At 32.3% G+C, this 144,179-nt stretch overlaps 8 protein-coding genes across 13 annotated transcripts; 3 read left to right on the top strand and 5 right to left on the bottom strand.

Moving 5' to 3' along the window:
* Positions 1-4,267: 4,267 nt before the first annotated feature.
* LOC108910800 (general transcription factor IIF subunit 2) lies at positions 4,268-5,537 on the top strand. Its single transcript, XM_018715530.1, has 4 exons — positions 4,268-4,514; positions 4,595-4,746; positions 4,836-5,047; positions 5,104-5,537. The coding sequence occupies exons 1-4, from the start codon at positions 4,369-4,371 to the stop codon at positions 5,398-5,400; spliced, it is 807 nt and encodes a 268-aa protein (XP_018571046.1). The 5' UTR covers positions 4,268-4,368; the 3' UTR covers positions 5,401-5,537.
* Positions 5,538-6,231: 694 nt separating this feature from the next.
* On the bottom strand, positions 6,232-7,570 carry LOC108910809 (transmembrane emp24 domain-containing protein 5). The gene has a single exon (XM_018715541.1). It carries the CDS (start codon positions 7,310-7,312, stop codon positions 6,605-6,607), a length of 708 nt encoding a protein of 235 aa, XP_018571057.1. The 5' UTR covers positions 7,313-7,570; the 3' UTR covers positions 6,232-6,604.
* A 1,058-nt stretch (positions 7,571-8,628) lies between these two features.
* LOC108910819 lies at positions 8,629-10,766 on the top strand. Its single transcript, XM_018715552.2, has 2 exons — positions 8,629-8,921; positions 8,978-10,766. Exons 1-2 carry the CDS (start codon positions 8,763-8,765, stop codon positions 10,283-10,285), a joined length of 1,467 nt encoding a protein of 488 aa, XP_018571068.1. The 5' UTR covers positions 8,629-8,762; the 3' UTR covers positions 10,286-10,766.
* A 552-nt stretch (positions 10,767-11,318) lies between these two features.
* On the bottom strand, positions 11,319-14,352 carry LOC108910758 (beta-1,3-galactosyltransferase 6). The gene is made up of 2 exons (XM_018715465.1): positions 13,403-14,352; positions 11,319-13,342 (listed from the first exon to the last, which is right to left on the bottom strand). Exons 1-2 carry the CDS (start codon positions 14,242-14,244, stop codon positions 13,051-13,053), a joined length of 1,134 nt encoding a protein of 377 aa, XP_018570981.1. The 5' UTR covers positions 14,245-14,352; the 3' UTR covers positions 11,319-13,050.
* Positions 14,353-15,661: 1,309 nt separating this feature from the next.
* LOC108910793 (PAX3- and PAX7-binding protein 1) lies at positions 15,662-19,474 on the bottom strand. Its single transcript, XM_018715520.2, has 4 exons — positions 19,016-19,474; positions 18,579-18,959; positions 17,950-18,522; positions 15,662-16,680 (listed from the first exon to the last, which is right to left on the bottom strand). Exons 1-4 carry the CDS (start codon positions 19,422-19,424, stop codon positions 15,704-15,706), a joined length of 2,340 nt encoding a protein of 779 aa, XP_018571036.1. The 5' UTR covers positions 19,425-19,474; the 3' UTR covers positions 15,662-15,703.
* A 1,423-nt stretch (positions 19,475-20,897) lies between these two features.
* LOC108910983 (very-long-chain (3R)-3-hydroxyacyl-CoA dehydratase 2) lies at positions 20,898-24,308 on the top strand. The gene is made up of 4 exons (XM_018715783.1): positions 20,898-21,271; positions 22,271-22,618; positions 23,936-24,114; positions 24,170-24,308. Exons 1-4 carry the CDS (start codon positions 21,177-21,179, stop codon positions 24,244-24,246), a joined length of 699 nt encoding a protein of 232 aa, XP_018571299.1. The 5' UTR covers positions 20,898-21,176; the 3' UTR covers positions 24,247-24,308.
* Positions 24,309-25,779: 1,471 nt separating this feature from the next.
* On the bottom strand, positions 25,780-26,949 carry LOC108910989 (COMM domain-containing protein 2). The gene is made up of 4 exons (XM_018715797.2): positions 26,778-26,949; positions 26,557-26,717; positions 26,338-26,508; positions 25,780-26,174 (listed from the first exon to the last, which is right to left on the bottom strand). Exons 1-4 carry the CDS (start codon positions 26,842-26,844, stop codon positions 25,959-25,961), a joined length of 615 nt encoding a protein of 204 aa, XP_018571313.1. The 5' UTR covers positions 26,845-26,949; the 3' UTR covers positions 25,780-25,958.
* A 2,996-nt stretch (positions 26,950-29,945) lies between these two features.
* Positions 29,946-121,543, bottom strand: LOC108910883 (nuclear receptor coactivator 1). 6 transcript variants are annotated; one of them, XM_018715629.2, is made up of 12 exons: positions 121,458-121,543; positions 72,341-72,445; positions 64,129-65,157; positions 60,109-60,889; positions 46,945-47,202; positions 45,132-45,785; positions 44,015-44,641; positions 40,927-41,143; positions 37,406-37,597; positions 35,799-35,975; positions 32,096-32,175; positions 29,946-30,631 (listed from the first exon to the last, which is right to left on the bottom strand). In XM_018715629.2, exons 1-12 carry the CDS (start codon positions 121,541-121,543, stop codon positions 30,563-30,565), a joined length of 4,275 nt encoding a protein of 1,424 aa, XP_018571145.1. In that variant the 3' UTR covers positions 29,946-30,562. The 6 variants fall into 6 exon arrangements, with proteins under 6 accessions (XP_018571145.1, XP_018571152.1, XP_018571159.1 ...); XM_018715636.2 differs by having other exon boundaries at positions 40,927-41,101; XM_018715643.2 differs by lacking the exon at positions 32,096-32,175.
* Between the last annotated feature and the right edge of the window lie 22,636 nt (positions 121,544-144,179).

The following is a 144,179-nucleotide window of genomic DNA, read 5'->3' as shown; positions in this document are numbered from 1 at the left end:
CGAGGACCAGAAAAAACGCCTTCTTGAATGAGCCTTTTAGAATCGACTTAAAAGCGAGTTTTTAAGAAGAGGTTCGCAAAATATTAAGGAGTATTTGTTGTTGACTGCGAAAGATGTATTACCTGGACGGTTTTTTGAAGATGACTGATTATCGATTTCGAGTAACAGATGTGACTTTTCATTTTTGTGTATTTTTGAGAACGGCGGCAGCCGCACGGTTTTTTATTGTGGATTGATGTTTTCTGTATTAAATTATCGTTTGTAGGAGACGGTTCCGAACAATAGGGGTTATACTTTGTAAAGAGGAGATATTAGAATTTAAATCAAACTGTAGAAGTTTCTGCATAACTGTATGTTGTACTACAGATATGGAAAATTCACGAATCTGTCAGCAATACGAATAAGTTAACTATCATTTAGGTACTCATATATTTACTTTTACGCTATTTTGGGGTTAATATTACACGAAGAATTACTTTTGTAATCCAAATCCGAATTTATTAGGAATTTCTGTGTTCTACAAGAGAATCCGTTTTTTTTTGCCGGTAAAATAAGTCACATGTGGTCTTTTCAACTATAATAACGGTAGCCCTAACCCTAAGTAGCCCTAGACAGGCCACCACCTGCCCATGGGTGCTGACCATTAGGCATTAGGCTTTTGTATTATGGAAGTGGACACGTTGGAAAAAGTTAAAAAGTGTAAGAAGTGTAGGTCAGATTTCTTTGTAAGTATCGGTAACAATGTATATGGTTAATTTGAAGGAAAGATTGTACTCTACAGACATGTTAAGAAATTTGTAAAAAAATATTTAAAGGCATTGTTTATTATAATATTTATGTGATATATAAAAAATCACCAATTTAGTTGTCTTGCCGTAAAAAATAAAAAGATACTGTCATTGTTTATATTCATTACTGACATGCTTTAATTACTTTTGTGCAAATTTATTGCATTTATTAAAAAATAAATATTCAATAAAAAGTTGATAATTTTGATTTTTCATAACCAATAACCGAGCAGAAAATCCAATTTTAAAAATAAAGTAATAATTTAAAAGTAAAGTCTCTTTTGATCGCCTAGAAGTCTGGATGTGAATTCAGTGGATTTTTATTAATTATCAATTGTTAAGCAAATAGATATTTTTTTCTACAGGGTGTCCCACTAGGGTCGGCAAGGTGCGATATTAGGCCCTAGAACTTCGGAAAAAAAATTTTGTTGAATAAATCGACTAAGAGAAATCGTTGGAAATAGTTTTTAAGTTCCTAGCTCGGCCGCTAGGAAGCGCAATCTACATACCAAAATATAGAATTGAATTTTTCTCAGAAAGTTTTTCTCACACAATCGTGCAACACACTGTATATTATGTATAGACAGCCTTGGAATTATTATTTTTTTTAATAATCTTTTTATTTTTTGCCATAGGCATATAACTATACTTAATCTTTTCCATTTATTTCTGTTTGTATTTCAAAACATCAAAAGTAATTATTATTTCAAACAGAATAAATTAATATAAACATACATATGCTTTTAACCTTTTCCATATATTTTTGTTTGCCTTTACTCTATTATAAATAGTCATTCTCCAATTACGTTTAGTATTAGGTAATCGTAACTTATTTTCAACCTGTAAAACGCGGTAAAAAACACTTGCATTCCCGCAAACGCCAACCTGTTTCCAACATAAAAAACCTCCCCTTGTAAAAAACACATCCACTTGTTGGGGGTTTCCCATGACCTTCTTAAAAATAGTTTTTCTACAATGCAGATGTGCTCAAAATACCTCCACGTGTACCGCACGAACACAATGAAATTCCCCATTCGACCCCTATATGTAAATTATAAAAATGTATAAAACGCACCCCATTTTTTTGAAATCTGCGTTTTACTTCCCCCTTGTCGATAGTGAGACGCGCACGCTTACGGCACGTCCCATTTTTATTTCCGTTTTTATGTATTTTCGGTAGAAGAGAGAAGAGGAACGGTGGGGTGCCCTTTTTTGTATTTTTCTGCTTCATACGAAATGTTTAGAAAATGGACGTATTGTGTTGACAACCGACTGAAAGAGGGGTTGATTCGATCGTTTAAGTGTATATTGTCGCGTTAGCACTTTTCTGTTTTTCCGTGTGAAAAAAATGAAATAGTTACATTTATTTAGCATTAAGTATTGTCATAAATTTCATCGATAAATATTATCGTTGCTTTTTTAACCGCATAATTTAATCATAATCGTTCTAACCTTGATTTCGCGAAGCGTAGATATAATACGAGTATTATAAAATCCAGTTGTATTTTGTAAACGTGGATTTCATTTCTAGAAAAATATGGTTAATATCTGCAACATTTATGTAGAGTAGTTTCAAAATATCATGAGCCGCGAAATGCGCGAAAGGCGTGTAGTATCCATATTACAACCAGAAATGAACTAAGGCGCTCGGGCATCAATAAAGTCAACTGGCGAACGTTCGTTATATATATTTTTACTGCTTAAATTAAAATAATAAAGAGTAGGGCATTTTATTATATTTGTACTCGGAGCAAAGGCTTGTTTACGCTACGAGAGCTCGAGATAGACTGTGAATAATGGATTTAATGTTTTTAGGACGTAGAATAATTTAGGCGACGGTCGGAATTATGTTTCTGCGCATATGAAGGTCGAAGCTCATAAGATTTTGAAACAACTCCTAACAATTAATCATATCATCAATCATCATCGTCAATGTTTAATAGTTTAATATACTTATTTTCTTCATAAAGTTTAGTACAATATTCATTCATCATTCATTTCATATATATTATAATTGACTGTTAATTTACCTGATGTTGAACTGTTTAATTTTTAATAATAATTTATTTAATTCCAACTTCATAAGTAATGTCTGCAAAATATTACTCAGTTCCAAATACAATGATTTAAAATTATTTACTGCATAAGTACAAATGTGTCTATGATACTGATTTAACAACTATTTGTTTAATTATATACATGTTTTAAGAATTAGATTATTTCGTCACAGTTTTAATTCGATTTGTAAGAAACGCAGAATTGCTAATATTGAGTTGCACTGCACCATTGCGCAAATTTATAGGCCACCAACCATACAGACAGAGTGTATTATATGTCTTGTGGACAGAGCCTTGCTTTCAAATCGTTTCACATTTATATCACATAATGTGATTTATATCATTTGCGTATAGAGCCGTATTCTTTTATGCATCATTTTGATGTGATGGATCCCAATATTGCATTATTATTGACTCTGTTTAAGAGTTATAATCTCTGATAGGCTGTACATAATTCATCTCAATCATCTCATGTAGCAGAGGGACAATGTTCGCGTATCCGCATATAAAAATAAATTATTTTGCGGTGAGTTAGCTATTTACCAATGTATTCAAGGTGATTTTTACATTTATTTCTTTCCTTGTTCAATTAATCGATACGAAGTAAATAGCTATAAAGTTAAATGTGCTATGAAAATAGCACATGCAAATAGCAAAATATTGACAAAATTTGTCAATGTACTTACTCCCTGTTAATACTAATGGAAATTATTTATAGTTTTTACCGCTAGGGTCGCTAGTGTTCCTTGTACACTGACATATTTTCATTATTTATTGATTTACTTATCTAATTCAAAGTAGCTTACATTATTTATTTTAAAAATTTTAACACGTCACAAAAACGACGTGATTGATTTTTAATTCAAACTGCCGCTTTCTTTATCTGCCCTCCAGTATTTCGGTGTATATTGGACACTAGCGCCCTCTAATGACTGACTGGTGACTGGTATCATGGAGACTATCCCTGATACAGAGATATGGAGTAGGGAGAATGAGAGTCAAGATGCGCAAACTTGTTAATAAAGGAGGTCGCCATTTTGAAGTCTTAGATACGAGGGGGTACTATATTACATTACCAGGTCAGTTCTAAAAGTTCAAATTAGAAACGCACATAACTTTACATTAAATTTTGAAATGAAATATGAANGTTCCCACCGTTTCAAATGTTTGGCCAGCTAAGTTCTAAATGTGTCTTCACTGAATATGTCGAAAGAATTAGTTGGATGCACATTTCAAACAGTTCGGAACCAATTCCTGACTCATGTTGGAACAGACCTATCATGGAGACTATCCCTGATATCAGTGTTCCCAAAATATCATTTAACAACATTTTCTTCTTCCTCTTCTGACAATTGTCTCTCTGACTTTACATAGATGTGACGACATAAAGTGAAGGTAAAATGACAACATAACCTAAATTTAGGCATTTCTAATTTTAGAAGTGTCAAAGTCATAGTGTACAAATTTTGTATTGTAAAAATCTATGAAATTATTTTTCGTGTTACTTAGTAAATATATTTAAAATGTCTAAAGATTCCCATATCGACCGAGACTTAGACTTATCTAATGCTAACAGAGGTGTTTGGTTAGTAAAAGTGCCTAAATATGTTGCTGAAAGATGGGAGAAAGCTCCCAGTGATATGGAAGTAGGCAAACTGAAAATTACCAAGTAAGTAATAATTCTACCGCTTGTATAGACCAAGGCAATTTATGCGAATTTTTCAAATGCTACTGGGAACATCCTTATAGACCCCATGGACAAAAGGCCCAAGTGTCTCTCACCTTGTCTTCAGCCATTTTAAATTTAAACGAGCCAGGCCAAGAAAGTATACCAAAGGATCATAGATTGGATGTATCCACAGTTACTCAACAAACTCTAGGAGTATTCTCTCACGTTGTTCGTAAGTTTGTCGTTGCAAAACTAAATCGACATAGAATTATTAATAAGCCCTTTTTTGCCAGAGGTAGTTAGAGATTTTTCTTTCTTTAGCTACAAACACAGACGCTGTGATACCAGAAACAGAAAAACTATATATGGAAGGCAAAATTGTACAAAAGTTAGAATGCAGACCATACGCAGATAACTGCTACATGAAATTGAAGCTAGAATCTATCAGAAAAGCTTCTCTTCCCACACGACAAGTTAAACAACTTGACAGAGTTGTACAATCATATAAACCTGTTTCTGACCATAAAAATAATGTACGTAAAATATTTATAAAGTTAGGGGATCATTTTTTTAATTGTTTTACTTTCAGATTGAATACATGGAAAAAAAGAAAGCGGAAGGCAAGAAGGCTCGTGAAGATAAAGATGCAGTACTCGAAATGCTTTTCGCAGCTTTCGAGAAGCATCAGTACTACAATATCAAAGATCTCGTGAAAATCACGAAGCAACCCATAACTTACCTGAAAGACATTTTGAAAGAGGTGTGCAATTATAATTTGAAAAATCCACATAAAAATATGTGGGAATTAAAACCAGAGTATAGGCATTATAAGCAGGAAGCCGCTGAAACTGTGACAAAAAAAGAAGAGTCCGATGACGATGATTGATAAAAATATTAATATTCTGTCTTTGTGCATTTATATGTGATGTTTTCCTTCAGTGGTGTTCTTGAATTTCTATTTATTAGATAAGGTCTTATAAAATTATACCATATTAGTTTAATAAATTTTTAATCGAATTATGATTTGTCTGCAAAATGTATTTACTTCTACGTACCTTTGCAATTAGGCAACTCATAGTTAGTTAAACTGGGTCACCTCAAAATGCTGATAAATGAAAAAAATTGCAAAATGTTTACTCAACTTATATTATAAAGTATATATACACACAAATTATTAATGAAAACGTCTAAATGTTATAAATTTTAATATCTTAAATTCGTTGAAATTTTTCCATTACTTACATTATTTAGATAGTATTATTCTACAAATATATTAATAAAAAATTACATTTCTATAAAAATATTTAAATTATTTTGAAGATCACGATTTGCAATAAACAATCAATAAAAAATAGCCTTACTTTGAACCATAATTTGCATATCTTTCATTTAAATAATTTAAAAAATAGAATATTTTTCCATATTAAATACTTTACATTTAACATAAGTTATAAAATATATTTTAAAATAGAATTCAAGTTTCTCTCTCGAACATTACGTATAAAAAAATTATAGAAATATATACAGAGAGACATCTCACTTAGCTTTGCTCGGACTTCAAGTATGTATCGATATGTATTTTTGCTTTTCCTCAAATTAAATGCAAATACTGACATAATTGTAATGTTAAAATTAATTTCTTATGGAGCAATATATTTAATTTGCTACCAGACAATTTAACTGTTTTCAATTACATATGTATTGAAAACAACAAAAAATTGCAATAGAATTTAGCTTCATATATAAAATGATTTAATATATTTTAATCGATACAATATTTTTTAAAAATACACAGCCGATAGTGGCATATCAGATTCCTAAGAGATTACATTAATTGTGGAATTACATATCGTCAGTCATATATTTTATTTTCGGGTTCACTTTTAAAATCACGGTGAAAATCGGGTTCACTTTTAAAATATTTTCGTTTCCATTAATGAAGCATGAAACAAATTAAATGTTTCTGTAACTTAGACTTCTTTTTTAAATCTTATTTCAAAAATCTAAGCTATAAAAGCAACATGAATGAAAAAGCATAAAAAACAAAATTATTTCTTTTAAAGAACGTGAACCCTAAAAGATTTTTGAAATTAAATGCGAGATCTGCCATAACCACCACTTTTAACATCAAACAATTTTCTGACAAAATACACCTGAACAGCAGTTGTAACAACGATCACCAAAATTTGTATAATAGACCACCGAACCACATACGAATTATTATCTTGTAACAAGTTAAAATCCCAAGCTTCCCTTCCTCGTGAATGATGCTGGTACTGCAACATTTCATTAATGTTCCTCTCTGCACCGACAATAGTAGATGTAAAGTTCTCCATATTCATATTCAACTCGTCTATTTCCTTGGTATATTTCTCCCACATATCGTATCGGACCACCGTAATGTATATGTTCACCAATTTGGCAGCAAATCGAGAGAACTGATTGTCTATGCATACTGAATAGTAACCACCTGGCGAAGTTTGATCCTGATATTCACTGTTTGATTTCCACTGATAGGGGTGCACAATTTGACCAGAAGGATGTCGAACTGCAAAACCAGCCATGCCATCTCCACCCCGAACCACTTGAAAACTAACATAAAATGTTGCCCCCGGGTTCACATATTGAAAGTAACAGTCCTCTTTTCCGGGATCTATGTGTACTTTATAGTCCATTGCAACAGCTGGAAGATTTTCATACCATGGCACCGTTGGTTGACTCTCCAAATTTGTTATTAAAAAACCGAAAATAATAAAACATATTTGGAAGCGCAGTAACGTGGCAGCTCCCTGCACCATTTTTTTGAACGTCTGGTAATAATTAGTTCTTCAGGTTACTACTAAACAAAGTAACTAGAACAGTGGTTACTTTCTAATTTTGACTTCAGGGACATTTTACCGTATACCTACTTATACTTATTCATCCGCAACATTTTTTAAGCTGCTTTACTACACAAAACATCTTATAATTTATGCTTTGCGCCACAAAACATATAATACATTTTGCGCCTTACTAATGGCGATAAGCATCTACAAATATTTTGAAGATTTTGTGGTAATGTATGGTTTGATGAGATTGACACTGACAGACACATTTTGAATTGCAAATGCAGTTATTTTTCGAAATTTATTTTAATTATATGTATTAGTAAAATTATATTCAATTTAGTATCAGCAATTAAAATAAAATTGGTTAGATATACAGGGCAGACAGACAAATAAAATAATGATCAATTATATATATTTTCAGTCTAAAGTTTATGCTTTGTGATAAGAAGATATTTATATTCATAATCTTAAGATGTTGGCAAGTAAATGCCCTATTTTAATCACACTTGAGACCCGAGATCTCTCTAGTGTTCTGTTAATTTCCCTTAATTGACCAATCCGCATTCAAAATAACAGATTAGCTGAGACCTCGGGTAAATAAAACATAGCTGTTGGAAACCCTTTTATTTTAATGAAATCTCAGTTAACAGCACCTTATTGACCAATGGTTATTCGGATCAGAATAACTAAGATTAGCTGACTAGCTGAGATCTCAGGTAAATAAAACACGGCTATTAATAAATTGCTATGTTCACATTATAAATCCAGATCCTGACCCAAGGATTTTCTTGTATAAAATCCTTGATCCTGACCTGATACCCCTAAATAAATGATACTGCTGATACCCCTCCTCAGTCTTTATTCTAACTGTGATTCTAACCTAACAACTTGTCGTCCGAAATAAGTATCATTTGTGTAAAAAATTGCTGTCTCTTTATTGGACTTAACATAAATTACAATACGAAAGTTCGATAGTAAATACCGAATTCGATAGTGATAAAAGCACTCATTTAATACTTCACTACATTCAATATTTAAATGCTTCATAATGGCAGTATTAGATTTTTATATAAATTAATTCTTGATTCCAACAAGGGCAACGTAATGGAATATATGAGTAAACTTTAGTAAATTCCTAATTGTACCACAAATATTCGTGACGTTATTATTAAAAACCAAAAATATGCTGCGCCGCAAAAAATAGCTTGTGTATTAAAATATTCAAAGTTGGCTACTCTGACTCTGCAAATTTGTAATTGTAACGGTTTTGTTTTGATGTGCAGCTGTTTATAATTTAAATTCTGTTTGATTTTTGATTCCGTTAATCAGTTTTTAGTATTTTACTTCCAATACCGTTGTTTCTTGTGAGAATTCAGTTAAAATAGTTTATGTAGTAGGTGGTAGTTAGTATATTAAAAAAATGGGACTAGCTTCAAGCAAAGTCTGTAAACAACTTTCCCAAAAAGATCTGCAGGAAGGTAGTATTCCTTCTACTCCAATTTTGACACCAAAAGTATTGAAACAGGAAGATTTAGATCCTAGATCCCCTAGTTTGCATATTTCTCGCACTCCATTGCAGGTATTAAAAAAACAATACATAGTTATTTTATGATAATAATATGAAATATGTTACAGTTGCTCTCAGCTGCCAATTTAAAAGTGGATGAATTAAAAGAAACTGAATTTACTGCAGTTGCAGACGAAACTTCCGCAAAATCAAAGATAGTCCTACTTGGAATAGATCCTCGCTCTCCAACAGTAGAATTTCAAAGAACTCCTATTATTATTAACGTGTCTGAAGCAGACAGTGCTGGAAAATTTCACAACAAAAACCTGGATAGAGTTAAACAATCTGTTATTATTACTACCCCAAAATCTACTACTAAGCAAATATCAACTAATATACCACCGAAGTTATTAGAAAGTAGTCCTGTTAAGGCAAAATCTGATGCAATCAAAAGAAAATCATTTGTGGGTTTGCTAGAAACTAACATCGATTATACGGAAACAGATCTTGACGCAGTGATAAGAGAAAAAAATAAAGCCAAAGAAATACAGTACGATGTAAAGGAACATGCAACACCCAACCACAAACAGCTTGTTACCATAGTTGAGAAAGAAAATATAGATCCGCGTTCTCCTACAAATGATTTCCTCAGAACACCAATCCAAATTATAAAGAAGGTTGCTGATTTAAATTTAATTGATGTTGTTGATTCTGAAAGAGAGTCTGGATGTATTGGAAAGGAATACAAACAAAATGAAATCGCTGAGGAATTAGAAGATCATAATATAATAAAAAAATGTGTTCAAGAGATTTGTGAGAGTGTTCATTTAAACAGTGAATTAGAATCTACGGAAAAGCATACTGACATTTTGGAAAAAGTTGAACCAGTTGCAATGCCTCAAATCAACATTCAAACTGAAGTTAATAAAGATGCGAAAGAAATTGAAAGTGACGACACAGATACAACAGGAACCCCAGTGAAAATAAAATCAGCTCCAATTACGCCTCCCACAGGTGAAGTGAATCTAATGTCACCGGGGAAAGCAGTAAAAGCAACAAAATCTGCACCTGTTACGCCTCCAGCAGTAAATCTTGCAGCTGACGTTAAAGAATTTGATAAAAAACTTACAAGCTTGATTTATCGTGATGAAGACATTGTCATATGCCCCAGAAAGGTGAAACTAAAGGACTATGATACCCGTTCTCCCTTAAGAAACATTAACTGCAATGAACCAGAGAAAAAGAAGTCTTCTCAGAAACTGAAGGTGAAAGACAAGAAGTCTGAGTACGCGGTAAGTAAAATTCCCGTCTTTAAAGAGACTGGTAGGAAGACTGAAATACAGTGTGAAAATACGCCACCGAGAAATATGGAGAAAAGAAAGGTTAAAGTAAGGAAATCGCATTGGGATAACGCGGATGCAACTTTAATTATATAATTTAATGTTGTGGCTTTCAGTACCTGGCTGATTTGTAGTTGTTATTTAGTTTGTTGGTAACATAAGTTCGCAGATGAGATATCGAATTTTGTGAAGGGAAAAGTAATCTTATCTGCCTACATAATATAATATACCCCGGTATTGTCAATATTTATTAAGTTCATTAATCCCCAATACCTGACTGATGTACATTTTGAAATAAAATGCTTTACATAAACTTTTACTTTTGGTAAATATGCATTAAAATGATATTCGATCGCATAATCATCAGAACATAATAATGTCACAGCATAGCCCAAGTTTTTAATTACCAAAGAAATAATCGTATACATAATAGTTTTCTTTACTAATTGTTTAAATAGAAACTAAATTTTTTATGATTAATAATCTCCTTGATGCTTTGTAAACTATAGTTTTAACATATCTGCATAAACCAGTAAAAACTTAGCAACTGAAATGTTTTTTATTTAACCATTGAAGTAAATTTCAATAATAACTAGGAGTTGCACATTTTACTATATGTATTCAACCAGTTTCATCTTGCCGATAAAACGTGCAAATGTGAGAATGCCAAGTGCATAAAAAATATTAAACAAATTTTTAATAAATTGCCTCATTGCCATCATTTTGTTGTTAATTCTCTGCTTTAAGCATTTAAAATTTCATTTGATGTGGGCTTTACTTTTATGAGTGCCGAAACGAAATGAGCTCTCAGATGTTACAAGTTGAACTATACTTGGTCAAATTTTAAAAAGTTCAAGAGACATCAATTTTATAAAATACGCTATCAGATCAGTAAGAGTAAGAACTGACTTTGCCCAGAAATTTTGACGTCTGTAGGCTGTCGGTCAATAAAATGTATCCAATAGATAATAGTACCAAGTCAGTAAAATGATTTTTTTATTGAAGGAGTCTGAGATTATGAGCCGAGTGAGCGAGGCGAATTCAATAAGAACAATTTACTGACGTGTATATAAAATTTTATTGCCAACCATAAATATTTATAATTTAAAAAAATGGAGATATTAAACCTTATCACATTTTATTATGACAAAGTAAACAGAAAAATAACAGCAAATACAAAACAAATCTACTTATTTTTTGTTAAATAGGTGTTAAACATGAACGTACACCTTGATGCATTATAAAAATCAATTCCTGAAGTTACGGAGTTTCAATTGAAAAATGTTAGAAATCTATGTTAACAATTTGTAAATCTTTAGTAAAATTATTATTAGTAATAAATATGTTCTCAGTTTGACCTTCATCTAAAATCGTCTTTGCAATTTTCATTTTGTTGAGCACAGACTCTTCAACATAGGATTCTGCAATTGTGTCGCTTTTCCACTTCCTGTAATGTTTTAAATTTTCCTTACTGCCGCCTGCATCGTCAAAGATGGTGGATATGCGATGAAAACAATGTCCCGTATAAAGTGATGGTTCTGGCAAATGCAGATAGTTAGCAGTTTTGCTTGGTATACTTACAAAAGTATGGATTCCAACTGGCTGGACTGTGCATTTACCATTTCTATAAGAAGAAATTGGTCGTGGGGCATCTGTTTAGGATGCAGAGCTAAATATTTGTTAAACAATTCTACAGATTTTACTTTTCCTTCAAACTGAAGTGATCACAAATATTGGAGGTCTGTTGGTTTGTTTTAATTACATGAACAACCAGAATTGTTTCTTTCTGCTCTATGTTACTTACTTTTAAACACAAAAGTTCTTCAATCTTCACTACGTAAAGCCCCAGCAGTGCCAAACAAAGTTAGCATAAATTACCTTCATCATTAAATTGATTTTATCCGGTGCATTTAATAAATATTTAAGTACATATTTCTTCTTGTGAAAGAATATTGGACTCTTTTGGAATACGATTTCTTCCTTTTTGTTTTAAAAAAGTCATCAGTTTTTTATATTTACCAATGACAATGTTAATTTTTGTAGAAAGGGTTGCTTTCACCAAGGAATAATCACATTGAAGAAGAAAACCCTTTCGATAACTCGAAAAAATTTGCGAGTACTTAAAATTTTCACAATATTTTTTAATTCTGTTTCTTGCATCATTTCATGAATATGGATACTGGCGATTGTATTTTTCGACTGATATTTGCAGTAGAATTTTGAAACACATTTTTAACGACTATCCGAATTTCAGGCGACGTGCACTGAATGTCCTCTTTAATCATTTTCTATAAATAATTCGTAACAAAACTTACTGTTGGGGCAGTGACAGTGTCAAACGATTTCTGATTAATGTCAGATAAAATGCTTGATTTTTACAGTAAAATAAAATGTTTACTTCCGAAAATCACTATGATAATGCAAGGCTTCATTGACGATTGGCGATAAAAATAAAAAATATTCTAGTACCGAAAACAAACCAGTCATAAAAAGTAAACATTCCAATAAAACCTCAGAATGTATTCATCTTTTTATTTACGATACTTCCCCTTAAAATTTGAAAACGAGAAAAACCCTGTCGCATTTTATCTTTTGTCACATACACTGTTGTACCAGTTGTGTTTTGCTCGAAACTGCAATTGTGTCTCATCCTTGATACATAAACGACTCAACAGGTCTTAGTACATATATGTATTATGTATCTACATAAATATTATTAGGGGCTAAAGAGCAGAATGAAACATTACATTATTTCACCTCTTCCACCAGCCCTGGTAATCATAAGATAATCACACTACAAATAAGGATCACAACTGGAAAATTGAGCACATTTATTCCGATACAACATTAAATATCTAATTTTAGGAATTGATATTTTCATTAATAGGTTTACAACACTGACTAGGAGGTACACTCCAATTATATATGTAATAACTTCTCTTATCAACCTCTTCCGAGCATAAAGTCTTATGCTGAACATAATTATTGTAAATTTTTCTCATTTCTTGTTGAGACAAGTTATGAATTATCAAATGGGTATTTCGACATGATCTCGAAATCCACTCTGTGTCGAATCTAATATCATGAATTCGAAGAATATTGTTTATGGGTGCTAGCCAGAAACCAACACTCACATCTTCCGAATTAAATGATCTAAAATTTAAAATAAACCTTAGGGAATTAATTGATTATATCAAATATTCACCATTTTACCTTAAATCTTCTGTGTTTTTGGCAACGTAACTTATTAAATTCTTAGATAAAATATAGCCTCCACCCAATGCGTAAGGTGTATATCTATCGGAAGCAATCCAATCATTCTCTTTCCACTTTCCTTTTGTTTTTATCTTGGCAGACCCTGAAAAGTAGCCCCAATAGACACTGAGATATTTTCCTTTAATTTCTTTATCATTGACTTGCATACTTGTTGATAAATAAGGATTATTTTGTTCTGATTTCGGTTTAAATGGGTACTTAAGGTCCGAGTTAAGATACGAATTTTCTATGGCAATTATTTCTTGGGGTAACATTAATAAATTCACATAGCTATCATCATCGCACTTTAGCACATATTTGAAATTTAATCCATAATCATACTGATCATTTAACCATACAAAACTTCTTTTAATTTTTTCTGTTAGAGTTTTGTAAGTGTCAAGCACTGGTAATATTAAAATATCATTATACTTTGATTGTTCCGAACTTAAATGTAATAACTGATCAGCATTTAGACCTAAACTTCCTATCACAAAATAATGCTTTATTTTAAAATCTTTATTATCAGATCCATCAAAGTTTTCATTATAAAGTTTTAACCATGTTTCTCTTATTGTTTCTCTTTTACCGAGGTTATTTGGTGCTGAAAGTATTAGAATTATAAGTTCAGGATTTCGTAACTTAGAATTTTGCATAATATTATATTCTCTATCTGCATTCTCAATTCTACATGTCTTTTCTATAGGAGTTAAGTTTATTGTAATCATGCATCCCAACAGAAATGAAAATATTATTAAAAACAGCGTTCTAAAGGGCTTTCCTCCAAAAAATTTTATCATATCCAGAAATATTCCGCAACTCAATTACGAGGAAAATCTTTTTAACAAAACATACTGAATTGAACAACTTATTTAAAACGTCTGGAATTAAATAAGGTTATGTTACTGTCAACGTCAACATACAAATCAACAACAGCCACAGAACTTATTACAGATTATAAACAGAACATTTGTACTTAAGAAAATGTCAACAGTTATCTTGAGTGCTTTCGTTTTGCAAAGTTAGATATACCAGGACAAAAAGTTTTTTTTCGTAAAGTGCGCGGTTTTATCTTTGGACTCGCACTACACTTTTATAAACTCGATAATTACATCTATGCCATAGATTCTATGGAGTGTATACACCAGTACACCATATAAGTACGTGGTAATACACTCCGTATGTCCTCGAGTTGTCAATAGCTCCCGAGGCTCCCGTCTTTGTCAAAACGAAAGCACCTTCTGTGCTTGTTCATCTTGTGTACTTTCAATACATTTTTTCGCCTTCCTGAGAAAATATTCAAATCTCAAAATGGCCGAAAAAAATTAACTTTTTTTATTAAATTTTTCATATTTGCTTACCTTTTCCTATTGATAAAGAATTTTTTCAAAAAGCTAGTAGGTAATAAATTTTATACAGGGTGATTCGTAATGATGTGCACATATTTTACGGAGGTGGTTAAAAAGTAATTTTAGGGGGGGCACTTCCAATAAATTTTTTCGATTTGAGCCCCCCCCCCCTGAGAAAATATTCAAGTCTCAAAATGGCCGAAAAAATTAGTTTTTATTTTTTTTTTATTAAATTTTTAGTTCATATTGCTTAGCTTTTCCTATTGATAAAAAAGCATGTCAAAAATGACGATCGTTTTTGGTGACTGTTATACTGTACCTAATCGACAAGAAAAATAATTTATTTTTTTGCTCGTAAACCATTAAGTATACGAAAAAATTGGAAGGGTAAAAAAGTTTCTAAATGAAATGTAGTATTAAAAGCTATTTTTCTAGTTGGAATTGGCTAACGTAGAAAAAAGTTGTGAGAGAAATAAAACCAAGGGGTGCTAATTTCTTTCGTTCAGACATAAACCAAGAAAAAAAGACTACTAAAAAATACCATTCAACTAGTTGTTAACGTGTATAAAAATTGAAATTTCCAAGTTTAACCGTTTTCGTGAAAAAAAATAAAAGCTAATTTTTTTGAGATTTGAATATTTTTTCAGGGAGGGCCCAAATAAAAAAAATATATTGGAAGTTCTCCCCTAAAATTACTTTCTAAACACATCCTTAAAATATTTGCGCATCATTATGCAACACTCTGTATAAGTTTACATTCTTAAAAGTATTTAAAATGCAAATCCGACGATCTTAAAAGTTTCACCTTCATTTTATACAGCTTGGAAGCGAAACGATTCTGTAGGAATTATTTTAACAAAAAAAACAATGGGGTACATGACTTTTATTAAAGTAACTTACAAAATAGTAATTAGTTTTGTGACCTCAAAGTCTTGAGTATACTATTTAAAATGTCTATCGACTCTAAATGTAAGGGATTATTCTTATCTAGTTGTTGATGCAAATTGACAACTGTAACACTAAACATTTTGAATTCGGGAGTATTAGATCCTTGTAGCCACACCCTCGGCAATATAAGGCTGATCAGTCGAACTTTCTGAACAGCGTCGGTCACCATGCAGAACTTTAATGAACTCAGCAAATATCGATCTAACAGAGACTGCAAGGCCAATTCCTTTAAGGTGTTGTCGTTTAAAATGCCCTGCCAACTAGTTATGTTTTTAAGCAGTTTTAACCCACTAGCAAACTGCCTTTGGAAAAACTGAGACTTACTTTCTGCCAACTTAGGAGTTACTGGAATAAATACGTCATGCTCTAGCGCAGTTTTCATCTTATGTAAAATAGCGCTAAATAAATTATTTAAAGGTTTACTAGCAGGTCCTAGCGTAGGAAATTTCCTTATATAACGAGACACGGTGCCAACTAGTCGCAAAGTTTGTGAGCTAGAGAGGGGGTCCCAACATCTATCAACAAGCTGTGTCAATTTGGGAATGATTACTTTCTCTATGATTGTAGGCAACAATGAAATATCTGGATCTTTTGATAGAGATTCTTCCGTTTCATCGTCATGTAACCCATATAATGCTAGAGTTCGATACCAATCGAGTTTTTCCAGCTCAATTGTTTCATTTAACGAGTCCCAAAACACCAAGTTGAGCCTTACTAAAGGGCTAACAACTTTTGGTAAGCAAAATGTCGCATATGCCTCTGTATATGCCGTGAGATCGGTTGATCTCCACTGTTCAAATTTGATTAAAATATTTGCGGTAGAAGAATAATCTTCAACCACATCCTCAAAGACTACCAGTAGTTCGGCTTCAATCTGTTCCCGTTCCTTTTCAAAATTCAGGATGTCTTGTTGGGAAATTTCGTCATCACTAGACATACCTAAAAAGAATTTATTAGTTTAAAATTTTAACAAACAGTGTTATATACAGCGTGTTCCTAAATAAGTGTCGCAACGGAAAACTGTAAATTCCTCTTGAAAAATGAGACATTTCTTCCATTTTTCTCTCCGGGCTTTCGTTTTGTTTTCTGTTGCGATACTTATTTAGCAACACCCTGTATTTGCAGTGGCGGCTCGTCAGGTGATGCAAGTGACGCATCGCTTCACCTAAAATTTCCGTTTGGTTGTGCAATTTAAAATTATTTTAAATTTCATATAAATTTTATAATTTACAACGTATAGTATACGTAAGTGACGCAGATTGAAACAGTCTGTATTGTGCTTCTCTTCGAAGCTTTGTTTACGGCGGTTGTCATGGCAATGAGGCGGCCAATATATGGGAGTAAACAACGGCGAGGGGGAAAGAGTGACGCGGATATCGAAGCAGCATTGTCATCGACCATCGCCTGATCACCTGCCTTTAAACAGTTTATATGATACGCGTCGCCCAGTGCACGATTATAACGGTTCTTAGTTAATAATTGTTTTGTATAATAATTGTGGAAATGTTTCTTATGTATGATCCAGTATGTACTTTATTGAAAACGCCATTTTCCAGATGGAAAATTGAGGACAAAAAGGATTTTTTAAATTGCGAGACCTATGCCTTATTCTCTCGATATGGAAAAAGGGGGAAGTCAAAAAACAATGTATACATTCGGAAGTTTCAGAATGGATGGTATTCAAAGTATAAGAGTGGTTGTGTGGAAGTGTTTATTTAAAAAAACTTTTCTGGTATGCAGTGTTTAATTGTGAGTGTAAAGCCGGGCGTGTGGAATAAGGAGGGATTTAACAATTTTGGGAATGTCTCACGAGGCTGTCGTAACCACAAAGCTTATTTGGAACATACATGATTGTACGGGTTAATATTCGCAGAAGTCCATGAGCCGAACTAATTTTTCTATTTTTTATAAAATCTAAATAAAAATCCTTTGCACGGACTTTAGCTTTCGGTAATATTGCAAATGCAACTAAAAATTTCCAGATTCATTTAAAGCCTTGAAAATTTGAAAATTTTACAGTGGAAATATTAAGGAAATCAATCAAATCAAAAGATTCTAGCTGTCTCAACACATAACTACAGTTTCCAAATTTGAAATAAAACTATTTTAGAATAACTTGGAACTTTGGGGAATAAAAGACATGATCTTTAGGGCTGTTTTTGTTACATATGAAGCCTTGGTAATTTAGACAGTAATGCATGTACATACCTTCCACATGTTTTGGCAGTCCAGGAATTTCCCTTGCTCTCCTCCTCCTTGTCCTACGTCCCTCTCTTTCTGCTGCTCTCCTCTGTTTCTCCTCATCTTCAGGCCCTTTCCTTATTAAACCTCCTTTATTTGTAGCTTCTTCAGCCTGATCCCTTACATCTTGCCTCCTCCTTTCTATTAACCATTCGGATTTACGAGCCATTAGATCCAATGCGCGCTGTTCCAAATTAGAAATAACTCCAACTTTCTCATCCAGACATTCTACAAGATCTGTAATGTATCCTCTGAGCTCTTGATAAAACCGAAACCTTTCCGCTGCCCCTGGTGCTTTAAATCGTAACTCATCTAATTCTTTTGTTACCTGGTGAATATCTTCACGGGTCTTTTGCAACTGAACTATATTGTGATCTCTAGATGCACAGACTTTTTCGAAGTGTTCTCTTAGCTTTTCTGCTATCATCTGAGGTGTTCTGGGAACTCCAGGCTCTATGACAGGTATTTGAGGAGTGATGATAGGTGGCGCAGGACAATCTGGTAGGAATATCATTTCTTGGGCCATAGATATAGCTGCACCTAAGGGCATTATTTTAATTTTTAGATTGGAATTTTAAAGATTTTAATTATTTTACCTGTCACTCCTTTTCTAATTTGCTGATCTTCCCATTCGTCAACCTCATGGTCAGATTCCTGAGCTGCCAAAAATTGTTCTCTTCTACGCTCCTGATCTCGCAAGTTCAAATTAATGTCCATGTCAATCCGATCCTCATCGCTACCCTCATTATCATCTTCTCTTAATAATCTACCCTTGTCTTCGGGTTCTTCCTCGTCTACTGGAATATAATCACCTAATTCGCGTGCCCTTTGTCTACGCTTCCGTGCAGCATGTATCATAGCAGCATCTGGAATAGCACCTGATTCCAGGACTTTCTTAAAATTGTCTGGTTTTGAAAAACGATGAGTTGTTGCTGTCGATCCATCCTCATCCTCTTCAGATGATAGGTCGTCTTTACCTTAAAAAATATTAAATTTTAGTGCACATGGCTTGGTATAAATTAATAATTTTTACCAGCACATAAAGCATCTCTTCCGGAAAGAATTGGTGGTGGAGGTGTGTTTGGTTTCTTATGACTAGAATTAACAACTAATACCAAATCATCAGTGACTATCTCTGTTTTCACCTTCAGCTTGGGTTCTTCTTTTTCAGGTTTTATGTCTTTTTTCCTTTTCTCTTTTTCAAACATTTTCATAATTTTCTTACTATGAGAAGACTTTTTTACTTGAAATACCTCACCTTCCTCTTCCGCATCAAAACTTAACAATGTTTGTTTTTGTTTAAATGACTTTTCTTTCTTTCTAGGATTTTTCTCGATAGATACCACTTCTTGCACCTGCATTGGTTCATCTTCATCATCGTCATTTTCTGTAAAAACTCTTCTTTGAACTATATTCTTTTTTGGTTTTCTAAATAGAGACATTGCGGATACTCAATATTTTTATTTTATAACGTTTTATAGGTTATATTTCTGACATATTTACATGTAGGGTACCATAGACTAACTAAATAGTTCAGAACGAAAAAATACATTGTTTAGGGGCGTGTTCGCATGAAATGCTAGATGTTCCGGGCGATTTCTGAGTGAAAAAAAAAATTTAATCTGAAACGAAAGCCATTACAATAAGAGTGTCGTTTGGAAAGCAATACAAGTAAAATATAGAAATAGTAAGATATTTTGTATGATGGTTTTTGTCAAGGGTGACATTATACAGGAATAAGAATACAACATACATACTTTTTTGAAAGATTGCATTATTTAATAATTTCAATATATCAGGTATGTGTTTTGGAATTAATAAGATTAATTTTGTTTAGATAATTTATTAATTACTAGTACTAAATATTCCTGGTACCTTTAATTCAATGCTAGTTGACGCATGTAGTCCAAAGATCAAAGAGTAGTAGTTGTCTCCAGTAATATCATCAGTTAAGAATCTTGTCTTGAAGTTAGATATCTATATACCTTCAGTTCGATATAGTATTAGTTTACTATCAAAATCTAAAATACAGTAAAAGTACGAGATCTAATAATAAAATATATATTCTTAGAAAGATTAATTGTCTGTTATTTCATAAGTAATTATAACTAATAACATTTCACAATTTAATTAAGCTTAATTTCAAAATTATGTAAATATTATATTTATAACATAATATTCTTTCTTTAATCATTTTAAATAACACTCAACAAAGTAAATATGTTTGATTGTAAATAAATTGAAATATTCGAACAATTATTGCAAATAGGTAGTTTGCACAAACGCATCTGGAGTAATAGTGCATCAGTAATAGATCCAGAATGATAGAAGCGTTTGGGGAGTTTATATTAAATAAGGTATAACAATTATTTTATATCTGTTGAAAATTCAGTCTAGTAAAAAATTTCTTATAATTAATTGTACACCCCTCGTATACTAACAGGATTTTTATATTTCAAAACTTTTAACACAATTCGCCATCTGCGCATGATTGTTGACCCATCTCTGAGACTTATTCAGTTAATTTTGTTAAATTGTGGTCATTTCCTTTCTACTTAATCATTTTTATTTTATATCTTGGATGGTAACGATAAAAGTAATAGCTGTGTTTATTATCCGAGATCTCGGGTAAATAAAATTAAAATACGGTTTCTGTACAAAATTTTATAGAAAATACAGGATGTATTATTAAGGTACAGGATAAATGAAGGTACTTCTTCAAATGGAAGGAATAAAATGTTTGATTTTCATTTTCATTATGTTTTGTAGCTACCCGAGATCTCAGCTATTGATACAAGATTTTGAATCATGTCATACAGGCTTTACAAACAATTGATAAACATAAACCCCCACTCATAGATTGTATCCACTTACGGGTGCCTGCCCTGCATATAACCTTATTAATTTCAATAATAGTTTTCTGTAAAACGTTTTAAGTGGGAGAGTTTGGTTTGGTTGTTTATTGCAAAGAAAACGGTACACTTGCTTTGTCATAGCGTTATGTAGTTAAATTCTAGTAGTAATTTAAATACCTACCTGCGTGTGTGTGTATGTATAGTGGCACTGGCATATCAGTATGAGAAATTGCTGCTAGTGTTAGCACCAGAGACAACTCTGGTAGTACTTGGCACTTAGTTTCATTGCATGTCGTGCTTTTAATAGGTTGTTACTTGTTAAAGACTGCCTAAAACGATATGGCTAACAAAAATGTTAAAAGTAATGAAGCTAAAGGACAATCCAAAGCAGTGGAAATTTATTTAATTGCTTACAATGCAATTCAAACACTAGGGTAAGGGGTTTTAATTTTTTTTCATGTAAATAAGAAATTGTGCTGATAGTACTCATAATTATTTAAAAATGTGTTTAAGGCGAAGTTCTCATTGAAATCAAGGTCCTTTAGTTTAATTTATATTTTGTAATAGTACCTACCTTTAATATTCTTATCCCAATTTTGTAATTCAAATTTCTTCAATTACAAATGTGTTAATATTAATAGTCAATTGTGTTAAAATATATTGTATTTTACTGAGTACATATGTGGAATTACCATTTACCAATGTTTCAACGGACTTATCATAGATATTATTATGTAAACACTAATTCAACTGAAAGTGTGTAATATGCATGTTCTTAGTAATATGGTATTAATTAACAAACCTTACACATGTTTAATGTGACCAACACATTTGATTTAAAAGAAGTAATAATTTTATTTATATTATTAATCGGTGGTTTAAAATATATATATATGAAGTATATACATATCAGTAATAATTATTTCCTTTACTGAAATCAATTTAATTTAATTGCAAAAAACAAACTAATACAGTTTCAGCTATAGTTGCATTCATTATTTTTGTTGAAACAGATACAGCAAAAGAAGCATGTTCTATTTATTGTATAGGTCGAGGTATAGGTATATTCATAAATATATTTATAAATCTTGTATCTTGTGTACTTTACACCTGTCACATAAGGAATAGTAATTAATTTAATGTATTATTAATAGCAGGAAAAAAGTTTGTAATAAAAAAAACTAGTTTTTAGAAAAAAATGCTCAAGGTTTATCATTAATTTGTTTATAATTTTTGTTATTTTCTTAAAGGCATTGTGATGTTTAATGTTTTGGCATAATATTTATTTAAGCTTTAACTGAATAAGGTTTTACAATTATTAATTGATGTACTTATTGATTTTTAAGGAATAATAAAAAAATAGCAAAAACTGTCGAAATAAAAAAAAATATTTGTAATATTTTCACACTTATGCTTCAAATATTTTATTTTAGGTGGTCATACTTGCTGTATCAGCTCATATCATTCTACCTCCTATCCAACACCACCAAATCTCTATACAACACAGTAAAATGCACAGTGATCATTTTTCAAAATGCCGCAGTTTTAGAAGTAGTGCATGCAGCCATGGGTATGGTAAAATCCAATCCTGTTCTTACAGCTTTCCAGGTAGCTTCCAGAGTTATAGTTGTATGTGGGGTTCTCATGGCCACCGAGGCACCTCGTGAATCTATAGGACTCACTTGTGCTCTCACAGCCTGGTCCATAACTGAAATTATAAGATATGCCACCTACACGTTAAATTTGCTGAATATTGTGCCCTACGTCTTGAAGTGGTTAAGGTAAGTCATAGATATTTTTTTGAATTACGATATAATGGAAATTTTACACTTCAATTAAAATACCATGTTATAGAATTATTTACAAGCACGGTAATGGTTTAATATTTGCACACTGCATTTTATGGAAATTTTAATAAACGGAAACTTACGAATATATTTTGTTTACGCTTACATATGGAAAAAATTTGTCATTGACTTTTCAAAAATGTAATGTAATGCAAAAATGTTGTTAAATTATTAAAAATGGATAAAAGTATTTATATGCAAATTATGTGTTTTGTCATTGAAAAACAGTAGAAACATTCCATTACGACGGTTTCATTGAAGACAAGTTAAACTGGTTTTTAAGTACTGTTAAACATACTACATCATACAACCACATTTTTAGAAACAATTTTGTCAATAATAACAATTCTTTGGCTTCTTCACTAGTAAAGGTTGATATATTCAGTGCTATTGTAGAATTTATAATTAATTTACAATAGAAATTACCAATTAATATTAGGTCTATAAAATATGTTTTTTGTACCTATATCAGTAAAAAACCTTTGACATTATATCCTGGCATTGTATTTAAATAATAAGTGACAAAGCAAGTAATAATTATATCAATAATTCTCATAGTAAAGATATACAACTGTATGATACTATCAGCGTTGCCAGATTTTTTTTCGGGCAAAGCGGGATTTTGAAACTTTTTGAATAAAAAAGCGAGATTCTTTCGTCCAAAAACGGGACATACTAAGGGTTACCAGATGTATTTCATGACAGACCTGGAGTCATGACGCGTTTGTATAACTGATGCCTAAAAAAAAAAAAAAGTCTCAGGATGTCTAGGAAACAAATTGTGTTTAATGAAATCGATGTCTAAAGAAAAAGGATATAATCAGGAAATATCTACTTAATAACAGACCTGGAAAAAATAATTCATGCCTAAAAAAAATGCCGCGCGGGACACTTAATTTTGGGTTAAAAATCAGGATGTCTGGCAACGCTGGATACTATGTACATTACTGATGTGTCTTTTATGTTAGTAATTCTTTGCTTTACTTTAAAAGTATTAAAATATTCAAATTTTTTAAAAATATTCCTATCAAATGGATATGTATTCAAATTAATACCAATGTTTAGATATGCTAAAGAAATAACTCTATAGACGATGAGCTAGTAATTAACGATTATCTAAAATAAAAAAATAACCTAGGTCATAGATGTCTTAAACTTGCAGATAAACACATTGGGCCATTATGAACACAACCATTCTTCATACATTTTGAGGATTGCTTTTTCAAGTGGCAATATCATATTTTGTTTTAGATACACATTGTTTATTGGATTGTATCCACTTGGGGTAACTGGAGAACTGTTATGTATATATGCCTCACAGAGGGAAGTGGGAGATAATCAGTTGTATTCTGTGAAAATGCCGAATGCATATAATTTTATATTCAGTTATCAACATTTACTTTGGTTCATCATGTTACTATACATCCCATGTAGGTTTATATTTAATTTCGAAAAGAAAAAAAAACTTCATAGATTTTTTTTTAGTGTTTCCACAGCTGTACTTACATATGCTCTCACAAAGGAGGAAAGTTTTGGGAGCAACATCAAAAAAACATACATAAATTCCTCAGTTATTTATTTTATTTTCGAATGCTTGTGGTTGTTATAAAACTTTTTTACTTTAGCATCGTCTTTGTTTAACCCATCTGAGTTTTTCCTTTAACAAGACAAAAAAGTAAGAATTTTTCAAATAACACTTTTTTAATACTCAAATAAAATAGTTAAATAATTTAGGTAAGTAAGTCTAGGCCTGCCAAAAAATATGTACAAAGATATAGGTAGTCTAAGCCAGTCATTCCGTCTGGTAGTATAAAGAGGCCAACAGGTTTTCCAACATGTCCAGCGTGATTTGAGGTATTCTATTTCTTCGCAAACGAAATGCTATGGCAGCATTTTAGTAACATTCGCCATATACTTTCATTTAATGTTAGGGCTTACCAAAGTAAGTTGTTCCCAGATGCACATACGTCCTACTACTCAATAACAATAATAATAATGTGCCGCCCGTTCTTCCGTACAAGTCTCCGACTTCTAGGCTAACCTTGCAATTAGGATGAGTGGTAGAGGTTAGGGTGGCCCAAAAAAAAACTATTATTATTTTCGTGTCTCTTGTGAAAATATATTAGTCTATCATGTTTTAACAGCCCCCTCAAAAAAGCAGCTCAAAAAAAAATTTTTTAGAGGTCGCTCAAGATTTTTAAAAATTTCCAAAATCGTCATAAATTGAGTTTTTTTAAAAAATTTTTTTCTCGTTATTTTATCATTTTTAGGTAGAAAAAAATCTCAATCCTGGAAATTTCAAATCGATATTTTAATTTCTAAACGTAATTATTTTAACTTTCAAAGTAGTGTACCCGTTTTCGAGCAACCTTTAAAAATAAATATCAACGAACTAATTTTTTTTTTATTGATTTTGATGAACAAAAGAATAGAAATAAATCACTTAAATTTTAAAAAATTAAAAATATTTGATACTCAGTGCGGTAGTAAATTTTGCCTCGAGAAATTTTTTAAGTGACTAATAAAACAATTATTAGTTCGTTGATATTTATTTTTAGGTCGCTCGAAAACAATTTAGGTACTTTTAAAGATAAAATAATTATGAGTGACATTTAGAAATTAAATTATCAATTTGAAATTTTCAGAATCGAGATTTTTTTCAACCTAGAAAATGATAAAATAACGAGAAAAACAATTAAAAAAAAAATTTTAATTTTTGACGATTTTGGAAATTTTTAAAAATCTTGAGCGACCTCTAAAAAATTTTTTTTGAGCTGATTTTTTTTAGGGGGTCAGAAAACATGATAAACTAAAATATTTTCACGAGACACGAAAAAAAAAATTCGTTTTTTTGGGCCACCCTAGAGGGATATTATTTCATTCATCACTACCGTAACTTTATACACCAAAATTAGTAGTAGTGTATTGTTTAAAACCCAAACCACCATTTCTTTTAAAACGCAGTCATACATGAGTTACAAGACAAAGAGAAAAAAAATTTGTTAACATAACCAATTCCTATTTATTCTATTGGACTTTCTAATAACATAAAAATTACGATTTTTCACAGAATTGTTAAAAAAAAATTTCCTGTCGAGATTTTTAAAAAATTATATTTGGAAAATTTGCTTGGTCAAATTTTCTGTCGAGTTAAAAGCAAAAACCTTCATTTAAATATTACAATGTAAATGATAATTTTAATGCCTATAATAAAATATTTCATTAAATAAGGAGTTATAAATACAATATAATAGTTCGTATAAATATCTCGGTCTTAATTTTTCAATGCTCTTTGTATCTTCCTGGAGTGTCTACTCCTAGATTCGGTTAAAGCATTTTCTAGCTCATTTGCAATATGTAATAGGTTATTAGGATCAGTCTGAACTAAAATTTTTTCCCTGTCGATGCCTGTACCTTCATTTTTCTTTCTCAGTACCAGTTCCATTGCAATGAGTGGGGTTACTTGTTGCAGTAAGGAACGAGATGAAACCTACAAATATTTGGGTTAATTAATTGAATTGAATCTTAGTATCATTTTGAAATGAAATTTAAAGAAACCTTTTACTGAATCTTGTAAAATCTTTTATACACAAAACTTAAAAAATATGTTATCTTTAAAATCTAATTCACACACAATTGATAATAATAAATACCTGAACCTCAAACCTCCATTTCAAATCTTCATAATGCGGTTCATTTATACACGCTTGATTCAGTTTATGAATATCGTTTTGTTTTGATTCATAGAATTTACTCAGTACGACTTGCTGTTCGTGGGAAAATCCTATTGTTAGCACTGAATCTCGAAAATCTGCTTCACTTAACTAAAAAAAAAAGTACAACAAATTGATACAATAAGAATGCTTTATTACCTTATGCTTACAACTAAGTATTAACAAATTGGTAAGTCCGAATATGCAATTTTGCACCACATCTACTTCTACTTCTAATTTTTGAGCTGCGGTTGTATATCTCTTTAAATTGGGACCATTTTGTAGAAAATCCAAAGCCAGTTTACAAAAATCTACTATAACTAAAATTTACATTTATAAACATTTTTAAAGTTTGAACGTATGAACAATATAAAAAATACCTTGAATAGGTTGTTTAGTTAAAAGCTGTAGATGTTCTTTGTGATCGCTTCTTAATGAAATTAACATTTTATGATAATTATAATTTAAGAAAAATATTCGTAATCAAAATCAACAGAATTGAAAAATAATATGGATTGACACTTTGACTGTTGATCCACTGACTTAGAACTTAGATTAGAACAACGAACAACCAATAATATCAACTGATCCTGAATCACGGTTACCACAGAGCGCTTTTGAGTGTACCGGTTGACCGTGTGTTAAAATTTTTAGAGAGAAAGAGCAATCGTTTGTGTAGTTGCTCTCTCTCGCACGTTGGCATTCGTGCATGCGTGAGAAATATATTACAAAAAATATATTTGTCACTCGTCTATTTGTATATAGTAGCTTTGTTCGTAAACCTTACACTGCTGCACTAGTGTAGTAATACGTTGTTCGTTTATTGCAGTGTAGCCAAGTGCAGGTATAATCCAGGTGTTCGAAAAGTCCAGTGTAGTGTAGTAGTGCAGACACTACTACACTGGCTAACAAGGTGGTGTAAAAGTGTAGTGTAGTATATTTGTGGCGCGAAAATGAAACTTTTATCACAAATGTCACATATTGGTAGATATTTTAGATAGATAAAAAATTTGGCAATATTTGATTTTACTGTGAAATGGCTGATAAAATTCGTCTTCCTTACAGTTTCGAACAAGTTCTATAAAATTTGTAATGCACTTTCTTTTATTTTTTTGGAAACAGGTCTCCAATAAAACATGAATTTTTATTTTTTTACGAAGGTAATCTTCATCATCTGATTCCGATTCGCTTCCAGAGTCACTAAATAATTCACTCATCACAAATATTTTCTCCATGATTTACAATTAGGTTATGCCAGTTTAAGTTTACCCAAATTGAATTAACGAACAGCCAAATGTTTTCTCTAAAAGTGGTGCAGAATTATTATTTTAGTGTAACACTGAATTCCACTACACTACACTACACTACACTTTGTGTAGGTTTACGAACAAAGCTATAGTCTGTGCTCGTCTACACTGTCGTCGTAAACGTGCTTTCTCCATCGAGTTTGTATTCCAAGCATTTGTTTATCACGCGACAAAGGTAAAAAATAAAACCCGGTTATTTATTACTGATAACCAAATTGTGTGATGGCCAAGAAAAAAGAAGAAGAACTGATACCAACATAAAAATATTAAAAATTAAAATTGAAATTTGAAATATTACAGTTGGAAACGTTAACCTAAGATTTCAATTAATACTGTTAAATACAAGTGCTTCAATAATGAATAGTAACAGAAAAATTAAAGCTGAACGAACACCTATTCATTTAAATACGACTGGATATGTTTTTAAAAATAGTGCAACAAAGAGGTTTTCTCCAAATTTATCCAGAATGCCAAATTTAAATGAAACCATAGGTGTTCGACCTAGCTCATCCTCGGATCCAAAATTTAAAAATAAACTGGCTACAAATTATGAAATTAATTATGAAACTGAATTAGATGTGGCGTATAATTACTATTTACAAGCCCAGATGAAGAGACAGTTAGCAGAAAGGAAAATAAGAGAACAAAGTCAAATATTGAAAGATCAGTTGCTCCTATATAATGAAAATTTACATACACGACAACAAAACTTCAAGAAAATAACTGCAGATACCAAACAATTTCAAACCAAGAGCGAAATGGTTCAAATGATAGACTATTTCAAAGAAAATTTTATAAACTTTATAAATGTGTGTGTTGCAAATAATATAAAAGTTGACCTTGGTCATTGTAAGGATATTTTAAATTTAGAATGTGATAAAGTAGTTTTAAAGAATATTAAAACTCTGGAGAGTCAAGAAGAATATGAAAAACTCGCTAGTACTTTGAAGTTGTTTCTTGCAACTACGCAAAAAATTATAAACTCTGGTCGCAACTTTAAAGAAGTTTGTGGTCTAGCGGAAAGCATAAGAAATTTGTCCATTCTGATCGATACTGTTCAAAAATCACAACAAACCATCTCGGAGCTAGAGAAGGATGCCTTATACAATTTCTTGCAGAATATGTCGGATTTTTTTGCTAGAAGATATAGTGAACACTCTGATTAGTACTTTTGTATGTGTATTTTAGACGTTTCAAAATTATAAATTTTTATAAAATGGTTCTTATTTAATGACATTTTCATTTCTAAGCTGACCCGCCCTTCTGCAATAAGGCAATTATTATGGTCCAATTAATAACAAATATTGGGAAAATATGACAAATTTGCATTAAAATATGAAAACAAAATGTAATGTGTCGGTTGCATTACTGTTTCTGCATACGTTACTTACCATTCTTAGAGCTGCTGAATTTTTTGTTAATTTTAAAAAATGTACCAGATGAGTAAAATGGAATTTTTATTGTTCTATATTTTGTGAATTTTTAACAAAAATGTTACTATTTTAATATCAACTATACTCGGCGGCCGAAATTATAAAGGGTGATTAATACATAATATAAAAACACTATTACCATAATGCGTATAAAATATAAAATGATTTCTATACGGTTCAATATTATTTACCTTTGTGCCGCTCGCTACGCACATCGATAGAATCTATAATCGTCTAGAGACCGAATTACACTGAACGTCGATCTATATTCTATCTCTGTCTTTTGCACTTGGTAGGGAATAGGGAAATGCTTTTTTAGTGGGTGTAAACGAACTTGATTTAACCCGTCCTGAGAAACGTCATAGCATAAGCGTAGACGAGGGGTCTAATTCCATGGCTATAATAAACTTATAAATTAAAAAAAACACAAGTGGGACGTTTTAAAATGCTGTAATAATTAAAATGGATCAAATTGCCTGTTATAGCAAACCGTAGAAAATATTAGATGTTATGTTTTATTATGTTTTTTCAATATTTTACATATCTTGTTGCCTTTTACGCAGACACGCCAATGGATTTTCGTTCCCGGCACGCTTCATCCCCCTTACTAGTCTAAGAGCTATCGATGAATCACTATCTATAATTTTGGCCGTCGAGTATAAATTTAAGAAAAATTGGGAGGCATTTTTATCATTCTTTGCGAATTTTTAACAAAAATTTAACCGAATCTTGTTGGTTCCTTGACAATTTCTGACGTCAGAATATTGGTTTAGAAATAAAACAAGTAAGGAAATTATACTTCATATTTTATTTAATATATAGATATATTTCAAAACTCCAATAATGTACAAAAAATATTTGTAATTAAATAATGTTTTGTCTGTCAATTTGTTCATCTTTAATTTAGTGGCTGGGTGTAATTGACAATAATCAAGTATGAATGCTATTATTAATAAGGTCTAGTAACAAGTTCCTAGTAGTAGTAACATGGCGGTTGCCTATCACAATGTCCAACAAAACAAGCTTTCCAAGTAACATACTTTAAATTATGTATAAAATATTAACAGTTACTATTTGTTTTTTATTTTTTTTTTATTATTTTTTTGGTAATGCGTAGCCTGAACACTCACAAAAGGAAGACAACACTAAACACATCCAAAATAATAACAGGTACGCCTCAGGGCGCTATTTACGTAATTTAAACAAGTCCATTAATAAAATATAGTATTATATAAATATAAACAAGTCCTTCAAATATGTACAATTGCACTCTGGCCCTGCGCCTTCCCCTGCTCCGCACTACCCTAACGTAACGAACAAGCAACGTAGTAATGCACTTGATACAGCTAACCTGTCTAGATTACAGCCTGTGGTACAGAACCGATGAGGTACCTAGTAGAATATATCTCTATTATTTACACGTGGTCACTCAGACAGCAGTTTCTGCAGCAACGAGGACTTCTGATCACCTTGTCGTCCCTCCTCCATAGAACTCTGCAAAACACAACAAATTAGTATCGCTCAGAACACCCCCTTTGAATATACATGATACTTATATTAGAAAATCGAAACTTCATTCGATCAAATAGAAATAAGAGCTGTCTGCTTATACAGTGTATAAAATTTTGTGTCTTTTTGCATCTCACAAATCATTTTATCTATCCGGGAATACCCTGTATGCAGAGAATAGCAGTGCGGGGCAATGATATGTGTTCCGACATATTTTTTAAATCAAATTGATTTATAATTCGTTACTCTCAATTGTATGTAGTATGTAAATGAGCATGTGCTTGAGCAGCGTTGTCTGTTGTTATCTTTTTAAACCAACCGCACGAAACTAATGGAGCAAAAAACAAAACTGTACGGGAAAATAATTTCATAAAAACATATTGCTTTTGTTACCATATTTTTTTTACGTCAAAAGCAGATGAAGTGCTGAACATTAGAAAAAGGTTCACTAATATTGGTAAGTGGACAGGTGCACTTTACTAATTGTAAGCAAAACTATTTAGTTTTTAAAATAATTATTTTTTCTGTTTTATTAAATGCACATAAAAATAAAAATACTAATCTGACAAATTTGAAATATTTAGAAAAAAAACAATTTCGATTCAATTTTGATAAAATTTGTTACCATTTTTTGTCCAACTGTGTCAATAATCTTTGATATTCACCTGATGTGAAATGACAATAGGGCCCCAGGTGGGAAAAATAGAAACAGACAATGTTATTTCAGCGAAACAAAAATGGCCGAATATGTCACTGCTTCATTTTTTTACATTTATTTTAGTTTCAGTTTACAAAGTGATTTTAATACGACAGGTAACTTCACGACTTTCTGTGTGAAGTACTGGTTTATACTGCAATTGAAATAGATTGTGTGCAGATTAATTTTACAGTAAAATTTAACGTGGTTTTTGTGTAGTGTACATGTACAACCTTAAAGTTATTTAACTCGGAGTTTACTGATAGTGCGGTTTATGTGCTTTAATTTTTTAATTTCTACGTGATATAATGAAAAAAACGTGTATATGAATCAAGAAAGATGAGGCTAGCAGGTGAGGTTGTTTGAGGTTATGCTAGTCTATCCAATAGCAATGTATGAAAATTGCAAAAGAAAGGTTAAAGATATGTATAAATATAAGACCTATTCAAAGTTTATTAAACATATTATAAAACTACTGTTACTATTGTTCACATTTGATCTCAAAATTGTTTACATTTAAAAACCAAAGAAGCATTTGTATAAGTATTTATGGAAGTAGGTATCCCGAAAATTTAAAAACTGGAGGTAGTCCCCTGACCTGAATTATAGACGACTGACAGATGAAGTTTCGATTTTCACGTGGTGTAATGATAGAATGCTATTGCAAATTTTAGGTGTCGATGGTGGGCTAACATGCAGCGGGTTAGTAACAGCAAGCAGGACAAGCGTAAGTGGACAGGTGTATGGCTTACCCTGGAGGTCGCTGGCTGCGGAGACATTGAGCCCATATCTGAACCCATCGCACCCCAAAGTTTCGGGCTATCACTCGCACCTGCACGCAACAATGACATCATTGTACGCACTGCACTCCCTACAGAACCACCACTGCTGCTTCATTCGAATAACGTGGTAGTCAAATTTCCTTCATCTTTTACATTTAATTAATAATTGTATGGACAGGTCATTTATACGTGTTGTATCAAATCTGAGGCACCACTCAAATGGGTCCCAATTTCAAAGTTGATTTTATCGCAAACAGCCAATCTGACTAACCTTCCCATTATTTATTCCTCAGTTAAGATGTTGAGATAAAAAATTTTATTGTAATTTCAGTTTTCAAGTAAGCATTCACTATTCCTTCTAGTGCTTCCTACAGGGTGTTTAAAATTTAGGATAAAAAGCTTAATCTCCTCTTTGAAATGATGAAAACTGAAATTTCAAGGCAAATCAAACTTGCCGTTTGCGAGAAAATCAAGTTGGTGCCTACTTTCAGCGGTCCATCAATTTTTATACAAAGTTTTCAAAAATTAATTGAAAGTACAAAAACAGTTTTAATTATGTGAAATTTCAAAAATAAGACAATTTATTGCTATTATTTATTTCTGTCTCCCCGAAAAAAACGATTTATTTGAAGCAGCAAAGGTGATATCTGCCCCTTATATGTTTAGTAAAGAACAAAAACACACAATTTGGGGAGAGTACAGAGGAGATGGGGCACACTTAGACATCGTAAGACGCAGACATAAAGTGACAACCAAAAAGTCATATTTACACAAAAATTACTTGTTACCCATCTCCCTGTATGTACAAAACATTGTTAAATATGGATAACTGTACAACAAAATTTAATTAACACTATCCCAAGATACAATTTTTGGTTTTGTACAGGCAAAGTTTAGTTTGTATATTGCAATAGTGAGAAAGAGATCTATTAACTAAATTATATAAATCATTAAATGTTTTCAGGTTACAATCAAACATTTTTGGTAAATTTACACAATTATTCACTAATCAATGAATTCACCGAAAAGTCGTTTTGCATAATAGTTGGCCTTTTACAATGTACACACAATTACACATATTTGGCGATATGAAAAAATGTAAGTTAAAAAGCACTTGGTATGTCGTGTTTAGTGCATTACAAAAGCTTGATAAATATGATTTATATTATAGCAATCTAAGTTTAGTTCAACTTACCACATATTTTATTTTACCATTTCTATGACGTAATTGATTATTCGAATATTTTAAATATATAAAATAAAAACATCTTTAAATGCAAAAATCTTGTGTCATGATCTGTAAATATTGATGGTGATTATATATTTAATATTTATTGAAAGATCTGTTCTCAAAAAAAGTGCATACACTTTTTAGTGTTAACATGTCACGAGTTTCTTACACAATCTGGAATTTAGGAATAACATGGTAAGTTAAGATCATTTCTGAACATAAATAGGCTGCGACAATTAATACATAGAGGGATGCGAAATTATGTGTGTATGTTATTATTATGGTATGTATGATAGTATGAATGAATAAAAAAAGTAAAAGCGCTCATATCGAAAATGAATAAATATCTACATTTTTCAGTGATTTTTTTTTTTAGTGTAAAATTTAATTTTGAAAACTTCTAATACGAGATGTAACATATATGTTTGCTATTAACATGTTAATAGCAAACATATACAGGGTCGGAAAGTACCGATGGTCCATCTGCTGTTACGTGAGAGCGATAAAATAAGTCATAGAATCCGTGCGATAGAGAAGGATGGCTATAATGAAGGCATCTCATAGTCACCGTCCGTTTCGCCCTTCCACAAATAAGATCCACTTCTTATTTGTGGAAGGGCGAAATGGGCGGTGACTATGAGACGCCTTCATTATAGCCATCCTTCTCTATCGCATGGATTTCTGACTTACTTTATCGCTCTCACGTAACGGCAGATGGTCTATCGGTACTTTGCGAACCTGTAGACATTTGTCTATAAAACCCTTGGTTTTTAAAAAAAATTGCCTGCAGATTCATCAAAATTCAGCAATCTTCGAGATAATAAGGGAATATGTATATAAGATGTATTGAAAAGTGTAATGAAGCAGAGAAACACCATTTTGAATACTTTTTATAAAGTCATTTACATAAATTCTAAATGTACCTATTATTACGAGGAGTGCCTTTTATATTTCAGGAATGGAGAACAAAAAAAAGAAATTAATTTTCTTATCGTTTATTTTTTTTTTTTTTATTCTCTTCTCGGATTAGTTTATTCGCTTGGCTTGATTTTTTTTGGACTTTTTCCATTCTGATTGAGGTACCTCCAAAACATGCATTTTGAACGTATCAACCGCTTCTTCAGGCTTCGAAAAACGTCCTCGTAATTTATTTTTGATGTGCGGGAATAAAAGTCATTGGGTGCTAAATCAAGGCTGTATGGCGGCCGACTCATCAATTCGACTTTTTCATTTCTCAAAAAAACTTTTGAGTCGATGTGTCAGAGCTGACATTGTCCTGGAAGAGAATGATTCGTCTTCGGCAGTTATCTTCCCTTATTTTTCTGAACATTTCTAGCAAATAAATGGTTGTGTACCATTCAGAATTAACTGTCCGATGTTGCAGTAATGGTACAGTTACCATATGTCCGGGTTTTCCGAAAAAACAGAACCATTTGCTTAAAAATGCTTCGTGTGCAATCAACTTTTGTTGGATTTGGCTCATCTTGAAAGACCCATACAATCGACTGCTATTTACTCTCGGCCTCATAAGCATAAATCCCTGGTTCGTCACTCGTTACAATGTTACAGAGGTGTTTTGAAGCATTGTGATCGTATTTTTTGAGCATTTCTTTTGACCAATCAACACAGTTTTTTTTTAGCAATTATGTGGGATGCAACGTGAACAAATTTTGTGTGAACACACAACATCAATGTTTCGGGAAGAACAACCCATTTTGGATGAACTTTATGAAACTCGTCAGTGCACGAACCACGGCCACAATTGAATTCCGTATGCCACCGATATACAGTGGTTTTTGATGGTGCTTCATCGTCAACAGTTGAATTAAGTTCATCCATGTACTGTTGTTGAGATAATCCAAGTTGAAAGTTGTAAAAAATAATTGCACGGAAATGTTCATGAGTCGAATTTTACGATAGGGACGTCGATTGTCAGATGGCAGTACCATTCCCAAAGATAACCCTCGTAAAATTTAATCATTTTCATCTGGCCAAGAGCAAAAGTGAAAGAGCACATACAAAAAGTTAAAGGATCGAGTAGTGGGAACTAACTACATTTGGAAAAGAAATAGAAAATCGGTAATATCCTTGATAAAACATAAGTGTTTGCATAAAAATGTATTTATTTATTCATTTTATTCGAATGAGAAAACATTTCGTCATTTTTGAAACACTGTTGAATTTTGAACAAATTCAATTTCAGATCACCTCTATTCAATATATTAAGTCCAAGGCTGGTTAGTACACACAAAAATGTTAATAATGCAAACAAAAAAAAAAGTGCACGTTTCTCCACTTTTATAATAAATATACAAAATTTGTTAGTCACTTCGGAACACCCTAGTAACATTCTTAGCAACCAAAAATGTTTGACGTAACAGTTTAACCCAACTGCTATCTAAATATCACCGACCAGTTTGCAAACGGCAGTTTGTTACTTACCAGTGGCCATTTCGAAATTGATTCCTAACGACTCGAGATCATTGACTTGCTGTTGCTGGGACATTAACTGCGACGGGGGCCTGTTGCCGGCGGGCTGAGTCTGCCCAGTCCTCGCACCAACTACAGCACGCAACTCTTGCCTCACAAATTCTGAAGTGGGCCCACTTCCAGATACACCTGTCACATACCAAGCTCACAACATCGCTCGTCGCGTAACATGCTATTTGTTCTTTAAGTAACCTTTACTTGACAATGGTCGCTACCATTGGTAGAAGTTACATAAAAAACTCTTAAGTTCAATGTTCCATTTAATAACGAGTGCATGATTTGATAAATTAAACATAAAAACACTTTACAACAAAACATCTATGCCATTCTAAAAATATTCATAAATCGTTCGGCACATTCCTCTAAAATTTCTCAAACTCAATGTGTTGCGCCAATAGAGAAATATGTTTTAATAGAATCCACTTATGGAAATTTTGCTGTAAATCAAAGTTTCATAGGGTGTTCATTATAACCACTTAAATTTAACTGATAAAACAAGGTCAAATACAAAAAAAAGTTGTGTTGAAATAATGAATAGTTTACTATAGCAGTATATATAATGAAATTGAACATAAAACAATTAAAAAAAAAACATTGGGAAATTGATGTTAATGAGACAATTTAATTCCTAAATAATTTCCCTAAGAGAAAACAAATAAATGATGCTCGATAAAAGTAAATCTGTATCAACCTACATGAGAAAACGGCAAATGCAACAGTACCATGCACATCACAGTTAAATTAAATGAAACATTTTCGTTATTAAAACATAAATTTTTAGCAAGACAACAATATGATTGATGAATTAACACATAAAGCACACAATATATAAAAAAAAAAAATCGGCTAAACTAAAAAGTGGCAAATTAAAAAAGCACACAAACATAAACATATAAAGCAACACAAAAATCAGCATGGAAAACACATATCAATGATATAAAAACCATGGCGATAATTGTCGGGACGGGATTCAGGCAAAGGGAGACAAGGGCAGGATATTCCCCAGTGATTTTAGCACAGCTATGAGGCGAGCACATGTAAATGTAGGTATATTATGAGTGTTGTTAGACACAGGGCATTGTTGTGCCGATGAATAGTGCTATGGTGAAAATGACCGCGACATTTATCAAATCCTCAGAACTAGTTATCACTCATATTTTTGCTTTCTCAAAATTTCACCCATTCAGAATTTTAATTTAAAGTTACTAAACCAAAGACAATCAATCAGACTTAGTGCTATCTAATTATGCATATGCATAGAATACATTTCGCTGTCTTTCTTCAACTTTTCTGTTGCTCTGTAGTATTTCAACCAAAATTTGAGAAAAATCCACTACTTCTTTTTTTGTTGTTAGAACTTAAGTTGCATTTATATTTTGAGGCGAATTCTGTTAAACATAAAGACGGAAATTGTGTTAGTAAGGGTGAAAGATCGAGAAGGCAAACACAACAAACACAGGCTGGCCAACTGAAATTACAACAAAACGACTAGCTTCATTCTGAAGATTTATGGTGGGTGTTCTGAGAGAGGTGCCCCTAGCTTGCCGTCGTTAACTTACCGGGTTGGAGGTGGGGGGGTGCACGTCCCCTGTCAGCGCCATTGTAGGCTAATGGTAAACCCGCCTGATCGTAACAGAACTGGGAGTCTTGTTGGTACATCATGGGAGGTACATTGTGGTGGGGAGGGATGTTGGGATAGGAGTGGGGATGGTGTTCCCTGCCTGTGTATGGCCGGGGGGAGCCCAGCCCACCTGTAACACACGCCACCCTCTCAATTCATGGTTCCTAACCTCCTCATTTACCCTAGTCTACAGGGTGGTGCAAGAAACAAGAGCACATTTAACCTTCTCCACACCAATTCGTTGAACAGTTGTTTCATCATTATGGAAGCCAATTGATTTTCATTTGATGTTTTGGCATATAAAAAATGTATGAATCGGTAGTGTTCTCCAAAAAAATAGCTCTCAACTACTACCAATTTCTTAAAATTTCTATAGTATGTGAGGATTGTCACAAATAAATTTATAAATTTATTTTAGAAAATGTCATTCTTAATAGAATTTCCTGCTCGTTCATGAACAGTGCAGTAATTTTTATAGAAAGAACAAGGAGGAAATTATAAAGAACAGTGTTTTCTTGCAGATGTATGAATAGAAAATTTTTTCCTCTAAATGAAAAAATGTTTTATACCTCATCATAGAGGGTGTAATTTTATGTGGTGGTCAGTGTTCTCCAGAATACTATGATTTTTAAATCAAATCGATATCGAGTTTTAAACTGCACTTAAACTGTTGTCTATGCCGTCACTGGGCAGCGCCCAAACTCAGCTATTTGTGTGGGCTTATCAGTATTGTCCGTTATTATCTTTTGACACCAACTATATGAAACTAACAGAGTGACAGAGAGCCAAACTGTAATGGAAAAGAATTTTGTCATATCGCGTTTGTATGACTTTGCGACGAGTTATTTTAAAGTCACCATATTTTTTGATATCAAACGCGATGAAGTGCCAAACAATAAAAAAATAAAAAATGTTTTACATTGTTTATTAAATATTAACTAACACTATTAGGTGGATAGGCATAAAAATAATTATTTTTGCCGTTTTATAAAATGTACATAATGAAAAATAAATAATAATACTAACCTAACTTATATGAACTACCTATTTTGAAAAATTATTTTATTTGATTAAACATTCGTTTCTACTTTTTTAAAGCGCTTTGTTTAGTTTGTGAATCTTAATCTACCTGATGTGATATGACATTATGTTAAACCGGTGAAAAACAAACGAATAACATAAATTTGATGAAACGAGTTTGCTTATATTAATATCGAAATTGACTTTGTATAGTGCCAGTTTTGTTACATTAAATTTTGGTATTTGATGAAGTGTCTTGTACAATGTATCTGTATAACCTTATTTTTTTTTCCGTGTTTAGAGATGGTACCATGTGTTTATGTATCTTCATTGTTAAATTTTTGTGTGATAATATGATGAAACATGAGAGATAAGATTTTACAGCAATGCATGCCGTAGCTCCCAATTTGAGGAAACAAACTTATGATGTGTTTGTTAAGGTCAAAGATGAGTTACGTTAAAAATCTGACCCCCATTCAAAATTACACCCTATATATACGTAACACTTTTAACTTAATAATAAGAGAACACAAATGTTTTTCTGTAATATTAGGCCGATTCCATCTCAAATCATGCAGAGCTCCATGTGGACCCGTCACCAAGCTACTCCAATATATTTTTTTATTTTTCTAGGTCAAAAATAACAGGACCCCTATTTTTTCTTTTTCCTCTCAGGCGCATGGTTCCGTCTATTATGTACTCGGAAAATACATTGCCGAAAAGAAAAATTTTCCATTTGCATTTTGATTGCTTGTTAATTTTTTTATTTTTTGACAGGATAAAATAATTCTTATTTTACCTGATAGAGGGAATGGCGCCCTCTAATCTACCTTTGCAAAAATGTGAATAAATGCATCGTTCGTCAGAAAATGCATTTTTTCAAAAAAGTGCATTTCGAAAAAAAATGGTTTTTCTCAAAAAGGCCATATTTTTTTGCTCTCAATTTTTTTTTTGGAGATTCTTAGTATCAATACCTACAAATCTATCTTTATGAAATTTGGGTTTTGCTTTTTATTGCAAAAAATTTTAAAATAAAAAAACTACGATAACATGTAAATAAAATAAAACATTCATTTCTATTCAATTATACACAGGGTGTCGCGCTTAAATGTAATACAAGCCTGTAACTTTTTTATTTTTTGACCGAGAATGTAGGGTAAAAAAATTCTATCTAACTGTGATACTGATGTTTTATTAATGCAATACACGGCCAACTAGGACGCGTTTTTTTTACGTCAAAACAGCTTATTGGTATTAGCGATTTTTTTTCCAAAAAACAGATTACGTATTCTCGTTCAGCATCCCTTAAACTGTCTTTTCACCAAGTTTCATCAAATTCGATCAGGTAAAATAAGAATTGTTTTATCGTGTCAAAAAATAAAAATAATAAGCAATCAAAATGCAATCGTAAATTTTTTTTTAATTTTTCTTTTCGGCGATGCATTTTCTGATTACTTAACAGACGGAACTATGCGCCTGAGAGGAAAAAGAAAAAATAGGGGTCCCCTTATTTTTAACGTAGAAAAATAAAAAAATATTTTGGGGTAACTTGGTGACAGGTCCACATGGAGCTCTGCATGATTCGAGATGGAATCGGCAGTTAGTTAAATTTCGTGAACAAGCCAGGGCAAGCAAAGCTCTTTCATTTTGTTCTTGTACTTGGACGGTGTCTGTTCCGAATATTTCAAGAATGGTAAAAATGAAATGCCAGAAGCTTCAAAAGATAGAGATAATCGATTAGACAAGTTAAATTTGAATTCTTTGAAAAATTTAATGGAATTAAAAAAATGATGAAGCAGAGTGTAACAACTAAACTAAATGATGGTACTGGTTAGGAAGCCGTTTATATTATAAAATGTGTATACAGCACCTGTTACTGAAAGAAAAAAATGATGCTCTCTCTCTTTTACCACCTTGCTTTTATCACATAGTCAGCCGATGTTCTCACTCTATTTGTTTTTAAATAATACTCACCAATGCTACTTTCCTCAACGAACTAAGATCCCTTATTTGTGTTATCTACCAGAACGTGTAAAATAAATGAAATCATTGCATCTTTAAACAAAAGAGCAAAATTTTGTGAACATTACAAAATTCTAAAAAAATTATTTTTTTTGTGTATTGCATTTTTGGAAAGTTGAGAGAGTTCCTCGAGGAAAGTAACAAGAGAAGTCTACCATGCATATTTATTATAATAACCACTGCATGATCTAAGAAACTCCTACGAATGCATGGGTAGCAAATCAAACCATGCTCAACATGACTGGTAAAAAATATGAAGAGTAAATAGTAAAAATTTTGCAATTGTAATAAAACACCATCAAATCTAAATATACAAAAAAACAAACCGTGAAGAACTCACAAAATGTTAATAGTTCGCAACTATGTGAAATGTCAATCTCAAATCAGTCTAATTTTAACAGCTACACAGCGACATACCTGGCATTTGGGTGGAGGGCGTGGGGGCGCTGTTAGTACGTTGCAGTCTCAGGTACTGATTGTTGAAGGCAGAGTTCGGCGAGCTCGGGGGCGGGAACTGATCTGCCGGGTAGGGGGAGTGCCGTGTGGGGACCGTCCCTGGACTGTTTATGGATCGTTGCTGTTGAGGTGGTCTCTGAAAATTTCGACCATTAGGCCCTCCTGATATAAAGTTGCCCTATAATATATATAAAGTGTGTGTTAGGAGAAGTGTATGATCGAGAAGACGGCCACTGATGATGATTCTTACTCGCTGGATGAGGATGAGTGAAAATCCGGGCTGCGTGTGCGATAATTTTGTAGTGCTTTTTTTGTCATAGGTCAAAAGTTATATATTGAGCTGGTGCAAGTTAAATTTAGAAAATTATTTGGAAACGTTGCAATAATTTATATTTGTATCGAGTAACGTTAAAGTTAAGCTTTTACTTTTTTTTTGATTTAGCAGTCTGCTGCCTATCTAAATTTTGGTTTATTTCCAAGGTGACTGATTTTAATAACCGCATCCTCATAAACAAGATAAAGTTTTCACCGATTCACGACATTCAGTTGTAAACAAAAACAATCGGAAATATTTTTATTAATCAAATTAGAAAAAATTATGGAACCTCTATCAAAGTAAATACATATTATTTTAAAAAATAAATAAGATGCTATAAAATTAAAGCAGTTTTCGTTAAAAAATGACAGAATATATAGACATGGTAAATAATATAATTCCATTTTGTTAAAATTTGCTCATTCTTTTCGTAATAACATGTGGCACCAGTATTTATAACAAATTTTTACTCCACTTTGTATTATTTTCTTTTGTGTCCAGGTCAACTAATGGACAAATTACACATAAGTTAATAGTCTTTCCGATATCAATTGAAGAACCAAGAGGATGACAGTCTGTCATTGAAATATTTGAAAAACTTGTTCCCATATTTATTTAGCCATACCAATATACAGGTCTGGTCGAACTGAACGTGGAGGTGGTAGAAATGTATACGCCCAGATGAAGAATGCGAGCGCGGGCAAACGAAATACAAATACAGCAGCATTGGGCTACTGGGCAATAAAACTCGGCCGTTGACAAGTGTTTGACAAATTGCCCAGCAGTGCAGTGCAGCAATGCGGAATTTGGTGTGATTCAGGTAATTTTAATTTTTTATAGGCACCTTCTATTAATCATTGATATTACAATTGCGAAAGGGAGAAATAATATTATTACAACATGGCATTTTCGAGACCTTTTGAAACGGAACAAAACGAAATTTACCATCAATATAAAAAATTGTTTGGGAACATAAATAATTAAAATATGTTGTCGGCCAAAAGAACATATAATAAACATTTTCTGCACATTATATACAAATTATTATAATTTTTTTACCTTTATCAGAAAACTTTTTTAGGCACGCCTATGAAACTCATTAAATTTGATTGCCAGGCGTTTTTATACATGTTCAACTGACTTCGGAAAGACTATAACATCAAGAATGAGTAAAAAAAATAACCAGTAATATTTATGAGTTTTATTGTATAAATTTGCCAAACATCAATTAATTTAAAATTTTGTCTAAAAAATACCCTAATAAATTTTATACAATATAAATTGTGTCAGTATTAAAATTTTTTCAAAATGATAATATTTTCAATCTAATTCGTAATTAACATATCATAGGTATAAATTTACAGGGATAAATGTAAAAGTACATTACAGAACTTTATGCTTTTGCATTATTTAGAAATTTTTGGAATTAATATATATACAGAGTGATCAATATTCCTTGAAAAATCAAGTTTTTCTTTAAAACAACTGAAGTAAATTCTAAAAATAGTATTATATTTTCAGTGACTGTCACTCAAATGTGGGATAAAAAATTTAGTTGTATACTTACACCTCTTGGAAGAAATAGCCCTACTTTGATGCCGCTGGAAAGAACTTTATTTGGGTTTTTCTAGTTAGCATATTTTTTTTTCAAATGTTCTGAAGATATTAACAATTGAAATTCACTTCTGTGAAATTCTCAGCACCGAATATGAAAAAATTGATGCAGTCAAAGAAAAGTGTATCGAAATTATTTTCTTCAAAAAAATTCATAAATTTTATTCAATCTCAAAAATAACTTCTAAAATTCTTTTGCATAAAAAAATTAAGATTTTTGTTTTGGCAATATTTCGAGAAGAAATAAACACAGAAAAGCAAATATTCCCAATTTTCGAATTTCCTATCAATTTATAGTTTAAAAAATGTCCGACAAATAATCGCATCCACCTTAGCTTTTATCAATAAATAAATATTACTGAACATGTTATTATTTAGTATGTTACCTCAATTTAATTAGAATTCTAAGTTTATCAAATTATTATTATTACAGAAGCCAAAATTATACTATTTATGGAATTAAATGTATCGTAATGAAAATAATCTAACGAAAAATGAGAAAATTAAATTTTCTGGGAATATTCATAAACAGAAATCTTACCTTCCTTAATTCAAATATACACCTGCCTAACTCCATCCGTTTTTTATATATCAAGGCTAAAAATTTTGGAAAAGTGATTGTCAACTGTTGATATCTTGAAAACAATTGAAAGTAGAAAAACTATAGCTAAAAATTGTTACAAATGACATCGAGACAAGTATTCTTGGGAGTGGTGTGAATATAACAAAAATTTTCAAATCCTATATTTAATTGAAAATCACTGAAAGTATGACACCACTTTCAGAATTTAATTTACCTTTAGTCATTTTCATATTTCCCAAGACATATCACCCTGTACATTACACAAAAATGTTCTGATTAAAATTTTTATTTTTCAATTATTTTTCTGGCCTTTGATTTATTAATATCTCACTTTAATTTTATTTGGAAATAAACAAAATAGATTAAATTTTTTCGTCAAACAAATTCAAACTTCGCGTCTCACACTAATGCTGATAGTAATTCTGGACGTCGGGTCGATACCAGTTATGGTAATAATAGTTTTGGACGAAATACCGCTCTAGGTCTGCGTATGTGTGATAACTGATGAACGGACTGTGATCATATGGACTACTTACGGTAAGTTGCGCACTGAGCATCGGGTTCTGTTGCACGGTTAACCTGGCCTGAGTTTGCTGCCAGTTGGCCGTGCTCTGCGTGTTCCCCTGAGGGTAGGCCTGCCTCGGCGACAGTTGCGGGTTAAATTGCGCCTGAGGCGACAGCCTAGCGCCCGGATTCTGGTAGTTCCCCACCGTGGTCTGTGTGAAACTCTGCTGGCCTAGTGGCGACGTCAGTTGGGAGTGAGGCGAGTAGGGCTGTTGGTTGCCGACCCGCTGGTTCTGCTGGTTAATCTGTCCCCCATATCCCGGAGACAGCTGCGGTTCCGGCACGCTAGCGGAACGCTGTAAAGATACATTGGGAGCGACTGTGTTATTCAGGAGGCTCTCGATGTTCTGCATGGAGGGGTTCATCTCGCTGGCGGCCGCGTTGGACGGAATCAGCAGCTGTTGTTGTTTCTGCTGCTGGAGCAGGCGACGTTTCTGTTCCTGTTGGTGCAACAGCTGCTTCCTCTGGTGCTGTAGAATCAGCTGGTTGTTGATGTTGGCGGGGTACTGCGGCTGCCCTGGTCTCACTTGCATGCGCTGGAACTTGGACTGGGAGTAGTTCGGTGGTGGTGGGAAAACACCAGACTGGTTCTGGCTTACCTGCAGAGAAATAAAAAAAAAGTTAGATTGTAGAAATACGCTTGTTAATACAAATAGGCCCTTGATTAAGGGAAAAAATTTATCCCCATTACTCGAGTGCAGAGTTTTAAGTATGTTACGCTCAAGTTTGGATGGAACAGGTTAATGGCTAATTTAAACCTTTTTTTTTAAATTCCAGGCAGAACCGTAATAATTACATTATTTGTTTAGTAAAATGTTGTCACTTTAATATAAGTTTTTAATTGTTTTTAATTTTAAGTAAAGAAATATATTCATTAGTATTATATGACGCAAAAATTCATTTTTTCAACTGCAGTAATTTTAGAGAAAAGTTAAAAGAAAAAGTTATTTTTAACTCCCTGTAGAAGCTTAGATGAAAAAATTTTATATCAAATATCCCTCCCATAAAATAAAAAGATTATACCAATTGGCAGATCAGTAAATTTAAGATAAATAACAATTAATTAGAAGAAATCATTTTTGTACTTACGCTTGTAGCAGAATAGGCTGGAGGCGTTCCAGGCATAGAAATGGGAGAGGCTGGGCTCTTCACAGCAGACTCGCACTGCATGAGAGACTTCTGTATAATATTAATGGCCATAGTCTCGCTTAACCCGGTCTGGAAGTTATTGGGTTGCTGTCCCTCAGACCCACTCAAGAGCTGCATAATATCATCCGGCACAATATCAATCACCTGATCCAGGATATCGGAGAGAAGCGGATCGTTAGAAGTCTGCAGATTATTGTTATCCCAGCCGGAGTTGTTGTTGTCTGTGCTGGAGGTGGCGGGGGAAGTGTAACATACGGAATTGATCTGGTTAATCTGTCGATTTTCGTTTCGTTGCATATTATTGGACAATACAGCACTGAGGTAGTTTGTGTTTTGAGAACGACCAGACATTCTGCTAGCGTTCATCCTGGATGTGTTCAGGATGTTGTGTTGCATGTTCTGATTCATCATGTTCATTTGTAAGGTCTTGTTGGGATCCGTGATCTTAGGCAGTTTTTCTTGAGGTGTCGCCGATATCACACTTGCGGGTATCGGCGGGATCGGTTGGTGGTTCGTTGGCTGCTTGGCCAGCAGCGAAGCCAACATTTTGTTTTTCTCGCACAACTTGCTACCTGTGGAGCCAGAGGAGGTGACCTGAAACAACATTACGAAACAAATCCAGAATTATTTTAATAAAGTGTTGCCTATTATAGATTCTGATTTAAGTATGTATATTTCAGGATACAAGAGTTATGCAAATAGCTCTGAGGAGGTAAAGGAAAAAATTCATAATTATATTTCAATTAAAAAAATTATTTTTAATCAAAATTATTTTCAAGTTATCAACTTTTTAATTTAAACTAAGTTTGCCAAGCAGTCAAATAAGTCAACAGATGTTCTGCAACTACTCATTTCATAGGAAAAAATGTGTATGAATTATTTGTTAAAAATGCGATTTAAATAGCCGTAGAAATTTTAATTAGGAGCAATGCTTTTTTACTTTTATTATGCCTCACATTTACATTTATAATTCTTATAAACTTTTCTGTGAATGCAATATGCATTCAAATTATTCAACCGTTTAGGTACATTATTTGAGAAAAAAATATACACATTATTCAAAAATGCCGGATAAAATAGAAGAGATTTTATTTCGTCTCTTGGAGGTTGTTAATTAATAAGTATTTATTAAAGTTTGGCTCTTAAAACAAATTTTTTAAACAACTGTATGTTGCCGCGTCAAATTGTGACGTCATTTAGTGCGATCGAGAATCAAGAACATGAATGAGAGGGACAGGAATGCTCGATCTCATAGTAAGTAACAAGAATCTTGAGGCAGTTACATTCACTTTGCTTCAAGGCTCTCCACATGGTTGGCAAGGGAATTGAAGACTAGACGGCAAACGGACGAAAAGTAGGCCGTGTTCTCGGTCGCACTAAATGACGTCACTATGCATTTTTATCACGTGAAGAAACTTTAGTTTTTACATAATTTTAAACATCTATAATTAATTTGTGGCATTAAAGGAATTTATTTTTTTACACTATTAGTTGTTTGTTATGGACTACAAATTTATGCAATTATGAAAAGAAATTATCATGCAAGTTGTGCGGTTCTTAGCATATGTGACTCCTAGTATTTTTACCACTGACATATTTGTATACCAAATTTAATGAATTTATAACTTGACCTCAACTTTAATTATTATTAGCTTAAATTTCATCAAACTACACCTTCAGACAGATTTGCTGCACCTCTATTCTATATAAAAACCGTTTATAAAACGTAAATAATTATTAGTTAATAACTCACCTGGGACCCATCAGCTGATCGCTTATTTGGGTTGTCATCTTTATCGTCACTCAATCTCTTCTTACCCCTATCTCCGACGGGAGAACAAGGTGGAAAGCCTAAACTCCTAAGCAGTGAATCGTCTTGAGACTGAAGATCATTCTTCTTGTCTTCTTCGATATCTCGTTCGGGCTTCAGCAGCTGCTGAAGTAGTTCGCTCTTCTTCTTAACGCCAGCCTTCGACTCGAGATCATCATCGTCACTTTTATCATTAAGAAGCTGGAAAACAAAAATTTTCTGTTATAACAAACAACAGAAATTGAAAATCGCACATGCTCACAATTTATTTTAAAAGTATTTTAAAATAATTGAGTATGCATCCACCAATAAAAAAAAAAATAAATTGATTTTTTTTTACATGATTTGAGACTTTTTTAAGGGGTAACCCAACTATGATGCTAACGCAACTGAGATGAGTTTGTAAAAAAATATGTGTCGCAACAAACTGACCTGTTTCGGAATGGAAACTTTTTTTTTAACCACCCGGTATATAAGGGGTGTCCCGATTTATAGGCGTACTGGCCCTTAACATAATAAGTAAAAATTAAATGCAATTTAAATATATTTTTTTAATGAATAGTTCTTGAGAACATGCGTAATATATAGAAATTATAAAAATCTTAATAAGTCTGCCACGATTTTTTTAAAGCGCCAAAACTGAATTGGCGACATTTTTTTAATGAAATCTGATAACAATTTCTATTTCATTTTTTAATTTGCAGTTAAGGTTTACATTTCAATAATTTTATTCATTTTCTCAATTAATGTCAAAAATAGCGCAATTTGCACATTTTCATGAAAAAAATATTTTCGATTAAAAAAAATCGTAATAAGTAGCCAATGTGATATAAAAATTGTAAAAAAAATATTTCAGTTCATTTGTATTTTAATTATTACTCCTATAAATTGGTACACTGGTATATTTTTATTATTTTTTTTTATAATTTAAAGTTAGATAACAAATATCTCAAACTAATTAATAAATTATTGTATAGTACAGACATATTTCAATAATATAAATAAAATTAAGCAATACTGGAATTTTTCATCTTTAACGTAACGTAACACATTTCGCAACATAAAAAAAATTAAATATAAAATTTGCAAAATCACCTTTTATAGGATAATAAAAATACCGAACACATTATCTCTGTACTAATAAAACTGCTACCGGGTACAATCAATTGAATACGTCTATTGTCCACATTTTTATCGAGCTTTCATCACAACTACTGTAAGGAAAAATCATACCTATTTGAAAATGAAAATGAATTGAATTTACGAAATGGTAATAGGAATAGGTATCAGTATTTTAAATCATGGAGGATCCAACGAGCTATGTGAAAAACAGTAGATAACACATGTGAAAAACACAAGATAATCCAGTAAAACAACGATAAGGCTACTTATTATAACAAAAGTAACTTTATAATAAAGAGTATTTACCTTGATTCCCATGTTTCTCAGCGAAATAAAAAAACGGCTACAAAAATTCACACCGCACAGATAAAAATCACCTCCACCAGTTGAATCTGTTTAACAACCAACCCAAACTAAACTAAACTGACGATTGTGACGAATCCGCAGATACTAGGTAAGCTATACAACACACTTATCATTTTGAGGAACTGCCAACCGAGAAAAAGTAATGTATCTGATAAAATTTGTACTTGAAACGATAGCGGGGAAAGAGACGGATTGTGAAGGAAGGGAAAAGTTCGGGTTTATTTTCTATTGTATTTAAGCGAACTGGCGGGGTTGCTTCCCTACAACTAGAGGGTGAAAAGATGAGGTGGGAGAGGATGGGGCAGAGCAGGTATAGCAGCCCCTAATCTCTGCGTGCAGCAACAAGTAAGATTTTGGGTACTTGTTGATTTGTCACCAGGGACGTCCCTTAAGGGTCTCAGAACATTACTAAGAATATATATTTTGTATTGCTTTCTATGGATATAAGTATCACTGTGTTTACATTTTAATAATTTTTCTAATTTTTCGTTTAATGAAATTACATTACATAAATTAAGTAATTTCTTCACCAAAAATATAAAAAATGTTTTTAAGAAATTAACATTTTCTTTGCATTGTGAAAAAATAATTCGTACGCCCCTGCTATTTCTACGTATTTTAAAATTATTTCTATGACAAAAAATACTTCGCCCTTCGCTCAGAAAAAAGGTATGAAGTCACATCTTCATAGGTCTTTATGATATTGTTATAAAAGTGTATTTGTAATTTTCTACAATAATTGCTTTATTGATGGGCAAGGGCATTTTTCTTAACAGACTAGAGAAAATACTTAGAATAATTTATTACGACAGAAAGTACTTTTTTGGTCATATAAAAATCACCGAAATCTTGTGGATTTCGAATGAATGCAAAATATTTGGTAAATCCATAGTATTATATCTATTTATAAACATTACATTGTAACTATATTACAGACAAATATAAATATTGATAAACATCAGTAGGATTATTTACTTTCGGACAAAGTTCCACTAAAATTTTAAGTTTATAAAATGTTATCGTAAGAAATTAGCTTATTTTGAATTTAAGAATTTATTTAACTAACTGCGAGAGTGATAAGAGGAGCAATACCGTTAGGTGAACGTATATTGAAAAACTGAGATGGTTAAAATAATATGTATAATTATATTTAGTCAAGTCTTTGTGTAACTTATCACTTATATTTGATGATTTCTCATTTAGGTATATGATGTTATCTTGTTAGATAACATGGCACTGAACTTTTATCGATATTCATTCCTTTCAACTTAATATTTTGATATTGCCCTAAGATTAGGACAAAGTCGTTAGGAAAATTACTAACTAATTATTATTTTAAACAGAACTTTCTCCGCAATCAAAATAAAGAAATGTTATGTTACGACCAAGAACAGTGGGCACACTGCAAACATTGCCAGTCCTGCTATCGTACCACTTTTGTTATATCTTCAACGAAGTATAATACGGTGATATCTTACAAGAATTAACGTCATTTAGGTGCGTGCGTAAGTGCTTACTTATCTTAAAATCAATTTTATAGTACCGAACCGAAAGAGAATATACCTATCGAAATCGAAGCAAAAACTCGATTAGATATTTTTCGCAATGGACGACTGCGAATAGCACCCACAATTTTGAAATTGTTTTACAAACGCCAAACCAGTGAAAATCAAACGGCAACGGTTTCATCGCGGAACTGTCAAATCTGCAATTTCGTTTGTTTATCTGCTACAAAACTGGAAGTAATTTTTTGTTCATAATTAAATGGTTAGCTATACAGTAAAATCTCGCTGTTACAAGATTGCAAAATACATGTTTACAAAGCAGCTGCACATTTAAGTATACTCAGGGTGGCTCATGAAATATGCCGATACTATCGGCATTAGCAGCATTAAAAAGAGGCAAATTATTACTCAAATTATTATAATATGTAACAGAAAATAATACGTAAAAATTTGTAGGCAGGCGTCGACCCATACTTGACTCATCTGATAGTTTCGCGTTTAGCTTATGAAGTCAGTGCTATCACCTTTTATACATATGGTTCTCTATTACTTTGATCGCAGATTCCATGCTTTGGTTGCCAAAACCCGATACATCATGTGATGATTATTATTATTATGGTTACGCTTACGCAACCAACGTTGCACGGCTGGTTAACTAAAATTCCCTAAATCTTAAAGTCACCAATATTAATTATTCGTTTACAATGAACAATGACAAACTGTTACGTCTACGCTCAAGGTAATGCGATCGCTGATTGTTTGAATAAAATCTCATGAAAAATGACCAAGCTGGTAAAACAGAATCTTGTGTTTTGACGTTTTTATAATTTTTAATTTTACCGAAATTACTGGCCACGTGATCGTTTATGAAGGCTCTATTTTATGACAAGAATTATTTAGCATGACATGTAATAAAACTGGTGACATCCGGTTATATCACCAACAGTATACGTCACTTTACGTGTTTTGTATAAAAGCAAACTTGCGGTGGGTATTATCGACTTGTATGATACTGAATTGAATCAAATTTTAGGAATGTGGTTTTCTGTTTTCCTGAAGATATGAATTTTATGCGATTTTTGACTCACGATTCCACGTTCGAATTCCTATTGTTCTTATCAAACAGCATTGCGTATTTAAAGAAACAGTAGTCTGATTTCAGTATTTCTTGTTTCACGAAGTCTACAAAATAAACTTCCAAGCCCGCGTGGACCATCCTGTACATATTCAAAACAAAAAACAAAAACGAATAAAAAGCAATTCTGAACGAATTCCATAAAAAACAATTATGTAAGTCGACGCATTTACAAAATTGCAATCAACATTGCATCATACTTTGTTAATATATTTTCCAATTATATTACTGGAATTATTTTGGTGTTCTCAGAAAGGGGAAGGTCGTTAATCGACAACAATGGGAACGAACAAATTTGTTTTTATCTAAACTGACGATCTCATTATTTTTGATAATTTATTAATAGGTGACATCCAAAAATAACCAAACAGACAGTAATCATATTTATGCATTTCAGTTTATTTGGATGCACGTTACCGTTTATTTAACGGATTGTGTTTAATTCATGAAACAAATAATTGGATACTAATAAGTTACTTGTTATTGGAAAAAAATATCTGTCAGTATAATTGAAGAGTAAGGTATCGCTTAAAAGGCCTTTAGCAAAAAAAAATAAGCCGATATATTTACAAATCCTCTATATTGGTATAGGTCATAAACACACATGATCCGTCCTAGGTCAAATAACAAAAATATTTTCTAACGAGGCAAAATTAAAATCAGGCCTTTAAAAATACCACTATACAATAACATCATAATTAATAGCATTTTTAAACAAATTTATGTAGAATTCTTAGAAAAGTATCCATTCGACGTATATTAACATTCACACTCATAAAATATTTAGTTTTTTTTTTAGTAACATAAAAGTTATGAACACGAATAGCGTCTTCCTTATTAGATTCATAAACTGAATATTTATTTTATTTTAAATTTAAATCTGTAAATGTTGTACCTATATGGAATCGTAAATTAAAATTGAAAAAAGTATATTAAAATTCATACGAAATGAATAAAAACTGTTTGTACTTTTTTTTTTAATAAAAATTCTAGTTTCATATATTTACCCATACGAACCGTACCACAAAAAATCGTTTTGTACTAGCAAACTCCAATAGATAAATACAATGACGATTACCTATTTATTCTTAACATTATCATTATCGGTATCTGTGTCGGTTCGCAGTGTATGCATTGAGTCATGGAATGAATGCAAAAGACCATTCTCGTGGCAAATATTGTGCCAGTTGGTGAGGTCAAGGTCCACATATACACAAAATATTGTTTGTTTAAATATGCCTCCTAATGTTTTTATCTTAGGAAATGACGTCACGCCGAAAGAAACTTGTAAGGACAGGATAATTAACGCGTCGAATCTTGTGAAATTTGGCGAAATATTGGAACCCGGTTCATTAAATAGAATCGTTTCGAAAAAAAAAAATGTATGAAATATTTATATACGTATTGTTTTGCGCACTCTCGATGTGGTAATTTCGAAATTATTTGACTATTTTCTACCACTATTTTTTCATAAAAAGTTGGAAAGGCAAAAAATATAAAAATAATGTTATGAATAGAGCTGTCATAATTTTGCTGCACACGAAAGGCCTGCGGATCATCAACATAAAATAAAGTGAACAATGATTATAAGATTGTCATTACATCAGTGTGAAACACGTAAATTGTTTTAAGCATCCGTTGCCATCGGTTCCACAATCTGGATGGGATGCGTTATAGATCGCATCATCAGGTATGTTTCTACCCTTGTTTCAGGAAAACTTATTCGCGGTGGTGATAAAATATCTTAATCTGAAGAGAACGACCATTCGACATCTACTAATGTGTTATTTGCATAATTAAATAATCTACTTCCAAGCTGGTCCGGGGTTTATTTATTCCCGTAGGAATGAAATGTTTTATTATTTACTATACCAAAATCAAATGGTATAATAGATTAGATGCAGTATAAAGATTAAATCAAACACAAATTGAGTCTTCTGGTTTAATACTTATTACTTTATGTTTATTAATATTTATTTTTAAACGTTTTTATACATATATAAGTATGTATATACTGAATTACATTATTGTTTATATTTTTTAGTAAAAGAAATCATTGTTCGTTATTTAACTTTCCCGATGACCACATGCACTTGAAATAACACGTGTTGAGTGCCGCTTTGTTGGATAAATTTACTAGTGATAAAGCAAGCTGTGATGCTGATTTGAGTACATAATTTATTATTCCTTGCTTTTTTTATTAACTTTATTATTTTGCTTTACTTTCATACAATTATTTTCTATTCCAAAAAATATTTCTCTGTTTTGTTTTCCACCTGAATAATTTTTATATGTTAATAATTTTATAGGTACTTACCGGTAAATTTGTTTTTTTTAGTCAGTTTAGTATGTATTGTTTGCTGTTTTTTAGCACTAACTATGCTGGACATAATTACACACAATTAGGCATTAAAGGACAACTGAAATCGTAAAAGAAATAATTCGATTACCTACAGGGAAATTGGCGACGAAACCGTCAGCTAGGCAGATCACGTGACTGACTGACAGCGCCAATGGCTAGCGGACCGATTGTGACAGCTCTAGTTATGAATAAGAATATTATACATAGTTCTACACTTAAAACTTTCCAAGCCTATACATATATCCTACAATTTTTTAAATATCGAACAATTGAGATATTAATTAATATAAATTTTCAAGGCTTCTAAACCAGCTTTATAATTAACAAAAAACAAATGGTTATAATAAGACAGCAATATATTTGACTGACCGTTTTTTTCTTTAATGTACTGTATAATATAAATTTAAAACACCATAAAAGGCCATAAAAAAGTTTTAACTTGATATACAGGTCGATAGTTTTGTTGCTACGCAGTGTTTAAAATTGGATAAATATATCACAACACTACTACCAAAAACACTGTCAGAGACAAAAGAGAAATTAGAGCAGAATTGTATAATTTAGTGTATTTTGTTTGCATTTTTGAATAACGTGTAATTTTCAGATTTCGAATTTATTGTTATCCGAGTAAGATTTATTTATAAATTTTTTTATTGCCATTTTTGCTCCACTGTTTGAATATGGAATCAGATATTTATAGCAACGTTTGGCCTTTCAGCTGCCATCGATTGCTAGGATATTTTAAAAATTATAGGAGATGTAGGGTTGAGGACCCGTCGATGCTTCGGCATAAAAAAATTCTTAAAAGCAGATGCGATAGTTTACCGGAGAATGTATATTATGGACATTTGTTCCGATAAAAACTAGGTACTTTTTCAAGTCCCAGAGAATCGAACCAAACTAATAACTAATACCGCATTAGGGTCTTCTAGGAACAACAAATAAATACAGCATTATTGTACTCATTGAAAATATTAAAGGAATCATTTTCGGTATCACCATAAACTTGTACGAACGTACAGCTTATGTATCCTTAACTGCAAGATTTTAATCTCGTAATGGCCGTTTTTACTCAGAAATTGACTTTATGGGTGCAATAAAGTTAATAAGGGTTCCATGAAGCAAGCAGTCACGACGTCAAACACCAGGACCTTTTGGGGTGTTTGCTAGGGGGATGTTTACGTTTTTAGCGAGACTATGTGCAGCATGTGTTCGTTGGCCCTTCGGAGACATATGGCATTAATCCCTTGTACGGGGTCAATCACCCATTTCGACCCTAGGGTTTATGTCCGTATTTTGAGAAAAATGGAAACAAATACTTTTTTACAAATGTTTAAATTGTAATTTATAGCGCTAATGTACTATTAGCGCTATAAATTATTCTGGTGCCATGCCTTGTATGTGATTTCTACACAAAATGTTATACACACAAAGAGAAATGAAATAAAGTCACTAAAACAGTGTAATCATTTGACTTTTGCAAAGTGGCTCAGGATTTGCACAACATCAATTATGTTTTGTAAATTGTCATATAAATCGGATTTATTCTGCAAAATAACTGTTGGATAAGTTTAGTTTGAAGAAAAAAGATCGAAGCTAGTTAACTTTCCAGTGACATCAAGACAGGGATATGTTTCTGTGCGTTGTTGGTAGCCGAACTAATTTAGAGTTCAGGAGGTGCAGCTGTTGATAGGAATACTCTCAATTTTCATTTCAGTCCTTTGCAAGACTTTGTTCTGTCTGGTACACAATTTTATTTCTGCATAAGCCAATTTATTTATGAATTTATACATGTACATTTTTGTTTAAATACGTTCATTTTTAAACTTACATAAAAAATAAAAAAAGGTAACAACTCCTGCTACATTTTACTTCTTTCAATAGTTAAACAACAAACTTTTTCTAAAATAACTTGCATATATTTTTTAAATGTCTCTTATGGCTTAATTAATAATTAGTTATTAAAGTTTGGTGCACAAAATAAATGTTTTAAACGGGTGTTTGCTGTCGCGCTAATTCGTGACGTCATTTAGTGCTATTGAGGATCGAGAAGATGAATGAGGTGGATAGGACGGCTAGCAAGCATGCGAATGGCACGTAATAGGAATCATTTTGCTTCGAGGCTACTCGCATGCGCGTTTATTTAGATTAGGTTACCTCTCGTCGACATGAAAATAGTATATTAGACGGCAGACCAGTGTTCCCAACCCTTCCCAATAATTTAATATTAAACAATTATTATTAAAAACACATAAATGCCACGAACAATTTCAAAGACAAAATACGAAAAAGACTTATTTAGTAACGAATACATCTTTTTTACTATGCTTCGCGTTCAGAAATTAAATTGAACATATAACAATTCAAATTTTTAGTCTGCATGGAACTTCAAATATTGCACTTTTATTACATACTATTATTTACAAATCCGAAATCATGTCAGAATTCAAATTCAGAAAATTAGATTAGAGATAGATAGATATCTGTCATAGTGATTTGTAGGTATAATAGGTAATAAGAATATTGACAGCAGGTTACCAGATTGGGTTGGGTCAACTAACATATTGGAACACATGTTGGTAAATCGATGACACATTTTTTAACTTATCTAACTTATTTTTTTAACTTTATTTAATTGAATTTCTCCATATGCCTTTAATTTATTACATATTTTACAAAAAAGTAAGGATTCCCACGGAAGTGGAAAAAATTCCTCATTCCCACATAAGGTCTAAAATTCCCATGAATCGGCAAAATCCCACAATTTCGGAACGCGGCAGACGGCCGAGAAGTGGGTTGTGTTCTCCATCGCACTAAATGACGTCACAATGCGTTCTTGTCATCATATGAGAAAATTTAAATTCTTACACAATTTTAAACATTTATAATTAATTCGTACCATCAAAGAAATTATTTTTTTGTTCACTGTTGATTGTTGTTAATTATAGACTAAAAGTATATGCAGTTCTAAAAAGATAATTTTCTTCAAATTGCCTATTTTCATCTAATGAAGGCGTAAATGCTCTTTGACATAAACTAAAAAGTAACCTCAAAGACAAGTCTGTCCAGTAGAACTACTGTTACGATTGTAATTTTTTGTATATACAAAATGATTCAGAATTTGTGCACATACTTTCTTTTGATATTGGTATAAACTGAAACACAGGCAAATAATATTAAAGATTTTGTGTTTTAAAATTTATTGTACCTTGTACATATAATATTTGTGGTGTAAGGCTTCTATTATAAAGGCAACTTTTTGTCTGATGAATATTTATATATTATATTCGTTGTTAATTATTTATATTCCTTGTCACTTTCGACTCTAAGGTAATCTTTTAGCCGATCTAGCACTTTCTCCTGTCCCTTTTAGGGTAAATTATTAGATACGACTGGTAACACTGTCTCCGCATTATAAATTCATAAATGACCGGCACACTATAATTAATTTAACGTTCTTAATAAATATACATTATCATAGATTTTTTACGAAGCAGATAAATAAATGCCTCTAGATTAAATCCTCAAGTTCAATTTTCAAATAATGAATTAACGGACCGGATCACGCATTACGTTTCACAAATCATTACGGAGACAGTATTGCCGCAATCGAGTTAGCTAAGTTCAAATGTTATCGTAACATCAATAAGTTATTTATTGCATATTAAATGTGGAGCTTGTACGTGAGTACGATTTTAGTTCCGCACGATTAATTTTAAGCAGTTAGTTACACTTAAGGCGTTCGGTAGCAGATAGTTACTTTATATGAAGGAGATAGTTACGCGCTAAATGATAAAAATGCAAATACGGCGATTAATAACGTAGGAAGGGTACATAATGGCAAACATCTTTAAATGCGGTTGTTGTGGACGTTCCTCGACGAGAAATTGATATTAGTGTTATTATAAAATACATTAGATTTAGATTAGAGAATAATTAAGGCGTACCCTTCCCAGAAGTAATCCTTAAATCATTAAGTATTTGCAACGACATAAATCATACGGGTTTCCCAGAAAACGATGAAACGTAATAATACCCAGAAAGGGATTTCATTTAAAGTATTTATAAAAAAATGCGAGTGATAAAGGAAACTTAAATTGAATTATTCTTGTACGTTTATCAATATTTTACTAGGAAAAATAATTTGAAGCAGTAACATTTTGAGGTTCTCGTTTTGTGCAACTCCAATGGTGTTTGAGGCCAATTTTATATTAATGAAATCAATTTTTTAGTCTATAGGTTATTCCAGAATAAGTGCCAAAACTTTAACCACATATTAACAACTTTTGCCTAATAAATTTTCCCGACAATGCACTTTAAGTGCGGCGTCTTGTATCTATTATATTGTATAATGCTAACGAGTTGCCTGTGAATTAAAGAAATTCCAGGTTTTTATGAAATGATAAAGTACTAGCACTAATTCCTATTTGTATGTGCTTCTTTATGTTAATTCTATAGCTTGCGCGCAAAAGTTACATAAAAACTTATGTATGTATTTACTTTCAAAACTAGATTTTTTTTGAAAACTGTTATTAGACAAAAGGTGCTGCCTTGTGCTGTGATGAGGTAAATGCATGATTAAAATTTTGACACTTATTTCTGGACGCCCTGTATATTATTCCTCAGAGAAAAGCCGTGCCGCCAAAATTTTCCAGTAGAATATGAAAATTGATAAAGCCTCCCTCTCTTTTTAATGTTAAACGTTTACATATGCCACACCGTTTGAAGCAAATATCATCTACAGCATGTTTATAAGCTTGGCGATTTAATGGTAAATAAAATGCAATAACAATAGCACCGATTCAATAACGCTAAAACCGTAAAATGTTTTAAAAAAACTTATTGAGAACCCCTGAAATCTTCACCGACCCACGTATTACATAAAAAGAGGCATTGACGCAAATAGAGTGTCGTACGCTTTTTGTAGTAAAAAGGCTGATTACACAGGTCAACAAGGGTCAAAAAGCAGATAATATGCATTCCCGAAGGATTTTGGTGCGCTGGATCCGAATCTGGCCGCAGAATTGCTCTATCACGTCAGGATTTTGAGATATCCTAACCTAAAAGTGCAAAAAACACTGTTTTTCGTCATATTTGAGGTTATGTAGTAATGCCATCTATTATTTAAAAAAAAAATACATATAATTTCAAAGTACAAGACTCCCTCTTTCGAATCCGTTGAGTTTGCTCAAATATCTTTTTTTTTTTTTTTCGTTGAGATATCACATGTTGAAATTTCTAAGTTTATCAGTTTCTTAATATGCGAAAATCTACTAAGGATCCCTTAGACATCAAGCAGTCGATTGCAATTCAGAAACTTCATACCCATACGGTTTGTGGGTTTGGAGTTGGTGGGCTTGGGGTTTGTAAGCTTGGAGTTTGTAGGTTCGGGTTTTGTGGGATTGGGGTTTGTGGGTTTAGGGATTGTGGGTTTGGGGTTTGTGGGTTTGTGGATTTGGAGTTTGTGAGTTTGAGTTCGTATGTATTGAAGGTTTCTGAGTATGAAGTTTCTGAACTGCAATCAACTGTTTGACGTCTAAGGGATCCTTAGTAGATTTTCGCATATTAAGAAACTGAGAAACTTAAAAATTTCAACATGTGATATCTCAACAAAAAAAAAAGATATTTGAGCAAACTCAACGGCGTTCGAAGCAGGGAGCCTTGTACTTTTAGATTCAATGTATTAGTTTTTTGAAAAAGAGTAGATGGCATTACTACATAACCTCAAATATGACGAAAAACAGTGATTTTTGCACTTTTAGGTTAGGATATCTCAAAAACCTGACGTGATAGAGCAATTCTGCTGTCAGATTCGGATTCAGCGCACCTAAATCCTTCGGAAATACATATTCAAGTTTCTGCTTCCAAAAAAAAGTTAAATTTTGTTGTTGGTCTGTGTTTATTAGTTCAACAGTCCTACTTTAGTTTTCATTTCGGACACGTGTGTTTTTTCTCGTGGAAATTTTTTTTCTATTTTTTGAGAGGATAATGTGCCGTGTATATTAATTATTAAATGCAAATAAACATTGTAATAGCCCATCAATACAGTAATAATAAATTAATGAACATGGTGAGAACATATGGAGTCGCTGATTAAAACTACAGTTAACTTCACATCTTTATGTATGGCGAATGTAAATAGAGCTGGCCGAGCTATCGATGATGTCAGCAGTTCCAAAAATATAAAGAACCACATTATTGTAATAAGTCAGTAGGTATTAAAAAAATATATATTCTATTTGCAAAAAATATTTCTGATAATTGAGGTTCTGCACTTCCGATTTATTTACTTTTCAAAGATCCTGTCCAGGTCTGTAACACTTTGTATATACATTTAAAAGACGACTGTAACAAAAAGACCGAGAAATTTTGTAATACGCCTATAAAATGATTTTATATTAAAAACAATGTTAACTGAAAATTAAATATTTAACTGTTTTAGTGAAATTGCGATAAAACGATAACAGATAAACGTACTTAACCTAAATTAAAGTAATATCACATAGACACCGTTTTAAAATATGTTTGTTTTAAAGAGAGCGCATTTTGACTAACAGCTCTTGCATGTGCGCGCCATCTCCACAAGGTATTGATCATTAAAAACCGTGATCACCTACCTGTCGTAACATATTGTTGTTCCCCGAAGAAGTAGAGGTCTTGGGCGGTTCCGACGGTCCGGGCATCATGGACCCCCTACTCATCAGCCCCCTAGGGCTACTCCTGTTGTCGATCTTATTACTATCTTCGTCCTGCTGGTTCAGCAACTCCTTCAATATCCTATCTCTACTCTTATCCGCCTCGTTGGCGGTCTCCACGTTATTTGGCGGCTTTGTCAACAGAATCCTTAACCTATTGGAAACGACGGCCTCCTCCAAGGCGTTACCTTTGGTATCCTTCTGCTCCTCCATGGGGTAGTTCTGCTCGTTCAACGGGCTGAACGGAAAGGTGTTGCCGTAGGGGTTGGCGGGGGTGGAGGGGTTCGGCACGGTGGGGCTCGGCTGGGTGCCGAAGTGGGACAGGGGAGAATGCACGACCGTGGGGGCATTGCTGTACGAGGGGTTGCTGGGGGGCCGGGGGGTGGGCGTCGACACCGGGGTGACGCTCTGGCGGGAGTCGGGCCGCGCGTCCTGCCAGCTGGTGGGTTCCAGCTCCCAGGTGGAAGTGGGAAAGATGTCGAAGTTGAAGTCGTTGTCGAGGTTAAAAGCTGTGGTGAAGGAGGTGGTGGTGTTGGTGTTGAGGAGGGTGTTGTTGGAGGTGGTGGTGGAACTGTCGCCTCCGGAACACACGGGCGGGCCGTTGCGAGTGCCGTTCACGACGCTCGTCATCAGAGGGCCGCCCACGCCGCCGCCGCTGGTGTTACCGCCGCCCGGGTCGGTGGGTCCCACGGCCTCATTTTCACTGGAAACAAAAACCGGACGTTAAACTAGCACTTCCACCATATATTTAACAGATAGTTATAAAAATATAGGTATCTAACCTTACTCACAGTCGATTTTGTACGGGTGGACCAAATTCAAAACTTTTGAGGGGGTTTCTCCTATTTCCGAAATAGATCGAAAAAAGTCTGACTGTTACGGATTCGATTTTTGAAAAATGTCGAATGGCGAAAACCACATCTTAATATCTTCGAAGATATAGGGCGTTTTTCAATTTTGTTTAAGGAAATATTCGATTTTTATACTTAAAAAGGTTTTTTTTACGTAGTTTTTGTTATGTAGAATCTAGTGGTCTACGCGATATTTTTCTATAACTTCCCGTTTTTCAGTTATAACACAAATTTATATTTTTGAAATGCAACTTCCTATGTATTTTTCGACTTTTGAAATAAACTTATAATTTCAAATGATGTATTATACATATTACAGAGATCTAATATTTTCATAGACAGAAAAGTTACAGAGCACTATAGGAAACGACCAACATTGAAAAACGCTTTGTATCTCTTAAAAGAACCGAGATATCAAGATACGGTTTTGCTATTGAAATTTTCTCGAAAATCGAGGTCATGCCGTCTAAGCTACTTTTTCTTTAAATTTTCGGGAAAAATAACAAACCCCCCAAATGTGCAGAATTTGTATGATTTCCGAGCTAATCTAGTATTTAATCATTGAATATTTATTTCAGTGAAATACTATAAAAAAGAAACGTAAAAGCATCGGGCCCGTATCTGAATGTGTTATGTCCAATAATAAAATTATCAGAATTCTGTCATTATAGAGTTAGGTAAAAATTCATTCATACTCATATTCATAGTAAAAATAACAAAGTATCTAATGCAAATGCGATCATCCCCATGCAGATAAGGCAGATATTTGCAATTGTCGAATTACATAGTTGATAATTACGTTTTATTACACTGTTTTTTTTTTTCATCTTCAAAAACACCGTACCACCTTCTGAAGGGGGTACTAATGTTGCTTAAATTCGAATAACTAAGAATAATGAAATGTGGCATAAAAGCGTTTTTCCACCTCCAGGAATAATCCTAATCTCGGGGATGTAGATGTTTCTAAAAGCTGTTTTACATTGACAATTTATTGATCAATTAATTGATGAAGTCGCTTCATCAAGAAATTGGACAAGTGTAATGCATCAAATCAGCTGTCAAATAACTTCATCAATTTATTCATCAAGTTCTTGACGAATTAGAGCATGTTCTAATTTTCGCCAATTTCTTCGTGAAGTTCGGAAATACCAACCGAACAGATTTCCAGCCTCAGATCAGTAATGAGGTTATGTTATATGTAAATAATTATGTGGCGTCGTGCTAGTTTTGCATTGTTTTTACTGATTTGTTATTTACAAAAACTAATATTTATATAATATGTGTCGAACGGTACCGCTGTTGTATTACTACAATTAATTATGAGTGGAAAGGTGACATTTTTGAAATTTATTTGCTTCTTTGATTTATTGGTAAAACTGATTCATATGTCAAAAAACTTGACAAAGTCTGTAGCAGTGTAAAACCACACTATTTACACTATTTACCAATAAATTGTCAATGTAAAACAGCTATAAGGATGAAAACAAAAAATATTTGATAGTTAAGTAAAATTTGTCAAACGATGTCGTCAAAATTTGAATGTTCTATATTGATGGAAATTGTGACATAATTATAAAAAAGTAATATTAATAATATAAACATATAGCAGGTAACCAATTAATGTAATTTATGCATATATAGGTTGATTTTTTATTCCAAAGAATCTTTACACGTGGGGAAAACAGCACCGATCTAACTTTGTGCGTAAGGGTCCTGTATTCGAACATCTTTATTTATAGGTTATTCTAGAAATGGTACCATAAATACAGTGGCTGACAGTACATTAAAAAAATTAAACGATTTTTACCTCTAGTACGTGGGGTGGCAAAAAACAATGTAAGGTATTGAAGCTTCGAACAAGTATATTTTTGAGGATGCTAAATACATCAGTATTATTAGCTTTTGACTATTTGCTAGAGGTCACTAGCTACAAACTTTATTCAATGACATTTTATGTAAAACTTTTTGAGGTTACGTTTCTCACGGTGTGGTTGTTTGAGAAAAACGCCAGGAACAACCATCAAACCCACAGGAAGCAAAATAAATTTTCAGACATCATGTATATTAAGTAGAAACTAAACAACTAACCTTAAATAAATTACCTTACAAAATGTCACTAAGAACAGTTCAATCAAAGATTAACAACACTAATACATTTAGCATCCTCAAAGACTATCTATAGAAAATGTCAATGCGTTATGCCGTAAAGATATGGCTAAAATTTACCGAATATCTCAAAAACAAAATACGATAGGTTTATAGGAAAAAAATGTTTTTTTGTCATTCTATCAGTCCTTGTATTTGTGGTATGTTAGAGTTAAATCCTGAATTTTTAACGGATCGTTGACGTTGTCGCACCGGATTTAACTAGGACTTAGCGTAAAACTGACTCCTGGCTAGACTTTACTACAATAAAACGTATTTGAGGATGCGAAAGTTTGTGTTAATGAAAGGGAAATAGGCCATTTAAAAGTTAAAAACAGTTATAAAAACGAACTTCGTTCAGCGTTACACGTAAAATCTGACAAATGTCTATATTATTACGGGTTTTTACATAACACAAACGATATGAGAGGTCGTTAAATATTGAATGAAACGAAATGCGGCGTTATCTATACATTTTCTCACTAGAAAAAAACTGTGTGGATTTAAAAAGGAGATTATTAAGTAGTGCAATTGTATAGATTGCTGGTTTGTAAGCGTATGGAAGTTACAGTTCTTTGCGACGACGTTATAGCAGTAAGTAGTGAATGGAGTGGCAAACCTGTAACCAAAAGCCCGTTATCACAAAATTCACAGGGCCACGTCCCACTACTCCTCGAGCAAGGCCGATCGTTTCCAAAGATTTCGCCAAATAGTATGGCAGCTTGTCGTGGTCAAATAAGTAACAAACAAATTTACGGGCGTCGGTCCGGTGGATAGGATTCACTGCACGCAGCGCGATTCGAAAACTACTTCTAAACATTTTAAAATAAGTGATTTACGATTCCTGTGATAGTCTCCAAATAAAAACTGAGTAGAGATAAGGCAACAATAATAGGCTAAATAAAGACAGATAAGCTGAGAGGGCGTTTTATCAGGCAGTACTCACCCGATAATAGAATGCGTAGCCATGATGAAGTCGGTGTCGTTACTGGCGTGAGGAATCGACTTAAACAGTTTCGACTTCGTCTGGACCTGAATGAATTTGTCGGTCCCGATTTGCAAGCGGTATATAGCACTAGTGGACTGGCCGGCACTGACAGTTTCCCTAAGATGGGCGTTGATTTTTTGCACGTCCTGTTGCGAAACCAAGTCCCTGAGCACACGGTTTTTGAGGTCCTTCTTAATGTACTGCGCGATAGTCTCCGACACCCCGGAAGTGTCCACGCAAATTATCTTGCCGGTGGTGTCGAGCTTAGTGGTGAACTGTTCGATGCTACAAGAAGTCTTTTCCCTGTGAGATATCCGACTAGCGATGCACAACAAACAGGGTCCATTATCACTGCCGTCTTCCTCGGACACTGACACTTGATCCCTCAGCTGGGTACTGGAGATGTGCATCAACTCGTAGCAGCTGACTCTCTGCTGCTTCTCCTCGACGCTCTCCTCCAGCTCATCCGGAGGCTTCACAAGCAGCCGGATGTCGATGGATTTCGACCGGTTAGTGGGCTGCTGCTCGTTGCCCCATTCAATCATAGGCAACAGGTTGGAGTGGAATTTGGCGTGGTCTCCATGGTGGATGAAGTTATAGATACTCTTCCCGAGGATGTCCTCCCTGGTGAACTTGATGTAGGTGGAGACGTTCTCGGTGACGTGCTCGACCTTGCCCTCGCCGTTGACCACGAACAGAAAGCCCTCCAGGACTTCCAGTAGGAGGGGCCCGTACAGTTCGTTGGAGAGGATAGTGGGGCGCGACGACGACACCTCGCCCTGCTGGACGGGATCGGTGGATTGGGATGCGCTCTCTTGCTGCTTGATGCTGCGAATCTGGTTGACGGTTTCTTGGAGGATTGCGCACTTGTCAGGCTTCACCGACAAAGAGCTCATGTCCGCGAAGTTGGCTGAAATCAACTCTGCCAACTCTTCTATGTAGATGTTCTCTTGCTCACGGCGCCTCTTCTCATTGTTACATTTGTTGCTGGAACAAAAAACATCCGTCATTTTGTGGCGGCTACAAGGTTGTCGAGGTGACACGACAACTCGAGCAAAACTGAGTGATTTTTTTGCATGCACACAAGCTGCCGCTCGGCAGAAAGAAGCACACCTCAGCGTATTTCGACAGAACTCGCTAGTGGGGTACGGGACGGGACAGATATACCCGCTGTGAACTACTATCGCATTACTGTGTTCGGGCGCGTACGTCACATCTAAATAAAATATAACTATTATGCAACCCGAAAACAAAGCGGTCGCTGTAATATTAGCACCACTGACATACTATAGAAATCAACTTTTGACTCATAATAATACTATATTGGGAAAATATTTATTTAAAAAAACTAAGCCATCATACTCTTTTCATTTTAAGTGACCATAAGTCATTTTATTTTTGATATATATAAAAGCCTACCAATAGTTGCAAAAGATTAATATTCCACTAACATATTGTTTGCCATATAAATCTATGCTAACAGATTTACTGACCTATTAATTTTTATTCGGAAAATTCCCACAATTAAAGCTGTGACGTCGTAGGATATATACATACATATATCTGATAGTACTAAAATTAATGTACTACGATAACGTTTTCACTTTATTATCTTTTGTTTATACAGGGTGGGTATAAAATTAACAAACTGGCAAGAATTTCCTCAAAAAAGACGGGATTTACTTAGGAAAAAAATCGGTAATAAATTTATTTGCGTATACAGTGCCGGCCATTATTGGATTACAATTCGGATGAGCATAATATAACCTAATTGAAATGTACTTCTTATAGATAGTTTAAGTTCAAGATTATGCTATGCCTATGATATGGCTTATGCTGTTTCCATTTAGGTGTTTTCCCCCCAAGATACACGGTGTCAAAATAACAATTAAAATAAAAAACACATTTGTAAGATTAAGTTGAAATTTTGCACATATTTTTACCTTAAGCCGATCCATTTTTTTTGTATAATTGTTAGCAATAAAATAGACAAATAGAGGTTTCTACGTACGTCTATGGATTAAGGATGTTATCTTTTAGATTCCACTGCTACAAAATTTTGTCTAAGGATTTAGCTCAGTTACGGTAGCTGAAAATATAGTAATACCTCCGAATTTTTTATAACTGCATCGATTTTTCTCAAAATTTAGAATTAGGCTAATCTTACCCCCCACGTCAAAACTTATGTATGCGCTAGGTGTGCTTTTTGTTATTAAGGGGTGAAAACCACCCCTTATTGGAAAAAAAAGAAAAAATACAAATTTAAGCATTGTATGTAATCAAATCTTTTTTATTTATGCAGTATGAGTAATTTCATGTGCTATCTAACATGAAATTTAATGTATCCCAAATTTTCAACCCGGAAAAACCTTTAAAATCCACCCCTTTGGATGAAAATAATATAAACATTTTTTTTTCAGCTTGAAACGTTTTAATCATGCATTTTTATCAAATTAAAATTGATTTCTTGATTAAAAAATCTTTTTTATCGATTGCAACTTTTCGACCCTTGAAAAATACCCCTTCTTCCGAAAATAAAATGAAAAAATATTATTGAAAGAGTAGAAACATTTTAAATGTGCATTCGTAATAAATAAACATTTATTCCCTTCTTATAAAATAATTTTGAATTGATTGCAAACTTTCAAACCTTAAAAATTACCCCTTACATTTATTTATATATTTATATATTTTTTCCTAAAATTATCACCTATACACGTTTTTATTTTTTTGACGATAACTTTCTTACTTTTTAAGATTTTTAATCGCACAAAGGCTCATTTTGCAGGGAATTGTAAGGGCTACGTGAACTGTTGAGTTGATTTTTTTAAGCCCTTCATTTTTAAGTTTGAAGGGTTTAAAGGGCTCGAAAAGGGTGGTTCTCCCATTCATATAATAACTTAAAATGGCGATATCTCGATTAATATTAATTTTAGAGGAATAATAAAACTGCAAAATTTTCAGCAAAAATAAAGTTAAATTTTTTTACTCTTGTATTTTTTTCGTACACCCTTTAATTTTTAAGTTACAGCGTAAAAATCGAATTTTTTTCAAAAATTTGAAAAATTTACATTTTCAAAAATTAAGTTTTTTTCCGAAATCATGCTTTGTAAGTGAGCCAAAGACCCAGAACATAAATGAAGAAATCAGTAAATGAATTGCATTTAATTTTTATTCTGTCGCCAAAGGCACTAATTTGTTTATTATTTATTTTTTTTTTAAACGAGATGTTATTTCATATTAGATCATATTTCCGTTAATTTTGGTTCTAAAGCCTTTAAAACAGCTCATTTTAAAGGTTTTTTAAAGTACTTTAAAAAAGGTTCAAATAGTTTTTTTCCTAATATTTATGCTTTTAGCATTATTTAACGTTGACTGGTTCCAATTTATTTTTTAGCTAACATATAATAATGTTTAAAAATCCATAACTCGGTTTATATTGCAATTAGAGAAAAACAATATAATACCATTAGATTTGTTTTTTTATTACCTTTCTTTTTGTTCATTACAACATTTTCGTTAAATCCAATGGTTTCAGAGTTATTTGCAAAAACTGTCCGAAAACAAGCACTTTTTCAGTAAAAAATCAACATTTTCAATGACGAATTACTCGGAAAGTATTGGATTATCCAAGAAACTTTATATAACATTTGTTACTTAAAATTGACTCCTCTATCGATTCCTGTGATTATTTTGGGCGTAAAAATTTCCACCCTCAAGAAGGGGTGGGAAACACCCCCAGGGCAAAAGCACACTTCGGCACTATATAAGTGTTGTTCCTCGATGCATTCCCCACATTCAGTCAAAATTTCACGTCAATCGGTTCAGTTATAAACAAGTCGGAGGTAAAAACCCTGAGTAACTGGACTAATTCAGTTTACGTGATATTGATACACAATTTCTCTTAGGAGAGCAGTATAATTATTTTTTATCCAAAGAATCAGTGGTTAATAGCTTGACCTATTTTTTTTGTAACACTCTGTATATACATAAAAGTATTCTAGATTCAATATATTTTTTCTGTGTATTTACGAACAAGTTTTACCCTTTTTGTAACATTTAGAGGAAAAGCAAGTGTAATAAAACAAAACGCTCTGCGGAACTTACGATCTGAATGACAGTAGAAAACTTAATCTGGCCTAAACGGAGAAAGAGACATCTGATGGATAGCTTAAGTATTATAAGAGCAGCAGATATCAGACCGCGAGGCATAATCGCTCTTTTAAAAGAGGCATTCGGCGAGGCATTGTGCAGTTAAGCACTTCCTAAGATTGCCGCGATTCTAGGAATGAACTGTCACAGCGATATATCTCCTCGAAAGACTCAAGTCTGCAGCCTACACGCGAGGATCTCGAATGGAAGATGGAAGGAAAGCTAGAGATCCCTCGCATCAGCAAATTCTTCCCGCTGTGACAATAGAGCTCGTCAGAAGTATCGGGTGGCACAAAAATGTTCCTATATCTCCACCTGCTACCTACATCATCTGATGTTTCCTATCTTAAAACTGTTTTATATTTATCAAAGGTAACGTAATAAATTGGTCAAGAATTATTCTAAATTCACTATTTTTTTGTGGTACTGTTTTACATGTTCCAATTTATATAGCTCACCTTCAAGGCTACAGCTTTTAAAACAAAATCAATAACAGCAAACCAATTGATACAACTTATATCAGACTGATGCAACTATGGTAACAGACACCTATCAATCAAAAACAGATGTTAAAATTGTTGAATGTAACTGTAATTAGTACTGTGGTAAAATAGGCTTAATAAAACACCCATGTTAGAAGGTTTTAGCTGACAGAGACATATAACTTTAGTCAGAAAATGTTAATTGTTGTTTAATCATGTGTCGTTGTGTTGGTTATTACTGATATTTTATTTTTTACCTAACAGTACCTTAAAAATTCCTGATGTCTTTACCAAGACTTATCAAAAAACGTCACTTTCAGAGAAATCGTATTGCAACAGAACAATAGTAAAGATAGAACCGAGAAAACATTTTATTACTCATAATCTAAAGATAAAGAGATCTTCAAACTGTCCTTACACGACGTATCAGTTATCAACCTCGGATGCAAGCACGCCTTTTGTCTCGGATTTGCATTATGTCATCAAACTAATTCTAAAAATGACGACTTGCAAGTTATTGGCACTGTTCCACCCACACCTGCTGTCAATGTAACCAAACGCTCGACTCTATACCACTTTGATTAATGAACTTTATTTACATCTACCTCATGACGTTATACGCAAAGCAACTACCGATAATGATATCATACGTTTATTTCTCAAACCAACGCAGATACCTAAAATGGTAGATGATTTTCATATATGGAGCTCCCTCGCCATTTTTCGAAGGAAGCTTACTGTGCATATTTTGAAATTTTTTCTTCAAATTCGTAAATACAATTTTCTTAAAGTAGACAGAGATGGTGTCCAATTTTCTATCATTTTCTAAGTTTTTTAGTTTTTTTTAATTTACGCAACAAAAAAAGAGGTAAAAAATATTTAGAGTGATTTTTAATGATCGTGTCGGTCGGATAAGGTCATTTTGAGAGTTTGTGAATTGGAAGGAAGTTACTGGCTGCTGTACGAAGACAAATAACTCCAACTTAGCAGATTAAACACAACAGATATTCATACTGCGGATTCATTGCAATTAAATTCAGTGTAAAACAGATTTACACTTTTTATAGTGTACCATTGGCGAAAAAAGCATAACTGTTATGGTTACAAATAACAATGATACTTTATTGGAAAGTAGAATGTTAAACTTAGGTATTATTAGTATGTAATATTGCCAAAAGGTAACAATCTGATATTTAACGAGGTTATTGAAAATAATGGTTATATGTAATTTCAAAGAAAACTTCTACAATTAATTTGTCACATATTGTATCAAAAATAAGGAAAACGAATATAATCCTCTCCCAAATCCCAAATAAAGTGTCAATTGTTTTGTAGAGAAGATAGATGATTTTTGTCGCTTTTTTCGTCGTTCTCCGTAGCCAAATCTCAACATAAACTTACACCCTAAACAGTCCAAATATTAAATGGTTTAATGTTTTGTCTTTGTAGAAAAACATTCTCGTGGAAACGGCGCTTTTAAATGACTAGATACTACTATAAGTCGTAGTTGGCACTGACCAGTTAGCAACTTAATAACTTACGAGTTGCCAAAATAAGTTCTGAACACGGAAACTTGTGTGTCAGCATTCCCCCACATTAATATTATTTTGTGAAATTCGTAACAAGATAAACAAACAAAAGGAATTGTGCTATTTATTGACGTTATTTTATTGGTACTTTATGTTTGTAATATACATAACAGAGTTCAGACACGAGTGAAGTAATGGCGTCTTCCCATGGCTCGAGATTCGGCGAGTGCGAGTGCCCATAAGTCAAACTGTCACTGTTCAGCTCAATTAGAGTGAACTCCAAGCCTCGTCTTGCCACATGACAAATTGATTTAGGAGCGGTTTGCTCGCTGAAGCTTGCGTCGTTGCCTTAACGCGAATATAAAGGCGCTTTCCCACGATGCGAGATTCGGCGAGTGAATCACCCATAAATCATCGTTCTGCTTTGACCCGACCACAACTAGCATCAACTCCAAGTTTCGTCAAATTGATTTATGGGCAGTTTGTTCGCCGAATCACGCCTCGTGTGATAGCAGCTTAACATTTAATGTCAAATTTTGCGTTTGAACGACATTCATCGGTTCAAAAGCAAGGTTCGCAGCAGGTTACATGTTATATTTGTGTTACATTGCTTGGGTATGGAAATAGTTTAAAGTTTTATGAAGGGTGTTCGAAAACGAATGACCCATGGTTCAAGGATCCATATTTGGGTGAAAATAAACCGCTTTATTAACTTACCGTAGTACCGGAGTATTTGCGGATAAATTAATTCAATTAGACATTTGTTTTTACAACTATATTTTTTTATGATTTGATCCAACTTATTAAAACGTCAATGTCTGATATATAGGTTTTTGAAAGTAGTACCGCAAAGTTAGAACATTTCTATATGACGTTGCATCAATGCAACATTCAGATGATATGTGAGCTCATTGTTGCCTAGAGTTTTTAATACATGAAATTGTCATATCTAGGGTCATATGTTGTGGAAGAAACTACATCGTTGAACTTGCCGAAATTTTTTTGACTATAAAAAATATATACAGTCGCAACATCCAAGCAACATTCAAGCAACATGTTGATGTCATATAGTGTTGTGAAGATACAGGCTTATGACTTATGAATAGGGATAAGGTTGGTTGAATCGTAAAGAAACATTGAATTTAATTGCAAATTTAAATACAACTGAAGTTTAATTAGACTGAAATACCCCCAGTCTGGTGACTGCAGTAAAAAATTGATATAATTTTTTCTCCATAATGGTGCTTTTAAGCGACATGCAACAAATACACAAACTTTTTTTCTAGCAAATAAATGCTTCACAAACTATCTGCATTTTCTCAATATTTCTATCAACAAAATTAAAAATAACAAAACCAAAAGACTACAGAGATTTTTAGGTAAAAAATAAGCTCACATTCATATCCGGTTATTCTAAAACCTCACCCATAACAAATATCATTAAAATATATTTAAAAAATTATGGTTATCTTAAAAAAAAATAAGGAAACAATTTTTTGGTGGCTATAAATTTCTAATTAAGCAAAATTTCACTAAGGTAACTTGATGAATTACTTGCTTCCTAATAGTACATATATATAATATATAGACTTTGACTTATTCTATTCCTGAACCGCTTCCCACACAAATGAAAAGAAATTACGAATTTTCTATATCAAACATACCTTTTCAGCGGTATTTTATTTTTTAAGATATCGAACAACATATCTAAAACATTCCTTCCTATATAAAAAATTTAGATTGAAAAAAGCTTTTTGGAACTGGGCTAATTGTAAAACATATAAAATAGAGCATTTCGCTAATTTTTTTCGTCCACCAGTTACAATGGGCCCCCTCAAGCAAAGTGCATGTCGCGGTATATTCCACAAAGCTCCGTCTTTCAGCATCCTCAAAAGCCTACTTGAATTCTAGCCGAGTACAGCACGGAATATAAAGGCATTCGTAAGGCAAGGGTTTAGGGAGGAAGAAGCCGGCTTTGAGCCGCCCGCCGTTCTCGCGCGTACTTACATCTGCGCCTGAGGTTTGGTCTCCGACTTTTTCCTCTTCTTGTTGACTCCGGCCAGGGCGCTCATCTTGGCCCACACCGGGTCCTGCAGATCACACGGGCCAAGCCTGCAACAAAACAATACGCGTTAGGTAAGTAAAAACGATTTTTGTTTCGAACATATTTATTTTGTTACGAAAAAGAGTTCACAGACAGTTTATTTACCTAGATACAAGAGGGATTATTCATACACGAACTATACGGTATGACTGTAGAGTTTAAAATAGAATTTGTCACTCGTCCTTAAAGGAGCATTCACACAGTGTAGGTTCAAGTACGAGTTACGGTTCGGGTTAGCACGTACGTGACAAGATCGCACGGGGAAAATTGGTTTACGAACTCTATAATAGGTACTTCTCGTGCGTCAACTAGCATCTAACATCGCCTAAGAGGCCTAATTATTTCTTAACACAAGGTAGATAGTACCCATAACGCCTTAATATACCTACGTCTGTCTTAATTTTAAACAGAAGCTAGATTTCTTATTATTAATTAATTTTAATTTCTTTTAATTATGAATAGCAATTCTGGTATAGCCAACGATTGCTAACCTAAACCTTTTGAGTAAAAGGAAGCTTAATATTGCCAAAAAAATAGAAATAAAGAAATAGAGTTATTGATATAACTAGACAGTGATAATGACAATAATTTATTCGCAATTTATCATAAAATTATATTATTTAAGTATTACATATTTATAATATTTATACATTAAACAATTATAAAATGAAACGCACTGCCTTCTTTCTATCTTTAGACCATTTAATGGAAAATTTTTTAACAAAAACAAATGTGCACTATGAATTCTATGCGTCGGTATATCGGCACATTTTTTACTACGTACCTGAACGGTAATCCACCACGCAATTACTAAATCTATTATCAGTGTCACAAGCGGCCACAGTTGTAACAACATTCGGGGTATTTCGCGCAAAAACAGCAACGCTGCGCGTTTTTACTCGCGTTTCAATGTTAGAGATTTCAAAACAATGCAAATCTACGTGTCGAATTCCCGCAGTGGATTGTTTTTATTAAAATTTGTTGTTAAATGGCGTGTAATAACAGTAGCGAGTGGCTTATGCAATGTTTCAACAATATCGCAATAATTCCGCCGCAACTGGGTTAGTGGGCCGATCGATTATTTTAAACAATTTATGTGGAACGAGGGAACCTTTGGAGTCAAACAATCACGTGCGGGTCGGAAAGTGTTCGGGTTTTTAAATAAATAACTTAATACGCGATATTAGGTACATACACTATGAGTTTATGAAGAAAAGAAATAAATTTTCCTATTAATACTATGAAGAGAACAATAATTATTCTATTTTTACTTCAAGTTTACCCAGACCACCGCTAGATGGGTGTAGTTACAGCTTTCCCTTAAAATCCCTGTGTTGAGTACAGCAAATCTGCAATTTGTACTCAAAAAAGCAACGCCAAATTTGAAACTGATACAAATGAACACAATAAATTATCGTACTATACAACAATCTAATTTAAATTAAAGATACACTTATTAATTTAACAGTAATAGCTGTTTTACATTGACAATTTATTCATCAATAAATTGACGAAGTTCTTCATGAATTAATTCATAAATTTATTGGTAAACAGTGTGGTTTTACACTGCTACAGACTTTGTCAAGTTTTTTGACGTATGAATCAGTTCTACCAATGAATCAAAGAAGCAAATAAATTTCAAAAGTGTCACCTTTCCACTCATAATTGTATTGATACAACAGCGGTACCGTTTTGATACAATCATGTATTAATATTAGTTTTTGTAAGTAACAAATCAGTAAAAACAATGCAAAACTAGTACGACGCCACACAATTATTTATATTTATTCCAATAACATAACCTCATTACTGATCTGAGGCTGGAAATCTGTTGGGTTGGTAATTCCGAACTTCACGAAGAAATTGACGAAAATTAGAACATGCTCTAATGTGTCAAGAACTTGATGAATAAATTCATGAAGTTATTTGACAGCAAATTTGGTGCATTACACTTGTCCAATTTCTTGATGAAGCGACTTCATGAATTAATTGATCAATAAATTGTCAATGTAAAACAGTTATAACAAGATTTGTTTGGTTAAACACGCTACACTTTTTACAAGCACTACTAATCGTTTCGCAAATAATTTTAAATTCAACGTCGGATCATTCATGAAATTCTTTGCAAAATTCTAAAATGTTAATAATATATATATAATATTGTTACTATAACGAATGCATAAAAAAAATGTAAATAAACAGTTCTTACAAAACTCTTCCAGTTGTCGTTAACGTTTAGGTTATTTAATACTAATTTGTATGAAATTCTCGACATTTAACAAAATTATTGGAATTTCTATCAGACCAGCTTGAAAGATGAATTAACATATTTATTGGTTCTTAAATAGCAATACAAAAAAAATACATAATTTTAAAATGTAAATCATATTTTTTATAATTCCATAACAACATTTAGGTGCTAAAAATAGAACAGCAATCCTCCTGTATTGTTTATAAAAGTAATGTGACTACGGATAAACGAGCTCCATTAACTGCTTAAACACTCGGAACAAGTTAACCAAACTTGTTTCGTCGTTATCCCCAAACTTTTGCCCAAGGTAAATAAATAATTTAGTAAAATAAACTTAACTGCGTTGGAAGTGAAAACAAGTATAACTCGAGGAATTGTGGGACCAAGTTTGCGACTAATATAAGAAGGGGAGACAAACTTTCGGTGTTCCCTTGAATACCATTCTCCCGAAGTTTGCTCCTTGCCGAATAAATTATTACTGGATGACCCTGCTCCCAGACGAAACGAAGGGTTAGGCTGGCCGAGGTTGAGGCAGCAGACGATTTTTATGGAGCGGGCCTACAAATTCCGGAAAAGGAAGAGAGATAAACCCGAACATAACAAGTTTTAAATTTAAAAAATTAATAATGCCATAGGTCACACAAATAGCTACTTATAATTAGAACTGGTCATTTCTAGGCTTTAGGCGTTGGTTACGTTGGTTAATTTATATGAAACCTTAAATTAGTCCGAACGGAGCAATTTCCTAATTATTAACTGCATCTGAAATTGAAGGTAAGCTAAAAAATATGGGGAACATATTTTTCTTTTATCAAAAAGAAAATGATTGAGTTGTGACGTCATTAAAAAAAATCCAAGTCCTGACCCAAATGTAGTAATTTTTAGGATATTTTAATCTATTGCAGTGGCAATATACGTACATCATTACCACTACTTTTACATCACTATAATGACACACAGGTTTATAGTTAGGGTTTGTTATAAAAAAATAATTTATTACAACTTAAAAATAATGCCTAAAATGATTTTTCAGTGTATGCTTAATTTTGACAAAAAAAAATCCTCGATATTTCCAAATATTCCCAGTAGATTTGAAATATTTTCCAGGTTGGGACGATGTAGTTCTATATTAATTACCGCTTTTCAGTGACCATCATTTCTATGTTTTTCCCACTTTTCATTTGTGATTTAGTAAAAAAAATCTGATTAAATATTTGAATATCGAATAAGGGCAATCTAGAATCTAGGCAATTGATTTTTTAAAAAACCAGATACATTCTACTATAATTTATTTTGATTGAATTTAGACTTCCATATCGAAACAAAATCAACGGTTAAAGATAATGTAAATGTTTTATTCCTTCAAATTTTTTGTCATACTTTGCAAAATGTATATCTACTATATAAATGTTATTTTCAAAAATAAAATTATTAAGAAGTTTATTTTTGGAAAGAATTATTAATGTCATTTATAAAATAAATAAAACACCACAGTTAAAAAAAATAAAATAATAATAAAGGAAATTTTTCGATTTTTTTATACCGACTATTTCGAAATGGAAATTTAGATTTAATCAATATAAATCAATATCAGCATATGTTTAAGAATTGCCATATTTAATCTAAATATTACTAATTTAGGTTAATTAAAATAATACAATTTTCTTCTAAATTAAAATTACCTGGATAATCAGGTAAAAGTATTATTAAACATTTTATTTTCTAAAATAACAAAAAATTTTTTGCTGTTATTATACTTCTATACTTCTGTATTAAAATCTATCAATTTTCTTCCAAGAGACAGAAATTTTTATATTTACAGAATCCTACCTAAAAAGATGTAAAAATCGCCAACAAACAGACATTTAATAATTTTCCTAATTTTACACTTAATGACGTCATGGACGTACATAAAACTTTAAATTAATAAACGAAAAAAATACCGATTTAACAACATATTTCGAAACTGTAGGTACATTTGTTTAAAGAAAAGTTGAAGGAAACTACCCCATTTGATACGAATTCTTTATACTTACAACAAACTTTTTACTGTGCCGCTAAAGTATAAGTAAATTAAAATTGATCTAATTTGTTTCCCATTGTGATGTTGTCTATATTTTTGGTCCTACGATGACCGTAATTCATGCGCAATAAATCAAATCTATTATCTTTGACACGATTGAACTAATAAAAACAAACCGTTGTATTGGATGTACCAGAAATTCGTATGAATTTGTAATCGTATGCATATGGATTTATTTTAATTTAACATTTTATAAGAATTCATATTCAAATTTTCGTAAAAATTCGCATCTAATATAACATATAATAATTATAACTCAAAACTCCATAATTCTGTTGATAGTTACGAGAACAAGTAGACATTCCTTGAAATACTGCACTCTGGACTCTTTTCTGATAGTGATTTTAATTTTTATCTACAAGATCAATTTAAACAACTACTGAACAAAGTAATTTTAATTGTAATCAATCACAAACAACGTACTTATCACTAATGCAAAAGACAACTTTCCTAAATTGTAAACAAAGTATCAGACAAGTTTATCAGAATAAATAGAAAGTGAAATCATTTTATTTCCAAATAGAAAGTCGAAAACAAAAAATTACTATCTAATTACTTATTGAAATTAAAAAAATGTCCTAGGTAGATATATAAAATATACACAGAGTTAACATCTGTTGTTAATAAATTTATGTTCAAAAATTATTATCACAAGTTAATAAAAAATACCTACACGTAAACGGAAGTAAACTGGCAAAATTAACTTCAATTAATCTTCGTAATAGGTGGCCAATGTCAGATAACAAGTACATAATATAAGAATAGAACACTGTACTCCCAAACACCACAGAAGTGTACCTTTTTACATCAGCCACTTTCTTCCAAGAAAAATCTTCCGTGCGAACCAATGCAATGACTGGCACTAAAGGTGTCGATATCACTGATATTTAATTATTGCTTTTTGTTACAATCGTCCACAAATCACGAGCAAGCCGAGGAAATATCCATGCGATTTTTGACGGGACGCGTGTATGCGAAATAAAAATAAAAAGTTCGTCGACCTCGCGGAGTGACGCAGGAGTTTTATCATGTTTATCTTGCCACGAAAACGAAAACTAATTGGCATTAGTTATCATCAGACAATTGGCTTAGCGAATAAAAAATAACTGCCGCTGCAAACACCAGGTATACAACAAAGGGCTACGAACTTTATTATCGAATTGTGCACAACAGTTGGCGAACAACGAAAACATATCTGGAATTTTTGGGAGGTACGCATTTATCTTTCGCACATTTCACTTTCGTTCAAGGACGTCTTGATTTAGTGGACGTACAGGGAGAGCCAAAATGTGAACTCCGTCGGTCTGAAAGCGGTTCTTGTAGCGGTGTTTGTCGAGTTTGTTTCGTGTACCTACTAGATTGTGATATTCATTATATGAAAAAGAACTTTTGAATAAAATATGTTAGTCTTAGCTCTTGTTGTTCTCAGGTTATACAGAACGGACGAGGTATCAGAACTTCTGGCCCTCTCTAAACTTGATTTTAGTTCAACGCCGCTACTGACGAAACCACTCCTTAAAAAATTATAGTCCCATTGCGACCTCTGTAACAAACTGATCACATCCAGTGCTTCCAAACATTTCGCCGTTCTTCACATTCTGCATTTTCAGTGGAGCCTCTGCAAAAGTTTGGCCGAGAACACTAAACCTAGCCCGAGAACAACAAGGGCAGGTTAACGATTTCTAACTAGAATTAAGGAAGTGCAATACAAGTCTATAACTTGCGACGATCAGTTGCATAGACCACAGCACAACACGCGGAAAAACCATAGTAATTTAAATAAAAATGTAATTTGTTCAAATAAATATTTAATTAAAAAGAAAAACATATATTTCAGCTGTTCAGTCGTTATTATAGTACTACATTTAATTAAAATAAGAACAAAAATTACCGATTTAACCAATTCCTATACCAAAAATATTTAAAAAAACATATTTTTAGAAAAGAACATTTCCATTTTCTTAGCAGTAGAAGGAAACTCCCTCATTCTAGTCTTATAAGAGTAGTGTTAATTGCCAATGTCTAAAGAAGTATTTTCTAAATATGTTATTGATATTCAAAAAGTTGCTTTAATACTAATAGTTTTAAATTTTTCTAGTTTACGATTGTTAAAATGAATAAGACAAGAATAAGACAAATAAAGCATGAATAGCAATTTTCTTAAAGTTAAACAGTAAACCACATAAAAAACGTATACTTGTGTATGCCGCCACTGTAATCATGTATTACAAAAACATGAATTGTAGGCAACTTACAATGCATGTGAAGGGAGATAGTGACGCAAAGGGCGTCAGTTGTTCTTCCGCATTTGGAGACAGTACATCTAACAATGAATTTGATGTTTTTCATCGCTGGAAGACTATTTATTTTTGTGTTCATATTTCATTTATCATTATTGATTATTCTTTGAGTTTTTTACAAAGTTACTTGTCAAGTACTGTTTGTGTGGCGAACACCCACTCAACAAGTAACTCGCGGCGAATGGTGTGGAATTGCGCATGCGCTGTCACTAAAGCGCGTCGTTATTTGAGGTTACACTAGCTTCTCCAGCGGCGTGGTACAAAAAGGTTAAAACAAAAATGAAGTTTTTACGACGGAATTTGAAAAAATAAACTATTGCTACGTGTTTCTAAAGGTCAAAGGAAGACTCTGTATGTATAGATATGACCCACACTTAAAGTTACACCCTGTATATAATATTTATCTAAACTAAACTTTCATATTCAAAATTGGATATTATTGGGCAAATGCTTACAAAGAATCCAAAAAATATAACTTATTACATACATTAAATCAACTACAACATTAAAACTTTTTTTTATAATTAAACGTTATGTATGTACAACCCTTACAATACTTGTTGAGATAGAATTCCAAGAAGACCCTGCGACTCTTTCTTAAAATTAACCGCATTCGTGTGCAGTTGCGAAGGCGTGTTTATTCGTAAGTATCGTCCTGTACATTTTCAGTGTAATTTTTGAGGTGAAAAATAAAAGAAGGTATTTAATTCCCAGTCGAAGAGTATTGTGGTGTATAATTATTTTATATATTTTAATATTCTGAAAATAACGCGAAAAATTTCTAAGCACGCGCCTGTCATGGTAAATTATTACAGTAGTTCTGATAACAGAACTTTATTGGCTTATTTCTTGGACTGTATTTGAATTACAAATATCTACATAATTTGTACAGTTTATTGTAAAATACCCTGTACATTGACACTGACGTCTAAAATATGTTTTTCTGGTGCACGATAAAATATTCGAAGGCGATAGTGTAAATATTTTAATAACATCTTTGGGTTTTTATCACACTATGGGTAGGTACCTGAAAAGTTGACTGTAGTCCGACTTTTCGACAACTGACACAATGTTTTTTCTCCATCTTTGTTACAAAATACTTCGAAAAAATAAGCACAGTTTGCTTTATAAGCAATTTTCTCAAGAAATGTGTTTTTTTATTAAATTGTAATTGTAAAAAATAAAATCATGTATTCCTAGGTAGGGGCTTTTAGCAAATGATTAAATCTTGGTTTATTAATTATTAGGATAGACCGTGGATATACATATATATTTCGTATAGTTTACTCACTAATCTTTTCGGTTGAATATCTTTAACTGTATTAAAAGTCTCTAGAACAGGGGTCGGCAAGTAATTTTAGGTGGGGTCCGGATACTTTTGAAAATTTTTAACGAGGTCCAGAAAAAAAATTCATATTTCTTACTATTTTTTTATTTTAATCTGGACTCAAATTTAATGTACTTACTAACCATTAAGAACTCAAATCAGTCACACAATTGTAAAGCACTAGAAAAAATGATAAGGGTGGCACTCAAATGTAAAAAAATATTTTTTAAATAATCTATTTTAGTAATTTATACTAAAAAAATTTTTGGCGGTCTAGTATTTTACCTTCCGCGGTCCGGACCTGGACCGCGGTCCGTCGCGCGTCAGTTGACGACCGCTGCTCTTATTTTAGTTTCATCTAGAGTCTAGATGAAATTGAATTAAAGTCTAGAAAACAATTTTAAAAGTCTTACACTTTTTTATTCAAGTATTTTTCAAATTATGGACTAAAAATTATATTTTTTCTTTATTCTCTTACGCAGTTCACTCGAAGGCAACTGAATATTGCGAAAACCCACAGACGTCGAGTGAAAACCACGTCCTATCGAACGCAGCGAAACCGAGGTCCTTGGCCGCCAGGCCAGGCGGGGCCGGCAGATTCCGATCGCCCTGTACACAGCGAAAGCGAAGATAATCAATACTCGCCGGCGAAGGCGTCCCGACGTCGTCGTCACGCGACGAGCGCGGAGCGCGTGCGCCGCACCGCGACGGCGGGGGCCGTCCCACCTACGCGCAGCCTTCTAGATTTGAGGCAGGTCGGGAGGGCGCACAGCTGAGGAGGCCCATAAAGCAAAACTAGTAAAAATAGAACGTCATAAAACCACGGTGTACATTACACATAGCACAGCACAAAGAGTGGTTCTGTTGTCGGGTTGCATGCATTAGCGGCACAACGTCGGGACTTCGACGTTGGATGGGAACATTTAACGTGCCGACTTTGAAGGTCGAATTGCACTTTTACAGCGCTATCGATTTTAGTCGCATGGCCGTCAAACTTGAGTAACGAAAATAGGGAGCTATTAGACAAAATACGCGTGTTGTTTTCAAGTTTACTGAAGCGTTAAATACGTGTAATTTTGACATACCTACAAAACATTTATTGCAAACATTCCAAACATGCAAGAGGATTTAGCAGTCGTTTTTAAACAATAGTCCGAGCGATGACGACATTAACGAAGTACAACATGAATGAATTACAACGAAAACACGACGGTTTAAATAATGTCAACGTAATTTTGGTGGGTACAACGTTAAATGTTGAAAGTTTAACGATTTTAATTGCACTAATTTTAAAACAAACATTGATAAAACGTTAATCTCACTTATTTAGTTAATCCTATGTGCGAATATAGCTGCCATAATTATTATTTACAACATTTGAGACCATTAAAACTTATTGAATTATTCTAAAGGAAATTAAGACTGTGCCTTACAATGCTTGCAATGGTCTCAATTGAAGAACCAAGAAGTTGGCAGTATGTACCAGGTTCGGTCGCTGACGCCGCAACTCGGCATCGAAATATTTGAAAAACTTGTTTCCATTTTTATTTAGCCATACCCATATACAGGTCTAGTCGCCCAGTTGAAGAATGAGGGCGCGGGCAAACGCGACACAAACACAGCCGCACTGGGGCACCTAGGTATCAATTCCGTTGTCAACAAATGGCCTAGCAGTGCAGTGCAGCAATGCGGAATTTGGTGTGATTCAGGTAATTTTAATTTATTATAGGCACCTTCTATTAATCATTCATATTACAATTATTGTGAAAGGGAGAAATAAGAGGAATATTTTGTTTACTAATATTATCACAACATGACATTTTGGAGAACTTGTGAAAAGGAACGAAACGAAATTTACCAACAATATAATAAAATTGTTTGACGACATAAATAATTAAAATATGTTGTTGGTCAAATAGCCATATAATAGACATTTTCTACATATACACACATTTATACACATTATAATTTTTTACGTTTAGCAGAAAACTTTTTAGGGACGCGTATGAAACTGATTAAATTTTATTGCTATACAGGTTGCATCAGCTCGCAAAAATAAAAAGAAAAGTCCATATGAACTTGTACGTTTTGAAACCTCCGTTTTCGAAACACAGGGTGTTAAAAGTTAATAAAAAAAAAACTTTTTTTCAATTGGTCGATTTTGACAAAAGTTAGAACGTTTTTAGTAATAATAAGCAAGATGCTTAATTTGATGTACATAATTCGATTTAATTGTATTATTTCAGGAGCAGAAGCATCCTAGCTAGATATTTTCCAGAAAAATTTGAATGTCACTGCTTTGTTGTTTGATTTTGTTTTTAGGTTGAGTAATTAAAAACAATTTTTTTGGGTCTAGCAATTTTTGTCTATCTTGCTTACTTTTCAAGAATAAAAATAGTTCTTTTATCAGCCCTTGAAAAAATAAGTTCAGTTCCATTAAAAAGTGAAATGATTATTTACTTTTAAACATTCCAATTGTGGAATTGTTTTAATTGTTGGAATTGCTGACCTTGGAATATCAAAATTTTAAAAAGTTGCAAAGCTTTTTAGAAAAAAAACACTATTTCATTTTAGTAATGAAATTAAATTTATTTTTCCAGGGTGGATAAACAAATTTTATTTTTTTTCTCGAAAAATAAACAAAATAAACAAAAAATGCAAGAGACAAAAAATTGTATTATAAAAAAACCAGTGACGTGCTCAAAATTCTCCTTAAAATATCTAGTTAGAACGTTTAGCGCCGCCACTGGAATAATTAATATTTTTATTAAGTTTGTAACACCTTATATCTCGATAACGAAACTTTAAAACATATGGTACATACGAATTTTTCTTATTTTTGCCAGTTCTAACAATCAACGTGAAAAAATAAGTCCAGTGGACTGCATATGAGATATGTCAATTACATTGTCCTCAAAAATTCTAGCACGCCTTGGAAATCTTTTTTTTTAATGCAAATAATTTGAACGAAAACAGATCTCTTGACTTCTTTGCATAACTTTTACCGCTTTTGTCTAAATTAACAGTTTTTGAAGCTGATACGTTTAAATAAATGGAAAATGTATTTAAATGATCTTACGAGGCGTGTTAAAAATGGCGTCCTTGGGCCTCAAAATAAAATTCCGATACATACTTCTAACATATCCATTTAAGCTCTGAATATTTCTGTATTTTAATTAATTTTTTAAACTTAATATTTTTTATCTCAAATACCAGTGCTTAAAAGGCAAATACATAATTATATAAGAAAATAATATGAAATCTGGACGAGAAAAACGCTGTTTTATTTTAGACGTGTTACTGTGCTACATCCTGTATAATATTTGGAAGAAAATTAATAAAATTTCTCTTCTTTATTATCCACCATGATATAAAAAGCCACGAATAGTAAAACAAACACAATACAGACAATAACAGATAAGATAAAAGCGCGTACAATCAAACTAAAAACTGTCTTTGAAAACTGTAGTCTAGGAAGAATTTGCGATATCAAATTTGTCGTTTCTATACCAACAAAAATATCATAATATATGATCCTGACAAGTGACAAGCAGTTACAATTATAAAGACTGGTTATTAAAAACAATGTTATGTTGTAAGTCAATATATCTCAATGTTATAATCTCGGTTATGACACAAATTTTTTGGTGTTTCTGAAATTAACTACTAATAAATTTGTGAAGGGCAAATAATCGGATTTGCAAAAACAATTGGCATAATTACGGCACTACTGAAGTGCCTACGCCAATGGCGAGGCGGTACATGTTAGTATTGTATTGCGAGTTTTTACCACGTTTATGGTCGACTTCAACGTCTTCTTTATGCGTCCTCCTATTCGCGATATTATTATATTCCATTGTGGTGAGCCTTTACTTTTATTATTGTTCAATCGCTATGCGACATGGGCTTTTTCAATTAATCCCCAGCGAAACGCGTTTCCCACTGCGCAATTTCTTTATTTCGTCTCTCCAGTCAAGGCCGTCGTGTACCGATAACATTAGCATTACCATTCCTCGATGAATTTCAAATCAGCGCCGTTGTATTTCCAAATTTATCGATACTCACATGCTACCTAAAATGTTACTACGAGTATATTTTGCTGTTCGTTTCGATGAACCAAAGATAAATAATGTTTTATGTATAGTTTCTCTGGGGAAAAAAAAAACAATTTCAATTTAAAAAATTGAATAACAGATGAATTTATCCTTTAATTGATTCTTAGTAAGAGACAATTTCTAACATTGGGATCACAATGAAAGAAAAATTGCAGCGGTTTGGATACTTGATGATTTCTTTGGGATACTTCGAGGTTAAAAAAAAAACGAGAATATACTTATTCATTATTTGTAGTTATTTCAAGTTTAGAGAAAATCCTTAAACACGCAATTTTTTACATTTTTTAATAGGTTCTTGCATCGAAAACATTTAATCAAAGAACGATAAGGATGTCTTATACAGGATGCTTGGAAGTTTTCAAAACTCTCCTTAGATTTTCTGTATGATCATTAGTTCCCGAGTAATTAGATAATTATCAAAAAACGAGAATATCCTTATTCATTATTTGTAGTTATCTCAAGTTTAGAGAAAATCCTTGAACACGCAATTTTTTACATTTTTTAATAGGTTCTTGCATCGAAAATATTTAACCAAAGAACGACAAGATTTTCTGTATGATCATTAGTTCCCGAGTAATTAGATAATTATCAAAGCCAAAAAGATCTCTTTTAAAGCTCTTAAACTTGAACAGCTAAAATTAAAGTGGATGAATCAAACTAAAAGTGATGACAGGTGGGATTGAAAGTCAAGCAAAAATTTTTAAAAAATTTCTTTTGATTTCTTAAAGATGGTCAAGAATATAGGCGAGCCGTTCACCCCTTAAAAGATGCTTCTAAATGAAGGTAACCGACTAAATGTTTAAAACAAAAACCTTTTTTATTTTATAAAGTGTATTTTTCTGATAATTTACATATCTTTTTTATATTTTTCGCGTGGTCAGTCAATTGTTATAAACAAAAAAGTTGTAAAAACAAATTACTCGCCGAATGGCTTTGAAAACCAAATTAAACACCTTTTGTCCTTTGACAAAAATTCGAAAAATGCTTCGTTTCCGAGATATTTACAATTTAATGTGAAAAAAGTGACGAAATCGACAAACTTTCGGAATTTTTGTCTCTAAAACTACTAAACAGAGTATAATTCTAAAAAAAGCATAATAATCGGTAGGTCTTCTACTTTAAGATATATTGTTTTGGTATAGGTCAATTATTTTATTGAAGGTCTAAAGCGAGTAAAAAAAAACAGTCTACAAATAGTGAAATTGTAACTCTTGATCCATTGACACATAGATGGAAAATCGAAAATGGTTATTTGGATTTTAATTATTTCGAAGGAGAAACTGCGTTAGATATGCTTCAAAAATATTTTTGTTCATGTAGTGGAAAATGTTCTACGAAATTTTGTAAATGTTTGTCATCGAACCTGGAATGCTGTGCAATATGTGCGTGTTCAGATGAATGTCAGAATGTTCCATTCGAAATTGAAGATGAAACGTTTATTTCAACTCAAGAACTTGTCGAAAATAACGAAAAACTTATTATTTAAAAAATAAATAAAAAAGAAATTAATATACTTTTATTGTTCTTAATATTTTTGTAAAATAAAAATAAAATAATTATCTNAAAATCCTTAAACACGCATTTTTTTACATTTTTAATAGATTCTTGCATCGAAAACATTTAATCAAAGAACGATAAGGATGTCTTATACAGGATGCTTGGAAGTTTTCAAAACTCTCCTTAGATTTTCTGTATGATCATTAGTTCCCGAGTAATTAGATAATGATCAAAAAACGAGAATATCCTTATTCATTATTTGTAGTTATCTCAAGTTTAGAGAAAATCCTTGAACACGCAATTTTTTACATTTTTTAATAGGTTCTTGCATCGAAAACATTTAATCAAACAACGTTTATGACGTCTTATACAGGATACTTTGAAGTTTTCAAAACTCTCCTTAGATTTTCTGTAGGATCATTAGTTCCCGAGTAATTATCAAAGCTAAAAAGATCACTTTTGCTTCGAATGACGATAACAGAGATAAATCATCGTACAAAGCTCTTAAACTTGAACAGCTGAAATTAAAGTGGATGAATCAAACTAAAAGTGATGACAGGTGGGATTGCCAAAAAAAATTTATGGAATTTATGGGCCTATTGAAAGTCGAGCAAAAATTTTTAAAAAATTTCTTTTGATTTCTTAAAGATGGTCAAGGATAAAAATTTCTTACTTTCAGATCCTGAAACCAGAAATTTCAAGCTTTAAATTTCTTATTTCTATTGTTTTTTTCCGCCCAGTTAAAGCCTTTTGAAAATCACCTAAAAATTTACGATTTTTTTATAATTTAATTTTTGTGACTAGTTTATAACACATTGCAGTTTATCGGAGTAACTCTGACGTGCGCATAGAAGATAGGCAACCAACTGTACGCGTTGAAAAAACGTCATCAAGTTAATCTCCTATATTATCATTAACTTCGTGTTTGGACTAGGTACCTCCCTAATACCCTAACCACTGTTGGCCAAACTGGGTACCGCTACGATTTCTTCTCCGTTTCGCCTGCTTTGCTTATTGCGTCAATAGCAAAGAAATTTGGCATAACAGATGGAGAGCGGTTCAGTCTTCTAGTGAGAAACAATTTGGAGCTGCTGACGACTTTGATGGCGAGTTTTTTGCTGTTGCTACGAATTTATGGTGCTTCAACGTTTGGCAAGCACAAAGAGTATTTTAAGAGAAATTTTCGATTCGGTTATTCAACTTTAAATTATATTTACCAGGATACATTCGATTAATCCCATCATCGGGTACGTGCCGTCGCTGATGTAAAACAAAATAAAGTCATTATGAGCACCAAATCACAATAAGTCCTATCTTCAAATAACAAACCTAATATTTGCTTAGTCGTCCCCTCGTATTTAACTGTTGGCTCGACAACACAAAATATTTACAAATGCCACAGAACCCGATGTTATTAGAACGCTTACAAACAAACAATCTCCGTGCCTTAAATTATTCATCAGGCCAGCTAGATCCATTACATTTTTTAGAACTAATTTAAATACGTTTAAACAACAACTAAAAGTGGAAGAACGCAGCGGGAAACCACCTAAGCGAACGATTCAGGATTCGCAGATTTTGATTTAATGTGTTTCGTCTGAATTTTATTGCCCATATCCATATTTAAACGTTATAAATAAACTTACTTTAATGGACTGATACACAAGATAATCCCAAATAAATTGTAAAAATATAATGGCCTATTCAACTCATAAAAGCAATTTTACGAGACTTTTTGGAAAACTCGAAATTTATAGGAATGCACAACCTAAATGTTAGTATTTCTTAAATAAATATTTGTTACACCTTTTCTTCTGGTTACGCAATTTCTTTCAAATTTGGTACATTTACCATTGGTAGTAATCTGTATCTATAAATTAAAAATTATTAAAATTTTGAAGCCTTAAAAGTCTTAGACGGTCCTTATCGATCAGAAAATGTTTGTTGGCGGTTTTTCGAAAAATTTAACTACTTAATATTAAAAATTATTTAAAAAATTGACTAAATGTCGATGATATTAACTGTTTCCGAGAAAAACGCATTTAATGTGTTGGGGTACGCTTAAAAACGGTTTAAATTGACTTATTTTGCAGTTTGCAGTACAATAAAGTAGAATTCGATTATAAAACAAGAACAAACACTAGAATCTGCCTTGATTGACCTCAATTCACAAAAATTGTAAAATTTAAAAAAATAATGACGATAATCCAGATTTGGACTGAAGAGGTAGTCTTAATTAAATTCCTGTTATAAAGCATTACAAGTGTTTTTTCTCAGAAAATGTTAATGTTGTAGACTGAACAAAAGGATCTTTTCATTCTTTTCAAGATTATCTTTAATATTACGTACTTTTAATTTTTTTTTTAAATCGTGTATAAAGAAGCTCTAAAATTCTAAACGTTTTTTAAAATTTTAGACTTTTGGATAATGTGTGCCAAATTTGAAAAAAAAATTACTGGAAAAAATGCCGCAAAATATCTATTTAAAAAACACCTTTAACGTTATAACTGCTTTAACATCAAGTTTTAGAAAAAGTATCATAGAAACTTGTACCATTCTTTTGCTGAATAGTCTCCTAATAATTATTTTTAATGAGTAGAATCGCCTCTAAATTTAAATTTTGTGAGTAAAACGACGCCTTAAATTATGCGTACTGTATTTAGCATCACTATGTATAGTGACACATGCATCTACCCCACAGACTACCTAGACTGGCCGTATCTAATTCCAATGCACGGGTACCAGTGAATGCAAAATCCGGGGAAGTGGAGTATGGAAGGCAATCTGATCGCNATAATGTTTAATGTAAATATAATCTAATCCAAGATATTGTAAAAAGAAAAAGAAAATTTTAATTTAATTAAGTGGTATCATAATTTTCTTTAAAAGACTTTTTTTTACTCGCTTTAGACCTTCAATAAAATGATTGACCCATACCAAAAAAAAATATATCTTAAAGTAGAAAATCTGCCGATTATTATGCTTTTTTTAGAATTAAAATCTGTTCAGTAGTTTTTGAGAAAAAAAATTCCGAAAGTTTGTCGATTTCGTCACTTTTTTCACATTAAATTGTAAATATCTCGGAAACGAAGCATTTTTCGAATTTTTGTCAAAGAACAAAAAGTGTTTATTTTGGTCCATTTTACAGTAAACTGTTTTCAAAGCCATTCGGCGCCGAAAAATATTTAAAAATTATGTAAATTATCAGAAAAATACACTATAAAATAAAAAAAGTTTCATGCTGTAGGTTTTTGTTTTAAAACTTTAGTCGGTTCATGCCTTTTAATTAGGGGTGAACCGCTCGCCTAATAAAAATTTCTTACTTTCAGATCCTGAAACTAGAAATTTCAAGCTTTAAATATCTTATTTTTATAATTTTTTTCGCCACATTAAGTCCTTTTGAAAATCATCAAAAAATGTACGATTATTTTAAAATTTAATTTTTGTGACTAGTTTATGAACTCATGCATTTTATCGGAGTAGCTCTGACGTGCGCATAGAAGATAGGCAACCAACTGCACGAGTTGAAAAAACGTCATCAACAAGTTAATCTCCTATATTATCATTAACTTCCTGTTTGGGCTACCTCCCTAATACCCCAACCACTGTTGGCCAAACTGGGTACCGCTACGATTTCTTCTCCGTTTCGCCTGCTTTGCTTATTGCGTCAATAGCAAAGAAATTTAGCATAACAGATGGAGAGCGGTTCAGTCTGCTAGTGAGAAACAATTTGGAGCTGCTGACGACTTTGATGGCGAGTTTTTTGCTGTTGCTACGAATTTATGGTGCTTCAACGTTTGGCAAGCACAAAGAGTATTTTAAGAGAAATTTTCGATTCGGTTATTCAACTTTAAATTATATTTACCAGGATACATTCGATTAATCCCATCATCGGGTACGTGCCGTCGCTGATGTAAAACAAAATAAAGTCATTATGAGCACCAAATCACAATAAGTCCTATCTTCAAATAACAAACCTAATATTTGCTTAGTCGTCCCCTCGTATTTAACTGTTGGCTCGACAACACAAAATATTTACAAATGCCACAGAACCCGATGTTATTAGAACGCTTACAAACAAACAATCTCCGTGCCTTAAATTATTCATCAGACCAGCTAGATCCATTACATTTTTTAGAACTAATTTAAATACGTTTAAACAACAACTAAAAGTGGAAGAACGCAGCGGGAAACCACCTAAGCGAACGATTCAGGATTCGCAGATTTTGATTTAATGTGTTTCGTCTGAATTTTATTGCCCATATCCATATTTAAACGTTATAAATAAACTTACTTTAATGGACTGATACACAAGATAATCCCAAATAAATTGTAAAAATATAATGGCCTATTCAACTCATAAAAGCAATTTTACGAGACTTTTTGGAAAACTCGAAATTTATAGGAATGCACAACCTAAATGTTAGTATTTCTTAAATAAATATTTGTTACACCTTTTCTTCTGGTTACGCAATTTCTTTCAAATTTGGTACATTTACCATTGGTAGTAATCTGTATCTATAAATTAAAAATTATTAAAATTTTGAAGCCTTAAAAGTCTTAGACGGTCCTTATCGATCAGAAAATGTTTGTTGGCGGTTTTTCGAAAAATTTAACTACTTAATATTAAAAATTATTTAAAAAATTGACTAAATGTCGATGATATTAACTGTTTCCGAGAAAAACGCATTTAATGTGTTGGGGTACGCTTAAAAACGGTTTAAATTGACTTATTTTGCAGTTTGCAGTACAATAAAGTAGAATTCGATTATAAAACAAGAACAAACACTAGAATCTGCCTTGATTGACCTCAATTCACAAAAATTGTAAAATTTAAAAAAATAATGACGATAATCCAGATTTGGACTGAAGAGGTAGTCTTAATTAAATTCCTGTTATAAAGCATTACAAGTGTTTTTTCTCAGAAAATGTTAATGTTGTAGACTGAACAAAAGGATCTTTTCATTCTTTTCAAGATTATCTTTAATATTACGTACTTTTAATTTTTTTTTTAAATCGTGTATAAAGAAGCTCTAAAATTCTAAACGTTTTTTAAAATTTTAGACTTTTGGATAATGTGTGCCAAATTTGAAAAAAAAATTACTGGAAAAAATGCCGCAAAATATCTATTTAAAAAACACCTTTAACGTTATAACTGCTTTAACATCAAGTTTTAGAAAAAGTATCATAGAAACTTGTACCATTCTTTTGCTGAATAGTCTCCTAATAATTATTTTTAATGAGTAGAATCGCCTCTAAATTTAAATTTTGTGAGTAAAACGACGCCTTAAATTATGCGTACTGTATTTAGCATCACTATGTATAGTGACACATGCATCTACCCCACAGACTACCTAGACTGGCCGTATCTAATTCCAATGCACGGGTACCAGTGAATGCAAAATCCGGGGAAGTGGAGTATGGAAGGCAATCTGATCGCGCGCATCTTTAAGATCCGGATTAAGTAATATTTTTATTACATATTAAACATTATATTGCATCTTATGACAAATATTCAATTTTAAGTTTGTAGTTCAGAAAATAGTATATTTTAGTGTCATATTAAATAAAACTACAAAATAATTTAAATATATTTATTGTCTTCTAAATAATATTAATTTATTTAATATTTGCCTTTTCATAGATTTTACCGAATTAAATAATTTGACTTCATGATTTATTCGTACATCGATATACTTTTCACATTCAGCCATTACAATTTCTATTAAATGATTACAATTGTTAGGCAAATTATCAAATTGATGTTCATGCAAATTTTCAAATATGTTCACATTCAGAAAGTTTTTTAATACATGATAAACAATTTTATTTTTCTGTAGCCTAGTTGTTCTGCTTTCATCATTATTAAAAAATTTTATTAATTTTTCTGTTTCTTGGCATATTACTACGACATCTCGAGATGGATACGTCAAACAACCACGATCTTTAATAAGAATTAATTGACTGTACGAATACTGTGTATTTGACATTAAACTATTTACACAGTCTTCACATTTTATTGGCTTTATTAGAGAACTTGTTACGAAACCGCCAATATATACTATAATGTACTAGCTAGTGTCCAGTCCTGTTTTTAATAGCCTTCACCCATCTTCGTTTTATGTCAACATTCCTTGAAAATCTGTAAAAATTTAAATATTAGGTTTGAAAAATCGAAGCGTCTTAATTATTTTTATGTGTCACAAAACTGATTTTTCTAATCACATTTTGCCAACTCTCCTTTTCCAGGGAGCTGAACATGAATCGGAAATTAGTTTTGTTTGCGATTTTTTCAATTGAAAAAAATATTTAATTAATTTTCAGCTATCTCGAAATGACGGGAATTGGTAAAATTTCATAAAAATTTGAGACACAAAGTAAATAATTACTAAAAATATTTTATGTGGGCGAACAAAATTATAAAGCTGATCCTGGAAACTTGTGACGTCAACCGAAAAATGGCGTACATATTTACCTTTTATATATATTCCTTTTTTTTACTTACCTAAAGAAGGAAACTTTTCGCCTCTCTTCACCAACTGGATTTAGTCTTCTATTTATACAATATTTTACAATACACTTGCCCATGATAAAACATCTAATTATCGAAATCACAGCGACGCGTATACGTCAAATGCTAGGACACGACTGAGCGCTGGGCTCCAAATCAGGCTCCTAAGTGTTTTCACCAAAGTCGCTCTATAAGCCAGTCTAGGTGGTCTATGATCTACCCGAACAAGATATGAATCGTGTTTAAGACTAATATGTAAGGCTGTCAGGACTGAGCCGGGGGACATTGGCGTACGCATTATTAATTAAACAGCAACAAATTAAATTGTCTACAATACACCACCATAAACACCAATGGATAGGCACTAATTACGCAACATCCGCATGATAACAAAGCAACAGTATACTAATGTGTCATGAACGTGAAACGCATTCTGAGGCAGCGGCTCACGCATGTCTCGGTTGATCCGCTTGGCACGCCATTGATTTGCGGCTCTCTCCAACAGCCCTACTAATAGGTACCTACTATCCTATTCTTCCTACAGAATATCTTACAATAGTATTCAATGTATTTCGTAACTATATAATTTTATGAAGNGACTGATACACAAGATAATCCCAAATAAATTGTAAAAATATAATGGCCTATTCAACTCATAAAAGCAATTTTACGAGACTTTTTGGAAAACTCGAAATTGATGGGAATGTACAACCTAAAAGTTAATATTTTTTAAATACCTAATTATTTGTCACAACTTTTCTTCTGGTTACGCGATTTCTTTCAAAAGTACATTTATCATTGGTAGTAAACTGTGTCTATAATTTAAAAATAATTAAAATTTTGAAGCCCTAAAAATCTTAAAGGGTCCTTATAGGTCAGAAAATTAGTCAGAACATTTTTGTTGGCGGTTTTTCGAATAATGAAACCACTTAATATTAAAAATTATTATAAAAATGTACTAAATTCGATGATATTAACTGTTTCCGGGAAAAACACATTTAATGCTTTGGGGCAGCCTTCTTAAAAACGGTTGCAATTTACTTATTTTGCAGTACAATAAAGTAGAATTTGATTATAAAACAAGTTATAACAAACACTAGAATCTGCCTTGATTGACCTCAATTCACAAAAATTGTAAAATTTAAAAAATAATGACAATAAACCAGATTTAAGTTAATTAAGTTCCTATTATAAAGCATTACGAGTTTTTTCTCAAAAAATGTCAATGTTGTAGACTTGCAACAAAAGGATCTTTTGATAAGATTATCTTTAATATTACGCAGTTTTAATTTTTTTTTTTTTAAATCGCGAATAAAGAAGTTCTGACCAATTTTCTGATCAATAAACGTTTTTTCAAATTTTAGACCTTTGGATAATGTGTGCCAAACTTGAAAAAAAATTACTGGAAAAATACCGCAAAATATCTATTTAAAAAACACCTTTAACGTTATAACTGCTTTAACATCAAGTTTTAAAAAAAGTATCATAGAAACTTATACCATTATTTTGCTGAATACTCCCCCAATAATTATTTTTAATGAGTAGAGTCGCCTCTAAATTTTAATTTTGTGAGTTAAACGACGCCTTAAATGATGCATACTGTGTTTAGCATCACTCTGTATAGTGACACAGGCATCTACCCGAACAAGATATGAATCGTGTTTAAGACTAATATGTAAGGCTGTCAGGACTGAGCCGGGGGACACTGGCGTACGCATTATTTATTAAACAGCAACAAATTAAATTGTCTACAATACACCACCATAAACACCAATGGATAGGCACTAATTACGCAACATCCGCATGATAAGAAAGCAACAGTATACTAATGTGACGTGAACGTGAAACGCATTCTGAGACAGCGGCTTACGTATGTCTCGGTTGATCCGCTTGGCACGCCATTGATTTGCGGCTCTGTCCGACAGCCCTACTAATAGGTACCTACTATTCTATTCTTCCTACAGAATATCTTACAATAGTATTCAATGTATTTCGTAACTATATAATTTTATGAGGACTGTTGTAAAAAATGGCGATAAGTATACTGTAGTCAGCGCAGTTATTCACACATTAAATTCGAAACGGTTTTCTTAGCATTTAAGGAGTGACTAGGAAAGCGGCCAAGTTTTTTATTTTAAATTTAGTTTCTGGTGTATATTGACCCGTTTGCCTCTTTTAATTCTGGCAGAATTTTTATTTAGGCAAACGGCCTAGTGCAGCACTTCGAAAATGTTTCACAATTGACGTTTATCCACATAACTTACATTGATTTTGAATTACTCAATTATATGCGAGGCTATTTAAAAAATAATAGCGAATTTAGTACTTACTTATAATTAATTCGATAATAATGTATTTTTTGAGGCCTGTGCACGCTTGTAGCAAAATACAAAACTTGTACGTCAATGATTTTTTCGACATTCTTATTAATAAAATTTTATATATTTTTTATACGAAACGAGTAACAACTTAAAACAAAGTAGGTAAGTACTTAGTCCTTTTATTCTTAAAAAAACAATAGGAATAAAAAACAAGCGATGAAATTTGCAAAATATCCAGTGCAATTCTTAACCAATCTTTCATTTTTCTACGTCAAGAAATTTTTGAGATATTTTTTAACACGTGAATTTCTCGAACATGAAGCATATCCAGACATTCTTTTATGGAACATTGTTCTCTTATTTTGGCCGCCCGATTTAAAATTTTAAATTTATTTAATTCAATACAATAAAGCAATTAATTAAAATTTCCGCTAAAGGAAGTATTACAACTTGTTTTCAGTGGTACAAATGGTGTAACGCGCAGCAAAAGCAGAGCAAAATTAAATATTATCTGCTCAGATGACGGTTGGGAAAAAAATGCATGATTAACAACGGTTTTATAGTTAACAGACCCAATGACCTTTTTCAAAGCGTTGATTAGGTTTAGAGTTTGGATGGAGGCCAGCCAAACAAAAATAAAAATTTAGTTACAGAAAGATATTCTGCGGCGTCGAAAATAAAAATTTGCCATCAAAAATAATTTCTAAAGAAATCCTCGCTATTTTACCGGACAATGGTGGCGGCTAATCTGCTTTTTACGCTTGAAATTCTGTTTACAAGGCCACATCGGAATTAAAGTTTCGGTTATTAACTATGCTTAAATTGACCTTTTTTAAACACAAACTAACGTCTCTGGCATCCGTTAGGAACATTAACTTGAGAGAATACTTTTCAATAGTGTGCGAGAAAATAAAAATTTGAGATTTCAAAGCGCTGTAATAGAAATTACTACAATAGACTCAATTAGTCATACTGGCTGGATAGCTATATACTTGATGTTGGTAACTAAATAGTTCAATGTTCGCCTATTCTAAATAACATCGTTGTCTGACAAAGACATAAAACTGCCTCCGAGGAAGTGGTGGTATCTAGCGAGGAAAACGTAAATTGGAAATACATATTTGAAAAATAAAAAAAATATCACAGTCAGCGACAAGTAAACAAGTGGACGAAATTGAACTGAAGGTCACGTGTGTGGGTCATGTTCTTCGTCGCATACAGGTGCGATGTAGAAAAAAGAAGCCTAAAATCTAGATATTGGTTTTCAACATTCAATTACTGTGTTTTATCTTTTTGTGGTAACAGTTAACAAATAATTTAGACAAAATTCTTAACTTAACTTTCTAAAAATCTTGTCAAATGAAGTTAATGTTATTCGACACTAAAAATCTAGTCACCCTTTAGTAATTTAAATACTAACGACTTCTAAATTGAACAGATTTATAACTTCAACATTTCTAGCATTGAAATTACATCCATATTCCTGCATTTTGTGTCACTTATTTCAGTATTTTTTTTATAGATAAGTACAGCTGAGTTTAATTAAAAAAGTTAGCTTTGATGTTCTGTATCTTAAAGAAAAGAAGAAATTTATGGCAGTTTTTTTTAAAACACCTTGTAGATATATCATATTTTCATTATTTATTAAATATTATTTTTGCAGCTACAGGTATTTTTTGTGTTTTTGTATTTGAGGTATAACCTAAATGATACAATTAATTGATGAATACACTGATGTATAATAAATAATATATGGATGAATACTTTATATTCAAAAAACGTTTTAAACATATGATTTGATATGGAACGAAAATTCAAATTTAATAGTGATTTTCTGTTATATTTTATTTAACTCTTAACATTTAATACACAATAAATTTTTCATAAAGTAATATAATGCAGACTATGATTGCAATTTAACGTTTTTTTTTTTAAATTCTGGCTCCCTGTGAAAATAGAACTATCTTTACTACCCTCTATTAATCAACTTCTGAACGTAACAATAGTTTCCCAAATTTTATGGTTTTCAGAGAGGGTACTGGACTATCAATATGGTAGGAGCTTGCTGGAAAAATGATCCTTATCTAAAAATGGCAACATGTTTTTAGGTACCGAAATTTATCAGAATACCTAATTTTTAAAATTTATATTGCACTTATAAATATCCCTACAACATAAACTTACTTGTATTCCGTACGATATTTGTTGAAATAGAATTCCAAGAAGCCACTGCGTCACTTTCTTGAAATTAACAACATTTGACACCCGAGGTAGAAAAAAAAGGCACGCCTCTCCCGCGGCAAATTGTTACCGTATAGTAGGATCATATTCGATGCAAAGTAATAAATCATTGCCTGTCAAGGGATCCAATGCAGCACGCTTTTAAGGGTTTTACAAATTGAATAATTTCTTTATACATTATGAAGGGACGAGGGGATCAGTTCAGGTCTGGCACCCTTGTTGTTACAAAAATTCGTTTATTTTCATTAACTATTTATTTTAAATGTAATTTATTATAAATCCAATTTGTTTTTTAAATTCCACATATGTACTACATTTTACCTTTGTACGCGCCACTGTTGTTTACTTGTTTTTTTGGAGGCGCTCTCTGATTTACAACCAAGCTCGCCAGGTTAGTATTTGACGTATAACCGGCCACTTCGTACACTCGATGCACCTGGGCGACTACAGCTACTACCAGAACACAGTGCGTATGCAGCGGTATTGCAGATTTTACATTCAATTTCATTTTAAATTTGAAATGGTTCATCTTACGACTCCTAAAAATCATGACACGATTTTCCTTTGATAAAAGACCGACAACTTTTTGCTCTACTTTGCATCGAATACGATCCTACTATAGTTCCGATAACACAATTTTATTGGCTTATTATTTTCTTGGAATTCTATATGAACAAATATTGTACAAAATTGATTACAGTCCGTATGATATTTATTGAGATAGAATTCCAAGATCCCTGCGTCACTTTATTGGAATTAACCGCATTGGACACCCGAGGTAGAAAGACATTAGCCGAAAATTTCAAGGCAAGTCCCTGTCCTGTTAACTTGTTGCAGTAGTTCTTGGAATTCTATTTCAACAAATATTGTACGTGCTGTACTGCTGTAGTTCTATTTGTATGTGAGAAAATTATTATTAGAGTATGAGGTTAGAGTAGCAACAAAGGTTTTAAAATGTGTTTTAAATATTATAGCTTTATTTGTGCAAAATTTAAATGATAATATTGAATAAACATAACTTCAACAACTTTATTTATGTACTTTTTTCGTTCTAATTTCGAAATTCCGGCACCTAAAGCCACCAAAATTACGGACATTTTTTGCCAGAAATAGGGCGACCTTAAAAGATATTGTATGTTTCTGAGAAATTCTGAGTTATAACCATGTTATAACACGTTCTAATTCGAGTAAACATCAGATTATATTATAATCCGTAGTTATAAACATATTTAATACCAACTTTCACGAGGCCTTTGTCTTCGATTAGGTACTTCTAATTCAGTTCCGAAATATTAGACAGCAAATGCGTCACCTAATTTCGGCACTACAAGTAATAATATTGGTCTTTATCTGAACATGACGAAACGTACTGAATTAAATAATTCCTAACACGCTTTCACTTAAAATTTTGGGTAACATTGGGACATTGAAAAATTTCTAAACTGGAGTATAACACATGCAGAATACTAATTAAACCAAATAATTTATCATACGAGCGAATAATTTATTTAAAATGTTCAGAACATAATTAGAGGTATTCAAATCTTCACCAAATTCCGAAAATTTAACCGGTTCAGTAATTAACTGTTATATCTCCATCAATAGAATTATTTCTTAAACAGAATGACGCAAACTTGTCGGAGGTAAAATTATTGATGTTTAAATAATTAGACCGCTTCTACTACTACACACACTAAACTAACATTTTTTTCGCTTTAAACAAGTCGGATACGTTTGTACCTAAAAATTAATGGAAGAAGAATGAATTATGGCTATTCACTCTTTTAGATTTATTACCTAGCTATGAAAAATATAAATATCCGCCTTACTATGCTCGAATATTAATTAATGAGAATGAATTTTAACAAAATTTGAGCCATAAACAAGCAAAACTTTGGTTATAAATTATTCATCCCGGTGAAACTAGAAAAAACTTCTCACAAAGCGGTTTATCTTCGTGAATCTAGAAGGCGTGCTTTTACAATTAATTTTTTAATTCATCAGCGCTACTTTCCCATGATCCTATGTGGCATAATAACATCCTAAACGACTTGCTCAAGCGCGTTGCGTGCGATTTACATGTAACAGTTCCGGTGCAAATATCAACAATACCGTGTGGAATAGGCAATAAGTAATAAAGCAACTGAATCAAATAACGATAAGGATATGGTGTTGGCCCAGCCACGATAATGTTAAACAAAAAACTTACGTAACGATTTTTTTACGAGGTAGTAGACGTTTTATTGCCGCAAGTTTGTCGATATAACATCACAGCTCTAGCGATAATAATAAATTTTTTCTATCGCTACGTGGAAAATACACAACTGCTAATTTACAGAGTACACAGACAGCACCAACCACACGCCGTAGATAATTCCGTAGCAACTATGCGCCTTACAATAATTTCATAATTTTTTTTTATCTAATTTTAAGTGTACCCAGTGACGCTAGTATCGCGAAAGGGAGATAACAATAGATCCGCCGTCTAGGTGAAGAAAGAAGACAACACGCTGATAAGTGCTTGGTTTGCTCGCAATCGTTTTAGAGGCTGATAATTTTTCCGACTAAAATTTAACTCTTACAGAAACATAGAAATTTAATTAAGATTAAAGGAATTACACCGTCGAAATCAGCCAGGGGATAACAGCCGGTGCGAACTTGTTTCAGAATGGTTTTTATAACTTCGACTACGTTTCTAGTGCTTCGAAGATTATAAAAAAGACAGTTATGAAATAATTGAAGTATTTGAAAATAAAATGCAAAACATAAACTGTGCAAGTTCAAAGTTGTTTCATTTGCAAGTTATAGAGTGAACATCAAAAACAAGATGTCCCGAAAGATGTTTAAGGCATATTAAGGCATGGACGTAGCTCGAATTTTTGCTTGGGGTGAGCCCAGAACTACAGGCTCTATAGAGGCTTAAAAAAAGAAAAAAAAAACTCTCGCAATCAGCAACTTGTCGATATAAAATTTCAAAAACCCACACGTTTTGATTTCATTTTAAAAAAAGGTCACGCAGTCAGCAACTTACCGATATGTCATTTTGACAAAGATCTTTTTTTCTGGGGTAAGCACCGGGCTTTCTGGGGTGGGTCGTGCACACTCATGCCCGCCTAGCTACGCCCATGTACTAAGGTGAGTTATGTAAAGTTCAAAATCCATTGAATTTATATAAAATAATATTAATCAGAGGCGGAGTTCTTACTAAAATACACAGTTAACTAAAATCTCAGAATTTATATAAGCTGATTTTCTTTATATTTCAAAGTTTTTGTTATATTTTAATAATAATAGAAGTTCAATATGGGCCTAAATTGTGAAAATACTACGTCCTGCCTAAAATTATGAAATGAGCAATTGCTTAATTTTTCATTTTCAAGGATTCCCAAAGCCCCCTAGATTTTTAAACTGGAACTTCTTAAACTCATAGCTTTAAATCTATGGGCCCACCATTTTGAATTCAAGAATGTTCGAAGTAAAATCTTATATTTGTGATTGGCGACTTTGAAAACCACCGATTAACAAGTTTTAAAAATAATTTTTAAATTTTGAAAGCTTTTCCGATTTTTACATCCGCCATATTGGATCCGCTATCTTTTATTCAGGAATTTTTAGAATGGGGACTTCAGATTCGTAATCAGCGACTCCAAAAACCCGCGGTAACAAAGTTAAGGGGAAAATATTGTATACGTTGTCTACCATCAACTTACACTATTTATAAAACTGTTAGTATAAAATACAAGGCTATGGTTTTTCACATTGTTTGTGCACTAACATTCGTTATTATTTGATCTAAGTCGTGGAATTAACCTCGTCGTAGGGGTGAGTTTGGATTAAATTTGCAAGTATTTCTTTCCAACGCTCAAAATATTATTTTAAAATGTTTTCTCAGAGTATTTACAAATTGTATCCTCACTTCACCCTATTTTAGGGAATATTTTAGTGTTAATAGAAAAACAAATGCAGTGCAAACTAAATAACCGCGGATGTTAACTTTGTAATTTAAATGGAACACCCTGTATATTTCTACATATTTGGATAGAACGATAGAAATTCCTGAAAGAGGTCTAACTATTACAAGAATCTTATTTTCTTAATAAAAAACCTTCTTTTCGTTATTACTATCTCTCGCTTATTGTTAGAGATGGATCCAAGAAACTCTATATGACTATGCTCGGCAGGAAACGTTCTATCTAAATATGTAAAAATATACAGGGTGTTCCATTTAAATTAACTAAGTTAACATTGGCGGCCATTTTGTTTGAAGTTTATTTGTTTTTCTACTATCATTTTCGAAAACTTCATAAAAATTCGTGTAACTTTTGTATTTCATTTTTTTTTATAACTTTAAAAATAAAAAAGTTAAAGGGGGGGGGGGTCAAAATACAGTGTCCCACCACGAACTCGATTGATGGATATCTGGGAAACCGCTCTAAGGATTTTTTTTTGAAATTGTGATAGTGTGATACGGACCGTGGATCCTACTAAGCTAAAATATTTTCAAGGTCATCGTACTTCCGATTATACCGGAAGTCGATACTAACTTTCTTTTTTAAATGGAACCTTCTGTATATTATTGCATTTTTTGAAAGAGCAATTATTTTTAAGCTGAAAACATATAGCATACTCCATACTTAGGATTGACCGTTTCCGAGATATTTTGATTTTTAACTGTCAGCAAAATTTAGTTTTCCCGGAAACGTAGTTTATTTTTTGTGCAAATTGAGTTGTAGAGGAAGACCTAATTTATCGAATTTGTCAAAAATTTTTTATCGAATATGAAGTTCAGAAAATGTGGAAAACTCGAAATTTTTAAATGAAAATCCCTAATTTTTTAACGTATTCACATTCTGCACTAAAATTAAGTGTAACTTTGTTAAAGTACGCTGACCTTGAAAATATTTTAGCTTGGTAGGCCCCACGGTCCGTATCACACCATCACAATTTCAAAAAAATCCTTCGAGCGGTTTCCCAGATATCCATCGATGGAGTTCGTGGTGGGACACCCTGTATAGTGAATCACCCTGTAATTTGCAAACATTTGTCATTTTGCCCAACTGCATTCTTAAATCCCTGGTCTTATGCATAATGACTTATTAATCATAATAACCACGACAGTATAGACAGATGACATCAATTTTTCACTGAGATTTCGATTATTTTTAATTCAATTCCAACCAGGGACAACTTTAATTTTTTTATATATAAATCAGATAAACATTCCCTACATTTAATATTTGCGACGTCCGAGATAACATCTCGCAATTTATGTCAATACTAAATGTATAATTAGAAAGTGAAGGCGATTTAAAATTTATTTTTAATTAAAATTTAAAGCAACTAACTTTTACTTTTAATGATTAGGTACCTCCGCAACGTACGAAGGTACCCATCAAGGAAAAATTAATCGTTCTTGTCGTGGTACTCGCCCTCATCACAATGACTTAACGCGAAACAACTATTAATTAAAAATAACGAACTTAATGGGTGAGGTGCAGGATAGTTGCGCCTTTTAAACTAATTAAGGAAGGATCAGAATTTATCAAACGGATTAAATAAGCTTGACAAAGTGCGATTATAACTGCCGAGCTACATATTAAGCACGCCATTACAGCGACAAAGATGCATAACGCAGCGTATTGTTGCAGGTTATATTAATGGCAAATGCGACCACTGAGGGTTTATATAGCAATTGCGTGTAAAATACGCAGTCACTCCATTTAAACGTGTTCTTTAACATGAGCGAAATGTGAGAGAAAAAAAGGATGTCCTGTAGCCCACATTGTATAGAAGCAAATAAGATAAGTGATAACTAATAGTATGACCATTCAACAATAACATTTAACGTAAAGTGAAGGAATATGCATTTGTCGCATTTATCTTGAATCTATAAAACATTTTTATATTTCAAACAATGAACTTTTCTCAGTGTATTCGATATTCTTGGAGCTCGATAATAATTTCCACTTTAACACTAATGAAAGCAAATGAGGACTGAAAAAAAAAACAATTAAATTTAAGCCTGCGACCCTTTTTTGGAGCAAATAACCAGGGCGATAAAAATGTACATAATCCTAATTATTTCTCCTAAATAATCGTATTATCACCACCTGCAATCGTTTTATTGCGTATTATATCGCAACTTATACAAGGCGTTAATTGGGTACTAAGAAAATAAGCGCACGAAAAATATATCAAGAGAAAAAATAAAATACGATGTACTTGCTACAAATATTTGCATAGCGAGCGTGTTATATTATTTAAATTCGAGTTTTAAAATGCAGTTTAAAAAATATTCGCGAAGCTACCACTATAGACACCTAAAAACGAGAACATAAAGATGCTTATCTGGCACGAAATAATGTCGCTTCTGAAAAATGGAGTCAATTTCACAGAATATAATTTGAATACTTCCTGGAATTTTCTATTCATCGATGAGACTAGACACTTGTGTCCGCAATTTAATCAAAGTTTTGTTTTGTATCGCAGTTTTAACCTCGGTTGTAACTTGTTAATTCTCAATAACAGATGTCAGTGATCGTGATCACAATGGGAATCATAGTTAATACGAAGAATGACAGTGACTTACAGAGACTTCTGAAATTAAAATTTCGCAAATATTTTAAACTAATTGTAAGAGATATAGTAGTTCGTTAGGATCAAAAAGAGTTACACTAATAAAACTTACTTCTTATGAAAATTAAAAATAAAAAGTAATGTATTACAATGAATTTTCAATTAGATTACATATTTTCATACATACAAGTGACTTGCAAGAATGCAACAATTCTAATTTTACGTTATATGTGTAACACGTCAAAATAATCAACACTGTAGTAGTATTAGGTGTAATTTTACATAAAATTTACTTAATGTGAACATTTACATAAATAAATGCATTAAGATTATAATTAAAAGCAATTCCCTTATCTACTCATTGAATTACTTAAATATTTGTTTTTTTTAAGGGGTTTGATGATGAATTTTAAAAATTCTGCTTTTCTTAAGAAATATTATAGAAAACATGAGCGTAAATAATAAATAATAATCACGCACAATGTGGAACATACAGAATTTACGATAATTTTATAACAGTTTATTTTCATGACGACACCACACAAGAATAAAAATAATATCACTTGGCATGACATCAGAACCTCTTTTGTTTATGAGTTTTTTTATGGTTTAAACTATTAGTCTTGGTGGAGTCAATTTAATGTTTTTCAACCAGCCGAACCGTTAAAGTTACTACCTGATAAACTAAGTATTTGAATTTAAAACCTTTGATGTCAAATATCGTTTTCCTCTTTTCCATATTGAAAGCACTCCTAAGGTTAAATTTTTGTCAGGTATCTAAGCATAGACTAGAAAATATTACACCCACATGTTATATATTACTCGTATTCAAAATGTACACATTTATAAACAAAATATGTAAATTTACACACAAAAATATGTATAAAATGTGTATGTGTATGGAAAATTAAGCGTTTGGGTCATTTTATATTTTTAAGTATATTTGCTTCTTAGGGTGTATGATTACTTTTTACATTGTAATATTACAAATTAAAATATATTAACCATTTCTTGTGTTTCACATAAAATTTTTATTACTGGATACTAGACAAGGGGAGCGGGGACACCCAGTAGAGCGCACCTCACGAGGCTCGTCATTACATGCTGTGGTGACTAAAACGCTGTAGCTAAAGCTGGTAACGCGTTTTCCGTTTTTATACGGCAAATATTACCATAATCACCGGCTGCACTAGCACAAACCTTGCAATAATAGAACGGTTAATGAATAAAGTGGAGAAAAATATATGTAATGCTAAGTAAATTAATGCCATTTACGTTTTTAAATTACACTCCCAAACGAAAGGAGACAGATACACATTAATTAGGCACGTTAATACGTTTGGATCTCCCGAGCGAGACGAATTCTACATTGCAGGCAGCTTTCCTGTTCGCTTTTATGGCTGTGTATCCTAACAATAAGTTATAAAAATTAACCTCCGCTTTGAATAGGTATTTCGTTAATTATGTACGACTTTTGAGACAGACTTCTGCAGAGCACGAAACAAAACGACAAGCAAAAAAACTTGCTTTTAATGTTCGAACACCTTCGCGGAATCGTCCACTTTTATTTGCAAGATAATAGTTGGACTGGTCAAGCGTAAAAGTAACGCCTTTTTCTTCGCTGCTAGGTGCTTGCCGGCAGCTCTCGATGAGAACACAAAGCTTGTTTAAAAATTGTATAGTTTTGGAAACAATTACACTTAAAAATTTCGTTGGAAATCCTAGATAGAACGCGGGAATTAGGTAATTGGTTACAACTAACGCAGGAAATCAAAACAAAATGTAATCAAAATCAAAGGCTTTTGGACATACAAAAAGCAAATAAAAATGCAAGATGTTGAAAAAAATGCGAAAAAACGAAAAAGAAATCAGGTGCTCATCAAGATAATAATACAAATATGATAAACGATTCGATAAACAAAACTTGGCCTAGTGACTTAAAAAAAATCACTACACTAAAATCACTGAATATATATCTAATTATATTGTCCGGTGAAGGAAATATTGGATTAGACCGTCACTGATAACCCCATAATTTCGACGCCTGTGGTATTTCAGATGTTCAATCAATTGATGCGGATCGTAATTACATTTCAAATAGAAATATATCTCAATTTTTATTCCAAAAGCGAGTCTTTCTTTAGTTAATACCTCATTTTAGCCTAAATTAAATTACTGTACTCCGCGGACGAAATTATAGAGAGTGACTAAGACATAATATAAATACACTATTACTATAATGCGCATAAAATATAAAATGATTTTTATAACGGTTCAATATTATTTACCTTTGTGCCGCTCGCTACGCACATCGATAGAATCTATAATCGTCTATAGAGTGAGTTACACTGAACGTCGATCTATATTCTATCTCTGTCTTTTGCACTTGGTAGGGAATAGGGAAATTCTTTTTTAATGGGTGTAAACCGACTTGATTTAGCCGTCCTGAGAAACGTCATAGCATAAGCGTAGACGAGGGGTCTAATTCCATTGCTATAATAAATTTATAAATTAAAAAAACAGAAGTGGGACGTTTTAAAATGCTGTAATAATTAAAATGGATCAAAGTGCCGGTTAAAGCAAACCGTAAAAAAATTGCCTTTTACGCAAACACGCCAATGGATTTTCGTTCCCGGCACGCTTCATCCCCCTTACTAGTCCAAAAGCTAGCGATGAGTCACTCTCTATAATTTCGACCGCGGAGTATACAGATAAATAAAAATTATTTTAAAACCTCTAGTATCACAAAAAAATTGTAGTCTTTTTCGCAATTGCAAATTTAAATACAATGTGATCATCAAAAATACGGGAAATTCAATGGCGTAGAAATTTTTAATTTACTAAAAAATAGGAAGGTATGAATTTTCGAACTTTCAATGATTGTTGCTTTTAAAATTGCATTTGTAACGAAAAATTATTTTGTTCACCTGTGACCAATTTATTTTAGGATAAAAAAATAGTTATTCGAAACCGACTTGTTTTTCAAATAAATGAAATATTGTGACCACTTTTTAATATGCTGTACTTTTTTCGTATCTACACAGAATGTAACACAATAATGTATCGATAATGAAAGCATCTCCTTCGTGCACATTGAAGAATATTTTCTTATACAGGCTGTTACAAATTCGCTTCTCACTACAGGGATCTCGGAAACGGCAAGAGGTACGAAGTAGCTTAAATGGGGGCAAAGTTGCGTAATCAGGTGGCCAAGATTATGCCTCTGAAAAGTCAAGGCTAACATGATTAGTTTTCGAAATATTTGAAAAGAACTGAAATTTTGGAAATTCGTTTTTGTTTCATTTCAGCCTTGTTTGAGGTGATACTGAAAAAAGAAGAACACTTTCTCATGGCCACTTTTTCCCTCTATCGAATGGCATAATCAATTTTTATTTGTAACATTTCGTCCTTCCAGGACTATCATCAACTTCATTTTTTAAATACGACCCTGGAAATTTTATTACATTTTTTGCAAGCCTTCATGACCCCCAATTCTGTACTGCCTCAGCCCGAACCAGATTCAGACGTTTTGTCTTGAAAAATTCATCTTCAATGTATTCGTTCCAAATTTATCTAATTTTTTTATTTAGATTTCTTTGTTTACTGAATTATCGTACATTGTAAGTGTCGTTAGACCCTGTGAAATCTATCTAGTTATTTAAACTATTAATGACATTCAGGGCGTTGGAAAAGGTTAGATATGTCTAAATATCTTCTGAACAAATAGACATTGAAACTAAATTGAGTCCACATGAATAAAATAGCATTCAATATGAAAAAAAAATAGTCTCAGTTCAAATCAGAGGCATAGAGATGACGTATATTGGTTATACCTTTTTCAAAAATTAATATGACACGGTATTTTTATTTTTTCTAAATGATAATTTTATTTTTACATAGCTTTTATAATTGTCTTACAGATTAGCTATTTGTTAAACATGCTACTTGCAAATAAATGTAGAATTTATTTAAATGATTTTACAATCGTTCAATGTCTTATCGATACGTCTTTTTACATAATGCTCTTACTCTTAAAAATGCCGGACAAATCTTATCTTTTACTTTAAACTGTGACACCCTGTATCTCAAAACAAAGATTAGATAAGAAAATACTCTCATTTTTAAGACAAGGAAAACGCTCCTTCATTTTTCACACATTTTTCTGTAAAATTTTAAATTTCAATAAATCATTTTCCTTCAAAACAAAATGTACACTTGTAACTACCACACCGCCTTTCAACATCAGTGGCGTCAACTGAGACTTAATATTTTCACGGTGAACGCTATTTCTTCGGTAGTGTGAGCGCAAAATTTCATCTCAGTACTTCCATTTACTAAGAAAAAAAATATGTTTTTAATATAATATCCCTCCATTTTCCAGAAGCAGCGGCATTGATGCAAATGACAAGAAGGGGGAAGACTCGTACAAAATCTTTCATCACAGTTTGAAGGGTGCGTTTTTAATATTATATTCACTTGTAAAATGATTTAATATAAAATTTTATAGCAAGCAACTATTTCTACTTTAATATTGCTCAACAAAGGGATGTTGGAAGATATGAAGTTTGTGACAAATCAGACAGTAATAGGTTCCTCTCTCAATTTGTTATATGTTACGATGAATTTAAGCATTACTCACTACATACAGGACAAAGGAGATGACCGATAAAATTACTATGCTCGTAACATCAAAAGTTATTTTTCTTCAATTAGAACATTTTGCATTGTTCATAAATAATTAAAGTTAGTTAGAAGTTTGTCGGCTTTTGATGATAATATTGATTGATGAAATGGTTTTGGAAATATTTTCAGGTTTCGAAATTTTTTTTTTTAATATTTAACGCTCAGTTAAAGAGGAGCAACATAATATGTCATATCTGAAATATCATTATTGCACCAGGCAGTAGGCACACATTGCCTTGTACCTACTCATAACGATCTCACCTGTAGTCTACTGATGAGAATTAATAAGTACGAAACCGGTCCATGTTTGGCAATTTACTAGACATTGAGGGTGTAATTCAATGCAGGACTGACCATGAATCCTGCGGAGTAGCTTTTTCCCATAATATTTTAGTTAAAATCTCTTTATTTCTCAGAAATATCACATGCAATTAATATGAATAGGAATTAGAAGAAGCCGAAAGATAAACGTGAATATCTATAGAAAAATTCACTCCATAAAATAGCATAAGTCCATGTAAAATTTCGAATAATACGTTGTTTTAATACCATGTAATTTTTTAGCTATTAATAGCGTTAGTGGCCAATTAACGATTCATTAAAAAACACCACGACCTACTACGCGCGACAGTATTCAAGATCGTAACCCAACCAGTCCTGTAAATCATCACGTGAGGCTTGCGCCTGCGACTCTCCGTCCGGCCATTCGATGGCGCTGTCGTACGTCCAGGCAGTTTCGTTCGCGTTGTAGATAATTATTTCCACGGAATATCTTGCATATTCATGGTTTATAGAACATAACTAGTCTAACAAGTTTTGTGAGCAGCTCGGCTTTATAAAATTTCGCTCGAGTGAACGCTAGAACTTTTTAATGTTGCTGTTTTGTTTTGTTAATTTATCTAAGTTCGGCGTTGGAGATAACGAATACATATTTTTATGAATTGATCACAACTATTTATATGTTATTTTTTTTTATTATAGTAAATTATTTCTGTTATGATGCTATTTATGTGATATTTGCGATGGCGACGTATTTTGGTTTATCTTTTCAATGTGTAAACAAATACCTAGCGGAGTTTAATTACTAGAAATATTCACCACAACAACCTGTATCTTATTGACAGGCAATAAATAGACAGGTATTAATTTTGTTAAGAGGACTTTAGTGATTTACTTTTAAATTATACAATTGTAGTGCCAGCTTCACGTTAAATCCAAGTAGGTCGTTAGAAATTCAAAGAAATCCTGAAATGCGCAAATCGGATAGAGAGCACTCTTGATAGAATAAGACGAAAAATGTATACCAGCACTACACTACTTCGTTTTACACAGGCCAGTTCAAATAAATTTGGTTTACATGAATATTTTAGTCAAAAATTCATAAATATTGTGGAAATTTACTTGTTAAATTTTACACATTTACAATGGTGTTTACACACAAAATGTAAATATACATATTATGTACATACATATAATATACATAGCTAATACGTTGAATAAAATTAAAAGTCTGAATAGTGAATACACTCATCTTATATTTTTAATTATTCCGTTATTACGATTTATTGTTATTTTTTATATGATAGTATGCGTACAAGGTCATTCACATAAATTCTGCCTCCTTTTCCCTTGTTGCTTTCGTATTTAGAAAAAAATGTATGGGTAAAGTTATAGAAAATTGTGATTACAAACCTATACACAGAAAAACAACTGAATATTGTATTTCGAACATTTTATTAAACCTATATTTTCTTTAAACAGAACACCCGCTACATTATTACACATTTTGATAGGAGATTCTGTCGGGATTACGATAATATAAAGTTTGACAGATCTATCTGCAACAATAAGGAAGATTTGACCAAAAGAGTATGCTAACAATTAACTCTTTAGGTCGTATCTTGCTTGTTATTCGAGATAGATCTATCAAATCCGATATCACTATAATGTCAAGGATGTGCTCTATTCAAATTTGTAAAATTATACAGGATGTTCTATAAAAAAATATCGTAAATTTGAACTCTTCGAAATGCAACATTAAACTGTTTTTCTAAAAGCAGTTTTAAAAACAAGAAAATTTCCTACAACTTTAACCTATAACATTTTTTCCAAGTACGAAATGACAAAAATATTTTTATGTAGTGCCCCAATCTTCAATGTTCTACTTCTGATTATCACTTTGCCATGCTTTACATTATAGATTATTATGAAGTATAAAAATCGCAAGCTTTGACGTTTTATAGACAATCGCACTTTTAGTAAGACAATGATAGAACAAGAAATTCTATCTATACTATAAAAATGTTGAAATTTAAGGATTTCTTTTATTTTTCATCTCATTTTTTTGCAGTGAAAAATCACGGAGAACATACAAACATCAGAAAATGTACCTTTTTTTTTCTTATTTTGAATGTACTGTCAGTTGTCTTACACCCTGAAGAAAAATTGTAAAACTGGTATAGTGAAAACATATTGTTTCTAACTTGCTTAAATTTTTTAAAATTCTGGGAAAAATGCATTGAAAATTCCATCCAATCAGTCGGATGGTGTCAAAATAACCAATATTTTAAGTCGTAGTTTCACATAACATTTACAAAAATTTGTTAATTGTGTTGAAAGTTTGCTTGTCATTTGTTACAAAAATACACTTTACTTCATATATGTCAAAGCGAAAATCAAAAGAATTGAAATATCAACATACTGATTATTTATGTTATATCTAATTTAATGGGTCGTTCTGCACACACCTATAGGCAAATCTTAAACTTTTTATAAATTTACAGAAGATTTTGCAATTTTGCGTTACAAGTATATTACAGAAACTCTTACAGAAATCGTAATTTCTTACGACTGAGCTTGATGTCATCGGAACTTACACGATCCTTTTGTGAGGTTAGGAAAAGACAAAATAGTTTCGACGAATGTATTTATTTGAAAAGCGAATTTATTAATTTACGAAACAGGAATATAAACCTACTGGAACATGCACTGGTTGCTATTTCGAGATCGGAGAGATTTTAATGTAAAAACTTTATTAAATCGTATTTCATATTGTGTTTTATGATTATTTTCTTTGCTTAATGATTTTAACATTAGATACCTATTATTTTTTTTTAAAGCAAGTGCAAATTGCAATTTTTTTATGTTCTGAAGGAAAATATTTTTGATACCATCAGTCTCTTTCGAACTGCTCAATTACTAACAAGGTTTATATTTTCATGGTATATAGATACAAAAAACTTGCTCCATCTTTATTTGTCTCGTCTCATTTTATATAAAAAATAAAACAATATTTGTAGGCGAACAAAGTAATTTTTAACATCAACCATAGATTCAGTTGAACTGAAGTTACAGTAATTATTTTGCATCTTTCTAACTAGGATCGTTACAGGGATGATTCTAGAACTGCATCCTGTAAATATGTTACTTACAGGTTAATAATAATAGCTTATAGAATAAAATTATACATTTACAGAAACTCGGAATCGACCCATAAGACTAGATAATAATAATTTAGAAAACATTACATTTTAAGTTGCTATACAAATTATAAATTTGTTTATCATACCACAAAAGTTTAAAATTTATTAATTTGCGTGTTACAATTTAAAAACAAATTTTCAACGTGATCGCGTCGCTTCCAAAAGCTCATTACCCACCAAAGTAATTAATATAGTAATTACCGTTCCTTCATCTTGTATCCGAAAATTGAAATTTCTATTTTCTAAACAAATTAATTACTTATTTAACCACCATTGTGTTACTCACTGCTTTCGTTAAGCAAATCAAACCAAGTCGTTATCCGGTTCAGAAACAGGAAACTACGCCAAACCGGGCTTTAATAGACAGACGATTCAAGTGTGTTTATCATTTTTGTGATAAATTAGTTAAAATGAAACAGCTGATGTTAATGGCTATTGCCTTATTTTTACACTACGTTCTCAAAATAGAAAATTATTTAGCAAATCAAGCTAAATGCAATCAAATTTAATTAATCGCTAAAAAAATATTGCCGCTCTTGATCAATTTATTACACAATGTTTTCGTTAGTCTACTCACTAACGTCCGTGTTGAGATATCTATTTTACAATACTGCCAAAAAACACACATTAAGAAGATTTAAGAAAAAATAAATCTATGCTCATTCCGATATTTTGCTGCGAACGATTTCGTGCAGAGCCTGACATTTTATCGAATATTTTCGATTCATTCGGACGAAAAAAGTGGTACCTATTAACTTTTTATTACAGCAGAGATTCGTGATTTCCGCGAGGATGTCTGTTGGGTAATTATTAATGGATTAAATTTATTTAAAATGTTAATTCGTTTTTAATTTCTGCATCTAATTGTTACAAAATAACATGAGTTGGAGTTGCGTGTTCTTTTATTATACAACAAAGGACCCGGGCTGTTTAAGTGAAAGTTGAACCATTATTTAGTTAAGACGATTTCATTTTAAGGTATTTCGCGAACGTTGGTTAAAAATGAATGGCGGAAAAATTTAGGTGTGCGTTCCGTAGCGAAATAATCTGGCAGACGGATAATTTCTATAAACGCGCTACGTTAAATCTAATGTTGCCATTATGCTCTACTATTTGTTTTAACCGTCATTATACAGATTAGCGGTCATTAACTTTTTTGTCTATATACAGATTAAGGTATCAGGGATAGGTTGTTGCGCTTTCCACGTATCAGTGGTGACAACTGACAAAAATATTGACTCCTCTGAGTCATTGACCAATACGTATTGATTTCAGTGACGGATGACGCTGATACGCGCTGAACTAATAGAGACACGTACCATACACATACTCCCATATAATATAAAAACACATTATAGAACATTCTTTTCCCGAATTGTACAAAGTGATGATTTTTGGTTGAAAATTATCCTTTGCTTACGTTGCAGGTGAATTATGAATAGCGCAAAACAGTTGAAACCGCGAAGTTCGGTAAACGACATCTATATCTATACAAAAAGTCAATGACTCTAAATCAATCGTTCAGTCACGGTTAACACTGCGCCGAATCTATTGGCGTAAGTATCGGTTGTGTGGAAAAAATTATTCTTGGACGAGGAAAAGTGTGTGCTCATCTTGGTCTCTACACCAAAACACAAATGGTGTTGCGGTGGAGTCTCAAGAGCGCTGATGGATCAGTGTCAAAGGGAATAGTAAGTCTCTCTTCTCTCACTTCAGGGGTGAGAGATATGGCACTTGGTAAAGCAACAAATCGTTAACTATTTGGATTTACATCTCGATTTACGTATTGAAATTATTTATTTATGGCACTGGATTCACACAATAAGAATTCAGTGCAATTACAGATACAGATTAGTTGTCTTTTGAATTGGAGTTAAAATTATACGCCTCAAAAAACGTCCTGTTTACACCGAGTTGCTAATCAAAAACTAAGCCTTCTGTCGTACTCCGTTGATTGTTAAAACGTAGTTTTTAAAGCAAATACTTTGGCTGCTTTGGTATGTTTAGAATACCTTAAAATAGCAAATAATACAGCAGAACAGAGTTGTAAAAATATTAAGTTGATCTATTTTTAATAAACTATAATTTTTAATAAATCTTAGTTTCCCTTTTACTTAATCTGTCAATTCTTTAGATATAAAACATAATTTAATAATAAGTGCGATACACGCCATTGTGATTCTGTATTTTATCACATACATATATACAAACCCTAACATTTGGAATAAAAATATTGTACAATAATTTTATTAAGCGAACTTGCTGTGAACATTTCACATTATGATCTCTAAAACAATGCAAATGACGTATAGATTTTTTTTATGGAACAATGTCAACATGTAGAATTCAGCGGCACTGAACTGAAACCACAATATAACATGCACAAAACATCATCTCTTGAAAAACCATGAACTTTAGATCCATTTTTACTAATATGTGCACAGCAGATGGAAGATACATGGTTTTTAACACTCAACAGTTACAAAAAAATGCTTTACAGTATTAACTCAAGATTATTTCCTCAATCTAACCTCAATATCGAATTATTTAAAATCGCATTGTAAAATAGTATTATTCAATTACCTAACGAAGTTAAATGGAATAAAATCACAATCGGTGGAAAACTTAAACTGTTAATTTAAAAAGAAGAGAAAGAGAGAAAGCTAGCCATAGATTATTTTATGTACATTGGAAACTTATTCAAAATTGCCATTTAATAATATTATTTTCTTCAAAACGACGTTCCGAGCACTTTTCATAACGAAATTATTTTTGGTTGCTTTCGCTCGCAGTTCTCGCGATATTTTTACAGGATCTTAGATTTATCTTTTTCCCTACATCTAAAGCGCTTTATACTAGCTAAATCATTTACGTTTGATTTAGGTTAACCGTTAACTGTTTATAAAATTTCTACCAAAACATTCTCTAACTTGTATCAGAAACTCGTTGGCGTATTTATTTTTTAATACGCGATTTATAGAAGATTGACATATTTTTAATTAGTGAGAGAGTAATAATTAAGTAGTTGTTTTTTAAATGGCAGCAAATCCTCATGTAAATTAGAGGTTATCGGAGTTTACGACACGAAGGCGATAAATCTGGAATGAAAATACATCAACAACTCGCTAGAAAAGAAAATTAAAACGTCGAACTTAATGTAAACGACTTCTTAAAAATGTTGTGATTTTTTCTACTGTACATTCTACCTTCTAAGAGAAAAATTAAAGTTACAGTTTTTTGCGGTTAGAGAAGAAGCATTATATAACTGTAAAATACGATATATACAGGGTTAATTGGAAAGTATAATGGAGGTTTACAGTAAGTTTTGAAAAATTCACGACTAAAATGGATTCTTAAGGAATTTGTGAATTCGAAGGGGAATTTGATTCAATTCAACCTGAGGCCTAATGAAAATATAATTATTTAGTTCGTTTATTATGTTTTTTATATGATTTTTTTTAAATTCTCCAAGAATATTAAGAATTTGTATCGTTATGTTTCGTTCCTCTTAAGAATGCACGTTGATTTCGTGTAAAACGAGGAAGAAAGGACTATACAGGGTGTGCGGAAACGAATGGGTAAGTTACCTTCGTACCATTTTGCTTCCTTAAAATGTTACGAGCCTCCAAAATAAGATTTATAGTCAATTTCAATTTTCTTTAGTAACCCCTTTTTTAAGTATTTAAATGAAACCTGACATAGGAGTTAAAATATTGAGGTCGCGAAAAATAACAAACATAATGGTATTTTTTTGTTTATAAGCAGAAAATTTCAATAATTTTGCTCATTTTTATCAAACGTGACTGTATTTACTGTTGAATATCAGGAAACATGAATTTTCTACCGCAGTTATCAATTACTGACATTTGGAGGTTTTCTAACTAAACTTCACCATTTTTAGTGTTTTATATGTGCTTTTATTAAATTTGTTTACTATCGTTATTATATTAAATAACAAAAGCTTCACTATGCCAAATTTCATTGAAATAAAAAAACTTAAACGTTTTTTAAAGGTAACTTTTTAAAAAAGCAATATAATCCTACGGTCAACATGGTCTAAATCGGTTATTTATCCTTTACACACCAAACCACTTTCCACCATCACTATCCAATAATACCCTGTATCTAACTATTCGACACTTAATTATAAAAAACCAATTACATACCGGCAAGTAACAATGTTTGAGAAAAATAGGCTACGTTAATTTATTCTTAGAATACCTTCCATTTTTTAACAGCACCGTCCAGGTGTTATTCAATGAAAAAGCCTTGTAATTACAACTCTTACCAGCATAAATTGATCCTTTAATTACATTTGCATACACGCAGAATAGAAATATTAATTAAGTATACCCTAATCGTCCGAGCCCGGATACTGATCCCTCCGATTAAAAATTCAATTATTACACGTAATCATTTTATAAAGCAACCCCCTAATACCCACATAGAATAACTTATCGTTAGGGTAATCTAACGCAACAGATTTAACGAGTTTAAACATCACAAGAGATACATTCTCTGCTGTTTAAAATTTCTATGGGGATACTATTTAATTATTAACTTCGGTTAATGAGGGTATACCCTGTTTCGGTTTGCTGAGGAATGATAAGGTGAATATTCTTATTCAATCTCAGTTGCCCGCTACCCTAGTTTCATGTCCGGAGAAACAAGTACTTAAAGATAATTCGAAATTTCGTTTTTAAACTCCATGTTAACAATTTTCATATTGAAAACTAATCGTTTTGTATCTACTTTCTCTAATTTTCGCAGAACTATGCATTAGCTACACTGTATTTACTAATACAATTAAAGCAGTTCTTAAAGTGAATTTATTTCATCGGTATATCATGATATGTTTTCAAAGGAATTTGTTAGGTTGGTAATAATGTCTTGACAACTATAATAAAACAGTAAACCCTCTTTTATGACTTAAGAAATTCCTATGTTGTGGCAGCCAGTGAGACTCATTTATACAGGGTGTTTCAAGAATAGGATACAGCTTAAGCAGATTCCTGAGATTAACATTGATCCTGTCCACTTTGGAGCGTGGCAAAAAAAAATCGATTTCTGGCAACATTTTGAAAATTATTTCCTATCCATAATAAAATATCATATATTTTAATAAGCAAACTTACATGGACTTTTATAATTCATATCAATAATAAACGATTCGAATTTTACTAGTACCTAGATAATTATTACATCTGCACGAAGAAATGCTTTATAAAACTATATTTTTGTGTACTCCAGTTTGTGCAGAAAATTATCACAGCTGTAATTATACAGGGTGTTTCAGAAAGACCTCCCGTAAATACAGGGGTGATAGTACAACAAAAAATAAGAATTTTTTGTCTTATTAACTATATGTCTCTCTTTTTTGTTTTCGATATACAGAGCGACAAAATAAAATTTTTTAAATAGAATTTTTACGAAATATTTTTATAAAATTTGGTATTTAAGGATGCCAAATACGCTGGTGTAATTATTTTTTGTGAAAATCGATTTGTTTTATTAATTTTTAAAATACTTTGTGTAATTTAATTATTTTTAGGAAAAAATGTAAATAAAAGTGGCATTTTTTTAGATAGATAAAGAAAGAATTCAAATTTCATCAGTATGTAATAAAAATCATATTAAATAGAAATAGTTTTTTCTCGAAAACTGTTCACTTTATCGAATCAACCAACCAAGAGTATCTTTTTTTTACTTTAAGGTTCAAGCTATCTAAAAATATTATTTTTGTGCCTTTGTCATAAAAGGTATAAAAAATGGCATTAAGCGCTACAGCCATAGTCCGTCCCTGGCAAACCAAATAAGCCAAATATTTTCATGGGTCAATTTTTAAGGAGTTTTATCTGTATTAATAAATAATTAAATTACACAGAGTAATGTTAAAAGTTATGTATTAAATAAACCGATGAAATTTGCATTTTTTCTCAGCCTATCTAAAAAATGCCACTTTCATTTACTTTTGTTTTTTTTCCAATAAATAATTAAATTACACAGAGTAATGTTAAAAGTTATGTATTAAAAAAAAAACGATTATCAGGGGCGTCCTTTAGGAGGCCTATATCTTCGTAGGGTAGACCTCTAGGGAAAATTTTTATAGGGACTTGTCATGTTATTTTAACGTCCCCTGCATAAATCTGAGAGATTGCCCACGTATTCTGGGGCGCTCTGTATATTACGAAAATATCGATAGGAAAACCCTTGGCCAAAATTTGGGCACTAAAATACTCACTTTCATAATTAATTACTCAAGTACTACTCAAGTAATAGAGAGCGGGGTGAAGGGGGAACACGCATGCGTGCGCACATAATTTCTTTAATACCTAAATTTTTACCTCAAATATTAGGTACTCAGTATTTCTCAATTAATCAAGCTTGAACACTAAATTACTTAGTGTACTCGATGTTATATTTAAATTATAGTCAACAAGTCAACTGTGATATAATGGTGTATTTTAATAAAATCTTTTTTCAGTGTAGTACAATGCGGTTAATGGTACATATGTACCATTAACCGCATAAATATTCTGAAACAAGCTAAACCTATTTATTAAATTGTTTTCTAGCTACCTGAACACGGGATATACAGTACGAACTGTAAACAGGTGGTAACCTGATCCGCACAAAAAACTTTTGTTCTCCGAACCCCTACCCTGAAATTACCACTCCACGTTTTGTAGTTTATATTCAATATACCTTGAAGGGGTAATAGGCGCGTAATAAAAAACACATAAATACGTAATTATGCTCGTTAAGGCCAAAGAATCTACAGTTCAAGTGAAAGGTTATTGTCTTTTCAGGGAATTCGTTCTATTGATAGACAGGTGGGTACTGACAGGTCATATATTAGTATTTTCAAATATTTGTGAATGGTAAAGCAGCTCAACGTATTTCGTGGAGAAACAAATTTGAATTATAGTTTATGGTTTCCTCGCACACCTCCGAGAAGACTCACCGACCTTCTTTATTGGACTTTGACATTGTAATGCCACAAGATAATTCGTACCTAGAAACTCGTCTACCCAATAACCCAATGAAAACGTAATATTCTCAGTGTGGTGGAATGCAATAAAGCGTGTACCTGTATATACGTTTTACTTAGTGCTGAATCATCTTTTAATACAAATTTGAAATAAATCAAGATAGCCTTGGCGATTCCTATCTCTTAAATTATATACGTCTAAAATTTCTCGCAGGCAGCCATCAAGCGAGGAACCTCCGGAAACGTATTTTATACTCACTTCATTTTTTAATATAATCATTGTAAAATGTTTAAATAATTGTTCAAATACGCAGCAAACCGACGAACATTTTTTATCTATCCAGTAAGGAAATAACTTTAAATGTTATTCTGGTAATCCTTAAGTTAGGATAATCTTCCTATATAATTTTATTATTCCAGGTTTTATATACTACAATCGAGGCCACAACATAGCCCGCATTTTTTGCTTTATTGAGATTAATTGTGATAGGAAACACAATAATGTTTAAAATACTAGTAACATTTGGTAAAATAGTAATACAGATAGAACAGGGCTACTATGAAACTATTAATATTATTTTGCGACGGTATAATATTCTGTATAATTCTTGTAATCAATATTTTATTTCCATCTTCCCGTAATTTTATTATAGGTATGTACCTATATAGCGGCTATCTTTTATCAGTTGAAAACGAGTTCATAAATTACCTATCCGAGAGCTATCTATTGCACAAAAGAAATGGACTTAAGTATTTAAAAATGAGTAAGTAGTATATTATTGTTCTATAATCTCTTGACATCATTTTATATTAAACACTTTTAAAAACAACGCACGAGCTACTTTGTAACACAATATAGTGTTCCAAAGCTAACAAGGATGCAATAATGAACAGCTCCTTTTATTAAACCTTCATACCAAATTCAGAATGACTGAATTTTTTGTTGTATGTTTTAGAGAATATTTAACTTTAATTTTAACTTGTATGTATACTAGGTGCTTCGTTTGAAACGTACATTTCTTCCGCTCCGTTGACGAAATATTGTTCTAAACATTGAAAATAAAATTCTCACCAAAGTTCACCTCTTCAGTTTAATTTTTAGTACTCGCTATTTGATTTTAAAATTTTTCTATTCGTATGTCACGTAAACGTACATTTTTTTAAAAATTATCTATATCTGAGCTGTATTTCACGTTATTTTATTGTCCATAGGCAATACTTATAGCGGAATCTTTGTTAAAATATCGATAATTTTAAAAAATGTAGGTTTACGTGTTAAATGGATAGGAAAATTTTAAAATCAAATAGCGAGTACTGAAAATTAAAATTAAAAGTTGAAATTGGCAAGAATTTTTTTTCCGATGTTTATTTAGGACAATATTTCCTCAATGGAGGCGAAAAAATGCACTTTTCAGTAGAAGCACTCTAAATGTATACAGTATAAAATGTATAAATGAATATCTCGACATGCACTACACCATACATAAGACACAAGCAAATGTATCACATTCTTAACCAAATGATATGACATAAAAAATGCTAACAAAAAAACTCTCTGCCCCTCCTAAACACTTTATTATTAGCGTTTATTACCAGGGTGTATAATGTCACTTTATTTTTCATGTAGGTATATTTCTGAAAAATCAAAGCAATTCTTCTTTTTATATTTTGGAATTGACAGAGATATTACTTTGTGACATCACTGTGATACACCGGAAAATTCACAGAAAACTAGCGGTTACAATGTAACCGCAAATGTAACAAAAAAATAAACACGAGTGGCTAAAGTTTTCTACTTTCTTTAAGTTTTGGACCTATATTGAATAGAATCCAGCAATGTCCATAAATCATGAGAAGTAGTTTCATTTTACAGCATGTTAATAAATTTAATTCAATTTAATGTACTTAATAAAATATTCAACTCCTCCAATGCTTCATTTTGAGAACAAAAGTGGAAACAACGTTTTCTAAATAGTTTTTTCAGCATTCGGCTTAACACAAATGCAATGAACTTCCCACAACGCGGTCCTGAAACAATACGGCAAACGAAAATCTTGAAACATTACTTATTATGGTTAGGCACATAATACGCATATTACCTATGATTCAATAGCCTGTCCTCCGCTCCCCACCTCACTTAAATGAAGCAAGTTATTGACCTACTAGAATTTAACAACAGACCGAAGATCATCTTTTTATAAATCTCTCTATAAATATGCGACCTGGGCGAACAGTTTTTTGGTAGCGGCCGATACGTTTCCGAAAAATAGAATGGTCGCTCGGCGAGCCAAAAATTTCATCAATCACTTATTGGTTACGATCGGTTTGCGTTAACATTTCCAATGGAAAAGGAATGGCGTGGTCGATCACACAATAAAAGAACAATTACGGTGTGAACTAAGTGTGGCATTTAGAATAATAGTTGAAGCGTTTGCGTATCGAATCATGAAGATTGTGTTTTTAATCGTCAACAGCAGCAGTCCCGAGAAACGAGTTTCGTCTAGCAACAAAAGACGGCCTGTGTGTAAAATCCTTTGGTTTATAGAGAACTGGCAAGGTTCCAGTGACTAACTAATAAAGAAACAACAAACTCTCTGAAAGACCACACACACAACACACAGACATCAAAATCGGAAACCCACCGTGTGGTGTAGAAATCCGGAAAGAACGATGCGTCTTCCTCGTAGGGTGGTGTAACGTTAAGGTACATAGCACTATGTTCCAACATTATTAATTGTTAAATCCTGACTAGATTAAACAGTTGGTGTAACTCAACGCACATTTTTTTACAAGCACTATAACAACAATTCACTAAAACTTGTAATCCACACAGCTCCTAATGATCACAGCAGTAGTGGCACCACAGACACACAAGTTTCCAACTATTCGTCGAATGTTTCATATTCTTTTAACTTTTTTGTTTTTTGGATCACGGCACCCTCAATTCCTTCTGCGTTGAGGGGCTCGCGGAACGAACGCTGCCGGGCAGCGACACCGTCGTCCAAAGGCTGCTTGATAAAAAGAGGCAAGCTAAGAAGCAGTGGAGGAACGAAGAGGCGCGACACTCTAACGTGCTCTCCGTTTGGCGACCGGCGACTCAATGGCAAAGTCGACGTAGCCGTGCCGCGAGGTTTTCGAATGGGGTTAGTAGGTCGGCGTGACGCAGTCGAAGCCGCGAAAACAGCCGATCCGCGGTGGAACTCGCGTTCGAACGGCAAGGCTGACTCGAAAATAGTATTTTTTCCATCGGACTGACCTTAGTGTAAGGTGGTTCTCCTGGGTTTGCCCCTTTCTAGGTGATTTTCAGGCTCGCAGATGTCGAAAAGTGTCGCATATTTTGAAAGACTGGTCTTCCATTGTTATTACCAGAAAACCGAGAAGGAATAATAAAACAAAAATAGTAAAAATCCCTAATTAAAAAAAAATTTACGTGAAAACACGGTAAAGCTAGAAAAAAACTATTCCAACTGCAACAATTAGCTCAAATGCGTCCAATCTGCTTGGTGGAAGAACAAATTTGCAAAATCCGTCGGCAGGTTTATTTTGAGACAACAATTTGATCTATTTATTGTTATAATAAGATTTCACAAACTGATTCATTATCATATTATGAAATGTGTTCAGTCGAAGAAAAACTGGAATCGGATTTATGACAGTATTGGCGTATTGGTGAAATAACCAAAGCACAATACCGTAATCTCGCAGCGCAACAGGAAGACATTAAAAGGGATAAAATACGCAATATCTTAACAAATTTTTTAATTCCACTTTTTGCTGTTAGTGATATTCCCTGCCAAAATGGATGTATGTCATAAATCACCTACAAAAGTTTCTATAAACATGTGTCCAAAAACACTTCATTTTCGAGATACAGGATGTTGAAATTTCAAAATTTATTACAATTCACGTTTGTTTAAATATCTCAGGATGCTTTTTGTAGATTCATGAAACTTGGACTAATACTTTTAACTAGTTATGAATAAAAATTTGCTGTGTTGGTACACAAATCAGTGACAGAGATATTGAAAAGTATCGTTACTAAGAACCCTACAATTTCGACGCTACTGAATGTTTTGGAAATTAGACAAGTGTATTTAATTCCGATAGGTATTTCCACCAAATATATTTTTTTATTATGTTCGGAATATAAGCCATTCCTTATTTATTTTACCTAAATAAAAAATTAGTCTGCAACAATAGTTTTTAAATGCAATGTCAATGAAACCATCAGAAGTTAAAAAATCGTTGATAAAACGATTCTAAATTTTTTGGGGGGTTATTAAAAAATCCTACACTAATTAATGATTTTTCTTGGATTTCCAAGAAAAAATTCCTATATTTTTTTTTGTGAGTTATATTTGTTTTCTTCAAGTAAGAAGTAGACTTATTTTAAATTAAAGAATTAGCCCGTTTTTTAAATAAAACTAATTTTCTTTAGTTGAAAATTTTAGGGTTGTTGGTAACGATGTTTTATCTATATCCGCCATTGGTTACCAGATTTGTGTACCAACTGTACAAAATTTCTGCTCATAATTATAAGTTATTAGCCTAAGTATCATCAATCTATCACAAGCATCTTAAGGCATATTTAAATAAATAATGTAATACCATAAACATACTGTTTTGAACAAAAAGAAATGTACTCAAATTGTATTATTTACCACACAAGAAACTAACTACCTATTTGATAAACAGTAATTATTTTGCAGAGAAATTCTTCTAATAATAGTAGGTATGCCATGAACACTGAACAAAATTATCTGAAACAGATAACTAACGCTATTACTACCTATGACATTGAATACTTAGGAATTATTCTCTTTTTTGGTGCACAATTTTTTTTCAAGGCCATATCATGCATTTGGTCAATAATAAAACAGTTACTATTTTAATATGAAACAGTTTTTCAATCAAATTTTTCCATTTTTGATAGTCATTTTTTACTTACATAAAATCGTTTTTAGAAAAATGTATGATGCCGCACATAAAGCCCCATTTACACTGAAATAATACACGTATGCCTCGATAGTACCGTCATGATATGACTATGACCTATTTTGTGACAGTTGTCAATAGTATGGCTAACACTGAATTAATTGTAGAGACAGCTGAGCATGCACACTATCATTGTATCACGGTCGATGTTATGACAATATTTCAAGTTACACGGTGATAGTGTTTATGATAGTTTTTGATATGACAGAAACCATAACAAGAACTATCACAGTGAAAAACCTTGGTACTCAAATAAGGCTTGCATTCTAAAAAACCCACTAACCGATTTCTCATTGCAATGCGAAAATATAGTTTGTCGTAGTCACATAAAGATATTTACAATACCTACGTAAAAAGTTTCATTAAGCTATCAGTCATATAACATTCGTTATGGAAAACACGCACCGTTTTTATCAAATACACATTGCAAACAAAGCAAGTTTTTTTAAATTTATTTATACCAACTCTTATATTGTGTTTTTATTGTTATTTCGATTCTTCTCTTTAATATGATAGTTTAGAAATGATTTTTTGTCACTACTTTTTTTTAATAATGAATTGTTAAATGTGTACTGTTCCCGAATAAGTTCTTTGACTAGAAACACAATTTAGATTTAGTTTTTACATAAAGTTTGTTGATCTCTGTTCGATTTTTGTAGATTCATTTTTGAAAAATTATATGATTAAATCTATTTTTATCATAAATACTTGTGGCTGCATGTATGCCAACTTCATCATCAAATAAAATTTTTTTGCAACCAATTTAGTGTTTTAATACTTTTATAAACAAATAAGTGTAGAAAAAAATGAATTAAAAATTTAACTATTAGTAAAAATGACGTGAAATTCGAACTAATTTAAATCTAATCTCATCCCCTTCTGTTCCGCCGCTGCCTTTGAGCCGGCATCTCGCTCGCCTGCCCTCCGACGATGTCGGGACACTCAGCTGTCTCTTCCAAACCCAAATAATCATATTACATCACCCTCCCCCCCGGTCCTAACCAAGGCTACTGCACCTCATTTTGCGTACTTCCATCTCTGCCAGAGATTCGCCAGATGTCTCCGAATCCTCGCTGCTTGACGCTGGGAAATAAATAACCGGCAACGACACAGCAAAAATAGCTAAGATGGCAATAAAGTTCACTCCGTAACTAATTCGGCCAATAAAGCGTTTAAACCTCAAGTTTAGCACGATAGTTCAGGCGAAAAAAAAAGCAACACCGAACGTCAAAATAAAAAGCGGATAATGGGACGCCACTTTGGTTCTTGGCGATATTAATAATGATTGCGGTTCCAGTTATGGAGATTCCAGTGTTTCAACAATGTATTTCTTGAAGCATCTATCAAAGACGGGTCACTTTAGGACGGCGTTAATGACATCCCTCTACTTCTTCCAGGTACAGCAAATGCAAAATCTGAATATAAAAGATACATCATTTTCCATTTTGTTTATCTCCATCTCGAATTATTCAATTGTCATTAAAGTGAAAAAATAGAAGAAACGTACGGATATTATCATGCAAATTTATGTTTCTTCACATTACACAGGGTGTTACAGAGCTTTGTGACAAACGTTAAGGAGTGATTGCTCCTCAAGATTAAAAAACAAGACTAACATTTTATCATAAACGATTCCTATAATAGGTTCTACGGTAGTTCACGAATGAGATGTGTGGGTACAAAGTATGTTGTCTTAGTTGTCATTGCTACTGACACAAAAGTTTAATTATTTACAAAAGGAAAAATTAACTTTTTATTGGTCTTATAAATTATATAAAAATATGAGATGTTCTTAATTGCAATATTTCCACTATAACATTTTTTATTACTTTAAATATAAAATAATATAGGTATAATTAAAAGGATCCAGAAGAGATATATATATATATATATCCATTAAAAACACATAATAATACATATTTAATTTAATTACTTTTCAGAGATTATGTGTACCAGCAAAAATAGGCTTATAAATAAAAAATTATTGCACATTGCCATAATTATCACTACGAATGTCTATGCACATATTCCTTTTTCGTTTTCATAAAATTAATTAGGGCTAGATATACAAGGTGTCCTTTTTATATCTGCACCATTAATATCACAGTTATCTTAAGAGATACAAGTTGGATTAGGGCGAAATTTAAATGACGAATTACTTGCTGAAGAGAAATTTCACATATCTTGAATATACCGCCGAAAAACTGAAAATTTTAATCTTTGAAAACAAAACGTACAACTATTACTTAATCGAAATTTTGTCAACAATGTCAAAGAATAAGTAATTAAATATTTTATTTTCACATGAAATAAGTGTGTAACTCGCTCTTCTTCGAGTGAAAATTATATTTCTAGACTTTGACATTGTCAATGAAAATTTAACTAAACTGTCAAACTGTACTCCTACAGATTGGCGCTCAACGTGGGGCTCGAATTCCGTATTTTCGTTAACAAGAACTCTGCGTTTCCCGTGTTTCGACGATACACTGTTAAGGAGTTAATGGCAATAAAGTGTGGATTTGACGTCTGTCTGTTATCGCTGTTCAGTAGCTCTAGATTAAGGATATCATTACAACTGTAATAAAAAATATACCAAATTGAAAAACCCAATATAGAGTCCCAACAAAAACGAAATTTGCATATTGTTTGCTGTTTAGGTCACAAATAATATCACTACATATTTGAATTCCTATAAAAACATCTCCAAACAATGTCCGAGTGTAATTCTTCTTTTTTTTCTGATTAAAAAAAAAATAAAAACAAACAGAAACAATTCACAATAAATGTTAATATGGATGAAGTTACGAAATATTTTTCAAAATTCGTGTCTTAAAAAGAGAGAATACGAAATACTATAGTTTTTATTTAAATATCATCGTTGACAATAACATATTTATTAAAACTGGAAAAAATATCAGTGGAAGATTTTAATCAAGAGAATGAATGATAATTAAGACAAAAGGGAAGGGCCTTTTTTCATGTCTTTAATATAGAAATAACATTCAGCGTATCTATTTGTACTTGATCACAAAACGTTCAAACAGTTTTCTTTGCCAACAGGGATTCTTCAATTCAAAATTTATGCTGAATTTTTAATTTAACACGTTTCAGTAGAATTTAAAAAAACTGACAAACAATTAAACAAAGAAGACTTTCCAAATGAGCGTACTTTTTGGATACGGAAAGCTTTGCCCGCCATGTTGCGAAAAAGTTGGAAGCGACAATTATTTAAATGACGTCATTCGAATTTAACCGCATCATAATGGATCAATATCAAAACTTCACTTTCACTAACAGGCGCCATTCAGAGATGCGCAAGCGCACTGGCGTTACCAGCGAATATCCTAGGTGGCGGCGGCCTGCAAAACAAAAATTTAAAAACGCCTCCTGGATGGTGTCAGCTTATAAATTCCGTATTATCCGTTATACACTGATAAAACCTGGCCCGCCTAAAAATTAGAGAGTAGTTTCGATTTCCAAATCGTTACCAAATGCGATGGTGTAAGTACCTGTCATTAAGAGCGACTTTCATTTTTGCTAAACGCAAGCATTAACATTTATAATAACATATAATAAATACATCGATGGACTGCACCACCTACCAGATTATAATGGACCTACCGAATATAATGGCGAAATTTTGGAAAGAATCTGGTGTCGCAATCGTTATCGGCAGATGCACATAATATCGAGAATTTAAAACGATGCTTCGACATATTAAGACAATGGGGAGCAAAACAAGCAAAATAACTAAATAGTTTGGCTTAACCGTTACTACCATTGTTACAGAACTGTTTCTTGTTTATAGAACATATGCAACGAGGAAGAGTACAGATACATGATAATTAATTATAAAAAATCTACTTTCTCTTGTGTGTCCTTTCTTTCTGTTAAAATATTAATAATTATGCGACCAGAGTTTGGCATTGTGCCAAAACCAGGCTGTAATAATATTTCGCATCGCGTAGTTTCCAAATTTGTTAAGCCGAACGGTATTACCTATACGTGTCAAATATATTGGAAATATTTAGGGAAAAAAGGCCTAACGAAACTGTCTGTAGACAGTCCAATTACTTCAACTGTTACTTTAAGTGCGTAAATAAAAGTGCACAAAAATTAGGAGGTCCTGGTTGAAAATTAAAGGTCTTTCACGCAAAAAGAATTTCTCCGACCCCTCCGTAGGGATTTCCCCAAACGGGGAAGAACAAGGGTTATGCTAGAACAAAAAAAATACAAGATATTTCTTTGATTACGTTATTACATTATTTAACAATTTCTATACCGAGTGGAGCATTTATCTCGAAAAAAAATATCTTGGCTGGACTCAAAGTTATCTCGAAAAAAGTTTCATTCAAAAATTGTAAGGCATCGAGGGGGGCATTGAAAGGTCCATATTACGACTTCCGGTCTAGATCGGAAGTGGTGTTTTTAGACCTGAAGTTGATTTTTTAAAATTGAAACCTATTTTTTACCACGGATTTCGATTGAAAATCGAAAAAAATACTTTTTGTTATTATTTTTTCGATTTAACCCATATTTTTGCCATAAAATGGCCATAAAAACAAAAACACAAGAATCTTGAGACAAGGGAGTTTCCTTGTTGGAATCACTTAAAAAAAATGTTTCATACAAACGTTGTAGGGTGAAAAGGGGGCTATCTTGACATGACCTTGAAAATGACCTTCACTATGACTTCGTCGTCAAAAAACTGAATAAATATTAACTACTTTTAGCACTACTCTGGAATAACGACGTGGACTTGACCTTGACTTTGACCTTAAAATGACCTTGATATCTGATCTTGTTCTTGAGGTTAAGTTCATATGTCACTCAACTTTCCGCTCTTGTAATTTCCGAGGTCGAAAAAGAAGGTACCATTTAAAATTTTGAATTTGATCTTCAAACGACCTTGAAGTCAAGGTTAAGGTGATCTTCAAGTTCATGTCAAGATAGGCCTCTTTTCACCCTACAACTTTTGTATGAAACATTTTTTCTTAATTGATCTCAACAATGTACTCTGTTGTCTCAAGATTCTTTTTTTTTTTTGTTTTTTTTATGGCTATTTTATGGCCAAAATATGGGTTAAATCGAAAAAATAATAAGAACAAAAAGTATTTTTCTTTCCTTTTCCAATCGAAATCCGTGGTAAAAAATGGGTGTTTCTAATTAAAAAAATCAACTTCCGGTATAAAAACACCACTGAAAACTGGTAGGGTTGTACCAATTTATAAAAGCGGCGATATAAATAATCTCGATAATTACAGGAAAAATGTTTTCATTCCATATTGGAATTTTTACCTACTTTGTCTTAGTTTATAAGTTTTATTTGACTATTCCTATAAATATTATGTTTGAGAAAAATAAATTATTATTATCATTTACTCGATATTTCTTGACCTTGAATCCTACACCAGCACCAGAGAAATTGATTTGAATTTAAATATCAGTTTTTGGCACAGGTCTTATTTACACAGAAGTCAATTTTTCAACATAATCGATAATTAATTATAATTGGCAAAAATTCATCGTCAACAATAGTTTTTCTTGAATGTATGATTGGAATACTTGTCAACCGCTTAATTGGCCCGCAATTCCTGCCATCCATATTGAATGGAGACACATACAGTCACTTTTTCGAAGAAGTACTTCTAGTACTTCTTGAAGATGTATCTCTGAGTGTTAGAACTCAGCTTTGGTTTAAGCAAGCAAGACCCATCTTAGTATACGAGCACATTCAAATCGTTGGAGAGGCCACGACGGACATCACTTAGGCCTGTTCGAACACCCGATTTAAATCCTATAGACTTTACAAGATGTAAGATATTCAATGTTTGAAAAACCGCATTATTGATTCATGTGCGGTAATTCAAAATTCTCCAGGAATTTTTAGTAATGGACATCAATGTTCCGACGCAAAAAGTTTCGTGGGACGATTTGAGGTGATCATTTTCAACATTTATTATAATATTTTATGGTTTTCGGTGTATAATTTTAAGGCTTCCTTCAAATAATTTTCGTTCATTTTAATGCAAACATTTTAAAAAGAAAGAAAGAAGAAGAAAGAAAAGAGACTAAATTTGTTTCAAATAAATCAAAGTATGTAAAACATATTTATAAATGACCATATTGGCAACCGAAAAAAATAGACAAGAAATTACTTATAGGGGTGGTTATTTCTACCCCAACCGATGGAGGTTGGTAATTGTCTCCATGTTTATTGAAAAAATAAAAACTAACAAACATTTCTCTGGTCCTTTGACGGTTAAAATTTGCAAGAAAAAGGCGAAAATATTATTTTTATATGAATTGAGTATTTTCGTCTTTAATTTTTTCACACTGATTTAGATCATGTATATAGTATACTGGTGTTATTTAAGAAAACAAAAATTTCAGTTTTGGAGATGTTTGGAATTTTGACATGATTTTGCTTGGGAATTAATTTGTAGAAAACTAATTTTAAAACTGTAAGACTTTCACCCGAGTTTTATGTTGGTATAACTTTTTAATTTGCAGAATGAGTAATATGTAGGTAACTATACGACTGAAATGTCCTATTTAGGCGTCGTTAAACCAGATCGCCTCAACAGGTTACCAGAAACCCCAATGCCACGCGCGTGAGCCACCCGTTTTATTCACATAAGGCTTAGCAGTGGAAACTGCGGCGTATATGTATTACGCAAAAATTTCGCAATACAGAAATCTATTACAATGTTAGTGTGTCAATGTCGCATCAAGGCACTAGCGAGATTACTTTAACGTTAACCAAGCGGAATAAATTTACTTTATAACGTGACTAAAAAAAGTTTTTTTAATTACCGGCGATTTGCCGGACGGTTTTTATTGGTGCGGATATGTAGTTATTTGCGGTGTGATTTTGATTAATTCTAATTTAAAAAATGCAGTTTGTGTTAAGCGGTAAATATTTTATAGAAACATTTGAAATTGATTTTAGGTTGGGTGCTTCATTTAAATTTATATTACATTGGAAATTACTTTGGAGCCGTTTTTAAAATATTGGGATTTTTCTAAATACACTGATTATTCTGTGAACATTTTCTGGCAGTTTTTTAATTAAACAACGAGACTAATAGAAACGTGAAATTGATTATAAAAATTATGTTATATACAGTGTGTTTACAGATAGAATACCGCACTTATAAACTTATTTATTGTTGATTTTTCCAGAAAAAACTAGTGTTGATAACAAGTTTTGCTTATCTTGGGAAGCCGTGGGTAGTAATCAAATATATAATAAAACATACAGGGCGTTCAAAAAATTTCTAAGTGTGAAATTTTCTCTAAGCAGTCTTAATTTTTGTTTTCATTAAAAACTATATTAAACAAAGTTATTCAAAAACTAAAGAAATCCTTAAATACGGGGTTTAGTCAGAGAAGAACAAAAATCACATTTTGCATATAAAAAGACGCTGTAATTCTTAACTATCTTATATATCATACAATTACCATGGATATTTCCTTGTCAATGTCAAAATCAACATTAACTGCCCACCGAATAATTTTGATTTACTGGCGTGGTTTCCTCTCAAAATTGTAGATACGGGACTGAAGATAATCCAAATTTTTGATCGACAATGGTAAAAAATTTAAATAAATAATAAAGTTTACAGGAGTGCGCTACCCCATTCGAGGACACACTGTATATCGTGACGTCGACTTTTTGAGGTTGTTCGTTTTCACTTGTGTCAGCCCACCATTAAGGAAGAATGACATAAAGAAAACGCAAGTAATTTCATTGTTTTGTTTTTAGGTCAAAATTAATCAGCTTTAAACAATAAACCACCAGCAGCAACATAAACCTTCCCATTCCACCGATACTAGATCGAGCAGGACACTACAGGGTGTCTCAAGAAATTGCGAAAAATATTAAGAGGCACTTAAGCTACTGATGATACAATTTAAGGTAAGAGTGTGAATTTTTAGAATTCTTGAGTTGAGAATACAAAGAAAAGAGTACAAAGTTATGTCTCTGTATGAATTTTTTTTTTATTTTTTACTCATTCATTCGAAAAATCGCCTTGTCTGTGAACTAACCACTAAAATAAATATATTTAAAAAACTACTCACCAAAATACATGATGTTATAGAGGATAACACGACTTACCTAGAAAAGGAGAAAAACAAAAATAAAAAGATGTATTTGTATGTATCGTTTGTTTCTATTATTAACACTGTACAAAAAATTTGAGTTTCCTTTAGGAGAAGGTCGGGTACATTACTATTATTACCTAATTTTTTGGTAAAAATGAATCAGTAGAGCAGTAGAAGAAAATGGAACTTATTTAAAAATATTTGTCGTGGATTTACGCTGTTACTACAGCAAATTGTACATATTCACGCAACCTTTTCATTCCAAGCAGTAAAAAGATTGAAAAAAATGTAACGAAGTTATTACTTACACCATGCCAGGTCAAAATTTATCGCTGTAATTTGTTGGTGCAATAAGAGCCTAAGGCAATCCAGATGGTCAGGTTTCTAGACCAGAAAAAATTTGTTTCTAAAAAAAAACAGCGACCCATCTAGGCGTTTTAATATTATTTATCTGCTACCAGTAAGAAACATTGTTTAGAAACGAAAGCAAGAAACAGTACTATTTCTCCGATAATAATTCCCAAGGGAACTATGATTTTCCTATGACTAGAAGTAAAAGGCTGATTTCGCTCCATCCAAATCTGTAAAAGAAGATGACGCCAAAAAACTTTTTTGATAATTATTATTAAAATCACCCAGCAGACCCATCTTAATTCTGAAGCTACTAGTTGCTTTTGTTCAGAAAAAAGTAGTACTAAATTTGAAGTTTGAGTTGTTGAGGGATCATAACATAACAGAAATGTAGGAAGGAAAAATGTTACACCTGTTTTTTTATTTGTTTTGATTACGTAAATTAGCCCTGAACATTTTCGGCGCTGTTCAATTCAAATTTCTTTGAAATCTTAAAAAAATAATACATGTAATTTTTATTATACTCATACCATTACTACCACTATGGGTACACCGTATGTCATGCGTTTTGAAAATAATTGATACCTTCGTGTGATGGTAGTACATAATTAATACTACAGCGACGTTGCCTTTACATTCACAAACTACGTTCACAATACGGAAAATAATTAGAAACGAGTATTTTATTCATTACTCCAATAATTCAGTTGTTGACCCAGATACATATTTTGGTCGTCTATTTAAAACCATCAAATGAGTTCATTTAGCACTGAGCCATACGCAAATTACCAAATGTAAAATGATTTCAACACGAAGTTTCCCATTTTCAAGCATTTTCGCTTAGTAACACTGGTAAAGTTACGAGTATCGGAAATAATCCTATATATCAAATCAAGGTTTCCTACGCATTTTAGGATGTGATTTTCTGTTGTCCGCGACAAAGGAATTATAGTAAAGGAGACATTTCAGACAGAGAGATACCATACAAATGGCGACCAAAAATAAAACCTTGTATTCTTTTTAACGGGTCTTTCCTATAATTGCCACCGATACCCCGTATCTCCATCACTGGAGCAGGTAAATTTTAGGAAAAGCCCTCAGATTTTGGACACAGTTTACATAAATACATGTGCACAATTTCAAATTATTTCACTTACTAGTTTTTAAATTATTTTAAAAATTAAAAACATTTTTTGAAGTTTAACACCCAGTATCATTTTAACGAAGCGTCCTAGATTCACCAAAGAATACGAGGTTCCATTTTTGGTCACCATTTGTGAATCACCCTGTATAATGGTAGATACTTGAAATTGTTTCTAAAACGGTGGTAGGAAAAATTTGTGGATATATCACATATTTGCTTGAGTACATTTTTATTTCAAACTAAGAAATTAGCTAAATTGTATTTTGTAAAAAATTGAATAAACGTTGCACAAAAATTCAAATTTTTTTATATAAAATACAAAACATGTTTTCATAAAGTGACATGATTTTTAAGTCCAAATTATTATACACGGGGGGCATTGATAAGACGCATGTTCAATAATCAAAATCATTGAAACTGCAATACGGGCCTTAAAATTAGTAATAATCAAAATTGGTAAAACTTATTGAGAACCACTGGAATCGTCCCCGAGTTACATACTACATAAAAAGAGCTCAACAGTTGTGGCCGTAAATGACATGTCATTTGTTTCTTTGCCCCGTTTTTTTGTAGCAAACAGAAATATTTTTGGTTCAATTTTAGGGAATCACCAGTTCTACTTTAGTTTTCATTACGCAAACATGTGTTTTTTATTGTGAAAAATTATTAATGAGAAATATCTAAGTAATTTATTTTTCTAGATTCCTACTTTTAACTGTTTCTTCCCTTTGTGAAAGAAAAATGTGCCTCTGGCGTGTGCGAATAAACATACAAAAATGGCCCATTATTACAGTAATTGAATTAGTGGACATGGTGGTAAGGTATGGAAATATGTATGTACCAACTATAGGTGGCGTCAGCGGTACCAAAAAAGTTGTTTCGTATCAATGTGGTAAGTCAATAGATCATGAAAAATATTATTATTCTATTTGCAAATAATATTTCTGCCTACAAAAAACACAATTCCACAAAATATTGGTACTAACATCTCAAAGGAAACACATGCGCAAACTTTATTGTTACACCTTGTAGGTCATTACAAGTAAATTTTTCACAACAGCAACATTATCTTTATTCAAGCTAAAACTTCTACTGTTTACAACATTTTTCTATAAGCACCATTAAAATTTTTATCATCTTCTTTGTCGTTGCCCATTATTGTATATTTTATAAAAGCCATTAATTTGCGTAATAAAGGAACTGTTTTCATATTTTATGTTATAAACAGTAGCCATCTATTAATAAACAGCGGTTTCTCTCAAGGTTACCTAAAAAGAACCTATTCTGCCCGCCCCTGCGACAAAGACGTTTGGAATAGGTCACGTATCATGGCGTCCAATGAAGGAACTTCGACTTATTTGAAGTACGGACACGTCGATGTTACATCAGAGATTAAAGTATACGTTTTGTTTTTCGAATGTTTGAGCACACTCCCAAAATTCTTATTGGATCATTAGCCTAGAAAGAATCTTGAGGTCGGCGATGCAGCGACTCGAAGGAACAAGCCAAAGTCACGTATTAGAGAAAAAACGTGTAATAAGTAATAACCAATAATAAAAGATTCAGCGAGGTTTGTTCATCGTTTCTAAAGGTATAATCATTATTAGATCATCTCCATTAATATCTACTTCACTTAATGGTAAGATGTTTAAGACTACTAAAACACGTGATCGATATTTTCCATTTTCTCCACATTTTAGGATATACTCATACATATAAAAATATTATCTGCACAAAAAGTACAATATCCCTTATTTGCTTATATTTTACTACTAGTTCAATGGGTCACATTCAACACAACTCGTAACACATACACATACAATCAATACAAATATACAGATACTACCAATGTATTTAACCAGCTGTATTATAGCTGTGCGAAAAATAAACAGCGAAAGCATTCAGGATTATGTGTTTGCTTTGTTTATCGTTTCATTTTTTGTGTAGTTTGTATCTTCGCTTGATTTCACCAATAAACTCAGTTCAACATACGTTTTCATCGTTCGTTATTGAGAGTGATAGAAAGCGTCGCTGATATAAGTGAGGTTCAAAATGATAGTCTTACTTTGTTTCAATTAAAACATGTGTACAGAAATATATGAATTAGTATACTCGGTCAAACTAGTCATAAAAATTAAGGGATAAAAAAAATTATAAATTTTTAGGTGATTTTCAAAAGGCTGTAACTTGGTAGAGCGATCAAAAAAAGTTTCTAGTTTCAGAACCTTGTCAACATTTCTTATCATTGAAAACTAAGAAATCAAAAGAAATCCAACGGAAACAAAATTTTCTAAATTTTTGCATGCCTTCTGAAAGCTTCACTGAATTTTCTTTGGCAATCTCACCTGTCAGCTCTCTTAGGTTGATTCATCCTCTTTTCTGTATTCTCGGAATATTCTTTTTTGACGATAGTATTGTAAATAAAAATAAATTCTTTTTTGAAAATTTGTTTAATTTTGTTTATTTATTCGATTTTTGCGAAAAAAACATTTTCAATTTAAAAAAGTGAATAAAAGATACAAAATTTATCCTTTAATTGATTATTAGAAAAAAATGACAATTCCAGTGATTTGGAGGGGACCGCCTAGCCGGGTGTCTTACCCGGTGGATTTCGATCTGCCGAGGTAAGCATCACGGACGCAGGCTGGAATTTGGATGGGTGGCCTAAGGCAGGCTCGGGGACGTGGCTGTGGCAGTCTACCAGAGACCTGGGTCGCTCAACGTTTGCCACATGCATGTGGTCCCCGATTAATGGTAATGAGAACAGAGCAAAGAAAATCTCTGTAACTCAAAACCATGCTATCATATATAAACTGTACGAAACTTTGCCACCAAGCCACCCGTGTAGTAAATAGGATGGTTTGAAGAAAAGTACTCGAGTAATGAAGGAGGGTGTACAAGGGGCCTAATAAGGCCTAAGTGCCGCGGTGGAAAAACAATTCCACCACTCTCCGACATACATACATCCAGTGATTTGGATCACAATGAAATAAAATTTTATCTCCCAGATCTGAAATCTAGGAACGTGAAGCTTCCATTTCCTTTTTTCTATTTTCTCTACGACCAAGAAAATCATCCAAAAATTTTAGATTTTTTTTATATCCCTTAATTTTTGTGTCTATAGTAGGATCGTATTAGATGCAAAGTAGAGCAAAAAATTGTCGGTCAAAGGAAAATCGTGTCATCATTTTTAGGAGGCGTAACATGAACCATTTCAAATTTAAAATGAAATTGAATGTAAAATCCGAAATATCGCTGCATACACACTGTTTTTTCGTAGTAGCTGTAATCACCTAGGTGCATCTAGTGGTCGGTTATATGTCAAATACTACTGAGCTTGGTCGTAAATTAGACTGCCTCCAAAAAACAAGTAGACAACAGTGGCGCGAACAGGGGTGAAATGTAGTACATACATATGTGGAATTTAAAAAACAAATTGGATTTATAATAAATTACATTTAAAATAAATAATTTATCAAAATAAAGGGATTTTTGTAGGAATAGGGCGTCAGACGTGAACTGATCCCTTCATCCCTTCATAATGCATAAAGAAATTATTCAATTTCTAAACCCCTTAAAACCGTATTGCACTGGATCCTTTGAAAGGCAATGATTTATTACTTTGCATCGAATATGATCCTACTACTATAGTGTTTCATTATCACGGTTTGCTAACATAATTAATGTGAACTTTCTTCTAACAAGCGAATCGCGAATGGTTACGTCATCGTCACGCGGTTCGTTTGTAGAAACCTCAACGACGACGACGACGTCCATTAGCATAATTTTCAGCTGCAAAACGGACTTCTCCGCGCTGCAACTTCCTTTCTTTCCTGCTCCGTTCGCCTATGCACGTCACACGGTTAGCTGCATCGCACACACAACTAGAGAGTGCCTTTTGCATACGAAGGACCGACTGCGTTGGGAAAGGATCCAGGTCAATCGATTTTTGCCGTTTCGCGTTTTACTTTTCAACGAGATCGTGCCCGTACACGATATTTCATATTGCGTGTGTACACTGCGAAAAGGATTACAGTAAAATTGCAAAAAGTGAAAAGGTAATTGGAATGTGAGTTCGCATTTCACAGTGTATTTAATAATATTCTGTAAAATTAAATTTGACCTTCATGTAATTTAACGCAGATTGAAGACTTTGATAGATTTACCTTTAATCCAAAATATGTAGTTTAACAGTAAGATTTTAGGCATAATCACGATGATAAAACACTAAAGATGTATGAGATCTTGAATCTTGAAATTTTGACGATAAAAAAAAATCTTTCAGTTTGATTGTATATGATGTAATAAGTTGATCAGAGAATAATCACAGCAACTCCAAAAGTAAAATTACAAAATAATTACATTCAACTTACAGAGAAATATATGTCCAATGTAATTTAATGGAAATATCTATAGTTTTCGCAGCAGTTCCGAACAACATTAGGTAAGGTTAAAAAGCCTGGAACGTAAGTGTTAAGTAGCATCAACTATAATTTTCACTTAATTTTCCGAAAAATTTATTTTTGCTTCATGTAATTAATTAACTTCTTCAAAATTACTCATACTGAGAAAAAAATTTCTAAATTAATAAACGTCACAAAATAGATACATGTTTGCATTTTTCTTAATACCATTTGTTATAAATTTGGTATTAAAAATAATTTAATCACATGAAAACTTGTAAAAGTGACTTGGATTCTTTTTGAAATAAGCGAATCAATTATAAAGTTACGTCAACTATAGTTTTCACTGCTTTTTCCGAAAAATATATTTATATAATTTTTATACTCCGGCACGTAATCCTGCAGCACACAACGCATGTGCACAAGATGCACAGGGTCGGCTTACATTTATCGTTAATTTTCTTAATTAATTTTCTCGAAAACAGAAGCATTATTACAATCGGTTGTTCAATAAAAGTTACTCATTTTCGTGCCCTCTATTCAATACAAATTATATTTATGTAATCGCATTCATATCGGTAACATGGGTGTAAAATTATATCTTCATAAGTTTTCAGTGCATTTACCAAATAATCTATTTACATGATTCATATTAAGTTTCATCCAATGTAAATTTTTAATTTATATCTAACAGAAGTGTAAAATTATACTTATTATAGCTTCTACTGTATTTTTCGAATATTACAAATTCATGTAAATCTCCTGCAATAATTTCACCAATATCTTATGTTAATATAACGTGGATTTGCCCCGTCTTTTTCAGAGTACCCGGTGTGCTATGGCAAAGGTATATAATGTATAATGCTGGTTTCTGTGTAACGATTATCGCCGATATAAAAGTGGGACATCCGCTCCGTTACAGAGAAACACATAAAACTACACTTACGTGTCCGTGTGGTGCGTAATACACATGCTGCCTAGGATATACATAATTCGTTAAATAATAAGCGAGAATTATTGTAATTTTACCGTTACTTCTCACAGAGATATATAAAAAATATTTCCGGTTAATTTATTTGTACCTAATTGATGTCGTTCATGTACCCAATAGATATTATAATGGCTGTTCAAACGTCACTAAAAATGGTTCGATTAAGAATTGACCTTAATGTTTATACATTTAGGCCAAAAATAATAATTAAAAAATACATGTTATTAGAGACACATAAACCCTACACAATATCGAAACAACCTTCCGTTATAGTGGCAGTTTAAAAAAGTATAATATAAAAACCTATATGCATATAAAAGTTAAATTTGTACCTATACCACTGAAAGTTTAACATCAAAGTACTTATTGTAAATTTACCCATTTGTGTGTTTGAAATGGGATAAGGAAACACTGGAAGATATGAACAGGAAAATACACATCGTATAACGTTACAGACAACTTTCAACTGCGGCAGATAATGTTCTCATATGTACAAAAGTTCTGCAGGAAGGTAACAACCAGTGAGATTTATAATAGTGGCTTCTAAAAACATCAATTTTCACATTCTAGCCTGGGTAACGGCCAGTCATCTGAAGATATTTACGTTTACTTACTAGAGAAATGGAGAAATCAGTAGGTGAAATTCCTTGAAAATCAGTGTAATAGGAAAGGATATAATATAAAAAGAGAATCCTTTACTTGAAAACCTGTTTCGTCATACTACTTCCTTTACAAGAACAAAAAAAAAATTCTCCTTAGCTTAGATTACGAAAATATTGAATGAATCACTTCATACCCACGGACTCCTAAACTTTACTTTTTAGTAACAACAAAGTCATGTAGATAAATAATAATTGATCTAAAGTTGAAAAATAAATAGTAACTATAATAATAAGTACCTGCTTATAATTAATTATTACATTATTTTCTTTTATAGCGTTTAAAACTCGCAAGTGGATTTCGTAATGGAAGATAGAATGAATTAATAATAGATATTTTCAATAATTAAAATGACAAACTGCAAAACGGCGGTTAAAATTAATAACAATAGAAACTGTTAAAACTTATTAAGAACCTCCGGAATCATCCCCGACTTACATGCTACATAAAAAGAAGTAAATAGTTACGGCTTGCTTTTTGTCCCATTTTTTTACAGTACCTAAACAGAAACATAGCCAATTCAATTTTAGAAAATAATCATCAATTCTACTTTAGTTTTTAATACGCAATGCGTGTTTTTTATTGTGGAAATTATTAAGAAACAAATGTTTAAATGAAGTAATTTATTTTTGTGTGTATCCGCGATAATTTTTAAGATGCAAGCGCACCAAGCGGCGAAAGCAGTAAGCTCCGAGACAAGGTAATTTTGACAATGCCGTTCGCGTTTACACATTAATTTGAACAACATTTGTCTTATTTGCCATTATTATTAGTAATTTTGTTACCAAACTTCGGTTATTTGACTTTTGTGTTACTTTGTAGGTTTCAAATATTTCATAAATAAATTTTAAGGCAAGTATTTATGTCTACTTTATTTGTCTCTAGCATTATAATTTAATGTTCATTTTATTAGGTTATAACTATGAACTTATCCGTTGTGGAATACATTTCCTATTTACATATAAGCCAACGAAAACTCTCGTTGTATATCAGTAGGAGAGGCAGTTTTTAACGCTGACCATATGGTACTATATGAGAAAATTGGGCAAAGTTAATTTAAATTTAGAAATTTTTATTGTGTCTACAAACTAGTGCCTTTACTTACTAACAACCCTCATGAAATTCAGGGAGTATTATCTATCGGCTATAATATTTTAAAAATTTCTTCAATGGTTTGATTAAAACTTAATTCTGGATTTTTCTTGGACCATGAAGAGCAACCTTGAACTGAACAATAATAGTTTGACAGTTTCTTCTTTCTATCCCTAATTGCTGAAGTTTTCCTCACACCATTTTCTTAAAATTACAGTGTTCAAAAAACGAACAATAAACACAGTTTTAAATAAAATACAAAACGAAATGTCACACACAGAAGAAATGTTTACCTTGTTTCGCTAGTATCACTTGTCACCGCCAGAGGGCGAGCTCTTATCTGCATTCGCGAATATTAATAACTGCGAATAAACATGTTAAAATGGCACATCAGCTATTTCCAAATAGGCATGAATTGAGACTTCGATGGAGTCAGCAGTTCCAAAACTATTTTCATCGTATCAACGTGGTAAGCCAGAAAGGTAAAAAAATATTCTACGCAAAAAATACTTGTGCCAATCGATTTACTTAGGTACTCTTCAAATATCCTTCTCCAGGATTGTAAACACCTTATATTAAAAGTCATTCGGAAACGTTTCAAATTTATAAACGTTTATTAAACGTTTCTATATAGATATGACATCAAATTTCAAAAATAATATACTAAGTGTTCCATTTTTCTCATATCTCGTTAATTTCAGTCCGCTGAAACTATTTTAAATCGAATGCTTTCAAAAATTAGTCGTATTAGCCATATTTTCATTGAAGAGAAGATATCGAGAAAGGCCCATATAAAAATAGTGAAAATTCAATTTGGATTACTTCTGTAAGTACTTTGAACCAAAAATCCTGTTTTTATCTATAAAACGCAATAACATTATACATTCTATCTACGCCTGTTCAGATAAGAATCGGTTGCTAGAATGTTACAAAACTAAAATCAACTGCAGCGCTTACGATCCAAACAGCGAAGATAGAAGATAACTACGCAATCGCCAGCGTCATTTTTCTTTATGGACTGACCTAGGCCCAGACACAAACAGCATGCAAGACGCGCGGAATTGCATATTTGTATCCCATGATTATTTCGTAAATAGAAAAAAAAAAAGAAATATTATATTAATAATATAAGAATATTCTTTATCAGTCGGAGCGAACAGCATGAATCGCTACGAAGGAGTGCTTGGTTTCTGGTTGACATCAGATTTACTCACGCAACAGCTTGCTGACCGCTAAGTCAAGTCGCCTAGGACGCATGCTTGCCATATTTACGATACTTAACTTACTGACTTAGAATCGAGCTCCGCGCCGTTGCCACATGTTCGCCAGATATTTCCGCCAAGATTATTGCTGCGTTACAATCTAGTATATCATTTCATTATAATTGATCGCCTTCTTAATACACTTTTTGCGTTATAAAAATTAACTCGTATATAGAAAAGGCTTTAGCTCAACTGAAAAATAAATGTCAATCATTCATTTCGGAAAAAATAGTGGAATGAGGAATTCTACTCAATGTCAACGCTCTGACATTGACCTATATTACTTAAATGCTAAGAGAAATACCTTATCGGTTTGCAAAATAGATATTTTAATGTAATGACGTCTTTTCGATATTAAAAAGGGGCTTTTTCACCAGTTACAAATTGAAAAATCTTTTATACCACTTATTGTTTGTACATAATTAGCCTGCGAAATTATCACTACGTTCAGAAATAACAAAAAAAAGTTCTAATAATACACATATTCGAAAATGCCTTCTAAAGCAGTCACAGTCCTTTAAATGTGTGTCTCTGAGGAGGGGTTTTATTTAATATATTCGAAAGGAGTTATAAATAAATTCAAAATTCCATATATACCATTTCTCTCGTTATTAAGAAGATGGATAGTTATCATCATTCTAAAACTTGATGTGGAATTAGGTCAGAACAGACAGTATTTAATATTTCGATGATTTAAAAAAATAATGATCAAACAGAAGTACTGACAATAACAAGGAATGAAAAATGTAGGTATTCAAGAAATCCAACGTACATGCACTATTACATAAATACACATTCGACCCAAATCTTTCGACGCTGTATACCACTATACATACAAAGAATTCAAATGAAGTCATAATTCTGCAGAATTCGTGACAGCTACTTGTGTCAGGTGTTTACAGGAATTAAGGAGAATATATCGTATCCACCTGGTTGTTCGACAAAGTAGTGTTCTTTAATCAGACTCAAGGCCGTTTGGTGAAAGAAAGTTTTAAGAAGGTATTACAGCTGACGATATAACACTAAAATAAAATCAGCTAATGAATTGGAAAATCACATGAAAAAATTACACAGCAATTCAAAATTTTTATAAATGGGAAGAGCAAATGAATAAGTATATGTAATGTGGAAGGAATCCGAGGATTTAGTTTTGAAAAAGCTGGTAATGTTAAGAAATAAATGGAATCACTTACAAAGGCTTCAAATCTGCTACTTTGTACATGGTGATCCATATAACATTCTACCTCTCTTATCCTTTTTACTTTTCTATCTAGAAAAAAATTGTAGCGATTGCCATGAAATGATTATAATTTTACGCTATTAAATTTTCTAAACAGATATTTAAATATACTGAGAAAAGTATACTATAGATACTATAAAATGTATTTTATAATAGATCCATCATGTTCCAGATGAAACAGTTTTTAAATAAGTTTTTTTAATGAAAAAATGATTTTATGATCCGGAAGAAGTTCTATTGGCCTCCATGACGTTCTTTCTATAGAAAATCTTGAAACACTCTAAACAAAGAAGGATCAAATAATTTATATGATCTAAGGGAAAAAAGACTGACCAAAGTTAATAACTATCGATGGAGTGGATAATAGGGCATTAAAAATACTGGTTTGGAATATCTATCCTTTGTGTAGAACTTCTATGTATAATAAGACTGTTATTAATTTAAAAATTGTAAATTTGTTTGCGACTATGTGTAGGATCTGCTAATAAACCAAACTATCAAAGCAAATATAAGTGACACGTATACATCATTGTAATCAGAAAAAAGAGAGGAATCCAAAAAAACAAATATACAGGGTGTTCCATTAGAAAAAAAACAAAAGATTGGTATATATTTATTTACTAAATTCACCATGCAATTTTTATTTTATAATAATTCCCTGAGGTCGCAAAAAATCTACTAAATATTTGGTCTTTATCATTGAATGACCCTATACATATGCTAGTACAAAACACAAAATATAATAAACGCTTTATAAACCATGAAATAAAACTCAAAATATATTGTTTCATTTGTCGTATTGGTATCACTTGGAAGATGTTGAAAACTTTATCATATATCGGTGGTAATTTAATGTTACGGTATGGTATCCGCCTCAACCACAATTTTAATTTTCCAAACACTACCTCATGACTCGCATTCAGGCACGCTTTTCTAAGGATGACTATAAATTATAAAACGGTTATATCCCCATAAAATATAAAAAGGATACTACCCACGCAAGGCAAAATATCGCAATAAATATTTGCGGGCATTTTTACGAAGACAGATTAATTACTGGCCCGCCAATTTGTACGAATTTTTGTGTCAAAAAGGCTTTCAAATAAACAAAAAAACA

This window comes from Anoplophora glabripennis, unplaced genomic scaffold (genome assembly GCF_000390285.2).
Source record: "Anoplophora glabripennis isolate ALB-LARVAE unplaced genomic scaffold, Agla_2.0 scaffold24, whole genome shotgun sequence".
In the NCBI taxonomy this organism is placed as follows: Eukaryota; Metazoa; Arthropoda; class Insecta; order Coleoptera; family Cerambycidae; genus Anoplophora; species Anoplophora glabripennis.
Note: the sequence above shows the minus strand (reverse complement) of the source record. Positions and strands in the feature narration are given on the sequence as shown.

What these genes read in the sequence shown, in the direction of transcription:
- LOC108910989 (XM_018715797.2), bottom strand. Translation starts at nt 26,844, where the DNA reads ATGTTAATTTCATTAAGAAGCGATCACAAAGAACATCTACAGCTTTTA. An exon ending in TACTTAGTTGTAAGCATAAG is followed by an intron (nt 26,509 to 26,556) that starts GTAATAAAGCAT and finishes TTTTTTTTTTAG; the next exon opens with TTAAGTGAAGCAGATTTTCG. An exon ending in AATGGAGGTTTGAGGTTCAG is followed by an intron (nt 26,175 to 26,337) that starts GTATTTATTATT and finishes AAATATTTGTAG; the next exon opens with GTTTCATCTCGTTCCTTACT.
- LOC108910800 (XM_018715530.1), top strand. Translation starts at nt 4,369, where the DNA reads ATGTCTAAAGATTCCCATATCGACCGAGACTTAGACTTATCTAATGCT. An exon ending in GGCAAACTGAAAATTACCAA is followed by an intron (nt 4,515 to 4,594) that starts GTAAGTAATAAT and finishes ACATCCTTATAG; the next exon opens with ACCCCATGGACAAAAGGCCC. An exon ending in TTTCTGACCATAAAAATAAT is followed by an intron (nt 5,048 to 5,103) that starts GTACGTAAAATA and finishes TTTTACTTTCAG; the next exon opens with ATTGAATACATGGAAAAAAA.
- LOC108910809 (XM_018715541.1), bottom strand. Translation starts at nt 7,312, where the DNA reads ATGGTGCAGGGAGCTGCCACGTTACTGCGCTTCCAAATATGTTTTATT.
- LOC108910983 (XM_018715783.1), top strand. Translation starts at nt 21,177, where the DNA reads ATGGCTAACAAAAATGTTAAAAGTAATGAAGCTAAAGGACAATCCAAA. An exon ending in AATGCAATTCAAACACTAGG is followed by an intron (nt 21,272 to 22,270) that starts GTAAGGGGTTTT and finishes ATTTTATTTTAG; the next exon opens with GTGGTCATACTTGCTGTATC. An exon ending in TACGTCTTGAAGTGGTTAAG is followed by an intron (nt 22,619 to 23,935) that starts GTAAGTCATAGA and finishes ATTTTGTTTTAG; the next exon opens with ATACACATTGTTTATTGGAT.
- LOC108910793 (XM_018715520.2), bottom strand. Translation starts at nt 19,424, where the DNA reads ATGTCTCTATTTAGAAAACCAAAAAAGAATATAGTTCAAAGAAGAGTT. An exon ending in AAGAGATGCTTTATGTGCTG is followed by an intron (nt 18,960 to 19,015) that starts GTAAAAATTATT and finishes ATATTTTTTAAG; the next exon opens with GTAAAGACGACCTATCATCT. An exon ending in AATTAGAAAAGGAGTGACAG is followed by an intron (nt 18,523 to 18,578) that starts GTAAAATAATTA and finishes TAATGCCCTTAG; the next exon opens with GTGCAGCTATATCTATGGCC.
- LOC108910883 (XM_018715629.2), bottom strand. Translation starts at nt 121,543, where the DNA reads ATGTTGGAACATAGTGCTATGTACCTTAACGTTACACCACCCTACGAG. An exon ending in GATCAGCTGATGGGTCCCAG is followed by an intron (nt 45,786 to 46,944) that starts GTGAGTTATTAA and finishes ATGTTGTTTCAG; the next exon opens with GTCACCTCCTCTGGCTCCAC. An exon ending in CAATTTCGAAATGGCCACTG is followed by an intron (nt 32,176 to 35,798) that starts GTAAGTAACAAA and finishes TGTTGCGTGCAG; the next exon opens with GTGCGAGTGATAGCCCGAAA.
- LOC108910758 (XM_018715465.1), bottom strand. Translation starts at nt 14,244, where the DNA reads ATGATAAAATTTTTTGGAGGAAAGCCCTTTAGAACGCTGTTTTTAATA. An exon ending in AAAAACACAGAAGATTTAAG is followed by an intron (nt 13,343 to 13,402) that starts GTAAAATGGTGA and finishes TTTAAATTTTAG; the next exon opens with ATCATTTAATTCGGAAGATG.
- LOC108910819 (XM_018715552.2), top strand. Translation starts at nt 8,763, where the DNA reads ATGGGACTAGCTTCAAGCAAAGTCTGTAAACAACTTTCCCAAAAAGAT. An exon ending in TTTCTCGCACTCCATTGCAG is followed by an intron (nt 8,922 to 8,977) that starts GTATTAAAAAAA and finishes AATATGTTACAG; the next exon opens with TTGCTCTCAGCTGCCAATTT.